Source organism: Sarcophilus harrisii, chromosome 1, assembly GCF_902635505.1.
Source record: "Sarcophilus harrisii chromosome 1, mSarHar1.11, whole genome shotgun sequence".
In the NCBI taxonomy this organism is placed as follows: Eukaryota; Metazoa; Chordata; class Mammalia; order Dasyuromorphia; family Dasyuridae; genus Sarcophilus; species Sarcophilus harrisii.
The window spans coordinates 393,488,967-393,633,145 of NC_045426.1; the positions used below are offsets into that span (position 1 = coordinate 393,488,967).

Sequence of the window (144,179 nt, forward strand, 5' to 3'; positions counted from 1 at the left end):
AATGGTTAGAATGCCAGGTCTGGAGTCTGGAAGAGTAATCTTCCTGAGTTCAAATTTGACCTAAATCTAGTTATATGAAAGTGGGCAAATCACTTAATCCTATTTACCTCAGTTTTCTCATCTGTAAAATGAGTTGGTTGAAGTATCTTTGCCAAGAAAACCACAAAAGGGATCATAAAGAATCAAACATGACTGAAAAATAACTAAACAACAACAAAGAAACTAAAAAGTAATAAGAACATTCATACTTGGGGAGAAGATCAGGAAAAAAAAAAAAAACTTCTTACCAAAGATGGAACTTGGACTAGATCTTAAAGTAAGACAAGGACTCTCCAAGGCAGTAAGAAGTATATTCTAAAAAATTTGAAATACTTGTGCAAAGGCATGGAGATAGAATACAGACAGAAGCATCATGTGTGAGAAACACAGAGAGAAGACCAGTGATGGAGGGTGAATCATATCTAATAAGACTTGAAAAGCTAAAAAGAGTTTGTTTGTTTATCCCAAAGGCAATAGGAAGCCACTAGATTTGATTAATAATGCAATCATTTAGTCAGATCTGTGCCTAAGGAAGAATACTTTGGGAATAGTGTGTGGGATGAACAGGAATGAGTAGAGACTTGAGGCAGGGAAACTAATTAGGAAGTGCTTGCATGGACTATGTAGAAGTTGATAATGCTCTGAGTTAAGATGGCAGTTATGCGAGTAAAATAAAAGGGTCAGGTATGAAGAAAGTGGTGAAGGGAGAAATAGCAAGGGTTGGTGATTTATTGGATATTTGGGATAAGGGGCAATGCCCAGGTTATGAAGTGAAAACTGGTATAAAAAAAAAGGTCTTTTTGATAGAAAAGGGAAGTCTAGAAGAGGAAATTAGGAGACATTTTGAAAAAAATCAGTGTTTAATATGGCATAATGGATAACATGCTGGACTAAGAGTCAATAATTTGGATTCAAATCCCATTTCTGACATTAACTGTATGATTTGGGGAAGTCACTTAAACTCTTAGCCTTACTTCATTCACCTATAAAGTGGGGATAATATACCTGATCTTTCAGGGTTGTTATTAAGTTAAGGTAAAATTTGCTATTTTTTATTAATTTTAGAATGTCAAATAAATGCCAGCTATCATTAATTATTAATCTCTTGATTATCAAACCAGTTTTTCCCCTAAGTATGTCACAGCAGGAAGTAAGGGGAAGGAGAATTAAGGTTCCTGGAGGCAGAGACAGATATAGTACAGCATCATTTATTATCATCTCAAAGATTTTTTGAACTCTATCAAACTGAATCCATAAGTAGTGTGGTACTGTACAAAGAGCTACTTGGAGTAAATAGTATTTGGAGGTCTTGTTCCTAGATTTGAATCCTCACTCTGTCACTACCTATGTGGTGTAATATATTTAATCTCTCTGGCCCTCCATTTCCTGATTGTTAAATGAAGGAGGAAAGACAATTGGCTCTCTGAGATCCCTTCTAGTTCTCAACCTGTGATTGGTTGATCATAATGATGTGGATTTACTCTCTTCCTTTGTCAGGAAGAAGCCCATCTGGCTATTATCAGATGTAACCAATTCCCAGACTAACCTGTTTGTATAATGGTTGGGAGGATGGAAATCTTTATCAACCTCTTTTGTTTATTGTCCAATCTCTGTGCATCTTTAAACAACATTTGAGATATTGATGAGCAATCTTTCGACAGGTCTGGGACCTGGTGAATTCCATCTGGCTGTTTGATCCCTCCCTCTGAGGGAAGTCTTTATTTCCCTGGTTTCCTTGAGAAACCCTAAGGCTGATATAACATATAAAATATCTGCTCATGATGAAGATCTTTGCTAAATTCTTTAAGGACTAAGTCTACTGTGAAGTAGTCTTTTTCTCTCCCTCATAGTGCCTTCCCTCTAATGGCCTCTTTCTCTTTATGATAGCTAATTTCTGATTAGTCTACTAAATTCCTCTATGGATCTAACTTGACAATCAATAGCATGCTTTAGCCTCATGGCATATTCCTTTAATGAATTCTTCTAAACTTCGTTCCTTGATAATGATAACCTTACTTATTGCTCTGTCAACTCTATTTCATATTTGCCACTTCTGCTTTCCATTTTACCTCTTATTTTGTTTGTAACCTCTTTCCTTAAATAAACCTAACTTTTGCCAAAGAGAATGGCCATTGTGGATTTATCACATGTTTTTTTCAATCTAGGAATTGCTACCCCAACCTCATCATTAATATAAAATAAGATATCAACAAAGGATGAGCAAAAGACAATTACCATTTTTTAGTAGTTAGCATTTCTATAAATTCCATTTCAAGAAAAAAAATAACTAGGAAATCAAAGATCCATAACTTTTCATAAAGTCCCCTATGTTCAGGCTAATAGAATAGATTGTGATTCTATTAAGAAAAGGACCTCATGGGCTTTTGTATCTCCCTACAACCCCAGAAAAAGATTACATGAATGTTGCTGATCAAATTTAGAATATTTTAAAAAAGGGAATTAAATGTAACGTTGATCTATCCTTCTAAGCTTCAATAGGTTAGGTGACTTAATACTAATCATGGAACATCCAAACTGGATGTCTCCTTGAAAGCAGATCTGATGATCTCAGGGTTTGACTCATCCAAACTAGAACAATGTATTTACACAACCCCCCTGGGAATACCGAATCCTCCCCTCCATCTCACAAAAAGAAACAAAAGAAAAACCCTATATGGCCCAGTCATAATCTGTTGAATTGCTGCCAGGGTTTACTGCAAAGTATTTGCAGCTAAAATTGTTCCTATGGCCAAAGATACAGGATTGTGCTGCAGAGCATTCCATCTGTGAACGACAGTGTGCTGCCCCCTGCCGTCCCTACCATTTAAAAGCAGTTAAATTAGTGGGTGGCTTGGAAAATGGCATAACAGAAAGCAAAGCAAACATTTGGCAGAGTAAGATAATAAACTCTATAGAAAGGTTCTTGTGATTGGATTTGGAGGGAAATTGCCTATTTAGAGTTCTCTGGTTTTAAGAGTGTGAATTACAGCATTAAAGCTCAACATTCATGTCTTTTGGGTTTGGACTGTAAGTCTTCAGAAGCTCATCTCTTTTCACAGTTTTAAGAAGCCATGCTATTTGTTTCCTAAAGGCTCAGGACTTGTTTATAAAATATAAATTCATGCTGATTTGGAAGTTAAGGTCTTTTGGGTCTTGGAAGATAACAGGATTGTATTCATAGGACTCTTTCCAATTTAAAGTACTGCTATTGAAACAGCATAAATCCCACAATATCCAATGAACATTTGTTCACTTTATTTCCCCATAATTCTTCTGGAAAGGAATTTCATGAAGTTAAATGATTGCTTTCCACTGTCACAAGATCTAATATATGAGTGGTCCCTTTTCTTCAAGATCATAATATTTCCATCTCAGCAAGTAGATCCTCCTTGTTAGTGAGAATTAGATCCAGATTATAAATCATTTGTTTCTTTATCTTTGGAAGGCTGAGATTTTTATTAAGGCAAAAAATTATGAGCATAACAGGTAACACTTTGACAGATATCAGGAAATCAGGAAAGTGTTGACAGATATCAGGAAATCAGGAAAGTGTATCAGCACCATGCCAGAAAATTAAATCACTTTCATTTGAATGTACATTTACCTATATTATTTATATATTTATAAAGAACTCACTCAAGGCAAGCACTCACATAGAGATCATAAGTACTACAAGGACACTATCAAAATCGCTCAAATAATTTTGGGATCAATTGTGAAATTTAGAAGACACTGGCACAGGACTGCCCAACATGGAATGCCTACATTAAGCAGTAGCTCAGAAGAAATGTGAAATGCATAAATTTAGAGATATCTACATACAGACTGTCATCATCTGTAGTATAGTTTTCAAGCTTGTATTGGTCTGATCAGCCAGTCAGATACACTGTGTACATTGATCCAAACACAGTGATGCCATTCTGGTCTTCTTCACTTATGAAGGAAAACCAACCAACCTGAATTATGATGTGGTGAAATGTGTTCATCTATTAATTGTGAAATATATTGCAAAAAAAATAATGCTTAAAAATATAGGGAAACCTAAATTATATATATAATGTAATCAAAAATTTATGAGCTTTGTCATCTTAAGCAAGTTACCTGTTTACCTCAGATTCTTGATCTGTAAAGAGGAAAATAATGATACTCACCTCCCAGAGTTGTTGTGAGGATCAAAATGATACAGAGATTGGCATGTGGTAAGCACTATATAAATGTTTGCTAGTTATTATTTGATTGAGCATAATTGCATACTGCATTTTAGATGTGATTAATATAAAATACCAAAGATAATAAGATTGTTTTCTATGTAAGATAATTGGGAAATACATTTGACTGAACTGATACCATCTCACTGGTAATAAGCTTGGTTTCATGTTTTATATACATAGTGTATGTTATTGTTGTATTTCTAAATTCTCTTATATAACAAAATTAAGGAAATGCTGTTAGAAAATTTTTTTAAAATCTGGATGCTATTAAGATTATGAATTGAGCTTTTACAAAAATGCAATAAAATAGGTATTTGAAAATTTAAATATTTAATGGGGAACATTTTGTTTTTAAAACTGTTGTTTACCATAATGGTGAGTTTTCATTTGAAAAGTTTTGGATATAACTTACAAAAATTATGAAAATGTATAGGGGGTGGTTTAAAGACAATCAAGTCCTACATTATGGTTAGTGAAATTTTGTTACTTGAGGTAAAAATTCTTGAGAATTTAATGTTATTGTTTTGAGTTTTTATTACAGGGATGGTTGTTTGAATTGTCATGAAGGCAGTTATAGAAAATTGTAAGTTACAGTTACAGTATGAGAATTGCTCCAAGTGGATATCTTCCTCTGGAAGATTTTTCCTCTGGAAAATTAAGAGGACAAACCTTGGCATTAAAACTTTGTAGGTAGGATTTTCTCAATGCAGTTTCCCCATGTGCTATATCCTTTCTAAATAGGAATTATAGGTTAATCCTGAGTCTGGTTTTTGACACTCTGTGACTATATGATTGACTGTCAGATATGACTTGTGCCTAGAATCAAAAAGAGATCAGGGAGTTTTCCCCCCTTTTAAGGTATGTCTCAGATCAATCTGTCTTCCCCTTGTAGGAATGGGTCTTGACATTGTAACAATATCCCTTTTTCCTCTGGCACAGCAAATTTCTATAACCAGGGCAGGTGAGCAAAAGTTTCTTAAGTACAATACTAAAAAAAATTAAGGCTGTTATTAGACCATATCTAAGTTTACTACAATAGAATGAAAGCATTAAAAAACCTATTATTTTAATCTGTTTTTGTAATCAAATTATAATATAGGGATACAGCCTCCTAATGGGGAATTAGACAAAGATGTAATGTAAAAATTTTCAAATTAGATAAATGGTCAAAAGATATGAACAATTTTCAGATGAAGAAATTGAAACTATTTCTAAGTCATATGAAAAGGTGCTCCAAATAATTATTGATCAGAGAAATGCAAATTAAGACAACTCTGATATAGCACTATGTACCTGTCAGATTGGCTAAGATGACAAGAAAAGATAATGAATGTTGGAGGGGATGTGGGAAAACTGGGACACTGATACATTGTGGGTGGAACTGTGAATGAATCCAACCATTCTGGAGAACAATTTGAAACTATGCTCAAAAAGTTATCAAACTGTGCATATACCCTTTGACCCAGCAGTGCTACTACTGGGCTTATATCCCAAAGAAATTTTAAAGAAGGGAAAGGGACCTGTATGTGCAAAAATGTTTGTGGCAGGCTTCTTTGTAGAGCTTAAGAACTGGAAACTGAGTGGATGTCCATTAGTTGGAGAATGGCTGAATAAGTTGTGGTATATGAATATTATGGAATATTATTGTTCTGAAAGAAATGACCAGCAGGATGATTTCAGAAAGGCCTGGAGAGACTTACATGAACTGATGCTAAGTGAAATGAGCAGAACCAGGAGATCATCATACATATCAACAAGACTATGCGATGATCGATTCTGATGGACATGGCTCTCTTCAACCAGATGATTCAAACCAATTCCAATTTTTCAGTGATGAAGAAAGCCATATATATATGCAGAGAGAGGCCTGTGGGAACATAACATTTTCATGCCTTCTGTTGATGTTTGCTTGCATTTTGTTTTCCTTCTCAGGTTTTTCTCTTTCTAGATCTGATTTTTCTTGTGCAGTTCCAAGATAACTGTATAAATATGTATGTATATGTTGGATTTAACATATATTTTAATATATTTAACATTTATTAGACTATCTGCCAGCTAGGGGAGGGGGTAGAAAAAAGTTGGAACAGAAAGTTTTGCAAGGATCAGTGTTGAAAAATTACCCATACATATGTTTTGTAAATAAAAAGCTTTAATTAAAAGTTTTCAAATTAGAACAGTCATTTTGGAGAAACTAACAAAATTATCCTGCTTTTTCTAAGAACTACACATTTAGATATATGATTTGCTTTTAATGTATCTACAATGGAAAATTCAAATTTTGAGTATGTTTTAGGAGTAAGGTCTCAAAATTGGATTCAGGATTTTACATATAAAATTGAAATGATACAGTAAAATATTTTCCAATTTTCAAATGTCCCATAATTCCTCTTTTTTTTTTTTTTTTTTTAAGCTTCTTATATCAGGTATAGGACTTGATTAAAACAAAAAGAGCAAATGGTACATAAAAACTGAAATTCTCTTAAAATTTCAAGTTTGAGAAAACAAATTTAAGAGTTTGAATTAACTTGTTCTGACAGATATTAGCAGAATTATCTAGGAATCTCTACAAGTTTATTTGAAACCAAAGAAGCAGAGGCCTTCTGAGAGCTGCCTTGAGAATGAGGCTTATTCCAGTGTCTGAGAAGTTATTTCCAAGAACCAGAAGACTAAATGGGATAACTGGTATTCAAGACAAAATATGCTGATTAAATGGATTGGGTGTGGATTACCAGGAAACAATTAGATTTGATGTTATTTAATACTAATGATTACTTTATTGCTTTGACATTTTTTTTCATGGTGTTTAATTGCTGGTTTTTCTCCATTACCTTGGTGAAAAGTAAATTTTCCTTCTTAAACTCAAGTCCATTGTGAGTCCTCTAAGCAGTTTGATCTGTAACCTGACTTATGTAATTCTGATTAACCTTATACATTTGGCTTATAGATAAGTAACCCATGGAGGGAGTGCACTGGCCCCTCTCCCATGAATCAAGCATAAAGTGAGGGAATTGTAGTAATTGAGTAATCTAATCTAATTTGTCTTGTGAGAAAAGAGAAGCCACTCAAATCCAAAGATTGATACAAGGAATTTTTTTACAATTATACATCTCAAACAACCCATTTATTTTTTCTGAAAAGTGGCCCGTTATTGTCCTTTGATTGAATACAGACTCCTAATCCCAGCTCAACTTGGAAAGTCCCTAATATTTTCTACAATTATTAATCAAACTATTTTATAGAGTATCCTTTTAATTGTGTCGATATGTACAAATCTACCTCCCCTGTTTTTGAAGTTGAGTGTTAAAAGCTGATTATGCAATTAGCACACATTGCTGAATAAAATGACAAGCTTGGAAGTTCTGTTTCCTCAGTCATTTAATCCTTTACTCATTACATATATTGAACAATTTAGCAATTCAATTCTATTTTTAAAGTAAATTTCCTGAGCACTTTTTTGAAAACTATCTCCTACTTCTTTAAATCCCTTAAAGACCCCAAGTAAGGCTGACTTCTTACTGAATTTACTTAGAATAGATATGTAGAGGGGTTTAGAACTAGAAACATTCTTAAGAAATCATTTAGTCCATCCTCCTCAGGCTGCAGATAGATGCTTGACATTCTATCCACAAAAGTTCATTGAAAAACAAGCCAAAGAGATATTAGGGCCACCATAAATTTGGAGCATAATATCTAAGATTCAATGTGACTTGTAGTAGCAATTCTTATGTTCTACAGAGTATGAAATAAAGTAGTTTACTTTGAAAGATACATTATTTCATCCATATTGGAACCCCTCCCACCACCTTTACTAATTCAAATCCAACTTCCTTCAAATTTTATGATTGTTAATGGTTGAAAAAGGCATTTCCTGATAAGACAACCGAATCCTCTTTAAGGTGAGTAATCTACCATTAATTTAACCATACTGCTTCTCAGATTGGGAATAATAGCCCAAAATATGCCCTTTAACAATAACATCCAAGTTTACTTAAACTGAACAGAGCATACATGAAGAGACAAAGCCCAAGAAACATACTTGAAACATTGTTTCAAGGCAGTAAACAAAATTTCCAAAGTCCATATATTTCAACCAATTTTTAACAATGTCCAAAATGTAACTCAATCTTTTTCTCAATCTTTTCCCTCCTTCAAACTTAATTTCTATTGCATCACCTTCCAGTAATTCAACTTTCCAATCTTGTTCTAGCAGACTAGTGTGCAAAATGTAGTCTGAGGACCCCTAGGAATATGACACTTTTGCATGAGATCAAGGTCAAAAAGATCAAAACTTTCATAGCAATACTAAAAATACTTTTATTTCTAACATGTTAAATATTGAGACACATTATAATCCACATAAACAAAAGCTCTTGTCACGGAGGAAGTGGGAGAGGTCCTCATAAATTTTTAAGTGTTAAGAGGTCCTGAGACCAAGAGAAAAACTGCTTAACTACACAAATAATTGTAGAACATTGTCTTACATTAAGACAAAATATACATTCCTGTTACTTCTATCCATTACTGGAACATTACTGTTCGCTGTATAAATGTGTATGGAAATTTTCTCTTGACAACCCTTAAAATTTTTTAAAAGGCACCTAATATACCGTCTTAGTCTTCACTACAGATTATACAAATTTCTTCACTGGTCCGAAAACTTTACTGAGCATCTGCATGTGAGACTTTAAAGCTTTAGTTCCCCTAGAGATGATGTAACCAACAAATATTATTTTCCACTATGCTAGGAAAAGGAGGAAGGATTCACACACATTATTGCCATTAACTTTTTTTGTTTGTTTGTTTAGGCAACTGGGGTTAAGTGATTTGCCCAGGGTCACACAGCTAGGAAGTAAGTATTAAGTGTCCGAGACCAAATTTGAACTCAGGTCCTTCTGATCTCACTGCACCACCTTCTTGCCTCTTTGCCATTAACTCTTAATTGCTCCAAGTATCTGTTAGTCTTATCTTATCAAGTCAACAAGCCTATTCAACATGTAGGCACTTTGTTAAACATTAGGGATACAATGAAAGGCAGGAAAGTTTCTGCCTTCAAGGAGCTCAATCTAATGGGAGAGGCAACATGCAAAAAATATGTGTAGGATAAACTGGAGATAATTTCAAAGGGAAGGAACCTTAAGGAAGTCTGGGAAAGGCAGGTCTTTATCTGACTTGAAGGAAAGAAGGAAAACCTGGAAAGGAGGGGAAAGGATGTAAGGAGGAAAAGTAGACCATCCCAGGGCCAGTGTCATAGTTATCAGAGAACAAATAAGGGAATAAAATACAAAAATACTGTTAAAAGAGGAAGGGACCAGATGGACTATGAAAGACTTTAAGAGACAAGGGATTTTATAATCATTGCTGGTGGTAATGGAATCACTGGAATTTAATAGGGGGAGTACACAATCAGACCAGTGCTTAAGGAAGATCAATTTGACAGCTAAGTGAAGGATGGACTTGAGAAAGGCAGATCCTCCAAAAGATTACTGCAATAGTTCAGTATGGAGCAAAGAGGTCTTGCACCAGGATGGCAGCAGTGTCACAGGAGAGGCAAATATCAAATATTAGTGAGGTAGGAATGACAAAAACTGGCAACTAATTAGATATGTAGGGTGAGAATGGAGAATCAAGGATGACACCAATGTGGTCAGCTTAGATAACTGGTAAAATAGTGGTGACAGCAATAGGAGAAAGACATTTATGAAGTGCTAACTTCGGCATTGTTTTAGGTGCTTGAAAAACATTCTCACTTGCTCTTCCAACAAGCTTAGACAATAGATTCTCTATCAGACCCATTTCACAGGGGAAACTCAGGCAGATATCAAGTGATGTGCCCAAACATCTGGTAACTGAGGCTAGAATAGAATTAGAAATTCCTGTTTCCAGACGCAGTACTCTATGCACTGTATCATCTAAAAGAGGGGAGGATTTTAGAGAAAAGACAATTTAGTTTTGGATATGCTGAGTTTAAGATGTTCACAGGACATTCAGTTAAGATGTCCAACAGGCAATTGAAGATTGAAAATAGAAGTCAGAAAAGGTTAGGGCTGAAGAAATAGATGTGACAGTTATCTTTATTTATGTAAAAGTTAATTCATAGGAGCTGATTATCACCAAACTAAATACTGTTGAGGAAGAAGTCGCAAGAGGAATACCCACAGTTAGCAGATGTGACTGAAGAAACAGCAAAGGAAGCAATCAGCATGGAGAACTCAGAAGAGTCATCATGAAAATCTAGAGAAAAGACTATAAAGAAAAAGTGTAACTGACAGTGTCAAAGGCTACAGAGAATCCAAGATGCAAACTGTGAGAAGTTCATTAAATTTAGCAAGAGAATACTTGTAACTTTGGAAAGCAGTTTCTGCTGAATAATGAAGTTGAAAACCAGATGGCAAAGAGTTAAGAACCTGAAAACAAGAAAAGGAAATGGAAGTACTAATAATAAAAATACAACCATATAAAAGATTCATTTAAATAAGATTGTTTCCTACTGGTCAGCTAAATCACAATACATCATAAACTATTCTGAGAAAGTTTACTTGTCCTTTATTTCAAAAGGTACAATGGTTACCTGAAACCTCAGATATTAACCTTATTATGAGCATAAAAATGTGCAATTACACAATTATTAAAGCAAACAACATTTTTCATAAAGATTAGTATATTTTCATATACATACATGTTTATGTGTGTATCTTAAAAATCATTAATGAATTTTTAGATTCATTCAATCTGTATTTTATAAGAATTCTTTGTAATGAATATTAACATAAAAGAAGAGGGTTCTAAAAAAAGAAAATCCATAAGCAGTTTTATTCTTCAGTCTTCACAATGGAAATTAAGATTTTACTGGTGCAAGGTCCATTGCCGGCAATAGACACACCCAAACCAGCAATGTCATAAAAACAAAAGGGCCAAGAAAAGCAAGTTATTTCATAAACAGCTGAAAAATACTTCTTGCTAAACTCCATAAAAGGGTAAATTGAGGGACTGTGTATGATAATGCTCATGCCTCTTTGCAACATACTAAAAAAAAATTTTTTTTTTAAACCAAGTAAATCAAAATTTTATATATATTTTTTTATCTCAACAAAGCAAGGCAGGCAGATGCAAACTAAAAACACTGAGTCTTTGGTATTATGGTCAACACTGGGTTTGATTTTTGGAATTTTGTGGCTTGTCATTTTCCATTTTACTCTCTGTTTCATCAAGGGAATTTTCCAATGGTTCCTGCATTAATTCATCCAATTCATCCTCCATTTGTGAATCTGAGTTGACCAATTCTTTTGTTTTGCATTCCATATCCATTTCTTTATCTGATTGTTTGGCAATGGTCTGGCTTTCCTCTAATTTATTTGTAGACTCTTCTTTTCTCTTCTCTCTAAATACCTCCACTCCCATCATCCTTAGATAATGAAGTCGTTCATTCTTGGGTACAAAAGCACGAATTGAAGTTTTCCCACGCCATCCACATAGCACAATAGGGCACTGAAGAGTATCTGGTTTCCTATAATATGAAAATATTTCAAATTTTCATATGAATATTGAAATAATTTAAAAAGCTAAAAGATCTTAGTATACAGACTAACCATTTATATTCAATGATTTTATAGTGACTTTTCCAAGTTTTAAGGCATAAAACAATCTCTGCTTCTTAATGTAATAATATTTATCATTTTGAATATATATATATCATTTTCTCTAAAGAGCTCAAATTATCTTCATGTGATGAACCAGAAAGTGTGATACAGTTGATAGTAAGTTTGCCATAGAGTCAGAATGACCTGGGTTTAATTCCTGGGTCTGACATTTACTGGCCACTAATCTCTGGGCAAGCCTTCTCCTTACTCAGCCTTCCCTATAACGAGCTCTCTAAAAATAAAATGGATGGCAAGAATCTGAGTTGTAATGATAACTCCTCAGTAGAACTCCCTATGCCAAAGGAATCACAGATGCACAGTTTCTAATTCCGATGCTGAACTAAGAAACCAATCAATAGATCTGAATGAACTATATTTTTAAGGAAAAAAACAATCCAATCCTAGTTTTTAAATGTTCCCAGAGGTATTCTAGAAAATACAGACAAAATTGCACACATACATCAAACATTTATTAATGGGCATAATATATTAAGAGAATCTTTATCTGATTCTTGGGGAAAAAAAATCTCTGGAATTTCATGGTGTAGAGACCTCATAATGAAGAAATCCCCACATTCAATGTAGGCTGACAACTGTTCTTCAGATTATACAGTCTTATAATAGTCCCAACTTCATTAAAAGTAAATTCATTTTCTCTCTTGTCGTATTCACTCAGAAGTTCCCCCCACCCCCGCCCCAACTTTCTTCTATTAAGTCATTTCTTTCAAACTAGAAATAACTTTCATTTCATTTCACTCAGATAATGAATCTCATCAAATTTTCCATAGGATGCCTCACATATCATCCCTTTCTATCTGTTCCCACTATTATCATCCAAGCTCAATTTTTCCAGATTTCCTCCAATGTACCTAAATAAGTGTTAAACTTTATAAAGGTCTTATGATATTTTATTTCATCACATCACCAGCTCACTTTAAAACCTTTTTTGTGTGTGAAAAGAATATAGCCCCAAATTCCCAACCTAATATTCAACCAATGACCGTAGTATTTTTTAGTACTTGACATTTATACATGCTCTGATCAACCAGATTGATCCTTATCTTCTGGATACACTGTTATCACATTCATTGCCATTACTATATAGCTCTGACCATCTAAATCACACACATCTTTCATAATTCAGCTAAATTTCTACAGCTCTTCTATAAAGGCTCTTCACAACTCAAATGTACATTAAAAATTTATTTTATGAATTCTTACAGTAATTATTTCTTCTCTCTACTATATGCTTTGATATTTACTCATGTATTGGCTTGTATTGTTTATCATTTGCACCTATTTAAATCTCATCTGGGTTTTAGGGTCCTAAGATGAGGAGCCACGATTGAGCACATAACACTGCTAACATCTTTAGAAGACAATAATTGAGAACTCACAAAGAGGCAGTGATGAAAACTGCATTTCATTATTATTCCAAGGAAGGACTAGCAGAGCCTATCCCTGGTCAAGCTAACAACAGGAGGGAGGAGAATAATAAAAAGGTATGAGGAAGACAAAAATTAGATTTTGAAGTCATTTTTAGTTATTTCCTACTAACTTGTACTCATTTTACTTTTGTACTGTTATTCAACCTAAGAACCTGCCACTTTGAGCTAAAGGAAAAAAGATTCTGTTTCTAAGTTTATTTTGCCAGGTAATATCAGGAGCACCCTTAACTCTTCTTAATACATTATTAATTTCTCAAAGACTCTGGGATTTCTTTCTGCTTATGGTTGTGGGGAAATATTTTTCTAACTAACTTCTAACTAATTCAGAAGGATTTTTAAGCTGGCATTTTAAATAAAGTGCTCTCAAAACAAACTGGTAACAGTAGTTGATTGCAATAATATGGTAAAAGAGCTAGATAAAAGTTTAGTTTTTAAATGTTCCCAGTAATAGTCTAGAAAACTTTTCAGTATATACATTTCAAGTAATTTAAAATAAAATTTCAAGATAAATAAAATCATCAAATTCCTACTATTTCAAAATAACCTCTTCTCAAATAAAAATTCTAAATCTTCAATCTAAGCATTCAATCAAAAGACATTTCTTTACTTACTGAGCATCTGGTTCATATTTCAGGACAATGCTTCCCTTAGCTAGAAGAGAAACCAAAGATATTTAGCCAGTATCATTACTAGTTTAAACAATATCAAAAATTACCTAATGATAATCTACAATTTACCTTGCACTACGGAAGAGAGAAAAAAAAAAGTATAAAAGATGGACCATGCTTTAAAATGTTTATGATATAACTAGAGCCACATTATATACACACAAAATATTCATACAATATAATACACTACAAAATAAAAGAGAAAAACGAATATTACAGATATGCTATAGGAACTCAGAGAAAGGGGAGATCAATGAAAAATGGGAGTAGTTAGGGAAAGTTTAGATGTCTTAAAATATAAGTACAACAAAGCTAGATTATGAAGGGTTTGGAAATTTAAATAAAGGACTTTAGATTTGATGTTGCAAAAAATCTGCTGTTGATTATGGGTTGTTTTTTTTTTTTTGAGTGAGGAATTAAGAAGATTAAAAATAATATTTTCAGTTATAGAATCTCAGAAGTAGAAAAAAAACTTAAGAGGTCACTTAATCAAACTTTTTTCTGAACCAGAACGTCCTAAATAATCCAATCCAACAAGCTTTTTATTAAGTACCTAATACATGCAAAACATTAAAACTGGGCTCTGTGGATACAAAGACAAAAAACAATAAAAAAACCAAACCCTTTTGGAATTAACAGCTTTTAATCTTTTAGCTATTAATATCAACTGATTGTACAAACCAGAATGTTACATACATCTCATGCGCCTATGCTATAGGTACTATAAGTATTATCAGATTCATTTTACAGATTAGGACACTGAGGCACAGAAAGATTAAGAAACATGATCATGGTCATAGAAAAGAAATTCAGACCTTCTTGATTCCAGGTCCTGCATAACAAAATGATGTCTTTAAACAAACCTGAAAAAGTGGTCACTCAGTTTTGACTTAAAAAAGTCTACTGAGGGGCAAACCCATTTAACTCTTGAGATAGCTCATTCTACTTTTGGAAAGTTAATTGTCAGGAAATTCTCCTTTATATCAATCCTACATCTGCTCTCTAACTTCCACCTATTACTGTTGGCTGTTATGTGGGGGCAAGCAAGACAAGTCTAATCCTTCTGAAAGAATTATCTGGTAGCTGGTAGAGGCTAGATAGCATCAAAGATCCTGAAGTCAGAAAAGAGAACTAAAATGTGATTTGATAAAGAAAACCTAGACTAAGACTATAAAAGTAAAGAGATGCAAGAGAGAGATTTTGCAATAAGAACAAAACTTGATAAATGAATGGTTATAGGGAATCAAGGCAATCTAGCACTCTTAAGAAACGAAGTGCCACTGACGGGGAAAAAGGGTAGGAAAAAGGAGATGTAAAGATTAGAAAGTTAAATGTTATCTCTAGAATCATCAATTACAATAATATAATCTCCAACTACTATTAAGTGTATCATAAAAAAAAAACATATCTGAATTGATAACATTTGGAAAACCCTTTAATCAGAGACAAAATACTGAACAAGAGGGACCATTGGAAAATTCCAACATGACATTTCTTATAATCTTTTCTATTTTCGAAGGCCCAATAAAAGCTGCATGCTCATTATATAATAATAATAATAATTACTATTAAGATTGCATGAAACTGAATCAGAAATATAGAAAAAAAAGATTAAAACAGATGGCATAAAGGAACAAGAATAAGATGAACAAAAAATTCAGAGGAAAAAAGAATACTGTTGTTTCTCAAGAAAAAACAAAGTTTTTACCTACATTAATAGGCAAGTGCATGAAATGTAAAAAGTGAAAACAAACAGTAAATAAGGCTCAATTTTATGCAAGATCCTCAATATTTTAAAACTACCTTGCACAAAGAATACAGTAATTCTTCATTTTATTTCATGTGAATACTGATCAAAATGTCAAACAAAGCACAACTTATAGATTGAAATAAATAAGGCTGAAACTCTGATCACACTCTCTTCTATGGTTCAAGTTCCTTTCTCACCTGCTTCTGGATTACTTTGAGATATTTTACAATAATAAATTACGTATCTTATTTCTATTGAGTATGTTGTTATTTTTATAGAAAGAACAAAAAAGAAATTACAATCTGTAATTTCAATATGTAGTTGGGTTGTTGCTTTTAATTGTTAAATTTTGTGGTTTGATGTCCTACTGAACTGTTTTCTAAATAGTGTTTGGAGGGTTTTAGCCAAGATAGTATCAAACAAAACCATTTCGGGGGAATGAAGTTACAACAAGAAAACTTGTCTGAGAAATTCCAGTCCCTAATAAAGTAGTCAAAGTAGAAAACAAGTTTCTTAGGGACTGATATTTTCATTTTTGTCTTTGAACTGACAAAGTGTTACCTTCTGAACCGAACTAGAAAAAACACCACACTTTTTTTCCCCCTTAAAATAAATAATGAGAAATGAGGAATCTTGGTTGTCAAAACTCCAAGTTAAGAGATCTAAGCTTAGTTGCCCAAACTTTACTCATGATAGTATTTTGATTGATACAAAAAATGGCTGTGAGAAAAACATTTTTAAGGAATGGGAGGAATCAGATTTGTCTAAACAAAAGTGCTTCTTTATAGGGAGAAAATAAAACTGAAAACATGACGTGATTTTAACAATATGAAAAAACATAAAACAAACAAAAAAACCCTGTACATTTTATAAAGCCTAATAATCTATCTAAATCAATTACATCTCCCCCTCCCCTGATGGCAATTGGGAAAAAAGTGATAAATCATTACATTTTGATTAATTTTCCATAGTTCATATAATAAAAACTCACCCATATCCTTAGCTTGTCTGTGTGTCTCACTACTAAATTTACTAAAAAATGGGTTTTCCTGGGTTAATAAAATTTTAATATCTTCTATACACACAACAATGATTCTTGAATTAATAAATGGATACAATGTATATATTCCCTGTTGGAATAAAAAAAGATCATCACAATGTCATCATTTTCATCTTAAACAATAACAAAAAATAACCCAACACACATTTTCTAAAATTAAGAAACAAGAGTATCAAGAAACAGAACAAGCCATTAATCAACTCCTTAAGAAAAAATCCCTAGGACCAGATAGGTTTACATGTGAATTTTACCAAACATTTAAAGAACACATTACTACACCAACTCCAACACTATATAAACTATTTGAAAAAACAGGAAATAAAGAACTCCTACCAAATTCCTTTTATGACACAGGCATAGTACTAATACTTAAACCAGGTAGGACAAAAACAGAGAAAGAAAACTACAGATCAATCCCCCTAATGAATATTGATGCAAAAATCTTAAATAAAATATTAGCAAAAAGATTATAGAAAATCATCCCCAGGATAATACATCATAACCAAGTAGAATTTACACCAGGAATGCAGGGCTGGTTCAATATTAGGAAAACTATTAGCATAAATGACTATATCAATAACCAAATTAATAAGAAACAAGAGTATCTTTTAATATGAATTCTAATAAAAACTTAAGTATTGAGTACTTTTACACAGGCCTTGGGAAAGATGTGTCTGAGCTTTGAAATTTGGTGTCTTGGAAAGTTAGTTTTAGCATTGAGAGACTAGCTATGCAAAATTTTTTAAATTCTATGACCACCAATCAAGTTTTACCTCTTGCGCCAGGCGGAAAGCACAACCAAACTGTTCCCCGTCATTATTCCGAGACCATACTTTTATCCCAGTGTTAATAACCTGTAATTGATGAAAATATACTCAAAGTTTGAAAATTATGAAGCTTGAGGTGGGTTCTCAGAAGCATGAAGAAACATTTTCACTTTTATCAAGGGTATTTTGGAATAAAATGGTTCCTAATTTGTTCTTCCTTTCTTACACATACAAGTAGGGGAAGAAAAATTATAAAACTGGCCTAACAATTACAAAATGGGGAATATATATCAAAGGAAAATGATTGTCTTTTCTGAATTCAAATGTATCTTTCTACAATATGGGCTTGGGGGAAATGGCTCAGAGGTTCAATGTTTTATACAAAGTGCTAATTAAAAGACAGATCTACAAAGGACCTTATGAGTCCAAGCAATCTAAATTCTTCACTTTAAAGACAGAATTGCCCCAGAAAGCTTAAGTGATTTATTCAGGGGACGTAAACTTCAGAGCCAGAATTTGAACCCAACTCTTCCTATTCCAAATACAGGTTGCTTTCAAAGGGATCATGCTGCCTCTCAAAGAGACAAGATTTTCCTATATATTTTCTTATTTTGTTAAGATAATTAACATAGAGAAGACTGTGATAAGAGAGGAAGAGTGGAGAGAAAATAATAAAGGAATATAATAAAGAGGATAGAAAGGTAATCCATGAATACAAGCTTATGCTGCTATAGGTTCTTTAGCTTCAAAGTAAGTTTCCCAATCTATTTTCCTCTTTTTATTCCCCCCATTTTTAAAAATAGTACTTTATTCCCTCCCCTAATACAAGTCAAGATAATTTTTAGCATTCATTTTTACAAGATTTTGAGTTCCAAATTTGTCTTCTTATCTCCTCCACCCCTCCTCTTTTTAAGCCTTTTCTTTTCTTTCTTTCTTTTTTTTTTTTTTTTGGATGAGAGAACTGGGGTTAAGTGACTTCCCCCAGGGTCACACAGCTAGGAAGTATTAAGTGTCTGAGGCTGAATTTGAATTCAGGTCCTCCTGACTTCAGGGCCGGTGTTCTATCCATTCCGCCATCTAGCTGCCCCAAAGCTTTTTATTTTCAAAACATATTCATGGATAATTTTTCAACATTGAACCTTACAAAACCTTGTGTTCCAAATTTTCCCCTCCTTCCCCCATCCCCTTCTCCCTAGATGGCAAGAAATTCAATATATGTTAAACATGCTAAAATATATGTTAAATCCAATATATTTATACATATTTATACAATAATTTTGCTGCACAAGAAAAATCAGATTAACAAGGAAAAAAATGAGGAAAATAAAATGCAAGCAAACAACAGCAAAAAAAAAAGTGAAAATGCTATATTGTGATCCATACTCAATTCCCACAATCCTCTCTCTGGATGTGGATGGCTCTCTTCATCACAAGATCATTGGAACTAGCCTCAATCATCTTATTGCTAAACCTCTTTCTCAGTGGAAGAAGCTACATGGCCATGCTATAGCTCAGGTCCAGAAATGAGATAAGAATCACATTATTATTGGTATTGGTACAAAATGTTCTAGTATGTTCATCTATAAAATATTATATTAATTTTAAAATTTATAAATCTTAAGGTAAGTTAATCATGAAGAACTATGAAAATAATGTAACTGATTTTAGCATTGTCAGCAACCAAATGTTAAGGGTTCTTTAAAAAAATTCAATCGCCATACTTTCTTACCTACATTTAAAAACATGATAATTTTTAAATCACTAACATTTACAAACTATATGCATATAACAAAACTTATTTCCAAAATAAGGAGGATTAAAAATTGGATAAACACAAGAGGCAAAAACTTCAATTTACATATTAGTTATTAAAATGCTAAGTTATACCTTCATTCTCTCACTGTTATTCAGCAACACGTTTCTTAGCTCCTTAGAAACCATATACAATTGTCTTTTCTTCCCTTCTTGGGTTCGAGTCAATAAATTCATCTTTGGGAATGAAGGAGCCAAAGCATAAAAATTCCTGCAAATAAAACAACAAATTTTATGCCTGGAGTTCAGAATTCATTAACTCATGACTTCTTAATACATTGCAAACTGTTTCCAAATACATCATCTATGAAGAGATATGATTTGTCCTCTACTTAGTTTTGATTTTAAATACTTTATGAAAATTCAAAGTTATTTTGCTTCTTAAATCACAACTTATTCCAAACTGAATGATTCATTTGAGTTACTGATGACTGAAAGCAGTTTTTTTTTTTTTTTTTTTTTTTTTGCTAAGGCTAAGGGATTAAGATTTGTCCAGGATCACACAGCTAGCAAATGCTAAGTGTCTGAGGTCACATTTGAAATCAAGTCTTCCTGACTTCAGGGCTAGTACTTTATCCACTACAACAACTAGCTGCCCCTGAAAGCAATTTTAAGAAACACTGCCTATCATCATAACAGGCCTAATCAATAGGACCAATAATGCCAGGGAAATAACCTTGAGAGCAGCCCAGAAAGAGAATGCAGAACGGTACTGGTTAGACATGGATAGCAAGAATTAACTGACATCATTGCTAACATTTTACCAAGACCACTTCTTTATCCTCTATACAACACCAGTTTTCATGAATGTTGATGCAAGATAATAATTATGAATTACAAAACATACGTTGTATTTAAAAAAAACCAAAGTATTGATTTAAAGTAAAAGGCAAATTAAGCTGCTATAGCTGTCTAAGAAAACAATGCTGGGTAATTTAAACCATTAAAAACCTCCAATTATTAAAAGAATTAAAAAGTGAAATTCTCCCAATAGTGATATGAAAACATTTAGCCACTTTAAGAAAGTATTAAATAAAATAAATTATTTTCATACTTGATAAGGATGATTTATTTGAGAGGCTGAGATAAAATTAAATGCAAACTTCCACTTAAGGTATGATCAGCTTAATTAATTACATTTAAATAAAAATAAAAGCATTTTGGACCCAGTATTAACGCATTTTTTTCTCAACCATGTTCTTGCCAAGTTAAGAACATTCCATAGCCATAGATATAGCCATGACCAAAAACATAGACACTGACATTGACACAGGACAGCCATAGGTATAGATAGGAGACATTATACAGTGATATAGATGATGCAGAAATAGATACATATAGATATAGATTATATAGCTATAGATTTATGATGGACAGTGGATAGATATATTATGGACAGTTAGGTGGCTTGGCATTCAGGAAGACTTATCTTCTTACATTAAAATCTTTCCTCAGACACTTAGTAGCTGTGTGACCCTGAGCAAATCACTTTACCCTGTTTGCCTCATTTTTCTCACCTATGAAAAAGAGCTGAAGAAGGAAATGGCAAACTGTGCCTAGAACCCTCATACCTAATCCCAATGGAAATGGAGAGTCAGACATAACAGAAATGATCAAACAACAGTAATATAATATAACTGCATTATGTAATAATATGTATAATTAAAAAGTTTTTTAAAAATAAAAGCATTTAACAGAAAATTAGTTTGAAATTTAAATGAGGATTTTTGTTTACAACACTAGATAATTTGAACATTAGTATTAAAAAATTTACTAACAGAACACAACTGTGCTTTTTCAAGTAAAACTTCTGTTCCATATATTACATTTATTAACAGCTACAGCAGACAACCCAATATTTTATTACCATTACACATTAACATAAGAGTAAAGTCTTTCATGATCTAGCCCAATATGAGAATCTTTAGCTAATGATTATACATTATTTGTTAATCCATTAAAATAAAAAAAAAAATTATTCTTACTGGATAGGTGGAAATAATGGATCATCTTCAGGAATAAATACAAATGGATCTTCTTTAAATCCAAACAACTTCATTTTCTTTGACGGGGGTGGGCTAAAGCAATTATGTGATAAGAACAACAAATTTGTAATTAATGATCAAAATGATAATTAACACTATTTAAACACAATAGCAAGAATATTTCTCAAATTCTTTTCCATCATTCCATACCTTCTAAACTTCACATATGAGCTATTGATAGAATTCTGATTTTGACCAGTTTTTGGTAAATTTACTGACTCCAAGCAAAGAACAGAAAAAAAATTTTAGAAGGCAAATTATGAAGTACTATAGATTAGAAAATAAAACTTACTTCTTTAACTTCTATGCCAACTAAGTGTGTAGTTTTTACTGCTCCCTCCCAAAGAAAAGACTCTAGCTATATATTTTTAAAAATGTGATTCTTAGATTCCATCCAATTTAACAATGGCATTAAAAACTATAAAAATATTTAAATGAGAACATAAACTGCTTACCCACATACACCATCTTTCTTGTTAATGTCACTCTCCAAATTTTGAGATTTCTGCATGGTTTCATTCCCCTCAGTTTCAGTAACAGGTCTGCCACCTGTTTCTGCAGAAGCTGTGAGACTTGTTTCTGTAGGAGTTGAAGCACTCATCTTTACAGAGACTGAAGAGTTAGATTCTGCACCTTCTCCTGTATGCATAGGAGATTTTCGCTGGAGCTATCAGAAAACCATGAGGATTAATATATTTCAATTAAACAGAACTTAAATTCACTATTACCCACATGACTAAGTATCAACAGACTTGTTTACCAAAACCTAGATTTATTTTTTAAAAGTTTTTCCCATATACTTTAGGGATAAACTTGAAGGAAAACAAAAAACTATTTCATAAAACAAGCAATATTCAATTATAAAACTCTGACTGATGACTACCAAAAAGGTAGAATGGATCTAAAAGATTAAGTCCAAATTCATCACCTGGATATATAAATTATCTTTATGCATAGCATCTTTATGAAGTATTGCCTAGCCAAGGCTTTAATAATTCTAGTGACTAGGAATTCATGACTCCTTTGAGTTTTTTTCCTCTCCTCATTGAAGTTAATAATATAAGAAAATAGTAATACCCAATAGTTGTAGGGCACTGTAACACAGAGTGGACAAGCCTTAATAAGCTGCCTCCTTCACACTCCCTGTCTTCCATTGAACTTGTTTATTAGTTTCAGCTGAGAAGTACAACTACTTAGCAGAGTTCTTTTCAAGAATAAACTGTACCTTAGGCTGACGTTTATTCCAAGGCATTGAAGATTTCTTGACTAATACTGCCACAAAGAACCCTCCAGTATTCTGGTGATGTGGTAATATCCGAAGGCTAATTAAAAAAACACATACACATTTAAGCTATTCATCTATTTGGTGAAATTATTTTTATGCATAAAAATAACATAGCAGTTAGCCAAGAGCTGGTTGTGGTTATCTTCATGTATTAAAAAAAAAAAAAAAAAAACAAAAAAAAACTCACATATCTGTAAGCACAATGGAACAAATTAAAATAAACTGAAATGTTATCAAATTTTGTCTTTCACTAACTTGGCAGTACAAGAAATGTCTAAATACTACATTTGCAATCAATATCATAACTTCTCTGACAGTTCACTACAAAATATTGACTGTGACTCCCAAGCAGAAAACTCAATTCTTGCAAATAATTTTGATCCCTTTCACTTATATACCCAGCCATAACTCTGATGGTTTGCTTTCTTTCCTTACCTACTAAGAAGAAGGTAAAGAAATTAAAACTAAAGTTTAAGGCATATATACAGCTATATAGGTATCTCAAGTGAAAATGGGTTCTTCTACCCATTGTTACTTTTATACACCTCAAGTATGTTCAGAGAACCTGATAGACGGGTTATATACAACTAGAAGATAAGAAAGGCCAGTGAAAATCTCAAAGTCCTATAAATAACCCACACTCACCTATAGGATATTGTACACACAGATTTGGAGATGCATCTCCTATATTACTGTAAAATTTACCAAAAGAATTCCTACAAATAAACGAAACTTTTCACCTAGAACCTCTTTAGTTAAAAGTACATAAAACAATCTATGTGTTTACCAACATATGGAAACTCACCAACGTTCTAACTTCATTTTCTTTAAATTTTCTTGACATTTTGGGGGGAACATAGTAGGGCGAATTTGAGTATGCCTACTCTGAGGTACATCTTTCCAATCTGCAAACCACTGTCCATCTTTTGTCATTACCTTCAGGAAAAAACAAAACCAAAACCAAATATATTAACCTAATGTACCAATGCTGTCTGAGAATATTAAAAAGCATAGAGGGGGGAAAAATCCATAATTATCATTACTGGTATTAAATTCATATTTGTAATGAAAATTAAACTGTGATGAAAAAGCACAATAATTTTTACAGCAACTCAAAAATGTACGTAATTATTAAATGATAAAATCTAAAACCTTAAGTTTTAACAACTTTCAGACTTCTCATTTCAATACAAAGCGTGAATTATTTTATACTAAGAATTGCTTATATTTTATTCTAGAGGAAAATAAAAAATAAGGATGTAATTCAGAAGATGGGAATAAAACAATATCTTTTCTCCTCACAGTATGGCCAGGAAATCATAGTACCAGGATTTTTGTAGCATGACATTACAAATTATTTCATTATTAACTATGCTTAATCTCTGTACCCAAATATAATATTACTCAAATTACTGAATTAAATGCAATAGCAATTCAGCCACTGGTAGATCTTTCCATGAAATTAAAATGATCTATCTTCTAGCTAAAACCACTTAAAATATTTTAAATATTTTCTTTATTACCTTCCACTCTGTGATCCCAGGCATCCACTTTAAACCTGGCAACTCAGAAGAAACATCAGCAAGTTCCAAAGCACCTGTATAAGAGAGAAAAGCATTAATAACAAGATTTGGATTTACATAAAGATTTTAAATTGTACATATGAGTGTACATGTATATATCCACATACAAATAAACATTAATTATAAATTATTATAAATTTAATTTTTTTTAAGTGTGGGGAGAAGACACAGAACCTCCACTTTAGTTTTATCTTTATTTGTCTCAAAGAATATTTTCTAAGATTTGTATTTAACCAATTGGTTAAAATTGGTGCAATAAATTGAATTATGGAATTAAGGGAAAGGATTAAATGAAAGGCCAGAATGCTTAAGGGGACATTATATATATTTCAAGTTCCTCACAAATAAAGGAAATGCTAAAATTTAGATTAGAAATTTTAGCCAGGTAATGAACCTTTTTTAAGACGAAAGAACAAAAGTGGATTATAGCAATTAAATAGCTAAATGAGATGTTACTCACTACAGTGCTGATGGGGTTTAGCTTCTACAGTTTTGTCATTCCAAAAAATAGGGAAGGGGGAATGTAGAGAGAAGGCAGCAAACTCTCTTTTCAGTCTAGGTTAAGTAAATACCTAATGATCAGATCTTTGGCAAGCCGGACTAATTCAAATTCAGCATGAGATCAAGATTCCTTTGGTAGCTACATGAAAGATTCACTGGGAAAACACTATGCCAAGAGACCAACTAATTGCTAGCAGCCATAAAATGGAGAAGATATGGACATATAAAGGATTATTTTGATATAATCAAATAAAACCTAATAATTGGTAGATGTGGGACTTGACTTAAAAGGAAAGGATTTAAAGACACATTTCAAAAAAAATATACAACCAGAGGCAGGAATGGATTGTGTTCTCTAAGGTCCTTCCTAGCTTTAAAATGTGATGATGCTTAAAATTCCCAAAGAATCTAAAAGCTATATGCTTTAAAAAGTAGTATGTATGTGGCAACAAAGACACTGTGAGGAGTTAGGTAGCCTACACTGTAAATTTGATCTGAAAATATTAAATGAAATTGGGAAAGCTATAAAATCAAGTGGAGACTTCAAATTCCAAACTGTTTTTTTCTTCATTGTGGCTTGTTTTTGATACTAAATCGAAGGAATGCGGATAAAATTTGGCTTTTTCTTTTCCAGAAAGCATAAAAATAAAATCTAAATTCCTAGCTGCCTCTAAAAAAAAAAAAAAAAAAAAAAAAAAAATCTTAGTTACTACATGATCAAAAAACTGACCTGCAAAAGTTCTGGGCATAATTTTACTAGTCATGTAGAATTCACATAGATTATAGTTCCAATAATTCCTATCAAAACTTTTAGGCAATACAAGTATTTTTAAAAAGCAAGTATTTATGGTCTCAAAGTTTCAGCAATGTGCTTATATAGACACAACTTAGACATTATATAAAAATAAAGACATGGAATATTAAACCTAGAAAAGTTCAAAATTGGAAGAACTTATTGTATAACAAAGACAAATAGGTAATTTAAAAAACAAAAACACAATCAGAGTACAGTAAGTTGTAAACATTGCCTCCAGATGAAACTAACAACAGTTATATGATATGGAGAATGTTTTGGAAAGAATAGCCAAGATACCAATAAATACTTAAATAATTTATATAATTTCTCCTCACTTTGGTCTTTTGAATAAGTAATAGGAAATATTACGGGATTTACTGAAAAGTGTAAATAGAGTTAATATTTTTTAAATTTTTCAATATTATAGAGCTAATTTTCCTTTTAGTTCCCAATTTTCCAGGTAGTTCAAGAAATGTTACACACAGTATTTAACTATACAATGTATGCATGTACAGGTTTAAACTATTTTTTTTACCTTCACTTTTCTCCAACAACGAGGCTATGACTGCTTCATCCTCAATAGGATTTAATGAACATGTGGAATACACCATCCTGCCACCCTCCGCCAGCTGTTCAACCCCACGTGTTGCTATCCTAAGCTGTAAACTAAAAGGATAATACACTCTAGATTAAATAGAAATTGAATTGTTCCCGACTCCAAAAAAACCTTCTCTCTAAAATTATTCTACAAGTTCTTCAAATACTTAACCAAGTTATAAATATAGAGCTAAACAAACTATAGATTAATGAAGGTAATTTCAAAATCATCAAATTCAGTATCTGCTGCTAAATTAATCAAAATAATTCAGTCTCTAGATCAAAAACTAGCCAAAAAATCTAATTTATAGGTAAGCTAATAACAGTGTAAAATGGGATATTTTAGAATTAGAGGTATTTTTCTTCCAGAAATTTTTCTCTTAGATTAGGGTCTCTTAGCAGTTATGCCCATGGGAAAAGCCATATATTATCTGACTATAGATACAATATATATCCAGGGTGAAAATGGTGTTAAGAGTATGTATAATGTTGCTGAATCAGTATTAGGCTGGGACAATCTTGAAATGCTAACAAAGCTGCTTTCAGGATTCTGAACAGAATTGTTTTTTAGCTAAACACTGAAATTTAGTTGGCCTGCAGCATATCACTATTTAGCAAATGAACTTAATAGGACTCTTCTTTGCAAGCAAATAGGACTATTAAATATATGATATGGGTAGTTTTACATCAAAAGAATTTCATTTTGACTCTTAAAAAATCTTGCAGCCAATAAGAACATTAAATAGCCAAAACCAACCCAAACTCGCAGAATTGTTTCTAAAAAGATGTGCAGGAACACAAAAGGAAACTTCCAAGAAAGTAAAAACATAACCAACTTATTTTCTTTTCAAATTAATAAATGAAACAGAAGTCACACTATGCATATAAAAAGTAATTATTTCTAAAAAATTAAAAAATACCATTGTCTATTGTTTTGACACAGATTTATATATACCTAGGAAAAGGTTACTGAATTTATTAAAAGGATAACCAGGGCAGCTAGATGAGGCAGTGGATAGAGACCACCCATGTCAGGAGAACCTAAGTTCAAATCTGGTCCCAGACATTTAATACCTACTAGCTGTGTGACCCTGAGCAAGTTGCTTAATCCCAGTTGCCTAAAGAAAAAACAAACAACAAAAAAAGGATAGCCTTTGGTATACATCCCTACTCAAGCTATTTTAAGATGAAATTACTTTTACAGTAAATATGGAACTTCCAAATTTAAGAATTTAGTTATATGAACAAACAAAAACTTGGGGAAAAATAAATGGAGAAACAAAAAGATAATTTGTAGGATGTTATAACAAAGAAGTCATTTGGATAGCAAATAATATAAATAGCACAATAATATTTATGTTAGCAACATGTTACTAGTATGTTAAGATTTTTAAAAATTTCTATATTAAGACTGTGGATTTTTCAAAATCACCAATTTAAGAGTATTTAGCATACATTAGCTTACTTTAAAGAATTCATGAAGTTTCCAAATCAGCTAACTTTTTTATTTTCATAAATCAATTTGGACTATTTTTAGGGATTATACAAATATACTTAAATCTGAAACTGAACTTCTAATCATCTAAACCTTTTCATATGTCAAAAGATCTTTAGCTACAATAATTTTTTAAAAGAATTTTATTTTGTCAAATAGGTGAGTCTACTTCAAAGAAAATCTCATAAAATATGTAACATATATTTTACCCATGTAGTTGCAAACTATTTAGTGTTGTCCACTTTTTCCATACATCAATGTTTTTCCTCATGGTACCATCTCCACTAAAAAGAAAAAAAAATATTTTTATTAAAAATGCTGTATAAATTCAGGTAATATATATGCTTTCCTTTTAAATAATTACAATTGGGTTTTTCCCTTAAAAATCAATTTGATAATAATCTTTAACAAAGAAGGCATGAACTCACTTTACTATCTTTTAAAACTGCTGTAATATAATGTACTGTCTCCTATAAACTAAATTTTAACAGTTTTTAATTTGAGTAATTTGGAAACTATTTAATTACTGAAGGAAAAATAGATTTTTGAATGTCTCATTAATTTCCAACTAACAGTAATTATTACTGAAAACCCTTTGCAAAGTTTTAAGACTGGAATGAAAAAATATGAATTATAATTACAAGTTTTAATCCATTCCTTGGCAATAATTGTGATTACAGTTTTTATCTATGAAAAAATGCTGCATATATTTTAAGTCTTGAGGTGAAATGTACCTAGCTTGGAAATAATCACACATTAAGACTTGTCAAGTTAGTTCTGTATGATAATATAGAAAACAAACTGATAAGTCTGACTGAAGCACTTTTCTTTCAAGGATCAATGACCCACAAATGAAACCAATAAAAGAACTATATGAGTAAAAAACCAATTAATTGTGGTTTTACTCTAAAAGATGGAAAAATGAAAAGGTTTTAATCATTTAAAAATCATAATGAAGCAAAATATTTAATAAAATCATGACAATTCTCTAAAATAACTAATTTAGAAAGGGTAGAGGAAAGACTGGTGAACAGACCAACAAATAAAGAAAATATGAAAACAGAGAAAGAATACTTCTTAAATCTTTCATGCCACCAGTGACTTCTATATACTAAGTCATTTTAAATTTGTGCTACAATGGTACCTAAAGTCTCCCTCTTACTGTCTTGGCTGTCTTCCCTCCAAAACAACACCGTAAGTTATAAATTCCCCAAGATCAAGAACTGTGTTCTTTTTTTTTTTCATTGTTTTCCCAATGTCTACACAGAATAATTAATAAGAATGTGAGTTATTTACAATCACTGGAACGCTGAGATATACATAACAGGAAAAAAAAATTGATAAGTTGACATAGAAACATGAAATAAAACAGACATGAGAGAGGGTTGTATGCAAAGAAACAAACAACAGGAGATATATAGAATGGAGTAACATGACAAACACAGAAGCTAATGAAGCAATGTCATCATCTTGTGGCTTTTTGAAGTATTACCTCTAAAGAAATTTTAAACCATGTTGCTTTTTGCTAATCACTGGTATAATTGATTACACTACAACTTAATATCAATTAGACAAAACTATAAAGGCTTTTATCTGGTCTGGAGACTCGGGTAGGTATTTCACTCCTCTTCCAGAAGAACGATACAACTAACATATTTAAACTATTTTATGCTGAAATTAGTTATAGTTTCAATTAATTCTAAACCCACCTCATCTACACAATTAATGATTTCAGCAAAAATCTGATGTCCTGAAATTACATACATACAATAATATCAGAAAGAAAAATGTCATAAAATACCTGCAGGGCACATCACACAGAATTCTATCATAGAAGAGAATCTCCTTCTTTCCATCCATATCTATTTGCAGTCTAGGAATGCTAGAAGCATCATGGTTTACAACCATAATACAAGGACTGCTTAACCTTTTTGCTTGATGAACCAGCAAATAGCAGCGTTTGTTGTCAACATCATTAGCGATAACAAATCCCTCTGGGAACATAACATTGTAATGTCAGATTAAAAAAAAATTAATTTCACATAGTAACAGTGGGGAAAGTTAATAAAATAAGAAATGACCAGATGTCTTCAGGGGAAAAAGAAAAGCTTAAGCTTTAATCAACAATTTAGTGACGGCACTGTTATGCTGAAAAGAAAGAGCTAAAGACACATTTTATGCACATGCAAGTTCAAAAGTGGGATTAACTTTTCTAAGGTTAGTGACTAAAATGATCTTTACAAACTGGAAATAGAAATAGCAGTATTATCAAGTTTGTTCACTACAACAACTTCAAATCTTAGTTCCTTCTATCATATCAAGTAAAAAAAAAGGTTAACATATGTAAACCTTCATTTATCTTCACTGTTCTAAAAATTTTCTAATGATCAAATGAATTTTGTTAAAAGTATGAGGAAGACAAATCAATATCCCTGGTATAACTTCTATGCTGAAATTTTTGTTCTGTTTTTGATTTTTTTTTTTTATTACCAAATAGCAGAAAATGACAAAAAGCAAAAGAATAAATTTCCTGGTATTTCAATAGCAGGAAGGTATTGAAACAGAAGCAGATTCAAGGGATTAATCCATGGCTAACAAGCATTAAAACAAGATTTTAACAAAACCTTGCTCATACAAAGGAAATACAGAGATCAAGATTGAAAAACATATGGCAAATTGCTGTTGTATTTCAGGATTAGATGGTATAGATTTACTTCTAAATAATCCCATTCCCCTGATAACATCAATAATCTGATAATCTGTTATAAAATTATTTTCAAAGATACCAAGTATGTTTAAGGGAAGGCCAGATTGGCAAAGGCAGAGTGGAATTTCAAGTGGCTATCTAGTTCACTTTACCCTAAATTAATTGCTAATATTATTGTTTATTATACTGTTTCTTCCATACTTATAAGTAAAAAAAACAATGTTGTCAAAGATTAACTCCTTTACAAACTTGAAGGATATAAATAGGTGAATTTAAACTACTTTTTGCTCTTTAGTTCATATAACCAATTAAGTTTTAAAACAATTTAGTTTACAAACCAGTGTAAACTTTTCATTCTAAAATATGTTTTAAGATATAACAGATTTGGTAAAAAAAATCAGAAGTGAGTTATAAGAAAAACAAAATTTCTACAAACTATCTGAAAACATAACCTAAGTGTCCTGACTTATTCCCTATTGTCACAATATTATTATTATAAAAAGAATCAATACTTCTACATGCAAATTTCAAAAATCAGAGACACAAGTATCATCTATAAACTTAATGTATAAGGTCTACTCATTTAATTAACCTTAAAACAATCTCTAATAGGAATAAAATATTAATAATAACATCCAAATAAGGGAAAGCTACTGTCATATTAGAAATATGACATTTGTAATTGATGTTTGGTACAAAAATAACTAGCTTCGTTTTAATTTTGAAAAAAAAAAACATTTCAAATTAAACAAAACACCTAACTTTACAAATAACACAGTTATAGATTGTGTCTTAGCTTTCCCCTCAACCACCCCCCCACCTAAACAATATGCCATCACATACCTGGAAAGGAAACATTCATATCAGCATGAAGCATTTCAATTAACTGAGCAGTCTTTGATCCAGGTGCTGCACACATATCTAAAATCTATTCATGAAAACAGGAAAATGTATTTGACATTTTCTTTTTGAAAACAATATTCTCCAAAGAAGCTTTATAAAACACAATAAAACATACCTCTTGTCCTATTTAGTTTGCTCAAGGGATATTGCAAGCATCAACTGAGAAAATGCTTTGTAGCCAACTGAACATGACAAATTTCTTACAGGGAGGAATAATTTCATTTTTGTCTTTTAATCCCTAGCACCTAGTCTACTTTTTGAAAGACTTTGTATCTTAAAAGTGTTTACTAACCGAATTGAATATAGCATTTATGCAGCCTATAGGCTGAATGTCAGAGGAATAAAGCCTTGAGGGATATAGCAAATCCTATATGGAAAGTAGAGCACATAGAAAGAACAAGAGGAAAAATAGGCTAAAAAATGAACAGGTTGGATTTAGTAATGAGCACTATTAGATCTGCAAAGTGCAAAGATAAACAGCTCTGACCCATCTAACTGCCCAAAGACTGGTCCAAGTTCCCCCTTTCAGCTCCAGATCTATGATTATACTTGAAAGACAACATTAATAAAAATGTCAGATAGAAAGGAGGGAATACAATATGGAAAAAACAAATACAGCAGCACCAGATAGAAAGCTGGGCCTGGAATAATAAAGAAGATCAGAGTTCAAATCTAGCTTCAGACACAAGCTATATGATTCTGAACAAGTCACTTAACCTCTGTTGCTTAAGTTTCTTCATGCTATGTGATCCTGGGCAAATCACTTAATCTCTGTTGCCTCACTTTCCTCATAGTACCTATCTCCAGAGAAGCTGTTAAGGATCAAATGAGATTAAAAACTGTAAATGTGTTAGGCATGTCTGACACATATTAAGCCCTACATAAATGTTAGCCATCATTATTTTTACATGTAAAAGGCAGAGCTTATAAAATTTTTAAGTGGTGGCATACATTTATGTTGTGGGTTTGTTTGGTTTTTTTTTTTTTATTGAACATGTTATTTTCAAAATGTATACATGGATAATTTTCAACATTCCCTCTTACAAAATCTTGTAAATTTTTTCCTTCCCTTAAATGGCAAGTAAGCCAATATGTTAAAAAATATATTATGTTTTCAAATAAACCCAAATTCTTTAGTTTTCTTCTACATGCAGAAACAAACAATACCTTATGATGAGGCTGAACATTAAGTAGCAAGGGTGGAATCATACTGACAGCTTCCTGACGACTAATATTTCCCTGAAAAAAAATAAGTATCAGTATCAAAAAAGTATCACTAATAGATAAAAAAACACAAAACCCATATTTCAAAATAAAAAGCAAAGACATCATGTATTTTATTGCAAGCAAACATGAAAATAAACATATTCATAATTTGCTATACAATCATAATCCAAATGAATTTCAAGTCACTTTGTTAAGATAGTTTTGTCATAAAAGTACATTAAGGATATTCCTTGATAATTAAAAATGATTTGGTCTCTCTTCTCCCCTCAAAAAACAACTTTGAAAACTATATGCAGAGAACTAAAGAATCTCAGAGATTAATCCAGTTCAACTTCTAACTAAAGGGATTTCCATTCACAATACAATCTAAGAGTTATTAGAACTATAATATTTTCCACTCATAGATGACAATCTTTCACAATGCAGGTCATTCCATTGGTGGAGAGTTCTATTTTGGGGAAAGTTTTCTCTTACACCAAGACAAAATCCACATCATTGTTAACTTCCACCTTCTGGTCCTACTTGTTTTTTAAAGCACCAAACAAAAGAAAGGCTATGGACTCTTAAAGAGTGATACTATATTAAGTAAATATAAATTATCGTCTTTTTTTCAGGTTCATTATAAGTTAATTCTGTGATTCTCCCCATAATCAAGCAAAACAAATTTCTACATTGGCCACACTCAAAATATATCTTATTCTTCATCTGTCAGGAAGAGTGAGATCTATTGCTTCACTGCTGGTATTCTAAAATCATGGTTGATTCAAGCCTCTCAAAATTGCTTTGTAAGAGTGCTATTCTTATTATATAAATTGTTCTCCATGCTTTGCTCACTTAATTTTGCATCAATTTGTACAACTTTTCCAGATTTTCTGAAACTAACTCCTTTCATCATCTTATAGCACAATAGTGCTCTTATGCCATAATTTATTCCATAAATCAACCCCTAACTGATGGGTACCTCTTTGGTTTCCAGTTCTTTCCCACTACAAAAGGAGGTTCTCTATTTTTGTACATATAGCTCTTTTCCTTTTTTTAAAGGAAATCTTTTTAAATTATCTTTGGGGTAAAGATATAACAGGGAAATTTTTTTAATCAAAAAGGCGATATAAAATCTATAGTTTCTTTTTGGTCATACTCTTAAATTTAGACACTTTGTCATTTGGTGAGGTACCCAAATATGTAACCTTGAATATATAAAGTTTCATTTTAAGGAAAACAGGAAAGCAAAAAACAAACAGTATAACTTACCCTAAAATTCCTTTGGTTCTTTATTGCAAATGCATTAGTTGAGATCACTTCTAAAGGTTCTAAAATAATTTAACTATTTTTTAAACAGGGCTGCTTAAGCCAACTGACAAAATACTTCTATAAAGTTAGAAATAAGGTATTTCATTTGCACACATTGTGAAATAAGTCTTTCAAAAGAATTTCCTAGACTCTTTCTTTAACTAGTATATTAAACATTTGCCAACTGCACTGAAAGGAACCTTTAGAAGTCATTAATTTAGCCCCTAAACAAATCAAAGATTTCATCCCCTGTAAGTCATTATCTAGATTCATCTGAAGATTTCCACTTAGATCGAAAGGGTCTAGAACATCCCCATAAACAGAAAGAAGCTAGATACTATTCCTTATTTATTCCATTCCCAGCCCAGATTAAAATGTAAAGTACTTTGTAAATCTCAGGGTAATATATTAATGTCACTTCCACCTGTTATTGCTAACCTTGATATGTGTCCTCCCCCTTTCCACCTAGAATCCCTTCCATGAGGGCTTGGACACATATGTGGGCAGGATAGTAATGAAAAAAGGTGATGATGATTTTAAGCCACTGAGTCTCCAAGATTCCTTGATTTGAGAAATGGGAATGAAAATAAAGGAAAGATAGAATGGAAGGTATGGAGAGAACAGCCTGGGCAGATCTTGGCACCTGATGTAGCCAATAAAAAGAACTATTCTACTGTTAAGAGTTCAGGGCTCTGCTGTACTTTCTAGATTCTTAGCCCCCTAGGAAGTCATGATCTCTTTTTTATTCCTACTTTACTCTTTATTCTTCAACTATCTGAAGATCAAAAACAGTTTTAGAGTTATAACTCTTCCCCAATTAACTCAAAAACTAATTAGCATCAGAGAAAAACTCCCTGACTTCTCCTTTTCTGAGAGAAAACTGAGCTATCAGGAAAAGAGATGTCAACACTGTCATCCTTGGCTTTTCTTTCCTCATAGACCCTAGAAGTAGAAGGGTAAGGGAGAATGGAGAAAAGTGGAATGGTTGCTAAAGAACCAATCCAGAAATGCAGTTGTAGGTAAGGAAATCTCAGATCTCTATTCATCCCTACCCCACTCCTGAAACCACCCTCATAATACTCTTGTGATAAAAACTTAGAAACATATGGCATTCATCCTGGTGGGTCATTTTACCCCTCTGGGCTTTAATGTCCTCAAACTCATTAGAATATAAGCTTCTTGTAGTATAGAAGAGTTTCATTTTTGCCTTTGTAGCCTCAATGTCACATACTAGGCACTTAGTAGATACTGAATAAAAACGGGATGAATTAAATTATAAAATGGATTGGAGGAGTGGCCATGGTGATATTATTTCTAATGTTGCTTTTGAATTTAATGTTCAATCAGTTCATATATTTGAAAATACAAAACTTACAGATTCAGTTTCGCTAACCAAAAATTGGTGAAATTTTTCCAACTGTGGAGACTTCCTCAAGATTTTGCGACTCAGATTTGTGTGCCATGCAAGCTCTTCTGGGTACCTAATAAAAACAAAACAAATTTGAGGTATTTGGTAATTTTAAAGACACATGATAAAAAAAGAAAGCTAAGCATAAATCAGCAACTTATCTTTTCTTCAGATAGTTCAATAACTTTGTGAACTGAAAATAGATAAGCTAAAATGTCTAAAATAAAGCATAAAATTATAAAATGCCTTTCAATGAAGCTGTGAATAGAAATATTTGTATTGTGTACATTTTCATTTCTGATCTACATTAGTCCTCTTTAAAATAGAAAATTCCATACAATTCATTTTACTATTTTAATAAGTTATAATCTATGAAGCTAGACTGTAGACAATAATTAATAATGAGCCTCCCCAAATTAAAGCTAAATCTTTGTATAACAGTCATCATCAGACTCTCCATGAGACCTTTCTAGGTTGGTACACTTTCCAGAGATCACTCCTGTGGCATAAAAACCAAAGTCACCTCCACAGCACAATGAAACACTTAAAACCATCTTGGATAAAAGACTGATCACAAGTAACACAATTTTCTGGGTGTGTACTCAAATAGAAAAAAAAAGAAAAAGAAAAAGAAAAAGTCATTGCCACATGTACAGCAGAACATGAGAGGAATCAAATTATGAAATAAATTTCCATTTTAAAAAAATGTATGTAATACTACACATTTATTCAGAGCTGTCCATCTTTTTTTTTTTTTTTTGCTTCCTTGTAGGTTTTTTCTCTGCTATGCACTTTTTATTTTATTTTTTTCTTCTTTTCTCCTCCCATATTATGCAAGAAAACTACAATTAAGCATTAATCTATTTAGATATACACATATATACAGATACACATAGCCGTCTATGATCATTCACATACAGATAACATCTCCCTTCCTAAGTCCAAGCCTTTCCATAGTATTCTAGATCAACTCATTTCCTACACCATAACAATAATTTCAACATTATCTATCTAGTTATTTTAAATAATCTAAAACAATATTGATTAATATGGCTTACTTTTCTCTTTTAATTAAACCTATTTTAGCTTTTGTCTGAAATCAATGATTATAACCCTTTTCCCCAATAAATTCGACTTTTGTTTGTGTTTATATCTTATATCCTATCCCTATTGATTCCTGCTTTGCCTCTACAAGTTACTTTGTCTTGCTATTACTTAACCTAGCCCCCTTCCAAGGACTCTTTCCTTACCTTCTCTCCTCACCTTTTCCCTCCCTCTTTATCCCATTCCCACTATATACTTATCTCATTCCCGTTAATCTATGACCCATTCTTTCGTGAACCCTGATCTGATGCAGCATTCCCCCTAAGAATTCTTCCCTTTTCTTTCCCCCTTCTATCCTCTTACCCTCTAATTTCTTTCAGAATTTAGAAGATTTTTTATGTCCTTCTAAATATATGTATTATTCCCTCTTCAACCCATTCTCAATGACAGTAGGGTTCCAGAACTACCAGTCCTCTTTCCCATCTAACTTTTCTGTACTAAAATCATGTCATACTTAGCTCTAGCCTAAATCTTTCATTCAAACTACCCAATGACAATCTTAAATAGTTTACATTTCCATGTATGAAATATAAAGTTAGTCCTTTTTTAGTCCCTTGTAATTAGCCTTTGATGTTTATCTTACATTTATTTTGGATCTCATATGTCAAATTTTCTATTAAGTTTTGGTCTTTATGCAACAAAATCCTAAAAGCCTGGCAATACACTGAATATCTTCTTTTTTTCCATTCAAAATTACGCTTTGATAGGTATATTTTTTGCTGCAATTCCAATTCTTCTGCTTTTCATTATATAGTGTTCCAAGACCTCTTAATGTAGCACTACTGGATCTGATTCTAAATGTGGCTCCACTACATTTGAATAATTTTTTTCTTGATGTTCATCGTATTTTTTCTTGACTTGGAGATTTTGGAATTTGGCTATGATGTCCCTATAGGTTTTAATTGAAGGACCTCTTTCAGGTGGCCATTAGTGGATTTTTTCTATATATACTTTATTCAAATATTTTGGAACGATTTTCTGTAATTATTTTTTGTATCAAGATTCTTTTTTTGATTGTTTTTTTCAGGTAGTCCTATTATTATTTTCTCTTTTTGTTTTCTTCTCCAGATCTACTGTTTTTCTTCTAAGATGTCTCACATTCTCTTCTACTTTGTCATTCTTTCTATTTTGTCTTATTGTTTCTTAGTCTTTATCTTTGCTGGCCTCTCCTTGCCCTATTCTAGTTTTCAAGGACTAATTTCTTCCTTAAGATTCTGAATCAGCTTTCCTATTTTTTCCATAATTTTATTATTATTATTATTATTCTTTTTTCCTCTGTTAGTTTTTCCTCAGCCTCTTTCATTTAATTTTAAAGTATTTTTCTTCTTTTTGGATAGGTGATCACCTGACATTATTCTTTGCGTAAGAAGGGCTTTTTTTTACTTCAATATCCTCCTCTGAAGATGAACTTCAGTCTTCTCTATTCCCCTAGTAACTTTTTATGATTCGGTTCTTTCCCCTTTTGACCTTTTTTTTTTTTTTGGACAATCCAAATACACTGGAACTACAATAAGAATTGGACAGGACTTATCAACAGTCAAAATTAAAGACTGCAGGTCGTGCAATCACATCTACCAGCAATCAAAAGAATTAGGCCTGTGGCCAAAAACATCATATCCTGCAAAATTATCTATAATATTGAATGAGAAAAAAATGGACATTTAACTAAGTGCAGATTTTCAGGACTTTTTAAATCAACCAAACCCGATCTCAATAGAAAATTTAACATATAAGAACCAATAGCAAAGAAACAATTTTAAGGAACTTAACACGGACAAATAGTTTATGCTTTTTTTTTTTTTTAATGGGAAATGTATATCATATGTTTAAGATTAACATCAGCAATAGGGTAACTCAAAAGAAAGATTGGGGCAGAATCAAAGTAAAAATAGTAATTATGCTATACAAATGAGGGGCAAAGGAAAAATAGACACAGGCTTAGAGTGGGGAGGAGGACTTGTAGTTTTCAAAACCTACTCACATCAGGAATAGGTTAAATAGACAGCACTACATATATACCATGAAGGGTATATAGCACCCTCCAAAATCTATAAAGAAATAAGGAGGGTAGGATGGATGGAAGGGAAAGCAAAGAGTGAGGGAAGAAGACAAGAGAAGAATCCACAAGTGGAAAGAAGTCAAATAAGAGCAAGGCAAGTTAAGAAGCAGAATTAAAGCAGAGTCAAGTCAGCAGGAATAGGAAAGATATGCATGTGTATGGTTATGTCTATATATGTATACATAAATAAATTCTTTCTTAACTATATTCTTTTCTTAACCATATGGGGGGGAGTGAGAGTTTGAAAGGGGAAAAAATAAAGAAAAAAGTGCACAGCAGAGAATAAAAGAACAAGGGAATTTTTTTAAAAAGATAGACACTCATGAATATAATTTCTTCAACTAATATGTATACTTTCTTGAAATGGTAATTCATTGTTACATATTCATAATCTTCCCTGATGTTCTGCTGGGAACATAACAACATTCTCTTTTGTTGTTTTGTTTTGTATTCCTTTGCTGTTTTTCTTTTCTTTCTTCTTTCTATATATATTTTTTTGCAATAAATACTATTTAAAAAAAAAAAAAAACCCTTAACTGAGTCAAAGACATTTACTTTTAATTTCATGATTCCTTCCTTAACCTGCTGAAGACACAATGGAACATTGAAGTGCTCCAAAAAAAGAAAAAAGAAAGAAAGAAAGAAAGAATGTAGGTCCAAATCTTCAACCAGAAGAAAAACAAAAATCCACAAATATATGTCACCTGATAACAATTAGCTAACAAATAATGATAATTGATATTATGACCTAGATACTATGCTAAGCATTTTATTCTACAAATAGTCTCATTTTATCCTTTCAACAATTGTGGGAAGTATGATTATTGTTCCCATTTTACAGTTGGGCAAAGTGAGAAACAGGTGATTTGTCCAAAATTATACAACTAAGTGACAGAGGCTAAATCTGAAGTCACACCCTGAGTCAAGCACTCTATCCATTGTGACACCTAGAAGGCAAGTTAAAAAAGAGAGAAAAGCAAAGCTAAATACTTTGACATAGTTGAAAACAGATTTTGTAGAGAAAAAAAAAAGTATTTATTTTGCCATTTGTTTTCACTAAGTGTTAGAACAATCTTTACAACTCATCAAAAAGAAATGAGATAATCCAAAATTCACCAACAATTAGAAGGCAGCATTGCATAATAAAAAGAACAATGGATTTGAAATCAGAAATCCTGGTTCAAATTGGTTCTGCTATTTATTCAGTGTCTCAAAAATGACATTTTTAGCTTCCTAGTCTAGAAAACATAAGGGACTTATACAAGATTAATTTTCTATTGCCTCTTCTAGATTTAGATTTATAAATACACTATTTTGTTTTTACTTAATGTTCTACTTGTCCAAATAGCAAGCCAGTCTTAATTTGTGTTAATTACAATTTCAAAGGATTACTTTTTAACCAAAAAATTTCTACTCAAAGCTATGAGGGATTATGTCATGGTACATTCCCAAAATAATGCCTGTAATAAATGTCAAGTTTATCTTACTGTAATGAAGTAAATGTATACACACAAAAATCCACCTACAACCATACAAAGCAGTATAATATATGGCAAAGAAATGCCGCAAATAGCAGAAGAAAAAGAAAAATCTCTCTAGGATGGAGTAGTCCAGAAGACAGCCAAGTAACATGGGGTCAGGGCAAACATAAGCAAGTGAGTTCGAGGAACAGAGGGCACACAGGTCTGTTTGGAATGGAGCACAGATATTAGATATATCACTCTAAAATTTGCAAAACGTACAAACGGGTTACAAAAGGCGGCAATGGTAAGTATGGTTATTCTGCCAAAGACACTGAATACTAGGCTAAGTCTGTATGTCACCATAGGCAGTGAAACCAGTGTCACTGAATCTCAGATTGCCTTTTAAATAAAATTGGAATTAAAGATTCATGCCAAAGCATATCATTGCTCTGAACAAACTAGAAATCTTGGCCTAACTGAATGAAATTTTAGGTTGACTCTTAATGGCAGATGGAAAATGAGAAATTAAACTAGAATGCTTTGAGTAATATCAATTTATGAATTCAGTTATATTTGCATTACCAAAGTTTGCTGACTGTGCCTGGGAATGTCTCAATTCCTTGGGTCCTCTCCCTCTGCCCCTAACATCTTTTTCTCATCTTTTATCTTACTTGTTATATAACTGATAACAACTTTGATGTACAACTTCCATGAACTAAAACAAATAGCCACTCAAGCTTATAATCAGCCATTTTTAATATAATTCATGTAAATTAGTTTCCCATCTCACAAAGCTGAGGACCAGGTACAGAAGCTATAGTGACAACATGACAAACAAAAAGTAATCAGTCAGGCTACAGCAACCATCATGTTTATTACAAAAATTACTATGGAAAAGAATCAAGAATACTAACAGTGGAAATGATTATAGTACCAAAATAACAAGTAAGAAATTTCATTTTACCTACCAGCTTAAAGGCTGTGGTACTTCAACTTTCTGACCATCTACCACCAAATCCTCTAGTTCCTTGAAATACTTGTTTTTCAAGCAATGGAGAATTTCTTTTGCATGACTGTTGAGAAAGGGTAAATAGTTTAATTGTTGTCAGCTTGATTAAAAAAAAAAAATTCGTATTTCCCTTAAGAAATGTTTCACAAATTAAAACGACTATGAGGTACCATTTCACACCTCTTCCATTAGCTAAGATGACAGGAAAAGATAATGATAAATGTTGGAGGGGATGTGGGAAAACTGGGACACTAATACATTGTTGGTGGAGTTGTAAAATGGTCCCACCATTCTAGAGAGCAATTTGGAATTATGCCAAAACTATGCATACCCTTTGATCCAGCAGTGTTGCTACTAACTCTGTATCTCAAAGAAATCATGAAGAAAGAAAAAGGACCCACATTTGCAAAAATGTTTGTAGCAGCTCTTTTTGTGGTGGCAAATAATTAGAAAATGAATAGATGACCAACAACGGGGGAATAGCTAAATAAGTTATTGCATATGAAAGTAATGGAATATTATCCTTCTATAAAAAATGATGGAACAAGCCGATTTTAGAAAGACCTGAAAAGATTTTCACGAGCCCATGCTGAGCAAAACAAGTAAAAACAAGAATACATCGTATTCAGTAACAGCAAGAATGTGCAATGATGAACTATGAAAGATTTGGTTCTTCTCAGTAGTTCAATGATTCAATCCCAATTGAATCCCAATAAATTTCGGATAGAAAATGGCATTTGCATCCAGAAAGAAAACTACGAAGATTGAATGCAAATCAACACAGGCTATGTTCATTTTTTTCTTTTTCTTTCTCACGATTTTTTTCCTTTTGTTCTGATTTTTCTTTCCCAACATGATTCATAAAGAAATGTGTATTTTAAAAAATTAATGTACATGTATAACCAGAACAGGAAAAAAATGTTTCAAAACAATTTAAAATATAAAGCTAAACTTTTTTAAGCTTAAAAAGAAGGCATTTGTCACTGCCCTTATTAGAGGGAAAAAACTAAATCTTTCTCATTTTCTTGTCTGGTTGACAACAGTCTAAAAATTAATGCAATAACTGAGCTGACCATATTTCCTATTCTGATTAATATTGTTAGCTTATATAAAGTCTCTTGGCACTATTGAAAGCATAATAATAATAAGAAAAACAGAACAGATTTCCCATCATCACAAAACCTTGATTTTCTTCACCAATGATAGCAGAATTTCAATACTTGGATTCTAAATATGTCATTATCCACCATAATTATGAGATACTAAAAACAGCTTTTAAGAAAATAGAATTGGGAAGAATTAGACCAAAACAAATAAAAAGAACAAATTCAAATCATTATAGGTTCATTTACAAACTTTCTTTTGGAAGGCAAGATGCAGATAGCAACAAAATCAGGTTGTTAAGAATACGATCAATAACCACCAGGTTATTCGGCCACCACCTCCAGCCCACCTCCTTATGTTTAGATATCTTTATGGGAATGGACAAGTGTTAAATATATTAGCATAGCATATTAAGTCTATCAGAGTTGTATTAGGGAAAGAGTACTGATTCTGGAGTGAGTGGAGACCTAAAATCAAATTGAACCATTGGTGCTTTCATGCTTATTATCTGTATGACCTTTCACTTCTCCAAGCCTGTTTCCTTAATTATAAAACAAAGAGTTGGACTAAACAGTCAGAAGATTCTTTCAGCTCTAGACCAAAGCTTCTTAAAAACTGTAAAAGTTTTCTGACTTTATAACTCTCAAATTCTCACCTCATGAAAAGATAATGACAAATATTAGAGAGGGTGTGAGAAAACTGGGACACTAATGCATTTTGCTTAAGTTGTAAAATGACCCAACCATTCTGGAAAGCAATTTGGAACTATGCCCAAAGGAATGTAAAACTGAGTTATCTTTGATCCAGCAGTGTCAGTATTGTGTCTGTATCTAGAAGAAATCACAAAAGAGGGGAAAGGACCCACATGTGCAAGTGTTTGTAACAGCTCTTTTTTGTGGTGGCAAGGAATTTGAGTGGATGTCCATCAACTGAGGAATTGCTGAATAAGTTATGGTATATAAATGTGATTAATACTATTCTATAAGAAATGATGAGATGGCTGATTTCAGAAAAGCCTAAACATACATATGAACTGCTGCTGAGTGAAGAGAGCAGAACCAGGAGAACATTGTACACAGAAACAGGAAAATTATGTGTAATGATCAACTGATGGACTTGGCTTTTTTCAGCAATGTGGTAATTCAAAGAATTTCCAATAGATTTGGGATGGAAAATGCCATCCAAATCCAGAGAGAACTATTGAGATACTGACACATCAAAACATGCTATTTTCACCTTTTGTTTTTTGTTTTTTCTTTCTGGTGTTTTTTTTCCCCCTTTTTGATCTGATTTTTCCCATATAACGTGACAAATATGGAAAGATATTTAAAAGAATTTAACATATTTAACTTACATTAGATTGTTTGATTTCTGGGGGAGAAGGAATTGAGGAAGGAAGACAGAAAAAATTTGGAACACAAAGTCTTACAAAAAAGAATGCTGAAAACTATCCTTACAGATATTTGCAAAAATAAAATACTATTGAGAACAAAGGCTTCTGAATGCAATGACCAAAAATTAATTCAAAATGAAACCTGTAATAAATCCAAGGTGTTTCTGGCAGGGTTTGCCCTGTTGCAACCTCTGATTTCACTGCCATCTTAGTTCTGAACACACCACATATACATTTTGCAATGCTCTGAGCCAAAAAATTTCTCTAGGGCAAAAGAGTCGAGTTGAAAAAGTTTAAGAAGCCATGCTCTAGACTACATCCCCAATGAGAAAGGAACAAACAGGCTTTTGAAAATAAGTTTCAGTAGCACAAGAATTTCAAGTTGGCTATAAGAAAATATTACTGGGTTCATCATGTCATTAAAAAATTTTTTGAATGGATACATGATTTGGGCATAAAGGATACCATAAGCAAATTATAACATAATATAATTTACCTATCAGATCTTTGGGGAAGGGAGAAATTCATGACCAAAAAACTAGAGAACATTATGAAAGACAAAATGGACAACTTCAATTACATTAAATTAAAAGTTTTTGCACACACACACACACACACACACACACAAAAAAAAAGCAAAAGAAACAAGATTAAAAGGGAAGTACAAAGCTGGGAAAAATCTTTACAGCTAATATTTCTGATAGAAGTCTCATAAGACCTGTGTCAAATTTATTGCAGTCCCTAATTGACAGATGGTCAAAGGAGACAAACAAACAACTTTTGGATGAAGAAATTAAAGCCATTTATAGTTATATGAAAAAATGCTCTAAATCATTATTGACTAGAGAAATGCAAATTAAAACAACTCTAAGGTACCACCTCACTCACACCTCTCAGATTGGCTAAGATGACAGGAAAAGATAATAAATGTTGAAGGGGATGTGGGAAACCCGGGTCACTAACTCATTGTTGGTAGAGCTGTGAAATGATCCAAACATTCTGGACAGCAATCTGGAACTACATCCAAAGGGCTATAAAACTATGCACACCCTCTGACCCAGCAGTGCCATCATAAGGAAATCGTAAAGGAAGAAAAAGGACCCACATGTGCAAAAAAACGTTTGTAGCAGCCCTTTTTGTGGTAGCAAAGAATTGGAAAAGGACTGGATGCCCATCAATTGGGGAATAGCTGAACAAGTTGTGGTACAGGAAGCTAATTGGAATATTATTGTTCTATAAAAAAATGAAGAGAAAGCTGATTATAGAAAGGCCTGAAAAGATTTGCATGAAGTGATGCTGAGTGAAACAAGCAAAACCAGGAATACACTGTACACAATAACAGCAAGATGTGTGATCAACTATGAAAAGCTTGGTTCTTCTCATTAATTCAGTGATCCAAATAGATCCCAATAGACTTGTACACATTATACACATTGTACACAATAACAGCAAGATGTGTGATCAACTATGAAAAGCTTGGTTCTTCTCAATAGTTCAGTGATCCAAATAGATCCCAATAGACTTTGGACAGAAAATGCCATCAGCATACAGGAAAAGAACTAAATATATATATATATATATATATATATATATATATATAGTGTGTGTGTGTGTTTTTAAATCTCTCCCATGATTTTTCCCTTTTGCTCTGATTTTTCTCTCCCAACATGACTCATAAAGCAATGTATATTAAAAATAAAATTACTACGATACAAAAATTTTGATTCAGTAAAACAAGACGCAGCCTTAAAGGTTTCTAGACAAAAAGCAATGTCTCACGCATGTTAACATCAGAGAAGACTGAAAATACAATCATTGTGACAGCCCTTAACAAACCTCTAGATAATATACATCAACTAACAGTAAACAAGAGTTATGATAAAGGTATTTGCCACTGTCACAAAGTCCAAAAGGAGGATGAATTCTCTTGTAAGACTGCTTTACAAAAATTTATAGTGAGATTGTGAACTGGTGGTTTAGGGGAAAAATAATTTCACATTTCCTTTATAATTCAACACACACACACTTGTCACTTTTGTTGGTCACGTGACTGAATTCTAAAGTCTTTTTAAGGTCCCGACCACCTTCGTCCCCCTCCCGGGGTTTCTCCCCTCCCCCCCCCCCCCCCCCCCCCCCCCCCCCCACGTCTCCCTACCATTTGTAGCCGGTGATTCTCAGCGTGGCCGGGAGAGGCTCCCGAAGGGCCTGCATGAACTGTTCCCACTCGCCCTCGGGCACAATCTTCAACTCCTGGTAGTAGTGTTCAAATAACTTGTTCTCTTTGATGATCTCGGGGTAACCGCCCTCCCAGCCCTAAGGAAAGACAAGCAAAGATGAGGAACGACCCCCGCGCTTGTCCTGGAAGGATGGAAAGCTCCCGGGGACCCCGGTGCGCGCTAAGGCCAGGAACCGCCGACCACTGCTTCTGGGGCGAGGGGAGGAATGGGGGTCGGCCGGTCGGGGCCTCCGATCCATTTTCCCAATAGCCCGATCCCAGTCGCCCTACTTCCATCCGCGACGGGAGTAGGCCCTTACCGACTTATCCCGCTTCGCGTCCCCGTCCGCCGCGTCCTCCCTGGGCTCCGGGCGTTGCTGTTGCGGCTGCGAGCGCCGCCGGTTCCGATACCGCCGCCCCATGCTGCCGAGCTCGGCCACCACGCGCCGCGCCACGAGCCTCAGAATGATGCCGGCGGGGAGTCCCACCTCCAGGGGGACCTTCTCCTTAGGCCCTAGCTCAGGCAAGAGGTCCCAACGTAAGAGCCTGTGGCTAGAAGTGGGGAAGAAATACCCAGGAAGCCCTAAACCTGACTCTCCTCTGCAGGGCGCCCTTGGGAAGCAGTCGGTGTTTCTGACGGCCGGATGACCCTAAGGACGAAGCTTTTTCAGTGAGGGGCTTTGTTTTGCAGGCACTAAGTTAGGCACCCTCAGCCGGACACGCAGGCGTAGTGCTAGGAAACTCGTGAGCGAGTCTGGAGAGAGCAGCTAAACAACTAGGGACAGCGAGGTGACTTGTAATTACCGGCATTTTCTGATTCGCGGAGAATCCGTCACACTTGGATCTTCTTGGGGCGGGCAGATGAAGGGGCGGGGAAAAGGGAGACGGGTCGTCCAATCGGAGCCCTTCTTCGGGGAGTTAAAAGGACGACTTGTCCAATGGGCAACCTCAGCCCTTGACCTCCTGATCCTCGGCCCCTCCCCTTAGCCGCCTCCTTTAAAATAGACTTTACATTTGCACAGCCCCAGAATCTCTGGATCCCGCTTTTGCAAACTTTACCCTATGTCACATTTCCCTTATCTCGGGACCTGGCGCCTGGACTAGAACAAAACTGAGACGTCGAGTCCCAGCTTGCTCTGTCTACCCTGGTGCCCTTGCTCTCTCGCGGATCGTCCGATCCTGACTGTGCAGACCACGATGCTCCCGGCGGAATTCGGACCCTTGGAAGCTCTCTCCTTCCTTATTGGTTTCTTTGGGCCGATTTCCGGGGCTTTGCAATTGGCAGTGGGGTCGCCGTATGGCCGCTACGCCAGCGCCAGCTTCGGCCCGGGGCTGCCGGGGAAGTTGGCGTGGTTCGTGCAAGAGCTGCCGTGCTTGCTGGTCCCCCTCTATGTAGTCACCTGCACCCCTGCCCAGCGCCTTAGCCTCTGGCCCAATCGCATTCTCCTGGCCATCTTCATCACCCACTACTTTCAAAGGTAACGGCGTTTAGGGGTGAGTAAGAAGGCTTCCACTTTCTCCCTTCTCCCTCCTTTTCTGCCCTCCCCAAACGGACCGGGGGCGTCTGGAGTCCCGAGTGGCCTCCAATCCATCCCAAAGCGCCCCCTACCCCGATGAGTTTTGCTCATCCGGCGGAAACAAACGCTCAAAGAAACGGAGGGAGACCCGGAACGGTGTCTAAGCCGTGGCCCTCAGAGGCAGGCTTGGCTTCTGTTTGTCACTCATAAGGGGCTGTGGAACTATGGGATAATCTTCTGAGGCACTCGCGGCGCGGGGCGGCTGAGCCTCACCTGAGAACCCCCCCCCCCCACTTCCGACAATACGTAACTTTTCCCCTTCTTCCCTTTCTTTCCGCTCTCCGGGAGCTGAGGCGTAACTTCTTGTTTTCTTGAGTTAAGTCTTCAACCGTGATGTTCTAGTCTTCAAAAAGCAAAGACCGACAATCGTGGCCAAAGAATACATCCCATGCCCCGACTTTGGAAAGTTGACAGCACCATATCGGAAGTCTTTATCGCATGCTAGAATCTATATTATTACCGCTTTCCCCGCTGGCGGGATTGCTTCGGAGAACCAAGGCACAATAATTTGATGAACAGCCCTATCAAGACAAGATTGCCGTAAATGCGTGGAGGTTGCTGGAAAATGCGCGAAGCCCATGACCAATACTGGCTTGGTTTCCAGCGTCTCTCACCTGTAGTTATAGCAAAGTTTATGTCTGTCTCTCTGGTACTTTATTTGCCTGTTTACTTGTTTTCCTCTAATAGAATCGAGTTGATAAAGGCAGGGAATTTTGATTTTGGCTTCGTATTACCAGGACCTAGCACAATGTCTGGTATATTGAAGGTATTTAATAAATGTTTGTTGAATTTAATTGACATGAGAGAGATCAATTAGGAAGCTATTGGAAGAAGGGATGAGTTTTTTTTTTTTTTTTTTTATTTAATATCTTTTATTTACAGGATATATACACGGGTAACTTTACAGCATTAACAATTGCCAAACCTCTTGTTCCAATTTTTCACCTCTTACCCCCCACCCCCTCCCCTAAATGTCAGGATGACCAGTAGATGTTAAATATATTAAAATATAACTTAGATACACAATAAGTATACCTGACCAAAACGTTATTTTGCTGTACAAAAAGAATCAGACTCTGAAATATTGTACAATTAGCTTGTGAAGGAAATCAAAAATGCAGGTGTGCATAAATATAGGGATTGGGAATTTAATGTAATGGTTTTAGTCATCTCCCAGAGTTCTTTTTCTGGGTATAGCTTAGTTCAGTTCATTACTGCTCCATTAGAAATGATTTGGTTGATCTCGTTGCTGAGGATGGCCTGATCCATTAGAACTGGTCATCATCTAGTATTGTTGTTGAAGTATATAATGATCTCCTGGTCCTGCTCATTTCACTCAGCATCAGTTCGTGTAAGTCTCTCCAGGCCTTTCTGAAATCATCCTGTTGGTCATTTCTTACAGAACAGTAATATTCCATAATTTTCATATACCACAGTTTATTCAGCCATTCTCCAACTGATGGACATCCATTCAGTTTCCAGTTTCTAGCCACTACAAAAAGGGCTGCCACAAACATTCGTGCACATACAGGTCCCTTTCCCTTCTTTATAATCTCTTTGGGATATAATCCCAGTAGTAACACTGCTGGATCAAAGGGTATGCACAGTTTGATAACTTTTTGAGCATAGTTCCAAACTACTGTCCAGAATGGTTGGATTTGTTCACAGTTCCACCAACAATGAATCAATGTCCCAGTTTTCCCACATCCCCTCCAACAATCATCATTATTTTTTCCTGTCATCTTAGCCAATCTGACAGGTGTGTAGTGGTATCTTAGAGTTGTCTTAATTTGTTTGCATTTCTCTGATTAATAATGAAGGGATGAGTTCTTGAATTAAGCTCCTTTGGAGTGGAGCGAAAAGAAAGAATATGAAAGATATTATTTCTTCTAATAAATGTTCCCATTTGGCCAAATTTCCTTTTTTGTGGTGTGCAATAATGAGGGCTCAGGGTTATGAAGTTTAAATTAAATAAGAATGAAGAACAAAGTTATCTTGGTTAAATGGTCCAATTAATATTTGTTCATCACTAAAATATTTGTATATACAAATGCTGCGTTTAGCTTTGGCAAAATAGAAAGAGTATGCTATTTTTTTGTGTCAGTAAATTTTGTCTTGATCTTATTTTCAGAAGGCTTATAAAACTTAAAAGTTTAAAGAAATGTGTATTGTTAAACAGTCAGACCTCATCTTGTACATTTCATATATTCTTGAAAAGTTTCGTGTGTACAGAAATTAATAGTCACAATTTTTTGTTGACATACATAGGATGGAGCAACATGGTACAGTGAAAAGTGCTGGATTTGAAGTCAAAAGGGTTGGGTTTGAATCCTGCCTGTAGGATTATAGCTATGTAATTTAGGGCAAGTCATTAAATTTTTCTAGAATTCAATTTTCTTATCTATAAAATGAGAATTGGGCAGGTAGGTGGCACAGTGGATAGCAGGCCAGACCTAGAGTAGGAAAGATCTGAGTTCAAATACAGCCTCAGACAATATCTGTATAACTCTTGTCAAGTCTCTTAATCCTGTTTGCCTCAGTTTCCTCATCTGTAAAATGAGCTCCAGTATCTTTATTAAGAAGATCCCAAAGAGTTGGCCACAATTAAAACAACAATACAAGGAGAATTGGACTTAGATGGTTTTTGAGGTGCTTTCCACTTCTTAATCTGGGATCTTAAAATCATTTTAAAATGTTTTCCCACAGGAAATACTTTTGGAAACAATGTCTTTTGCAATAAAAATGCTTAAGAATGTTAGTTTAAGGAGCATAGACCACTTCCCAAGTTGTACACCACTTTATAATATCCCTATCCCTTCCTGTTTCCTATCCACCTCCCTTGTCTTTTCCTTTCTATCAGCTATACTAAGAAACTACTAACCCTCCTCATTCAGGGCATCCTCATGCTTTATTCATCAAATTTCATCATCATCATTATTTTATTCAGTTTAGCTCCAAAGATATAATCACAAAATAGCATATGAAAGTATGGTAAGAGGGTAACATATTGTGGTTGTTCAGAGGAGAATAAGAATTATAAAACATGCATACCATTTTATTTTTTTTTAATTTATTTATTTTTTTATTTAATAGCCTTTTATTTACAGGTTATATGCATGGGTAACTTTACAGCATTAACAATTCATGCATACCATTTTAGAAGGGGTAGGAATCCCAAAAGTCATTGGTTTTATAGGTTACTAATGCCAGAGTAGTTTTCATTTGCTTCTTTAATGGAAATGTCATAACAAACAAGTTTCCTGGTCTCTTTCAATTCACTACAAACCTGTGTATGGAAATAGGAAGGCTATTCCTTTTTGAAGGACTTTTTTCTAAGATGCTAAGAAACCCTTGAGATCATTCACCCCCTGGGAATGGTCATCACTTACCAAAGATTGGTGGAATGATCCAAATTTTGTTTGAGCTTTAGGCGGGGAGGGGAATATTCAGTCTGAGCAAGGAAAAAGGAATAACCAATGGTGTATGTAGAAACTTATCTAAATAAAATTAATTCCTTTGGTCACTTTCAATTGTCTGTGTAAAGTTTTTCTCTAAATTTTTGTACAGTAATGTATAGTTTGCAAAACCAAAACAGCTGTTCTCTGATTTCTAAAGGCATTTATTTGAAAAATAAAAGTACTGGCTGATATACTCAGCAAACAAATATATTCAATAAGGAAATAGAACCTGTGGTAAAACTACCCAGTGTAAAACCAGCTAGTGTATCAAATGTGCTGATAGGAACGTAGATAAAAGTAAACTTTCCAATGATGAATGTTGAAAGGTTAAAAAGAAAAAAAAACAACATAAAATTGACCAATGTAAAATTACCATTAACAAACTTGCTCCAAAAAAGATATGAAAGTACATCTCCTTTCTTTATGTGGGTTTTGTATGGAGTATTACATGAAATGTCAGACTTAGGTTATGAGTTGGTCAGTTTTGCTGAACTGCTTTTCCTTCATCTTTCAAAAATCCTTTGTTATAAGAAATTGTCCTCTAGGAGGGGGTGGGAATATATTGGGAAGTATAAGTGATTTTTTAAAAATATATCAAAAAATTGTAAATAAATATTAAAGAAAGCAGATGAAGCTTCTCAATTTTCTGGGTATGTGTAGCTCTGACAATTTCTGTAAATGCTCTTGGTATGACTGGCTATTACAGTAATCTTAGTTTTGCCTTCCCTGCTTTTCAGTTTTGAGGAGGGAACACAGTATTATATGCCAAAACAACCCAGGACTTACTGATGATTGATACATTCATGGCATTTTCTAGCTTTTGTAAAGCATTCCTGAGATGATTTTGTTTTTGTTTTCTTAATTCTCAAATAAAAAGGAATAGGAGGAAGAAAGAATATTAGAGCTAGCCATTAATATTGTGCTGAATAGTTCCTCTTGTAATATGTGCAATAGTATGTCCCACTAATAGGAGATCACCAATGGCTTCACTCCCCTATGTCTTTAAATACAAATAAGTTGTTTGGTTTTTGAGCTACACCTCTTCCCAGGTCTTCTTTGAGCTTACAGCTCATTTTATACCAAAAACTTGCTTCTCTATAGCTTGCAGATAACTTTAGACAAAAGGTAACCACCACTACCTTTCATCTTCTATGTTAAGGTTTTTGAAATCATATAGCCAAGCTGATTGAGAATAGCTATCAGCTTGAAATTTAATACCTATTCAAAGTAGTTGAACATTCTTTAAAAAAAAAAAAATGGGGCAGCTAGGTGGCTCAGTGGATAAAGCACCAGCCCTGAAGTCAGGAGGACCTGATTTCTAATGTACTCTCAGACACTTAACACTTCCTAGCTGTGTGACCCTGGGTAAGTCATTTAACCCCCATTGCCTCAAAAAAGAAAAGGGAAAAAAAACCTGACTCATATGATGCTTTACAATTTGTTTTCTCATTTGAGATACTCATACCCACTCTGGGAAGTCAGTGCCATTATTGTCACAGGTTTACAGTTGAGAAATCTGGGGCAAACTGTTAAGTAACTTGCTCAATTACACAATAAAGATGTGAATGATAAGGAATTTGAATTTGGTTCTTCCATACTTCAGTCCTGAGGCTCTGACCATTGTACTACCTAACTAGCTGTCCATGAAAGCCTATCTCAATCCAAGGCAACTAAATAATAATAATAGTAAAAATGATGATGATAATAAACTGTCCATGAATTGACCCTCTGCCTTCTGAGTATAATTCTTAAAAAAACTCCAGACACACTCACCTCTCTTTATAGTTGCTGAATTGCATGCAAGAGAATGCTTTACTTTCATTTTCTTTATGCTGATGATACAACCGTTATGTATGGATGCTTAGACACTCTTCAATTAATCCCTGTGGGTTAGTGAGGGACTCCTTGTTGCTGTGAAATAATATAAGGAATGCTGGCAGAAGCAGAGCCACTTGAGAGCAACAGGCTCCCACAAAAGACTCTTATTCTTTTGCATTATCCTTCTCCCAATTTAGCCATAAGATTATTCCATGCTAAATCTGACAAGAGTGCAAATAATTCTAGTGCTAGATTGATTAAAGTTAGTCTTTTAGTTTAGGTGTGGGAATAGATGAAACATTCTTATGTAATATTTAACCAAAAAAGCATACTTAACAGTAACAGGAAGAGGAGGACATTCAGCAAAGATACAAGTCCCCTTGCCTCTATACTTAACACAGTGAAATGCCCTCCATTCAGCTTGAACATCAGATTTTTTTTCTGCCTTAGGCAATGAGGAAGTGAGGTCAATTGTTTCACTACCATTCTGGGGACCAGTTAAGTTTCCATGACAATTTCATTGCCTTTTTAGAAAAAAACTAGCTTAACCTACGTAAAATAGTTGTTCTTACCCCAAACATTCATTTTAAAAGAGGTAATGGTAATATGTATTTTCATGTTACTGAAATCTTTAATAACTAAGAGTAGTTACAAATTTACACAATAACTTCAACCTCACATTGAGACCCTACCACTTTCTTAGAATGATAATTGTTATATGAAACAGGAATAAAGATGTGAATATTAAGAAATTTTATTCAGATTTTCATGAACTAGATTGTTGGTTGTTTGAGATTTTAAGTTAATATTAAAGTATATTGACATTGCTTTTACCATATGGCCAATCCATCTTTTTCATTAATAGATGGACTAGTCACATGTATAAAATAACAGATAACAGTGGTGTTGAGGTGTGAGAAATGAGGGTTGAGAAATCCCCTGACAGCAATGGAGTCCCCTAGCAGGTAGCAGGCTTTGTGAAAAAATTCGCAAACCCAAATGAATGAGGCATGAGGTTTGTGGCAAAAAAAATGGGTTTATTACACAAGAAAACAACTTTCTTAGTGGGGAAAATCCTGTTAGGATTTTTACAAAGGTTTGAGCACATAGTTTGGGGTTTTTGAGGGACTAATTTTCAGGGTAGTGATTATGCCCCAGGCCAAGATCTCCAATTGAATCATAAGAGGAGATTATCTGGGAGTTTATTCTATAAACAGGAAAGTGGGGCCCCTCCCAAAGGCCAGGAGGGGTTTCTATTCAGGGCCTTTCCAACTCTTTTCCCCCAAAGATCAGGGGAACAGTTTACATCAGGTAGAGAAGCTTGCATGCTCCAATGTCATCCTCTTAACTTTCAAAGAAGAGAAAGTCCCTAGAACATTGAGTCCCCAATCTTTCTACTCCTTTATTCCCTATCCCTGGTTAAAAAAAAAAAAAAAATGGTAGGGAAGGAACAAGAAGCACATAAGATAGCTAGGCATGGTTATTTATAATTTGCATAATTGTAAAGAGTACCCACTTTGTTGAAATCACAGAACCATTTGGGTATTAAAATGTGTCTTTCTTTTTTTTTCCTTAGATCATTAATTTTTCCCTTTCTGATTCGTGGAGGAAAGCCTGTACCAATCCTCGTATTTTTGGCGGCATTCATATTCTGTACCGTTAATGGATACTTACAAAGCCAGTACTTGAGTAACTATGCAGTATACTCTGATAACTGGATAAAAGATCCTCGTTTTATCACAGGTAAGTCGGATAACCAATTATATAAAACATTCCTACATTTGAGAACCAGCATTGCATAATGTAAAGAACACTAGTCTTGGAGTCAGAAGAAGCAGATTTTAGCACTGGCTTATTTAACTTTTCTGAGCTTTAGTTTCCTCATCAGTAAAATGAAGATAATAAATCTTTCACTTTGGGTTTAATGTAAAAATGACAGTTTTTTTCTATTCTTCATTTAAATAATAAATCTTCTAGTATATGAAGGCAAGGTTATCTATCACATTTGTACTTAATTTAAACTAGTGGCTTTTTTTTAACTAGTTTTTTTAAACTATTAACTTTGGATAGCTTTAACTTCCCAATAATAATAAGAGTAGTACCGAAGATAATATGTTGCTAAGGAAGCAGTAGATTTTCTCTCCATAGAGATCTTCTAGCAAAGACTGGAAATTTGTTGGATGTTTTAGAGAAGAACCTTGTTCAGTTAGACTAAATTGCCTTTGAGGTCCCTTCCAACTGACATTCTGTAATATGTAAACTTGAAATATTATATAAATGTGAATTACTTTTTTAAAAAAAAATTGTCTAGCACATAAGAATCTCAAATTTTTCAATACTGGACTACATAATTAGAAATCTTAGAATTATAGATAGAGATATAGAAGAGTCGTTAAAGGGGATCCAGTCCAACTACCTGATCTGATGGAAAATTTGAGAAATTTTGAAATTTAGATAGAGAAAACAAATTCATATTTTATAGGCATCATTAATTGGATTATATAAGTTGACTCGAAGAACAACAGATCTATAGCTGGAAGGAAGCTTAGATGACAACTAATACAACCCACTGTTTTATAGAGGAAGTAACTAAGGTCCATAGAGATTGAATGACTTGCCAAGGTCACACAGGTAGTAAACATCAGAAGTATGTTTTGAACCTGGGGCCTCTGATCTATAACCAGGACCGTGCCATTTTACCATGCTTGTTAACCCATACATGCCTGTTAACATGATTTGTGGCTAAAGTGGTTAGTAATAAACAAATACTTGGGTCCAATTACATCACCATCACTTTATACAGGTCATATATGTAAATGAGACAACTCTGAGGTTTTTTTTTTTTCCCCTTTTAACCTAATACTCACAGGCATCTGGTTCATGTATCACCTGTTAGCTATTTGCAATCTAAGAAATTTTAGGTTATTTGAAGATGCTTAAATAAATCTAGTCCTAGTTAAACAACTATTTTGTTTTCTTTTCTGCACCTGCACAACTCTTTCAGGTCTTCTTTTTTCCACTTGATGCACTAAACTCGTTTGTGTTCTTGGAAGACGGTTTCTAAATATTAAATTGACTGATAGTAGGATTTTCAGGCCAGCCATGAAAATGATAAAAACCAGGTTGGGGCATTTCAGTCTTCAAACAGTGCCCCTCAAAGCTAATTTATGATACCATCCCTTACATCATCCTATATAAATGATTCTCTGTACCAGGGTGTGGATAATTTGAAAAATTCTGTCAGCAGTAGTATTTGATATTTACAACATTACACAAAAAAGAGGGAGAAATTAGTTCAAGAAATATAATATATCCAATTGGGATATGACATCCCATGCTTTTTTGTGAATAGACAAGAGAAAGGCTAGGTAAAAACTGAAACCATTCACGCATCATCCCTCAAAGACAGCAAACTGGATAGAAAAAAGGTCAAAAGCCATATTTTCCAATCTGTACGACCCATATTTAGGCCGAAGAACTATTACCAAGAGTCTGAGAAGCTTGAGTACACTGAGTACTGTTGTTTTGAGGTTTGCTAATAGTACAACTACTATTAGGTGGAAACCTGATTTTTTTTTTTTTAATCTTACAACCGAGTAAGCCATGGATTTGGTGGGTCATTAGGTTTCATCATATAGCTATAAGCTGATTATATGATTATGTTTTCTGGAGGAGTTGGGACCAGCCTTGGTCTCAGCAGAATAATCACCACAGGAATAGTCAGGGATAAAATCCAAAGTTTTTATTGTCACAGTCTGTCTCCTTTGCTGGGCCCCGGCTAGCTTTCTGGAGGCCCTCGGGAATGGGTCTTGGATTCAGTGGAGGAGTGAAGGAGACATGACAACCACCACAAGGGTCTTTATCTTCGAGTCTGTCTCCCCTCCCAGATCTCTTAGCTTTTATATACTCTATAAGTACATCATCATAGGTGTCAGTCTTGTAGAATGGGTGTCAACTTGTAGAACTATACTAAATAGTAAGTACATATAAACTAGAGAATCATTATCTTAATTCCACTGAGTTAACATCTTGTTTTAGGATTAAATCAATCATACTGAACTAGAGAACTATTAATCACCATGCTAAACTAGATAATCATTGTATTGTCAATTCCACTGACTTAACACCTTGTTGTAGGATTAAATCAATCATACTGAGCCTTAAGTATATTTCTCCAGAGTTCCTGCCCTTTATACTCCGAAAACATGCATTTTCATTTACTATGACATATTTGTGACACTGCTTTGATGCAGCATTGTTGACATGCTAACATATTTATTCAGGATGAGGTTAGTATTGATTCTCCCCCATCTTCCCCTCTTCTTTATGCTCATATCTATTTATTTGAATTATAGTACCTGGGAGACATTGTGAGAACTAATTAGAGAAGGCTACTATCTTGAAATAGTTAATAACCATTAAGGATCTAGTATGTGTCAGGCCCTTTGTGAAGGGCTTAGGAATACAAAAAAAGGGGAAAAATTCAGTCTCTCCTTCTGAGAAACTCACAAGCTAATGGAGAAAGGAAATGAAAACAGCTAATGTACAAACATTAAGGGGCTCTTCTTCAACACAAGGTAACATGCAGTGGAGAAAATTAGAAGCATTCCAATGAAAACAAGGGACTCAATTTCACTTGATTTTCCCTTAAGCAATATATGTTATAAACAAACTGGTTTGTTTGATATTTCCCAGGCATCTTCCTCCTTTGCCTTCCTTTTTTTTTGCACACTCTGACCCTATACCTGGAATGCTCATTTACCTGACTTTCTTTCTTCAGATCCCTGATTTCCTTTAGTACTCAGTTCATGTTCTCTACATAGGACCTTGCCTGACCTCCTTACTTAGTAATGGCCTCATCTCCCATCCCCATCACAAAAAAATTATTTAGTACTTTATATATAGTTTGTATTTATAAGCCACTGAAAGGCACTAATTGTTTTGTTTTTATGTTAGTATTCCCATCTAGGACAGTGCATAACACTTATTAGCATCTTAATAATCTCTCATTGAAATGAATCATTTGTAAATGACATACTAATTTCGGTGAGAACAACCAAGTATAAAGCAAAAAAAAGTAACTTAGATATAAGTGAGCTCAGTAAAGTTTCAGGGAGAGAAAGGTCTTGTAAAGGGCTGATACTATGAAAAGGTATACTTGAATCAAACAACTGAGCACTTAAGGCTAATTTAATTACCTACTTGAAATAAGACAATGACTCTATTAGCATATGTTTGGAAAAATGGCTCTCCTCACTGTTTGGTGCTTACTCAGTGTTTGGTCTTAAGATAATCAGAGGCAAGGATTAGAGAGTGGGGTGAGATAAGCCAGAGTCACTTTGCAGCAGGAGGAGAAAGGTGGATATTCTGGATTCCAGAGTCTAGAAGAGATCTTTGGCAAAACTCTTGGCAGTTTGCCTGCTTTTCCCCCTAAAGATTAAGGACTTTTACTTATCCTGATTGACTGATCCTGAGGCCTCCAGGGAGCTAGTACAGACTTAACATTTTGGCACCCAATGTGGACTAATGACCTTAATTTCACTGAAGAAGTCCCGATAACCAGGAAATAGGGTGAGTTTAATTTTAATAGACAAACAGAGAACTTACTTTGTTAAGGGCTAAACTAGTAACTCATTTTCTAGCTGAAATGGGGCAGATGTTAGGAAAAGATTCTCCCCCAACCCCACCCTGAGGGAGATCTACTGGAAGCATACTCAGACTAATAAAAAGACAGGGTTTGATTGTAACTTGGGAGCAGATTGATGGATTCATGGATACATTAGAATGCACTTCCCCTTGGTTCTTCAAGGAAGAAGAAATAGGCAGATAATTGGAAACTAGTAGATCAACTATGTGAATACTACAATGATAAAGGTCCTGATTTAATTTCCAAAGAAACATCCTATATATACACAACATAATAAAATTGGCCTTAAAGAATCCTGCAAGTTATAGAAAAAAGAAAAGTTTTAAGAACAGCCGGATGAGGAAATGTAAGGAGAAAGAGGAAGAGAAAGGAGAGATTAATGGCAATATCGCCAGAGGGCAGGAGGAGCTAAGTGAACTTGAAGGGCTTGGTGATTTTCACTCTCACAGCCTAGCTTCAACTCTGCCTACACTGGAGCAGGTCCTTGACATGCACCCATCAACTTCCCCTTCCTGGGTGGAGGAAGGAGGAGAAGTGGGAGGGGCAGTGATATCACTAGTACCTTCCCCCCCACCAATCACCCCCTCTTATGACTAAATTTCAAAGACACTATTTAAAGCCACAGAAGAAGGGCAGAATATAGCTGATTTGAAAATAGAAGTGTATCCTATGATTGAACAGCTTGACTCTTCAGGTCAAGAAAGCAGAAGATACACTCCATTGATATAGAAATCCTCAAAGACCTGAAAAAAGCTTGCACTCTTTATGGGGCTACATCATCTTACGTTAAGATGTTATTACAGAATTTGGCTTATGAAATTTTAACCCCTAGTAACTGGAAATCTATAGCAAGGACATGCTTAGAACCTGGACAAAACTTATCGTGGCTCTCTGAATATAGTGAACTTTGTAGGATACAAGGCCAACAACGAAAAAAGGCAAACTGGAGTTAATACTCCGATGCACTATGACCAACTAACAGGTGTAGTTTCTTATGCAAACACTTCAGCACAAATTAATTATCCCATAGCAGCATATAAGAAAATTGCTTCTGCTGCTATCAAAACATGGGATTTTATCCCAGGTAAACAGGACAGAGAAGAGGCCTTCATGAAAATAGGACAAAGGCCAAATGAACCCTTTGCTGATTTTGTGGGACGTCTGCAGACAGCTGTCATATGAACTATTGGCAAAAATGCATCAACAGAAATTATGATAAGACAACTTGCTAAAGAAAATGCTAATGAGGTTTGTAAAAGAATTATACTAGGACTACACAAGGATGCTCCTTTAGCGGAGATCATAAGACGCTATGCCATAGTGGGCACAAATACCTTTTACTGCCAGGCTATGATGCAGACTTCCCAAGATCCAAACATGGGAAGACAGGGTCCCCTCTGGCAAGGGACTTCCAGAGAGACTCGTCAATGCTTTCAATGTGAGCATCTGAAAGCTCAATGTTGGCATAGAGACAGAGTGAAAAAACAGGGCGGGAGAATAAGACCCAAAACCCCATATCCAAAATGCAACAGAGGCTTCCATTGGGCATCAGAATGTCTACTGATTCAGGGAAACGGAATGAGGGGCCCAGCCCCAGGGCCTGAGGCAAAAAATACTTGGGGCATGAAGGCAGCTGAAGTTCAATGCCCAAACATGACCAGTCAGCCAAGAAGCAATCTGATGGGAGAAAGGGATTATATAATCAATCAACCGGGAAGCAACCTGATGGGAGAAAGGGATTACAATTGGGGAGAATAGAGTTGTATGCAGCTGGGACTACTGAGATACCCTCTGGAGAGATGAAATCTGTTCCTCTCCAGCCCATGGATCCCTTGCCTCCAGGCACAGTAGGCTTTGCCATTTCACCTCCTTTGAGTACTTACAAAACAGCGTCCATCCATACACTGATGTGGGAAACTGGGGAATGTGTAGATAATATCCCAGTCACTAATACAGGTAGACAATGTGTGACTTATCAACCAGGAGAAGTAGTAGCATCAGGTTTATTGATACAGACTCCTAATAAGCAATATGGTGATAGTTGCCCAGATTCTGACTCCAAGCAACAAAATCCAGGAATATTGTGGACTGTCGCAGTTACAGCTGACCGACCTATGCTCATGATCTATATAAATGGCCTACCATTAGAAGGATTGGTAGACACAGGTGCAGATCATACAGTCATTAGAGTTGCCAACTGGCCCAGTCACTTAAGACTAAGGCAGACACCTACATGTATGACATAGGAGGATCAATAGCAGCTGAAGTTAGTGCTACCCCTTTGAGATGGACATATGAAGGAGAAACAGGAGTTTTTACTCTTTTTATAGTTGAAAAATCCCCATCAATCTGTGGGGAAGAGACATTTTACAACAATTAGGATAACAAATGAGTATTTCGGTTTTTAGGCAGGGTTGCTGTTGAAGGCCTGCCAACACTCTCATGTGTTCCTTTAATGGAAAACTGACATACCAGCATGAATAAAACAGTGGCCCTTTAGCTAATGATACAATTCAAGCCTTATTAGATATAGTACAGGAGCAACTTGACCAAGGACACTTACAACCTTCTCTAAGTCCTTGGAATTCTCCTGTATTTGTTGTAAGAAAGAAATCTGGAAAATGGAGGATGTTGACTGATTTAAGAAAAGTAAATGAACAGATGGAAACTATGGGAACTCTTCAGCCTGGATGTCCATCTCCTACTTAGTTGCCTAGAGAATGGCCTCTTTGGGTTATAGACATTAAGGACTGTTTCTATTCTATCCCTCTGGATAAGGAGGATATGAAAAGGTTTGTTTTTTCAGTTCCCAGTATTAACTTAGCTGAGCCTTATAAAAGATATGAATAGACAGTTTTGCCACAGGGAATGAAAAACAGCCCTACTATGTGTCAAATGTATGTTGCTGCTACTTTTACTCCAGTAAGAAAAGCATTTCCAAAAGTAATGTTATTACATTACATGGATGATATATTGGGATGTGTACCTGAGGAACAAATGTTAGAAGCATGTCTACAAAAGACCATAGAAACAGTAAGGAACTATAAATTGCACATAGCTCCAGAAAAAATTCAAAGACATGCCTCTTTTCAATATTTAGGATATGAAGTATAGCCCAAGGTGCTTACAGTACAAAAACTTTCCTTAAGAATAGAGAAGTTGAACACCTTAAATGACTTTCAGAAATTGATGGGAGATATCCAATGGATGTGTCCAGTGTTAGGCTTGACTACCTATCAATTGCAACCATTATATGACATTTTAAGGGGAGACAGTACTTTAAACTCACCACATCAGCTTACAAAAGAAGCTCAAGAAGCTTTGGGAGAGGTTGAATTGGTTTTGTCCAATGTGGTTGAAAAAGTCACTCAAAAACCCTTGGAAATATCAATTTTTGCTACAAAAGAGGCACCCATAGCAGTCTTTCATCAAGGAGAAAGTGTGATAGAGTGGGTGAATCTCCCAGCACAGCCAGAACAAAGCCTTACTCCTTACCCAGTGCTTGCAGCTAGAATTTTATTAAAGGCTATTAAGCAAGCAGTACAATTATCTGGGATAAGAACTGACAAGATATACATCTTTTCTACTAATGCACAAATTAATATATGCTGTGAAACCATCCAGATTGGCAAATTTTATTGGCCAGAGTTCCAAATTTTACACACGGGTCTCCATTAAAGACAACCAGACTATTGCATAATTGGCAATGCTTGAAGAAAAGGTTTCTAAAGTTCCTCTTAGAGTACCAACTGTCTTTACAGATGCGTCCAAACATAATATTTGTGCTGTATACTCTCGTGACTTAACTATAGAGTAGTCAGAACTCCTTTTCGGTCCACTCAACAGAATGAATTGTATGCAATCATTCTAGCTCCTACTTATTATCTAGGAGATATAAATATAATATCTGATTCAGCCTATTGAGTAGGTGTGGTACAAGCCCACATAAAACCCACATAATCCAAATAAAATTTGTAGCTTCCAATATATATATATATATATATATATATATCAGCTCTTTAAGGAACTTCAAAAGCAAGTGAGAACCCATCCAGGTAAGATTTATATCTTGCATGTCCACTCTCATAGTGGACTTCCAGGTCCTATTTTTGATGATAATTCAAAGGCATCTAGCCTTCTAACCATGTTAGCCAATATTCCTTTACTTCAGGAAGGCCAAGAATCTCATTCTAAATATCATCGGGCTGCTCAAGCTTTATTAAAGTGCAATTTGAGATAATAAAAGAGGAAGCTAGGAGCATGGTATAAGCCTGTACAGTTTGCCTTCCTTTTCATGCTCCTATGCTCCTCCAGGGATAAATCCTTGTGGTCTGAGACCTAATGAAATTTGGCAAATGGATGTGACCCATTATAAATCTTTTGGCCGTCTGTCTTTTATCCACGTTGTGGTAGATACCTTTTCAGGATTCACTTTTGCAATACCAGCAGCAAAAGAGACAGCCCGAGTAGTCACTGAATTCCTTATACAAGCATTTGCAATTATGGGTGTGCCACAAACAATAAAAACAGATAATGGATCTGCATATACTTCTAAACATTTTGCACACTTTTGTGCACAGTATAAGATTTTACACATCACGGGCATACCTTTTAATCCTCAAGGACAGGCAATAGTGGAGAGGAGAAGCAGAGATATTAAGACGCTCCTCCAAAAACAAAAGAAAGGAGGAGCCACAGGTAACCCTAGAGAACTTCTAAATCTAGCTCTTTTATACTATTAACTTCTTGATTTTTGACAAAGATGCACTGGCTCCTGCAGACAGGTTTTATAAACCACTGGAAGGGCAGTGTCCAGTGCGAGCAGCTCCACTATCTTTAGATAATCACCAGGTGATATGGAGAGACCCAGAAAGTGGCGAAAGGAAGGTACCAGATAGGTTAACTGCTTGGGGGAGAGGGTTTGCTTGTATCTCTACAGGTGGAGAAGGAATCAGATGGGTGCCAACGAGCCATATTTGCCTTGTCCATCAGAGAGAGACGGAGAAGGCTCTTGAAACAAAGGAAAAGACCCAAGAAACACCAGATGGTTTCGTCGCTGACTGTGCTCACCATTGAAAGTGCCTGGCAGTTATGGTGTTTGACTCATGGATATCAAAAATTGTTGGACTTCAAAACCCTCAGGAATCATTGGATTCTCTGAGACATGATAAGACTGTTGTAGGACTTCAAAACCCTCAGAAATCATTGGATTCTCTGAGACATGATAAGACTGTTGTAGGACTTCAAAATCTGCAGGAATCATTGGATTCCCTAATTCATAAAAAGACTGTTGCAGGACTTCAAGAATTTGCAGGGATCATTGGATTCCCTGAAACGTGAAGTAAAGTACAATAGGTTGGTTTTGGACTATTTCTTAGCTGCTGAAGAAGGCATATAGGTGACTGTTGTTTACATACCCTCCTTCTAGGACTTCTGAAAATCTTTTACAATATCATGTTGATTCAAATATGAATTTTTGTTTTATTGTTTGTTATATCACTTCTTGCATATACAATTCATGTTTGTTACACCACATTGAGCCTGCACTGGCTAATGTCTGGCTTGACTTCCCACTTCCCTTTGGTGTTTTTCTTCTCTCTTCCTGAGAAATCAGGGAGGGTGTGATCATCTCCTTTTTAGTGCTTTCATCTCCCTTCCTGAGAAGTCAGGGAGGGTGTGATCACCTCCTTTTTGGGGTTCTCACCTCCCTGAGAAGTCTAAAACAAAAGAAAGCAGGAGATATAAAGGGCTGAAACTATGAAAGGGTGTACTTGAATCAGACAACTGAGCACTTAAAGCTAATTACCTATTCGATATGAGACAATGACTCTATTAACATAAGTTTGGAAAAATGGCCCTTCTCACTGTTTGGTGCTTACTCAATGTTTGGCTTTAAAATAATCATAGGCAAGGATTAGAGGGTGGAATGACAGAGGCAAGAGCTCACTAGGCAGTAGGACATGGAGAAGAAAGGTAGAGATTTTGGACTCCAGAATCTAGAAGAGATCTTTGGCAAAACTCCTGGCAGTTTGCCTGCTTCTCCCCCTAAAGACCAAGGACTTTTTACTTATCCTAACTCTGGCTGATCCTGAGGCCTCCAGGGAGCTAGCCCAGACTTAACAGGGCCTAGCATATCATGGTCCATGAAAGTCATGAAAAGTGGAGCATGCCTGAACAACTGAACAATAACAGAAGCTTCAAAAACAAAACAATAATTGTTTTGCTTTAATTTAGAAGCTTTGCTAATTTGAAGCACTATTTATCTTGTTGCATAGTTTTCTCCTTAAATGCAAGTTTTAGAGTACATAGTTCTACCCTCCAAATCAAGCTACACAGAGAATAGTAATGAAGTGAAATATCAAAGATGATAGGATCTCGCATGTACAAAAAAAGATTACTTTTTGATAAATTAATATGAAGTGAAAAGAGTAGAAATTTAACTGTATATTTAGAAAATTGCTTTAAATATGGAAGGAAATGGATTTAAAATACTATTTTACATCATACATGTTGATTAGCTCTTGCTCAATGGTAGGCTTTAAACAGTTTTTATATCTAGTTTTAAAAGATAGAATAAAAGTGGAATAAAATAATAATTACAGACTAAAGTGACTGTTTCTATTTTAAATCAATTGATGGACTAGTTAGGGATAAGTTCAATATGCTTTATTATATGAAATATTTAATGTACAAAAGAAATTTATATATATGTGTGTGTGTGTGTGTGTCAGTTCCAATAAAGCAACCAGATATACAGTAGACAGAACATAAAGACTATCTCAGATACTTGCTATCTTTGTGACCCTGAGCAAGTCACTTAACTCCTGTCTCTTTAGGTTTCCCCAGCTATAAAATGTATATAATAACACCACCTACCTCTCTCAGAGTTGTTATGAGCATAAAATGCAATATATTTTATAAAGTGCTTAGCCAATGCCTTGAAAATAGTAGGCATTTAAATGCTTATTGAATGATTCTTAACAAAGTTGGAAAGAACAGTGATGGTTGGACTATAAGGTCTCTGAAGTTCCTTCCAATTCTAAGATTCTAGAATTTGTGAATCATTGAAGCTATATTTTTTCTCCAGCCATACACTCTTGACATTGTTTTTCATATGTCATTATAATATATTCATATATATTACTACATATGATGGTGATGATGATGATGATGTTCAGTGCATCTCCCCTGCCTTAAAAACTTTTTACTGATATACCCCTTTCTACCCTTTCAGCTATATATACACAGCTCTTCTCACCCTCCATTGACAGCCCCACCCATCTGAGCTTGATAACTCAGTTAAACAAAGAGTCCTTCCTTCTTACTTTTCTTCCTTCCTTTCTGCCTTTTTTCCTGCCTTCCTTTTCCCTTTCCTCCTTCCTTCCTGCCTGCCTTCTGTTATTTATTTATTTATCTATTGTTGTTATTATTATTATTATTTGCTGAGGCATTTGGGGTTAAGTGACTTGCCCAGGGTCACACAGTTAGGAAGTATTAAGTGTCTGAGACCAGATTTGAACTCAGGTTCTCCTGGCTTCAGGGCTGGTACTCTATCCATTGCACCACCTAGCTACTCCCTGTAATTTAGATTTTTTTTTTGGACTAGGTGAAAGAGGAGATTCTTTCCCTCAATTGCTACCTGGTTTTAATCACTGAATGGATGTGGCCTTAGTCAAACTGACCTGTTGAAATCCTTAGCTTAATAAGCCAAGGTCTCCCATTTCATCCAGGGCCAGCTCCAGTCATCCTGAGCTATATCTGGCCCCTGGATCCAGATGTCTGTGGAGGGAAAAGTTAGGTAGGTAACCTTGCACAGCCCTCCCTCACTTGGATCCAATTTACTTGCATGTCATGGCATCACCTCCCTGATATCATGGTCCTCTTAGAGAATGAAAGACAAACAACAACAATAATAATTTTCCCTGCAAAGATATAGAGGCTGGGGGATTGTATAATTAATAGTCTTTGAACAATTAAAGAAGAAAATTAATATTTTTCAATGCCCTGGAGGGTAGTGAAACAAGAAGCAGATTTCATAATAGTAGCAATTAAATTGTTTTAGAAAGATTTTATGTTAGTATAGTTAGTAGTATTTATAAGTACTAAAGCAATTTTTATTTTTATTTCTTTCCCTCATTAGGTTGTGCCATGTGGCTAATAGGGTTGGTAATAAATATCTATTCTGATCATATCTTAAGAAACTTGAGAAAACCAGGAGAGACTGGATACAAAATACCAAGGGGTAAGTAAAAATCATATTGGAATGAACTATTAATGAAATTATTGTAGCATTGCATCAAAATTATGTAAGATTCTGATAAGCAACTTTAGTATAATATTAAGTACTTAATGATCTATAAAAGTCATGATCAACCACACTATTGTACTATTTAGGTAATGTTCTGTGTTTTGTGTGAGAAAATTAGGGTGTTTTTTTTTTTTTTTAAGGCTTTTAGATTTCAATTTCTCTTAATCTGATTACTATAATGAATGTGTATGTGTCTGTGTATATGTGTATGTGTGTGTATTTTCAGTTTTTTTGCTTTCAGTAAAAGAGGAATAATAATATTGATAGTACCTACTTGGAATCTAAGAATTTTGAGAAAAATACTTTATAAAGCTTCATTTACCTGTAAGATAGTATCATCATTATTCATCCTGCATTTGTGTTACATCAGTTTGTAATTTAGATGAAAAGGCAAGGGTCAAAAGAGTTGTCTTGTACTTGCTAAAAGGTGAAATGAGGCCATAAACTAAGAATGGTATTTTTCTTTACTACTCAGCAATTTCAAAAAAAGTAATTCATAAAATGTTTCACAACTTAGCACTAGTGGAGTCCCAGGGCTCCACTATTCCTTGAGTACAGATTGTCCAAAACGCAAACTAACCCTATCATACTGGAATAGCTGGTTCTTTTAAATACAGAACTCTTTCTTCTCCCTTAAACCTATTAAGGACTCCAGCATCATTCCATTCACCTAGAGTTGAAACTCAAGTCATCCTCAGCTCCTCTCTATCCTTTATCCTCATATTTTATCATTTTACACAACATATACATGAACACCCTCACAATTTCTCTTACAACTGTGTCCTCCTCTCTAATCTCTTGGCTTCTCCCCCAACTCTCATTATCTCTTAAGTTGGACTATTACATGAATCTATCAATTAAACCTTTGGTTCCTGGCTTCTCTCTTTTCTAATCCATCCTCTGTGTTATTTACTCAAAATTCTCTACTTTGGTGCAAGTAGCAGTGTCATGAAAGTGGCATATGTGATGATCACCATGACGTTAAGGCAAAATCAAAAAAGCTAAACTCAACCCTGTAGTTGAAAAGGATTGAGCAAGTCTACCATTATCCCTTTTACAAAGGGGACCAGGGCTTTGAAATATTTTATTTATAGCCAAACATGGTAGAGGTATTGACTTATTTTGATTAAAAAAAAAAATTTCTCAAATTTTTGTTCAAGTAATGGCTAGCTTAGATAGCAGTATACCAGTACCAGTAATAATCAAACTTCTTATGGCTGACTTTGTATAAAATATTGGATTCTGCAATTATTGCTGTCAATTTGGTTATAAATGGGAATTAATTGGAGACGTCTTCAGAGATTCAAAAGGAGATTATGTGAAATTTGAAAACTGATATCCCATAACCATTGATTGAAAAATTGCTCTAATTAGAATCAATATTTGTGACCTGAATTTAGGCTTTTATAGGCCTACTTAGTCAAATTTGCTAAGATTTTTTTTTTTTTTAACTTCCCTGTTCCTATGGGCTAAAGTCCAACCACAAAGATTTAAATCTGTAACCTTTTGCTGACTATAGCAAAAGATGAGTAAATATTACCATAGGATGTTTGTTTTCCCATGAGCCTTTCCAAGGGATATGAGTTAATCTGATGATAAAATATTTACCAAAAGGAGACTTCCCAGAGGTTGCTACTTAACTCTGTTTTTTTGTTTTTTTGCTGAGGCAATTGGGGTTAAGTGACTTGCCCAGGGTCACACAGCTAGGAAGTGTTAAGTGTCTGAGGCCAAATTTGAATTCAGATCCTCCTGACTTAAGGACTGGTGCTATATCCACTACACCACCTAGCTGTCCCTCCCCCCACCCCAGTTTTTTTTTTCTTGCTGCTCTGGATTATGGAAATCTCCCCTCTGAGAAAAGTCAAACACAGCCCATCCTCCATCTTTGTTCAGATCAGTCACAGCCTCAGATATCATTTGTATCATTAGACTATTATTGATACCCTATATAACCTGTTATTTTGTCAGCTGAATAAAAAAGTCGTTCTGACTATTGGATAGATTCTTGACTGCTGAAGAATCTTAGATCCACTTTATAGATATTTGCCAGTCATACTGATAAATTGATCATGCTTGGAACATTGTGCCTTACTTTCTCTTTATTAAGGATTTTTATCATGACACATGCCTTTTATTTGCCTAATTCTGATTACTTCACTTTAAATGATTTTATGTACGTTATCCCATGCTTCTCTTTATTTTTCATCAGCTGGCTACTTTGTTTCCAATTCTTTGCTATCAAAAAAAAATACCAACTATTATATCTAACAAGAAAAACTTAACATTTAGTTATCCCTGTAAAATTAGCAAAAGCACTTTCTCCACAACAACTAGCTGAGGTAGGCAATGAATTTACTTAAAAAGGGGGCTGTTTTAGAAGACAACTCTCTGTTAAGGAAAATAGTTATTGCTGAATATTTTCAGAGGAAGATTTTTAGCACTCCTGAATAGATATGAGGGAATATTAGTCTATCAGAATGATTTTTAAGAGATATGAAGCTACAAAAGTTAAGGCTAACATATCAGTTTTACAAAACAAACCGGAGCTAGAACTACCCAAAGCAAACTGACAGGTATTTTCTCCTTGATTTTGGAGTCCTGGAATTTGATTGTAGTATTTCTGGGAGTTATTTGGGATCTATTTCAGGAAGTGATCAATGGATTCTTTCAATTTCTGTTTTACTCTCTGGTTCCAAGATATTAGGGTAGTTTTCCTTGGGAATTTCTTGAAAGATGATAATCTAAGCCCCTTTTTAATCGATGGTTTTCAGGTAGTCCAATAATTCATAAGTTATCTCTCCTTGATCTATTTCCCAGATTAGTTTTTCTGGTAAGATATTTTTCATTTTCTTCTTTTTTTTTCTTTTGATTTTGTTTTATTATTTCTTGATGTCTCATGGAATTATTAATAATCATAGAACCATTAACTTGCCTACTTCTACTTTTTAAGGAATTAGTTTCTACAGTAAGCTTTTGTATTTCTTTTTTCCATGTGGCCAGTTCTGCTTTTTAAATAGTTCTTTTCTTCAGTAAATTTTTATGCCTCTTTTTTTAACCATTTGACTAATTCTGTTTTAAAAAGTATTTTCTCCAGTATTATTTCATACCTCTTCTACCAGGCTTTTAGTTCTCTTCATAATTTTTTTTTGCATTTTCACTCTCATTTATTTTTCCAATTTTCCTTCTGTCACTCATTTCTTTTCTTAAGCTCTTCTAGGAATTTTTGTTGGGCTTGTATCTAATTTGCATTTTTCTTTGAAGCTTTACTTTTAGTTTTTTTTTTTTTAACTTAGTTTTTGCTTCAGAGTTTTGTCTTGATCTTTCTGATCACCACCATAGCTTTTTATCATGGGCTCTTTCCTCATTGTTTGCTCTTTTTTTTTTTTTTTTTTTTTCCCCAGCTTGTTTGTTAACTTTGAATTTAATGTTAATGTTGAGCTCTGCTCACTTGTGGGTGAGGAGGCAGTGCCATGTGCATCAGGTTTTTTCATGTTGCTGTTTTCAGAGCAATTCTGTGGGTCTGTAAGTTTTCAGTGCTTCCAAGATGGTGTGATCTGAGAAGAGATGTGATCACTGCTCTCTTCAATTTATGCTCTGGTCTTAACACTGGAATGGCACCCATTCCCAGGTAGCCAAAAGCACTAATGCTCCTCTCTACTCTCCAATGTCTCTGGGCTTAAAGCTGTCACTGCTGCTGTCACAGCTGCCTTCAAGGCCCATGCCTGCTGTTAGTGCTACATGTCACATACTCCTTCTTTCAGCTTCCTAAGCTGCCTTAGGCTGGAAAAATTTCTTGCCTTCTGTAGTGTCTACCACTCCAGAATTCTATTTGATGCATTATTTTAAAGTTGTTTGATTAGAAATGTTGAACGAGTTCACTGAGTTAATGCTACAACTCTGCTGTCTTGACACTACCCCTATCTTCTGTTTTTATGTCATGGTTATTTCTTGATAGCCCAAATTAGAATATTTATATATACTTATAGAATACTTATATACTTATAACAAATCTTTTTTAAAAAAAACTTAAGTAAAATCATTTGACACAATGACTGAATCTGACAGCATATACAACATATTGAACTCATTGTCCCCATTTCTTTACCAAAAAGAAGAAAGTTTGTTTTGTCATCTTTCTTTCAAGACTAAGACTCACATAACCTTAAGTTCACTTGCTTTTCTGGTGTCATCTACAATACAGTATTCATTCAATCTGTTGGTTAATCAGTGAGCATTTATCAAGTGTTTACTGTATGTCAAGCAGTATGCTAAGCATTTGGGGTCCCAAGACAAAAATAAAAACAGCAAAACTTACATTCTACCATGAAGATACAGCACATATTGAGGAGCGGTGTCCAGCAAGAAGAGCTTTATTCTGTACGATGAAAGTGTCACACAAATGGAAGCTGCTCCTGGCATTTTACTACAGACTCAACTATTGGACAGTTCTTATAGTGACCAGGATTGCTAATAGAACCTTTGCAGTGTTACTATTCACTTGATAACGTCTCCCTTCTGGAAGAAGTGAAAAGTATAGGGGAATGCAGTGAGAGAGTGGCAGGTCAGTGGGCAATATGCCCCTATTGGTTATTATCTTGGTGGATGGCTAGATGAAATAAAACATAGTATGGAAATCTGGGATTGGCAAAAGTTAGGGAACTGAAGTAAAAATTAGCTTGTCTTCTAATCTAGGTAACTCCACCACAGGGAGGAATGCATATCAAAAATACAGTTTTCTTGGTTTTGCTTTTTTTTTTTTTTTTTTTTATTCTGTATCAGTTCATATGTGTTTTTGTATGTTTCTCTTAATTGCTTGTATTTCTTATTCTTAACATTTTTTCTCATTTTCTCTGATGCAATTTTTATATTATGTTCATTTCCAAATAGATTACTTCCTTCTCCACTACTATGCTTTCCATTCTTTGTAACAAGCATTATAATGAAAGAAAAAAACAACAACAACAGGTCCACAAAACTAACCAATATATGAATCATATATGATGATATGTATACTATCCCACACTCTGGACCCCACTATATCTACAAAGAGGAAGGGAGCTGAACTTTGTCTAATATGGTCATTATAATTAAACAATGTTTAAGGTATTTTTGTTGTTGTTTTCATTTATGTTGTGGTAGTGATTTTGGACATTATTTTCCTGCTTCTGCTTATTTTAGTCTGCATTAATTTATAGGTCTTGACTACATTTCTATGACTGTCATCTTCATTATTTTTTAACAGCACAACACTGTTCCATTTTCTCTTTTAGTCAGCTATTAACCTACTCAGTGGACATCTACTTTGTCTCCAGCAATTTTTGTTATTTTGCTACCACAAAAAGTGTTGTCACCTTTGACAAGTTTTAGGAGACTCTCTGCTGCATATTAGAGATATTCCCTAAGAAAAGAGCAGACTCTTCTATTATTTGTGCTTATTTATGTCAGTTCAATAATGTTATTCTTGCCACTACCAGCAGGGAATTCCCAAACAGTCCCACTCTAACTTCAATGAATCATTATTGGATGACCTTTCTCCTACTGGCCCTGGTATATTAGATATGATTTGTAAAGGGGAAAAAAGTGAAGTCCAATGTTCTTTCCACTGCACTATGGTGGCAATGCATTTTCTTGTAGTCTTTGTCTCAGTAGAATTAAAGAATTAAAGAAATAACATTTATCAATTCCTGACCCAAAAATTCATAAAGAATGTTTTGTTTTTCCTCAAAGATCAAATTCAGTAGAAACCCTTTCAGAAAGGGGCTGGGCAACTTGACATTGGAAGTTATTCTACAGTAGCTTCCCAGAGACATTTCATCTCTTGACCATACTGAGAATGACTGGGTTTATATAATCCCATTTTATTTTATTTTAGAATTGATCTGAAGGACATGACCAGACAATTCTCAGACAAAGAAATTAAAACTATTTCTAGCCATATGAAAAGATGCTCCAAGTCATTATTAATCAGAGAAATGCAAATAAAGACAACTCTGAGATACTACTGCACACCTATCAGATTGGCTAGAATGACAGGGAAAGATAATGCAGAATGTTGGAGGGGATGTGGGCAAACTGGGACACTCATACATTGTTGGTGGAATTATGAATACATCCAGCCATACTGGAGAGCAATTTGGAACTATGCTCAAAAAGTTATCAAAGTGTGCATACCCTTTGATCCAGCAGTGTTGCTACTGGGCTTATATCCCAAAGAGACGTGAAAGGGACCTGTATGTGCAAGAATGTTTGTGGCAGCCTTCTTTATAGTGGCCAGAAAGTGGAAACTGAGTGGATGCCCATCAATTGGAGAATGGCTGAATAAATTGTGGTATATGGATATTATGGAATATTATTGTTCGGTAAGACATGACCAGCAGATGATTTCAGAATGGCCTGGAGAAACTTACAGGAACTGATTTTGAGTGAAATGAGCAGGACCAGGAGATCATTATATACTTCAATAACAATACTATATGATGATCAATTCTGATGGACGTGGCTCTCTTCAACAATGAGATGAACCAAATCAGTTCCAATAGAGCAGTAATGAAGTGAACCAGCTACACCCAGCAAAAGAACTCTGGGAGATGACTGTGAACCACTACATAGAATTCTCAATCCCTCTATTTTTGTCTGCCTGCATTTTTTATTTCCTTCACAGGCTAATTGTATACTATTTCAAAGTCCGATTCTTTATATAGCAAAATAACTGTTTGGGCATGTATACGTATATTGTATTTAACTTACACTTCAACTTATTTAACATGTATTGGTCAACCTGCCATCTGAGGGAAGGGGTGGGGAGAAGAAGGGAAAAAGTTGGAACAAAAGGTTTTGCAATTGTCAATGCTGAAAAATTACCCATGCATATATCTTGTAAATAAAAAGCTATAGTAAAAAAAAAAAAAAAAAAAAAAGGCAAAAAGAATTGATCTGGGATCAATTCAGCAATATTGGTAAAACAGAAGAATTTTAACTTCAACCAACCTATTAGATCCATCTTTAATTTTAAACAAGTCCGAGTCAAATTGCTAAACCCATTCAGAATCCTGCTTCATTGAGGAGTGTGTAAAAATAGAAATTGGAAAAGTAAAAGTCAGTTATTTAATCTTACTAGTTGTGATGTAAATTCTGAAAGGAATAGGTTTTTCATATTTAAATTCATATTCTTTGAAAATCAATGAAAGAAACAGCTTGAAAATAGTTAATGTTCATGAACTGATGTCACTTCACTCTTGTGAGGGGAGTTTTCATGGTAAATTTACTTTTGTTTTGGTTTCTTTCATTTTAGGAGGCTTGTTTGAATATGTTACTGCAGCCAATTTCTCTGGAGAGATAATAGAATGGTTCGGATATGCTCTTGCAAGCTGGTCCCTTGAAGGCATTGTATTTGCACTATTTACAACCTTTACTTTAAGTGCCAGAGCAAAACAACATCACAGGTAAGTTTTTTTAAATCTTAATAATTCTTTGTGTTTATTTTATCTTGTTTTAATTATAAAAACTGGGACAACAGTCATAATTTCTGAGGCAAGATTACAGTAAAAATAAACTTGTGAAGATGAGCAGAGAAAACAGCCTTATGCTATATATATGCTATTATACAACAATGTCAGTACTTAACATATATGTATCAAATAATACTACATCTAAATATTTAAAGGAAAAGTTAATCAAGGGAGAAATAGATTATAAATCTATAATAGTAAGAGACTTCTATGTATCCCTTTCATACCTAGTCAAATCTAACAAAAAGATAAATAAGAAGAACCTGACTTGAACTTCAAAACTTATTGAGATGAGATCTCTCTGATGATTACTAAATGGAAACAGCAAGGCATTTGCATATCTTTCTGCTATGCTATCTTTACAAAAACTGACCATGTACGGAGGTATAAAATACACAAATGAATGCAGAAACATTCCTTAAATGAACACAATAAAATAAAAATTATATTAAAAGGCCCTTGCAGAAAGAAAAAAATAATTTTAGACTAAATATCTCAATCCTAAAAAATTGATGAATCAATGAGCAAAGCATAGAAACAATAGAAAATTTCATCAAAGAAAATGGCATTAATCAAAAATATAGCAAAATTGATAGGATACAGCTAAAACAAACCTTAGGGGAAATATCTATAATTATTTTCATCAACAAAAGAAAGATAATTAATTGGGCATGCAGCTACAAACTGGGGGAACAGCAAATCTAACACTTGGTTAAACACTAAATCTGAAAACCAAAAAAGCAATAAACAAAATTAAAAGCAAACTCCCCCAAAGCAAACAATCTTTTAATTGATAAATAAAACCAAGTGTTAATTTTAAAAAACTAATGTAATAAACAATTAATTTGACTGAAAAAGAGCTAGAAGAGCAAACTTTTTCTATTAACAATGAAAAAAGAAGATTCACAATTGATGAAATAAAGATGACTACCAAAAACAACTTATGCTAGGGTAACTAATAACATAGATGAAATGCATGAATACTAACAAAAATATAATGTGCCAGCTTAACAAAAGAAAAAAATAGATTAGGTAGCCCAATAGAAATTAAACACACCATAGTAAACTTCCCAAGGAAAAATTTTAAGTACTAGATGGATTTCCAAATTAATTATATCAAATATTCAAAGAACAGTTAATTTTAAATATTTTGTAACCTTTTTGCAAAAATAGAAACCCCTCCAGATTCTTTCTGGAATAAAATATGATCTTAACACATAAACCAGGAAAGAAAACTATTATTAGTATCTCTACTAAGCATTCACACAAAAATATTAAATAAAATATTAGTAAATAGACTCCAAGAACATAGAGGGGAGAAGGGAAAAAAGCATTTATTAAATGCCTATTATTACACTTGTCATTTCTATGTGTTGTAGCTGAACAATCAAGTTTCTCATCACAGATTTGGTATACTGTTCTGCATATGGTCTCATGTTTTTAAAATAGTTTTTGAATGAAGCATAACAGATGAATAGCCAGCGTATTCTTCATAGTGAGTATCCCAGAATTCTTCTCCTTGGACCAGAAATTTGAAGAGTCTATGGACTCTTCTGATCAATCAAGGAGGTCTGCTTCAATAACTCCTAAGTCCTTCTTCAATTGATTCTGTCCACTGTCATCACCAGGACTACATAATTAATAAATATTTATTAAGCACTTAATATGTGCTATACACTCTTCTTAGCACTGGAGATACAAAGAGAAGCCCTCAACGAACTCGTCATCTAATGGAGGAGACAACAACAAAAAAAACTTACAAATGAGCTATATAGAGGATAAAATAGAAAATAATTAACAAAGAGAATGCATTGGAATTAAGGGGGTTGTGGAAGACTTCCTGTATTGGTGAAATTTGGATTGGGACTTAAAGGAAGCCAGGAGGTGAAGATGAAGAGGGACAAAAAAATATTTAAATCATGGAGAACAGTGCATGAAGTCCAGAAGTGGATTTTTTTTTTCATGAAACAATCAGAAGGCAATATCACTGTGTCAAAGAGTATGATGTGAAGAGTAAGGTATAAGAAAAATAGAAAGATAGGAAGGGGCTAGGTTATGAAGTACTATGAATACCAAAGGTAATTTTATATTTGATTCTGTAAACAATAGGGAACCACTAGAAATTATTGGATTGGATGTAGGGGAGAAGACTGACATAGTTGGACCTATGGTGTAGAAAATTCACTTTTATGGCTAAATAGAGGATTGGAGTGAGCAATCAGACGACCCACCATCAGACTATTATAGTAACCCAGGTGTGAGTTGAAGAGGTCTACATCAGATTTGATAGCAGTATCATAGGAGAGGAATGAGTGCCATTTTCAAGATATATTGTAGAGAGAAAATTGATAAAATAAAATTAATTAAAAGAAATAAATAGAAACTACATATTATTGAAATGTACCATAGATAACAAAGTAATATCAGTAATATAACAATGTTGAAAAAATAAAAAAACTTATGAATTAATAAAATTTAAAGCTAATTTTTAAGGAAAAAATCATTGAGATTTACCGTATTAATAGAATTTAAAAAATCATTGAATTAATAAATAAATTTGGAGCTAATTATTTTTTCCTTAGTATTTTATTTTCTGAAATCAGCATGCTCATCACATAATCTTGTTGCTGTGTACAGTTTTTTCTTGGTTCTACTCGCTTCACTTAGCATTAGTTCATATAAGTCTTATCTAGGCTTTTCGGAGATTAGTATTCTGATCATTTCTCAAAGAACAATAATATTCCACTAGCTTGATTATACCATATCTTATTCAGTCATTCCTCAACTAATGAGCTCCACTCAATTTCCATTTTCTTGCCATTATAAAAAGAGCTGCTACAAAAATTTTTGCACATGTGGGTCCTTTTCCCTCTTTCCTGATCTCTTTGGTGTACAGATATGCTGGGTCAAAGGGTATGTACAGTTTTATAACTTTGGGGCATGTTCCAAATTGTGAAGCTAGTTTTTTTCAAAGAGGAAATAAAACTTTAACTTGATGACCAAAAAAAAAAAAAAAAGAAGAAGAAAATCAAACTAGTAATATCAAAGGTTTTGAAAGTTGGACTCTTGACCAATGAACAAAAAAAAAAAAAGAAATTATTGGACATTGTTTTGCTTATATAGCCATAAAAGTTACAGTCTAAATAAAATGTATTAATATTTACCAAAAATATAAAATGCACAAATTAGTATAATAAGACAGGAAATAGAGGACCTAAGTAGCTTCATCTTAGAAAAAAAAAAAATTAGATTGTCCACAAATTAACTCAAAGAAAGAAACCCAATGACCAGATGGATTTACAAGTAAATTTTATCAAACATTTAAAGAATAATTAATTTCAATATTATAGAAACTACTTGAAAAAAAATAAGAAAAGGGGGACTTCTATTGAACTTTTTCTATAATATAAATGTAGTCTTGATACCAAATCAAGGAGAGTTAAACAAAGAAAGGAAAGCATAGACCAATATTCGTAATGAATATTGATGCAAAAATTTTAAATAAAATATTTAAGCCAAGAGGCTGCAGCAACATATTTCAAAGGTTATGCACTATTTATATCAAGATTTATATCAATAATATAGCCTTAGTTCAGTGTTAGTTAAATTATAAAGATATTTGGGCATATTAATAACTAGAACAATAAAATAAGATTTTTTTCAATAAATTCAGAAACCATGCTTGAGAAGATATACAAAATCCTGTTTTTAAAAACCTCTTATGGTCCTCAAAGAGGACCAAAATAACATCACTATTTTAGAGACAAAGTAAAAGTATGAATAACTGTGGCTGATCAGACCAATATGAGCTCAGAATGTTCTACTCAGGACAAGCACAAATAGTCCAAGTAAACACTTGGGATGGATTGTCTAACTTTTTGCATCTCACCTTTCTTTAGAGCTGCTTCAATTCTATGTTGCTTATAGAGCACAATCCCTTCTCTGACGAGAACATGCCAGGGTAGGCGATCTTATGCTAGTGTCTCCCATGTTGCCAAACAATTCCAGAGTTCCTGAGAGACCTTGAGAGTTTCCTTGTTTCATTTTTTCTGACCACCATATGAGCATTTGTCCTGTATGAGTTCTCCATAAAATAATCTTTTTGACAAGCATATGTTTGACATTTGAACAGTATGGCCAGCTCATTGGAGTTGCACTCTCTGCAGTAGAGTTGGAATGTTTGGCAATTTAGTTCAAGAAAGGACTTCAGTATCTGGTATCTTTTTCTGCCAGGTGATCTCCAGAATCTTCTTGAGACAATTCAAATAGAACCAATTCAATTTCCTGTCTGGTGCTGGTATATTATCTAGATTTCACAGGCATACAGCAATGAGGTTAACACTACAGCTCTCTAGACTTTCAATTAGTGTAATACCTCGTTCCCAAATTTTGTGGAGCTTCCCAAACACTGAGATAACTTCTGGCAATGCATCTGTCAACCTCATTATCAATGTATATGTGCTTGGAAAGTGTGCTGCCAAGATAAGTGTACTTATCCACAATATTCAGAACTTCTCCATTTGCTGTAACTGATGGTTCCATTGATTGTGCTGGCAGAAGCAGGACCTATGTTTTCTTAGTGTTAATTGTTAGGCCAAAACTAGCACAAGCAGCTGAGAATCAATCCATACTTTGCTACAACTCGGCTTCAGAGGCTACTTTGAGTACAGAATCAAATACAAACAAAAAAATCATGTATCACCATTCCCTTCACTTTAGTCTTGGCTCAGAGCCTTTTCAAGTTGAGAAATTTACCATCAATGCATAGCTAACCTTGATGCTATGTTTTTTCTCATTGAAGACATTGGCAACATGGCTGAAAACATCATGCTGAAAAGCAAGGAAGTAAGCACATAGCCTTGTTTCACTGCATTAGTTAGTGGGAAAGCATGAAAGCACCATCCATTACCTGGAATCTGAGCAATATTGCTATTATGAAAAATTCACGTATGATAAAGATCAATTTCTCTGGGAAACCAAATTTTCACATAATTTTCCTTAAGGCCTTGGTCAGATATACAGATGTTTTATGCAGACTTCTGTTCTGCTCCCTGGCATTTCTCCTAGAGTTCTCAAGCAGCGAACACCATATTGACTATTCCTTAGCCCTTTTTAAAGCCATATTCTCTCTGAGGTAGATGACCATCTTCCAGGTAGAGAATCAGCCTATTATAGAAAACTCTGGCAAGAATCTTGCCAACAATAACTGAGACAGCCCCCTACCCACATTCCAGGCAACTGTCACAGGACAACCTATCTTTTACCTTTATAGAGCTGGACAATGGAGGTGTCCTTGAACTTCTAGGAGATAACCTCTTCTTGTTATATAACCTGAAAATTTTCAGAAACCTTTTGTATGAGCTGTGGACACTGCCTCCCACCTTGTAAATCTCATTTAGAGTAGAATAAGTACCAGAGGCTTTGTTTACCACAGGAAAGGAGCCCTATAGTATTCAAAACCTCTTCTGTGGAAACTTCAACTAGAGAGGGATTAACTTCACCTGAGGTAAATTATGAGTGGCTTCAGCACTGATAGATGATGATCTGTTGAGAACACTATGGTCAGCCTATCTCTCTAGGATCATGTTCTTATCACTGATCAACTGTGGTTCTATCAGCACTGAGTAATTGAGATTCACCTTAGATCTTTATTCCATAAATAGCTTTCAGGGTATCATAAAGCCCTTTGTATTGTTACTGTCAGCATAAAATTGAATTTCATCTCCCTTCTTACTGAGCCAAGAATCCTGCAGGTCTCTAAGCTTTACTTGTACTTTACTTTAAATGGAATTAAATGCTGCCTTCTTAGAGATGGATGAGCTTTCCTGTTGATACCCTGTGGAGTTCTTATTTTTCATTTAGCAGCTTCTGAATTTCCCCATTATTTTCATCAAACCAGTCTTGATGTTTGTGAATGGCCCAGATGAACAAATTCAGTTATGTATACCAAATCTCAGAAAGCTGCTCACTCTGTTTCTGCTCCACTGTTGCCATGTGTATTCGGCTCAGCTTTCTCTCCATGTTGTCAGCAAACTGTTCCTACAGGAAAGGTTATATGACTAGATTCTTTCGAATTACAAAATCTACACCAGCTTCACGGCACTCTGCTTCACTGTGGCCACTCCAGAAAAATGTATATTCAGTTCTGACTTCAGTAAGCTGACCTTCATTTCCCAGACTTGTTTCACTCAGAACTGCTATTTGGATGCAATATCTGCTAAGTTCTTTTGCTACAAGGGCAGTTCATCTTTCAGGTCTTCATGACTTTGTGTTGTCTGTAAGTGGGTACATATTTTATGTACTGACAGTGAGTCAAATCATCTTTGCAGAGGTTTTTGTACATTTTTTTATGTGTCAACTACAGATTGGGATCACTCCTGCTAAGCTAATCAGGTCAGATTAATAAACAGTTTTTAGCACACTTTTTCCATCCCCTTCCTCACACTCGATGAGTAGTATGGTCCTTAATAGGCTGCTCAGACATCCAAGGGGCTGCCAAATCCCACTACTGCTTCCAGTGAGAAGACCATGCTATGGTCTAGGCTATCTGTATGCAGAGTTGTGACTACAGCTCCCAGTGTATCCACATCTGCTGCATCATTACTTGTCTATCTACACAGGATTTTGAGATAGGGAAAAATGGTGAAATGCTATGAGTGATGTCTTTGGATTCATGCAGAACATAATTAAGTGTAGAATGATGTAAGTGAGGTAGAGTTAACACAAAGCTGTTGACATCTCTCTTCCAGAGCCATCACAGTTCAGTGGCAGGACAAAGTAAAGATGACTAGTGATAGCTCAAGATGTAGAGAATGACCTTCGCTTCTTTGATGTCTAGCCACACTTTCAGTGCACCACAACACCCACTTCAGTTGCCTCATGGCCACTGGAACAAGTTGTTCTCATCCACCTATTTCACATGCTTGGGATCGACATCCCCTAATTTAAAGATGGATTTGAGACCCCTCGATGGTCCTCAATCTGTTTTAGCCTGTCTGCCAAAAGATTTTACTAGGATGTGACTAGTATGTATGTTATAACTTCTTGGAGCCACAAGTGAGGTTTAAGTGAATCAGGTAGACAACAAAAGTAGAAAGAAGCCCTAAAAAGAATTCAGCAGTCCTCACTAGTCTTCCCTGAACACACTCTACACCCCATTTTGTTTGTGCGTAATTGTCTTCTCCATTAGATTGTGAGCCCCTTGAGAGCAGGGACTGTTTTTTTAACACACAATTCATGGAATATAGTAGGCACTGAACAAATTCTTGTTGAGGACTTGTTGAGAAGACAAATCATGATTAAATTTATTTGAAATTAATTGAATGGCTGGGTAGCGTAATTCAGATCAATTTGGAATAAGTTCTCTAGCGTGGAAACTCAAGAATCTGTCCTTGGCCCCAAGATTTTTAACATTTTTATTAATAACTTGAAAATATGTTAATCAAATTTTCAGAAAATATTAATCTTGGAGAGTTTGTTAATATAATAATATAAATTATAAATTTAGGAAAAATAATGATGCTAGTCAGAAAAATGATGATCTTTCTTTAATATAAGTAATGTCTATCTAAAACCAAGAGCCAACATTATCTGTAATAGAGATAAACTAGAGTTATTTCCAATTAAAAAAAAAAGTAAGGCAGGAGTGTCCATTATTAGCATTATTGTACAAAACAGTGATGGGGCTTCTGGCTATAGCAATAAGACAAGAAAAGGAAATTGAGGAAGTACACATAGACAAAGAGAAAACAAAATTATAATTTTTGCAGATGATTTGATGGTTTGTTTAGAGAACTCAAGCCAACTTAAAAAAAATTAATTGAAACAATTAAGTTCAGCAAAGTTGCAGGATATAAAAAAACCCACATAAATTATCAACATTTCTGTATATTACCAATAGTCACAATGGTCAATTTCAGAGAAATCAAGATGAACCATATTACCCACCTCTAACAGAGGTGATAGACCTAGAATATAGATATTTAGACATGACCATTGAAGGAATTTGTTTACATGTTTATAATAGAGCTTTTGTTTTTCTTACTTTCTCATTTGAAGAAGGGAAGGGAGGAGCTACAAGGAAAAAATACAGACCTAAAATTTTTTTAAAACTTACTTTTAAAAAACTTCTTTAATGATTTTTTTTGTGGTAAATCTATAACTAGCTGCCTTTCCTTCCTATTCCCATTGAAAAAAGAGAAGGAAAAAACCCAAACCTTTGTAATAAGTATGCATATTCAACAAAACAAATTCCCATATTGAGCACAAGCGTGAAAATGTATATCTTATTCTGTACCTTGAATCTGAAAGCTTTGTCAAGAGGTGAGTAGCATATAGGAATTTTAGTCAATCTATGACTCTGTCCCTTCTTTTTTGGTCATAAATTTTTCCCTTACCCATAGTTGTAAAAGGTATATTCTTCCTTGCTTCTCTGATTTATTCATGATGTGACCTTTTGTATCTAAATCATGTCCATTTGGGGATTCTTAGGGTACATAGTATGAGATTTGGCCCGTATCTAATTTCTTTTTTCTTGGGGTTAAGTGACTTTTCCAAGGTCAACATTTTTAAAACTAAACACATCATTTTAATAATTAAATAACTTTGTAGAAAGTTTCAGATCTGGTATTAATGGACCTTTCTTTTCCACTTTAAAATATATGTGTGTGTGTGTGTGTGTGTGTGTGTGTGTGTGTGTGTGTGTGTGTGTGTATTTGTTACTAGATGTTGTGGAAAGATAATAGACTTAATCTAAAGAAAAACTTCCTAACAATTAGTGTTTTCCAAAAAGGGAATGGGCATATGTGAGAATGAGTAGTTTTCTCCTCACTGAACATCTTACAGGCAGGGTCTGGATGATCACTTTTTTTTGAGGACATTCTTGTTCAAATATGAATTGAACTAGATTGTCTTTGAGGTTTCTTTCAAGTGCGAAATTATTTGATTCTGTCATTCTGTTTTGTTGTTGTTCTTTGTTTTCATGTGTCATTTCTACCTTTGTATAATTGAACTGGATATCCCTTCCACAATGGGTTATATTCTACTTGTTTAAGAGATGGTAAAGCAACCTTTTTCCCCGCTCAGTTACAGTGGAGTGATATCATTTCTCTCAGGTCTTTCTGTATTAAGTGCTAGTCATCTTTTCAGATCCAAGGTAAAACTGCTCAGAAATGCAAATAATTATCCTAAATGTGCTTATAGAATGATGAAGTCAAAGCTAAACATCTTTACTTTATAATAGCTCTTTTAATATCCAAGTATTATTAACTTTAATTCACTGAGGCTAAAATTGAACTTGTTTTGAAACATTTCATATGCTTACTTAACCTAAAAGCAGCAACATGTTGTTGAATCATTTTCAATTTGGAGCACATAGTCATTATTCATATATTTTCTCGATAGACTTAATATCTTGAGAGACTTCCTGGTATAGTGGATTAGAAGCAGAGGTTCAAGGTTCAAGGACCTGAGTTCAAGTCTTCCTTTGACATTTACTGATTATGTGACCCCAAGAATGTTATTTAACTTCTCTCACTGCTCTAGGACAGATGTATCAAACAAAAGGGCCACATAGATCCATATTCTCCTGAGTACAGCCAAAACCAGATTAAAATGTAATTGAGAAATACTTAGATAAAAATATAAATAATACATTTAAAAATTAATTAAATGTGTAGTTGGCAGGATCCTTATTTACATATTAAGGGCCCTATTTCTATTTTAGTTTGATACCACTGCTATAGACAATTCTCTAAGCTGTCAATTTCAGAACTATATATGTGCAGTTGGGGATGAAGTTTATTCATCTTGGAGTTCCTCTCCATAGCAAAAAATTGCAGATCTAGCCCCTATATTTTCTTATAATTTTAGAGTTGCTAAGGACACTAAATCCCCTGAACTAGTCACTTAACTCTCCATACCACTTCTCAATATCCTTGGCAACTCTTTAATACTTTGTTTGACTTGAAGATATTTGCTGACATGTTTTGTTAAATAGGAAATTTCCTAAAAGGGAACATCCTATTCTAATTGTCAAACTCATACTGCTCACAACTTGCAAAATTCCCCAATGTGTCTACAACATGACCTAAATTATATTCATTTTATTGCAAGATTCCATTTCTATTTGAGTTTAAGGCCATTGACCTACACTAGTGAAATCACAGATCTGGACAAAAACAGGAAAATAAACCAAAAAAAAAAAAATCATCTTGCCAATTATTTGAGGGATTTTTGAACTCCAACCCAAGATTTTTTGTAGCTCTATTTTCCCACTACATTGATCAGTGAGAATCAATCAATAAGCATTTTGCAAACTGCTTATCACATGTCTGCTAGATAGGTTCTAAGTGTTGACAATGAAAATAGAGGTGTGAGACAGGATTAACAATCTTGCTGAAATCAAAATAAGTGAAATTTGTTGTGTCCTGCTTTCTAGAGCCCCCAAGTTGGGGTGATTAAAATATTGAGTCCGGCTTTCCTACAGCCCCCAAGTTGGGTTGATAAAACATACCGAGCTTTCTAGAGCCCCCATACCAGGATGATTAAAATATACTGTCCTAGTGGAGAAGTGATGAGGCAGGACTCCCGAAGATGGTGGGGAAATGGAGTCCATTTATTTCAAGCCCTTTCCCCTTTTTATAATATAACAAAAACAACACTGAGAACGTGGGACCACATAAACAACTTTCTATTATATATGGATTGCCACCTAGTATCACTCTTTGCCACCTGATGTCACTCTGCTTCAATCTCAACACAAGTTATCACAACTGCCTGACCTCTCAGGAAGGCTGGGAGCCTTTACGGGTGATGGGGAGCTGAACCAGACATTGTCAGCAGGTTCCCTCTGGGCTGAAGGGTCTTATACTTCACCCAGAGTTTCCCCACTGACTAAGATCCTCTATAGAAATTAGTTATCTCTTTTGAATAGCACCAGATATTTGATAGCCCATTTCATAAATAAAATTGTTTTAGGCATTCTACTGCCATCCTAGGCATTAGTTTAGTAGGTAGGTCTAGTTCAGCCATTTCTTTGTTCTATGTCATGATAATAAAAAATATCCCCCATTGCTTTTATTATGGAAATACCTGATTAATATTTTTTAAAAGAGAATTGTTTCGTTAGAAAAATAACTTCTTTTTCTTTTTTTTTTAAGGTGGTACCTGGAGAAATTTGAAGATTATCCAAAATTAAGGAAAATAATAATTCCATTTTTATATTAAACACATCAGTGAAATTTTCTTCTGTTTTCAACTTCAAAGGTTTAAGTAATTTTGTCTGGGGAATATCTGTGTGTGTGTGTGTGTATGTGTATGGGCATATACATATATATCATTTATTTCTAAATAATATTTCAAAGAATCTTCTAAGAAATTTTCTTATATAAGAGAGATAATTTTAAAATTATTGGTCTACCCGAAAATCATGATTAAAAAAAAGAGCCTAGATATCTTTCAAGAAATTATCAAGAAAAACTGTCCTGATATTCTAAAACCAGAGGGTAAAATAGAAATTGAAAGAATCCATTGATCACCTCCTGAAAGAGACCCTAAAATGAAAACTCCCAGAAATATTATAGCCAAATTCCAGAACCCCCAAGTCAAGAAGAAAATATTGCAAGCATCCAAAAATAATTCAAATACAGTGGCGCTACAGTCAGAATAACAAGAATTAGTAGCTTCTTCATTAAAGGATTAGAGGACTTGGAATATATTCCAGAGAGCATTGGATCTAGGATTACAAGCAAGAATCATCTACCCAGCAAAACTGAGTACAATTCTTCAGGGGAAAAAGTGGAAATTCTATGAAATATAGGATTTTCAAACATTCATGATGAAAAGAGCAGAGCTGAATAGAAAATCTGATTTTCAAATATAGGACTAAGGAGAAGCATGAAGAGATAATCAGAAAAGTAATATCATAAAGGACTTAAAGATTTTCTATTTATATTACTACATGGGAGGATAATATTTGTAATTCATTAGAACTTTCTCATTATTATGGCAGTTAGAGTATCTATAGACAGAGGGCACAGGTGTGAGTTGAATATGAAGAGATGATATATTTTAAAATGAAATTAAGAGGTGAGAGAGGGATGCACTGGGAGAAAGGGAAAGGGAAAGGTGGAATGCTGTAAATTATCTGCCATAAAAAGAAGTTGGAATAGCAGCATGCTCCTATCACCAAATAAAAAGGCTACAATATCAGGCTGAGTTCTAATTATTTCTGAGGACACTGGTTTACAAAGTTTGATATTACAACTTCACTTTGCAAGTTCAAGAAGAGTCACTTATTTTTGCCTTTTTTGTATACCTGTGCTTAACATAGCTCTTTGAACATAGTAAATACTGATTAACTGCCAGTGGTCTGGTTTTCATAGAGCAGGTGGTTCTGAATAAAATACTGTTCTATCCTGTGTTTTTTTTTTTTTTTTTTTCCTATTTACAACCACCAGATCTCAAACTATTCTATAATGGAGTGATTTACAAAACTATAATGGAGTGATTTACAAAAAAGAAAACAATGGAGTGTAGTACAAAACTACAAAACTCAAATGGTTTTTAAAAATAGGTCAAACATTGGAGTAGATTAGGTATACAACACAAAAAAGCAAATAAGCCCAGTAAATATTACTTAATAAATCTTTTTGTATCGTCTCAAACTTATTAATAGTTTCCCTCATCAACCCTTTCAACTGAGAACTTTGTCTCACACTTTATTTTTTAAAAATTGAGACAATTTGCCAACAACTTTCTTTTTCTCCCTCCTCATCTCAAATCAGTCACTTTTTGCCGAGGCAATTGGGGTTAAGTGACTTGCCCAGGGTCACATAGCTAGGAAGTATTACGTGTCTGAGGTCAGATTTGAACTCAGGTCCTCCTGATTTCAGGGCTGAAGCTCTATCCATTGCACCACCTAGCTGCTCCTTACAAATTTAATAGTGTACTGTTATTCTGTTTGTATAACTAAAGTAGAGTAAAGTGACCAGGACCAGAAGAAAAATTGATACTAAGACATCCATTTTATAAAATTGAACAATTTTGATGATTTATATAACCAGATGAAGAATGAAATGAGTCAAACTTGGAGAATAATCTGTTCAATAATAACAGCACTATACAAATAAATATCTTTGAAAGCTATGAGAACTGCATTCAATAAAATGGCTTCCATTGTTTCATGAAGCATGCTATTTACATTGTGATAAAGAAGTAATACATTTAGGATGAAAAATGAGACATTTACCTTTTGAAAATGCCTAATGAGGGAATGTGTTTTGTTTGACTATACATATTTGTTAAATTTGTTTTCTTTTTTTCATAGGATAAGGGATAAGGAATGAGAGAAAATTGATTTATGAAATAAAATTTAAATTTAAAAAATGCAGTTTCCAGTGATCTCTAAATTGCCAAATCTGATGACCTTTTCTTAAGGTCATCCTTAAGAAATCCTTTTTAAAAAAATATTTCTGCAGAATTTGACACAACCTCCATCTCTTCTTGATCATTCTTCCTAAGTTTTTATGATAATGTTCTCTGTGGTTCTTATACAACAACTACTCCTTCCTTTTCCCATTAGATAGTCCTCTATCTCCGGCCCCATCTGAGTGTATCCACCAAGCTCTGTTCCGGCCCATCTTCTATTCCCCTAATGATTTCATCAGCTCTCATAGTACCATCTCTGCACAGATGACTTATAGCTCTGTCCAGCTCTATTCTTTCTTCTCAATGGGTACATCAACAACTATATAGATAGGTATAGGCATTTTTAAAACTCAGCATGTCTCAAAGAGAAATCACTCTCTTCACATTTACTCTTCTGAACTTTCTTATTTTTACTGATGACCCAGATTTGCAAGCTGAAAGTTATTCTTGACTTCAAATTCTCCTATTCTCCATGTACCCTATCACTTAACTAAGTCATCTCGATTCTCCTTCCACAGTATCTCTCACCTTCTCCATACTCACACAGCCAATCCTCTGGTTTAGTCCCTTAATACCTTTCCCATGTACTATTTCCATAGGCTCCTAATTAGTTTCCTTGTCACCTCCAGTCTCTGCCGATACCAACTCATCCTCCATATAGCTGCCAAAGTGATTTTCCTGAAGTATGTATCTGACCATGTCTCACCTAGAATTTCCTCCTAGGATCAAATACAAACTCCTGTTTGCTACTTCAGTGTTTTTATAACATTGTTTCTGCCTACCTTTCAGGTCTTAGATCCTACTCCCATCTGTGCAAACTACATCCCAACCAAACTGGTTCCTCAAGCTCCATCCCTAATCTCCATGCCCTCAAACAGGCTATTATTCCCTATGCCTGGAATGCACTTTCTCCTAATGTATTTCAAAGTGACTCTATATGAGGCTTTTCTTGATTCCCACACTGTTTTGCATATACATATGTATATAAATGAAGGATCATAAGTCTAGTGATAGAGACCTCAGAGACAAGTCTATTAGATTGCTTTAAATTGAGTGACTTAACTAAGGTCACACTGGTAGAAACCGTTTGCGATATTGTTTCCCCTTAATAGAATGTAAACTACTTCAGGGAAAGCAGGCAGGCAAGCAGGCAGAAAGTGTTTTGTTTTAGGCACTGTGCTAAACTCTAGGAATACAGTAAAAGCAAAAAGCAGTCCCTATCTTTGAAAAGTTTATAGTCGAATATGGAGAGAACAGTTCATTTTGTGTCTTAGATCCTTAGGATCTTAGAAGTTCTTAATAAATTAATCAGTTAATTGATCTCAGGCTTTTATGTTAGCTCCTCTAGGACAGGAATTATTTTATCTTTATATCTTTATTCCCTTAGACAGTGACTAGCAAGTGGTAGACATTTATTAATTCCTCAAATCCTTTTCACGCCATGAATCTTTATTCCATTGGTATAGGGAATTTCTGCTTAGAAACTATCCCAATCACTGCAGATTGGCATCTGCTTTACAATTTGTAGGTTTAGGGGATGTTCTGGGGTACTAAGAGATTAAGCTTGTCAGTTGAGGGTGAAGCAATCAGACAGCTAGTACATGTCAAAGATTCAACTTCACCCTAGATCTTTTGGTCTTGAGGGCAATTTTCTATACATGGTACTGTACCACATCCCAATAAATACTTATTAAATTAAATTGAACTTATATTTGAAATTATTAATGACCACTTATGCCTTTCATATTACTTAGTAAATGTTCAGTAACATTACATATCTATCTTTAAGCCATCCTTTCATTTGTCTCTTCCCTTTCCCCAATCAATTTGTCTTTAATATGACCAATCTTATTTTTTGGCATCATCATTTATTCATACCAAGTCTGGATTCCTCTTGCTTTAGCTTATTTTCATTACAGAGTTTCTTTTACTAAGTGCTTTGCCATAAAATTAATTTGCTTTTTATTCCCTGGAGGTATTCTGGCCAAACTTTTAAATGGGAGCCAAATGGAAAATAACACTTTGGATTTATAAAACAGATTTCACTAACAAGCTCAGAAAAAAAAAAAAAAAAAAAAAGTGAAACTTTGTTGGCTTTGGAATTCAGATTTAAGATACTGTTTATTAACTGAGTCATAAATGTCATAAGAACACTGACTTTCAAAATTTAACTTTGCATAACTAATAAATACCTCCGTTTATTCTTTGACATTTTTATTCAGATTTTTTGTTTTTATATTACTTCCAGTTCCAAATATATCAGTGCTATCCTTTTTCATAAAAAATAATAGAGGGAGAAAAATAGTTTATCAAGACTAATAAATATACCAACTCATCCAAATATGCAATATTGCACACTCAAAGTTCCCCATTTCTGCAAAGAAGGGAGGTAAGTATTCTCTCTTCTGGAACCCAGTTTGGTCAGTTATAGTTATGTGGTCCTCAGTTTTGATGTTGTTCAATCATATTCAACTCTTTGCAACCATATTTGGGGTTTTTGTGATAAAGATATTGGAATGATTTGTCATTATTTTACAGCTTAGGAAACTGAAACAGTATTAGATGACTTGCCCAGGATCACACAGCTACTATCTGAAGTGTATTTGAATTTAGGTATTCCTGACACCAGGTCTAGTACTCTATCTCCTGCACCACCTAGCTGCCCAGTTTTGAAATACTTTCTTTTTCGTCAGTGTTTTTTCCACTGTTTTTAGCCATTAAAATAGTACAATATTAATCAAGACTTGGATCATCTTTCCTGTGAAATAGATATTAGTACCTTTTTTTCTCTAACTAATCTGCTCAAAAATGAGAGTTAAAGTAACAGTTCTACTCCTACTTGTTTTTGTTTTTAAAGAGGGCTTTTAAACTAGTTTTCAAAGCTTAGCTTTGATAATCACAGGGATTGAATAATGATAATTTACATTTATATAGGATCTTATCACTTATTTTGTTTGAGCCTTAAAACAAAGGCTTGTGAGATTTATGACAGACACAGAGATCCCAAAACTCAAGCTTTTGACTTGCTCAAAATTATGCTGTAATCAAGTTATAAGTCTGGGTTTTTTGGTTTTGGTTTTGTGATTTTACCAACTATGGGAGTTCCCAAAATCTCTTCTTCTCTTCCATTCTCATAATCTTATCTCACAGTACCAATCTAATTGGAATACAGAATAAAAGAAGAATTTCATGGTTGGAGACAACACAGTAGGTTCCCATCTGCAGCTTTTTAGTTTCCTTTCCTATCAGCTAAGAGCCTGACATTTGTGCATCTATCAGCACTATTAGCTTCCCCAAGCTTTGAACTTTGATTATTTGGGCAAATCGACTTCTATAGGATGATCAAAAACAATCTTGCTGCTTCCTTTACCTTCCTTCCCAGGCAACTTCCTCCAGCACTGAACTAATCATTCTACCTGAATAGGAGCCTGCTCCTTCTATTTAGAGGAATACATGCATGCATCCCCTTTTATCCCCACAGGGAAGCATAGGTGACTGTGAATTTTCTCATGATCTTCAGACATCCATACACATCAGAGGGCCCAAATCATTTTGATGAGGCTTTGATGCCTTTTGCTCACCAGAATTCTATGTAATTGGAGGCAGAAGTCAATCAGATCCCATAGATAACTCTTGTACTCTTTAAAGGGAAAACATCCATTTTGATTAGAGTATAGGTGCAAAGTGATAGTTATTAGTCCTATCATACCACCTTAATAACTGCTTTGAGTATGGACATTCAAACTGGTCTAATTCAACCTAATTATAACAAAATATAGCCTATGTCTTTTTATCTCATGGACAAGCAGAAAATAAGAGACTGCCAAATGTCTTGCTGAAATCTAGTTTACTATATCTATAGCAATCTCCATGTTACCAGAAAATGAAATGAGGTCAGTCTGGCATTACCTAGTCTTGATGAAGCCCTGCTGTTTTTGAGTGATCAATACTTCCCTTTCCAAGGAATCTGAGTTTGTCAAAAAGAGAAGTCTCATTCATAGCACTATTTCCTAAATTTGTTCTTCTCCAGGAAACCTCTTCCAATCTCCAAAATCTTGCAAAGATCACTGACAACAGCTCAGCAAATACATTTACCAGTATGTAATTGAGACTCAACAGACTCAAATTCTTTTAAGAAAAGTGAATATTATCTGACCATCTTCTCACTTTTCATATTTCTACCCTGATCACCACCTGCTATGTTCTAAAGATCATTTTCTGTGATAAGAAAACAGAAACAAAGAAATTTGAGTAGTTCAGATTTCTCATCTTTATCATCATACCATATACCTTTGGTAGCAGTCCAATGCCTTCCCTGATTTTCCTTTTTTTCCCAATATAACTTTAAAATCTGGTTTTTTCCCTATTATCTTTAGCATTCATCATCAGTCTTAGTCCATGGTGGATTTTAGCATTGCTGGCATAATTTTTTTATTATAACTTTTTATTGACAGAACATATGCATGGGTAATTTTTCAACATTAACCCTTGCGATCACTTCTGTTCCAATTTTTCCCTTTCTTCCCTCCACCCCCTCCTCTAGATGGCAGGCAGTCTCATTCATGTTAAACATGTTAAAGTATATCTTAGATACAATATATGTGTACATATTTATACAGTTCTTTTGTTGCTGGAATAATTCTTAGAAGACCCTCCCTTTTGTATTTTATACTCAATTTTTTGCCATTGCTCTTATCTTCTACAGATATATTTTTCCCTGAATTTATTGAGTTTTTAATGCATCCATATTGTTCTTATGAAGCAGTTCCCCTCTTTTCATAGTCATCAGAATAATGGCAACATGTTTCTTTGGAATTTATTCTCAAGAGTTTCCCATATCACTTGGATTAATTTTTCTGGCAAAATATGAGCCCATCTTGGTCCTTCTCTGAATGTGTTAATATATGCTCTTCCCACCACTAAAGGAGGCTTGGACTATGGCTGATTGCCTTTAAGAACTCCATGATGAAATTGCCACTTACCTCCAAATATTCCTATCATTTCTATTTCAACAACCAGTTTTTCTTTGTTGGTCAGAATTTAAAACAGAAGAGCAGTTCTCCTTGTTGTTTCTCCCACTGTTTGAAGGATGTAACCATCATTTAGAAAGTCATAAATTTGCCAGCTGCCCAGCATTTGGCAGACAAGTTTAGTAAATATTTAGAAAATAAGTCCCATAACATGACTATCATACCTTCATGCTAGATTTGTTTGATCTATGTACCAAATTCTTCTTTATGTCTAGTCAAGGGTTCTTTAATTTTTTGTGTGTCCAGAACCTTTTTGTCAGACTGCTGAAGCCCAGGGATCTCTTCTCAGCATAATGTTTTGAAATATCTTATTACACTGAAATCCATTCAAATATTTTTGAAAAATAAAAACTATTAAAGAACAAAACAAAAAAACTATTTCCAAATGCATAAAATTAAATATATGACTACAAGAGAAACTGATAATCTTGACATTTTTAAGAAAAAAGATAAATTCATGGACCTTATTTTAAAAATTCCTGGTTTGGATATTCTTTAGTGTAGCTAATTTCTACTTGGAATTCTACTGATCCTCCCCCAAATGAGTGCATACCAGTGGTGTCAAAAAATAAAAACATATTCCTGAGGCAGCACATTGATTTAGAAAACCACAAATTAATGTCATCTATATTGTTTTGTATTTTATTTCATTAAACATTTCCAGTTACACATTAATTTGATTTGGGTGATACTCAGAAGTTTGGCTGTGACTTCATAATAATAGTTTTAATATGTGTACAATGCTACTGCTTCACCTCTCTTTTTATTTATTTTGAACTTTCTAAATAAGATATAGAACCTCAAAAGAAAAAAAGGTATAACCTCCCACATCTGTTTCAGCAATCAGTCTCTTCTCATTAAGTCACAGTAATTCTTGGGGCAACTTTACTTCCTCACATTAGCATCTATAGTTCATCCTGTTTCTTACTCATACATGTACATTTACATATCTAATTCCGTAGTTAGCATTGCTGGTTCTCTTCTTGGATTTTGTTTCTTGTAAATTATCTTTTTTACTTGCAATTTATTTTTTTTTTAAATCTTTAAACCTTAGTTCAAATCATTTTGAAAATACAAAATGGAGAAACTGAGACTAAATAGCAGTTCATCTAAAAAACAAATCTAAAGATTTTAATAAACTATAAGCTTAATATGAAACAATAGTGAGTGATATTAGAAGCCAAAACATGCAATTCAATCTAAGGCTTCATTAAAAGAGTTATATAGCATCCAGAACTAGAGAGTCTAATATTTCAGTCTATGGCAGGAGCATACCTCACATACTGTGTTTCCATCATGGACCAGATACATTTCCAGGAAAAGAGCAGACCTATCTTGACTATCATGTCAGTAAGCAGCTGTTCTGGTCCCCCACAGCAGAATGTCACAAACTCCATTATCCTTCTCTTCTGTCGCAGATCATTAATGAATGGCATAGTACTTGATGACACTATTAGATCATTTTGCTTTGACAAACAAAAATTTCCTCCCTCCATAAATAGACCAGTTCTTCTGACACCCTCTTACATGAAGAGCTAAATATCTAAAATATAGCTAAAAATGTTCAGCTGTATTTCTTGTTCTTCTCTGCTCCAAAATCTGATTATAGACAATTCCTCTTTGCTTTTTGACATCCTTTTTCTTTTTTTCATCCTCGGCATAGATCTTCCATTCTTTCAAGGAACACTTCATTCGTCTTGATAATTTGGAGAATAGAATTTCATGCACTCCTCCAGTTCTTTCACATTCTCCTCTAGGATAGAGACCAATTTGTGCTCTATGCATACTTAAGTTTTTTGTGGGATTGGCAGAAATACAAACATAGCATGCTTCCTCTGCATAGATCACAATAACTTTTTTCATGAGTTCCATATTTATTGAAGCAAATTTTCAGGAATTTATTAGTTAGCTCTTGTAGCTAATTACTGTCACAAACTTTCTTTTTAGAAGTGAGACTCCAGAAAAATTCCATAAAATCCACCCACTTCCTTTCATTTTTGCAGCTTATGGCCAAATAATTCTTTTTATTCCCTGAATACTAGGCTCATCATTCCATTTGGTAGGTGTAACCTAATTTATTTGACAGACACAAAGATATAAAATAAAATCCAATTTTCTAATTAAGACCTACAGTCCTTATTTCATCTTTCTGCTGCTCATTTTTTAAAGAAAAAATTTCTCTTTCTCTTTCTCTATACACCATCTTGCTCAATTGATTTATTGGCCTGTATCACTTTCCTAATTCTTGGCATCCTCCCTCCCCAGGAGCCTAATGTTTTACAATATTTCACAGTGCTTTGCACACAGTAGGTACTGTAAAGGGCAGGAACTCAGGAACTTAGTATGATTAATTTAATCCTACAATAAGATGTTAACTCAGTGGAATTGATAAGAAAATGGTTATCTAGTTTAGCATGTAAGTTCTCTAGTTCAATATGATTGATTTAATATTAGAACAAATAATGGTTCCCTAGTGATATATAATGATTGTTTTATACTCAGTATACTGTAATGATGTAATTGTAATAAAATAAATTAATAATTTATAATTATTGTGTAATTATATTGTATTATAATGTAATAAAATAAAATAAAATAAACTGGGGACAAACTCAACCAGACACACACAAACTTCAAGATTGATACTGTCTTGGTGGCTCTCCTGCTTCCTTCACTGAAACTAAGACCCATTCTGGAGGGCCTCCAGAAAGCTATCCAGAACATTATATTTTGGCACCCAAATGTGGAAATAAAGATTTACACTCAGCAGTCCAGAGTGACATTATCCTGAGTTCAGTGGAAAAGTCTCTGTGACCCAGAAATTAGGGTGAGAACAAAAATAGACAAGCAGGAAACTTTGTTAAGGGCTAAAGTAATGTTTCAACTGAAATGGGACAAATGTTTAGAAAAGAGCCTTCCCCACCCCAAGGGAAGTATGTAGAATGCATAGTTAAGCTAATAAAAAACCAAGGTTTGATTCTATCTTGGAAGCAGATCATTGAACTCTTCAGAACATTAAAATACACATCTCCTTGGTTCTCTAAGAAAGAAGAATTAGAGCCAGACAAGTGGAAATTAGTGGGAAAGCAACTAAGTGAATATTACAATGATAATGGTCCTGATTCAAATCCTAAAGAAACATTCTTTACATATAACTTAAAACAATTGGCTTTAAGGAATTACATAAGTATTAGAATAAGGAAAAAGAAGAAAGAGCAGGAGGGGGAAGGTACTGTTAAAACAGCTGAAAAACATGAAGAATTAGACAAGAAAGGAGTTAACTACAATGCTTATGAAATTAAGGAATGTGGTGCTTCACAGCAGGAACCATTAAGGCATTCTCCATTCCATGACCTACCCCCCCTCTCCACCCTTCATGGGTGGAGAGAGAAGAAGGGGGGAGGGGCAGTGATACAATCAATACCACCCATGAAGCAACTTTGTCCACCCCCTATGACAAGATTACAAAAGGCACTAGTTAAAGCTAAAAAAGAAAGACAGGATATATCTTATTTAAGAATGGAAGCATATCCTGTTATTCAAGAGTTTGACTCTTCAGGTCAAGAAAGGAGAAGATATACTCCTTTTGATCTGGAAATTATCAAAGATCTGAAAAAGGTTTGTACTTTCTATCGGGCTACATCACCTTATGTTAAGATGCTATTAGAGAATTTGGCTTATGAAATTTAAACCCCTAGTGATTGGAAATCTATAGCAAGGATATATTTAGAACTTGGACAAAACTTGTTGTGACTTTCGGAGTATAGTGTCACTTTTGATCAACTAGCAGGTATAAGTCATTGTTCAGATGCTTTAGCACAGATTAATTACCCTTTGATAGCATATGAGCAAATTGTTGCTGCTGCTATCAAAGTATGGCGCACCCTCCCAGGAAAACAAGTTAGAAGGGAAGCCTTCATGAAAATAGAGCAAGGTCCAAATGAACCCTTTACTGATTTTGTGGGACGTCTGTAGACAGCTGTCATATGAACGATTGGTGAAAATGTAGCAATGGAATAATGATAAAATAACTTGTTAGAGAAAATGCTAATGAGGTTGTAGAAGAATTATTCTGGGATTACACAAGGATGCTTCTTTAGAGGAGATCATAAGACATTATGCCACAATGGGCACAAATGCCTTTTATACACAGGCTATGATGCAGTCCCTTTTGGCAAGAGACTTCCAGAGAGATTTGTAAATGCTTTCAGTGTGGTAAAGTAGGACATCTGAGAGCTCAATGTTCACATAGAGACAGAGTAAAAGGACAATGTGAGAGAACAAGACTCAAAACCCTATGTCCAAAATGCAATAAAGGCTTCTATTGGGTAGCAGAATGTAGACTGACTCAGGGAAACAGAAACAGGGCCCAGCTCCTGGGCCCCAGGCAAAAAACAGGTGAGGCATGATGGCAGTTGAGGTTACACCCAGAGAGTCTTTAGAAGTTCAATATTCTGATATGATCAATTAGCTGAAAAGCAACCTGATGGGAGAAAGGAATTACAATTGGGGAATACAGGCCTGACAGAAGGGCAGTGTCCAGTGAGAGCACCTCAAATATAATCGCTAGGTGAAGAGGAGAGATCCTTAAAGTTGGTCAATGGAAGGGACCAGATAGGTTAACTGCTTGGGGGAGAAGGTTAGCTTGTATCTCTACAGATGGAGAAGGAGTCAGATGGGTGCCAACGAGCCATATTCTCCTTGCCCATCAGAGAGAGACAGAAAAAGAGAAAAACCTAGAAACAAAGGAAAAAATTCAAGAAACATCGGGTGGTTCCATCTCTTACTATATGTGCCACTGAAAAAGTATGACTGTTAATCCAATGTGTATGACAATTGACTCATGAACATCAAAAATTGTTGATGAGATTGTTGCAGAATTTGAAAACCAGTAGGAAACATTGGATTCCTTGAGATGAAAAATTGTTGATAAAACTGTGGCAGAACTTCAGAACCAGCAGAAATTATTGGATTCCCTGAGACATGATAAGACTGATGCAAGACTTCAAAATCTGCAGGAATCATTGGATTCCCTAACACATGATGAGACTGTTGCAGAACTTCAAAACTTGCAGGAATTATTGGATTCCCTCATACATGAAGTAATGGACAACCAATTGGTTTTGAACCATTTCTAGGACTTATGGGGATGTATAATTCCTCATGTTGATTCATGTTTGTGACATCACTACTAGCCTGTGTAATATTACTATGTGCTTGTGTAATACCTCCCATGCTGATGAATTAATGTGTACCTGTTTCAAGTGAGATCCTTCAGAAACCCACTAATCTGGTTTGATTCCCCATTTCCCTTTGGTGTTTTCATCTTCCTTCCTGAGAAGTCAGGGAGGGTGATCACCTCCTTTTTTGGCATTCTCACCACCCTTTCTGAGAAGTCAGGAAGGGCATGATCACCTACGTTCTAAAACAAAAGAAAGTGAGAGCCGTAAAGGGCAGGAACTCAGTATGACTGATTTAATCCTACAACAAAGTGTTAACTTAATGGAATTGATAATACAATGGTTATCTAGTTTAGCATGTGAGTTCTCTAGTTCAGTATGATTGATTTAATCTTACAACAAATAATGGTTCCCTAGTGATATAATCATTGGTTTATACTCAGTATTCTATAATGATGCAATTGTAATAGAGTATATAAACTGGGGACAAACTCAACCAGACACAGACTTCAAGATTGAGACTTTCCTGGTGGCTCTCCCAACTCCTGCACTGAAACCAAGACCCATTCTGGAGGGCCTCCAGAAAGCTACCCCAGCCCCAAGTGAAGAAGACAAACTATGAACGAGATAGACTATGAAGGAGATAATAAAGTCTTTGGACTTTATCCCTGACTATTCTAGGGGTGATTACTCTGCTAAAACTAAGGCTGGTCCCTAGACCTCCAGAAAGCTAACTAGAACATTACAATAAAGAACAGTCTTATACATGTTAAATATGTTATAGTATATCCTACATACAATATATGTGTGTAGAACTGAACAGTCCTCTTGTTGCACAGGAAGAATTGGATTCAAAAGGTAAAAATAACCTGAGAAGGGGAACAAAAATGCAAACAGTTCACACTCATTTCCCAGTGTTCCTTCTCTGGGTGTAGCTAATTCTGTCCATCATTGATCAATTGGAATTGAATTTGATCTTCTCTTTGTTGAAGATATCCTCATACAGTATTGTTGTTGAAGTGTATAATGATCTCCTGATTCTTTATTCTGTTTCTGCTCATTTCACTCAGCATCAGTTCATGTAAGTCTTTCTAAGCCTCTCTGTATCCATCCTCCTGGTCATTTCTTCCAGAACAATAATATTCCATAACATTCATATACCACAATTTACTCAGCCATTCTCCAATTGATGGGCATCCATTTATTTTCCAGTTTCTAAATCCATTCAGTTTCCAGTTTCTAGCCACCACAAAAAGGGCTGCCACAAACATTTTGGCACATACAGGTCCCTTTCCCTTCTTTAATATCTCTTTGGGATATAAGCCCAGTAATAACACTGCTGAATCAAAGGGTATGCGTCACAGATTGATAAATTTGGGGGCATAATTCCAGATTACTCCCCAGAATGGTTGGATTAATTTACAACTCCACCAACAATGCATCAGTGTCCCAGTTTTCCCGCATCCCCTCCAACATTCATCATTATTTTTTCCTGTCTTCTTAGCCAATCTTACAGATGTGTAGTGGTATCTCAGAGTTGTCTTAATTTGCATTTCTCTGATCAATAATGATTTGGAACACTCTTTCATATGAGTGGAAATAGTTTCAATTTCATCATCTGAAAATAGTCTGCTCATATCCTTTGACCATTTATCAATTGGAGAATGGCTTGATTTCTTATAAATTAGAGTCAATTCTCTCTATATTTCAGAAATGAGGCCTTTATCAGAACCTTTAACTGTAAAAATATTTTCCCAGTTTGTTGCTTCCCCTCTAATCTTGTTTGCATTAGTTTTGTTTCTACAAAGGCTTTTTAATTTGATATAATCAAAATTTTCTATTTTGTGATCAATAATGATCTCTAGCTCATCTTTGGTCACAAATTCCTTCCTCCGCCACAAGTCTAAAAGGTAAACTATCCTATGTTCCTCTAATTTATTTATAATCTTGTTCTTTATGCCTAAATCATGGACCCATTTTGATCTTATCTTGGTGTATAGTGTTAAGTGTGGGTCCATGCCTAATTTCTGCCATACTAATTTCCAGTTTTCCCAGGAGTTTTTGTCAAACAATGAATTCTTATCCCAAAAGTTGGGATCTTTGGGTTTGTCAAACACTATTGACTATTTTATCCTGTGAACCTAACCTATTCTGCTCATTGATAATGTATTGATTATTTGTCAATGCCAAATGGTTTTGGTGACCCTGGTTTATAATATAGTTTTAGATCAGGTACAGGTAGGCCACCTTCATTTGATATTTTTTATCATTAATTCCCTTGAAATTCTCAACCTTTTGTTCTTCCATATGAATTTTGTTATTTTTTTCTAGGTCATTAAAATACTTTCTTGGGAATCTGATTGGTATAGCACTAAATAAATAGATTAGTTTAGGGAGTATTGTCATCTTTATTATGTTTGCTTGGCCTATCCAAGAGCATTTAATATTTTTCCAATTATTTAAATCTGAATTTATTTGTGTGGAAAGTATTTTGTAATTTTGCTCATATAATTCTTGACTTTCCTTTGGTAGGTAGATTCCCAAATATTTTATGCTATCGACAGTTATTTTGAATGGAATTTCTCTTTGTATCTCTTGCTGTTGGATTTTGTTGGTGATGTATAAAAATGCTAAGGATTTATGTGGATTTATTTTGTATCTATCCTGCAACTTTGCTAAAGTTCTGAATTATTTATAATAGAAAACCTATATATTCTAAAATATTTTTGGAAGGTCTCTTTCTGGTGGTAAAGAACTGGAAATACTCAAATGAAAGCACTCACCACTGGGCAGAATTTTATACTGGTAGGTATTGGATAGAACTAGCTGCCCTGAAAAGTTTTGTTGGTTTATTTATTTTTCATGTTTAATTTTTATTGACATATATATCAACAGTTACAAAGAATTCTACTGTCAATCATAATTTTCTAATACAGCTATTTATTTTAAAATTTATTTTATTATGAACTTAAGAAACAAGCATTTCTATAACATAGTAGAACAGGAAAAAAATGACCAACTCTATCTTTACTCATCTTATCTTTCTCCTCCCCTTCCCCACTTCACTCCATAAAGATGAAAAATGGAACAAGAAAAAACAGCCTCTAGTTCAATTTAGAAACTTATTGGCTGGAATGGGGTATGGGGTATTATGAATACCAGTTAAAGAGCAGTTAAAGTAGCAGGGAAGGCTGAGAGGCTGGATCCCCTTTTGCTGCTGGCAACTGAACAAGAAACTAGATTTCAGTTTTTGGCATAATTAAAGTCATTTTTAAAATCTTTATGAATTGTGTATAGACATACTTCTCTATTTCCAAGAAATCTATCATCTCAGGAGAAAAAAAAAAAGTAAAAAAGCTGTGAGGTTTAATTAAGAAAATTCTCTTACAGAAAGATGATACAAGTAGCAAGACTGTTACTAATAAATAAGAGTTGTGATTTCCATCTTCACAATATCTCTTTCAGCTCATATAGCCAGCACCCAAACAAAGGCCTTCACAACTCATGGTTTGGAAACTGCTGATTTCTTCTTATTTCAATTTATTTTTGGTAAAAGCAGCATCCATGATCTTTTCCATTCTTTTATGATTTTTGCCCTTTTAAGATATCTTTAAAATCTCTTCACTGAGTGATTTTAAAATTGTATTTACCTTCTACATGCATTTTGTTATGTTACAGGGCCTCTTCTTGATTTTATTTCCTGAAGAACAAGGCTGTAATTTGTCATTAGTTTCTCCTGTTCCTTTTCATTTCCTTTTACCCCCTTCATACCAGACAGATAAACTCTATTAACAACCCAGGCAAATTGATCTAAGGAAACAGTGTCTAACTGTGCTGAAATCTAATGATATATTTTGTTGAACTGCTAATGTACGTTTTATATTTTTTTGCTAAAATGAACAGTTACCATGGCTACCCAGTTACTGAAGAATTACTGCTTAATTGTGAGATGTGAACATCAAGGAATGTGAGTTTGGAGGAGTTTTCATTGATTGTGGTAGTGATGCAATGCTGTGGACTGGGCAGGGCAGTAGGGGAAAAGGAAGGGAAGGGTGATGTGTGCAGAAAAGATATAGCTATGTGAGCTTCAGAAAAACAAGAGGCATCTTTAAGAAAGTTGACAAGTGGTGTGCTTTAGTCAAACAAATTAACAAGCATTTATTTAACACCTACAATGTGCCAGACTGTTCCGGGGATACCAAAACAAAAAGGAAACCATTCTCCTTATTTGTAATTATTGAATTATATTGAATCAAAGAAGAAAATATGTATATATGTAAATATATTAATACATACATAATTACATATATGCGGTTAACATAAGAAAATTTGGGGAGCAAGGCATTAAGCAAATAGAGGGACATCAGGAAAATTTTCATATTGATTGATTCTTGAATTGAGATTAGAAGGAACTTTTTTTAATATTACAGAATCAAACCTACCACTGCTGAACAAGAATTGATTAATGTATTTTATTACTCTTTCTAGAGAGAGCAGAATGAACTCAAGGATATGTGTGGAATGGAGAGATAAAGTGAAGAATTTACAGAAATGTGTGAATTATTTTTCTGTATTTTATTTTCATTATCTCTGTGTCTCTGTGACTTGAATAAATACATTGTGTGTAAGCCAATATTTACTTAAAGCTTTAGACATATTTACTTAATCTGAGATGATGGTATTTATCAATGTTCAATGTTAGTTGAACTATTAGTTCATTCAATAGTTTATTAAATAGTTGATTTATTAATTAATATTAACTAATAAATAGTTTATTAAACTATTAGTTTAAACACTGTTAGCCTAGTAATCTGAAGTTTGAAGGTCTGATGGGTAGTTCCCCTCCGAACCAGGGAAACTGAAGCATTCCATTGTAATCTGTTTTGGCGCCAATGTCTAACATCCAATGGGGGAGAAAGCACCACATTTCTTAATGCTCTCCAACTTATGATGTAATCCTTTGTAACAGAACCTATAAAAGCTGTATATCTTTACTAATTCTTTAGTGCTCCTACTGCAAACTTTTATCTTTCCCCTTATATCTCATGGTAGGACTGCTCATGCTTGCAAAGATTCAATAAACAAGCTTTCTGTTTTCTACTTCGAGAAATCTCTGAGTAGTCATTTTTGGGCAGAGATCTCTTAGATATCTAATAGTTAGGATGAAAAGATTATTGAGAGAAATGAAATATTTATCTGTAACTAGGGAGCTTATATGCTTTAGAGTAGCCAGTGACCCAATGTCAACATTTTAAGGAGAAACTAGTGGCTCAGTACCAACATCTTCTCTAAAAATCAGCTTCCCAAGTGAAATACTGACAGAGATCAAGTCTATAGAACAGGCTGTCCATCAAGTCCTATTATAGAGAACCCCAAATATGAATTATAGTCATTCTCAGGGGAGTAGTTAACAGTAAGTGCCATAACATTTGGCTTCAATTTACTACACTGGTAAAAAGAGATATCTAGTCTCTGTCTTTGAATTTACAATTCAATGCTTATCCTCGGCCATTTTACCTATGTTCATTACTTGATGAGTTTTCTCTACTAATCACCAAGATAGCAGAACTCTTTACTGCCTATCACTGCCTACCAGAATGATCTTTTAGAACCCAAGCTAAGATATTCTACTGAAAGTGGGTGTTGCATGAAAATGTGTAGAGGGCCACAAATAGTGGGGGAACTTTGAGTGAGGTATAAACCCTTCAGCCCAGAGGGAACATGCTGACAATGTTTGGTTCGGCTCCCATCTCCCCTAAGGGCTCTCAGCCTTCCTGAGAAGTCAGAAGGCAATGGCAACCTGTGTTGAGATTGAAGCAGAGTGATACCAGGTGGCAAACTACATACAATATCAAGTTGTTTGTGTGGTCCCACGTGCACAGTATATAGTTAGTGCATGCACAGTGTTGCTTTGGTTATATATAGGTATTAGAGTATATAAGGGTGAGAGAATTTGGAATAAACGGACTCCATATTTTGATTATCCACATGAATCTCACCTTGTCACTCCTCCACTAAGACCAAGTACTCGGGCTGGTCCCAACATCCTCCAGAGAACTAGTTCAAATGATATATTTTGGCATCCCAGCATGGGGGCTCTAGAAAGCATAGTACATTTTAGCACCCCAACTTGAGGGCTCTAGAAAGCACACAACAGAAATGAGTCTGAGAAATGCAGGAGATTAATGGAAAGCCTCAGGGGACTTGCAGTTGACCTCATATGCTCCTTGAAAATGCAGAACTCTAAGGTCATAATATTCTAGTATTTGCAGATGCTGTATGTGCAATTTAATAATGCCTGAGTCAACCCAACTCTGTCAAGTTCTTCAGTATTCTCCAACAGATGGGGAATAAAGCATCCTGTGATTTTGTTTTAAGATAAGAAAATCTACTTCAGAAGTACAGATCAAACGAATAATACCCATGGAACAGGTGAATAATGTCACAATAACTTGTGACTAGGAGGTTAGTGTATAAGGAAATCCTATGATTGCAACAAGGACATTTTATCACTTATTTAAAGTTGAAATGGCTTGATATGAAGATAGTAGACATGAAGATAGACCAAGAATATTTGAAAATGACAAAAACCAACCCCATCTGTCCCCAGAGTATCTCCTAAGATATAGATTATTGAGCCACATAGATTCAATTAGATTTTATCTAAGAGACTATCTGGCCAATCCTGCTGCAAGGTAAACCAGAGATAAATCCCTTTACTAGAAGGAAGAGGCCAAGACCAAAGGCTGAAGAAGCAGGCTTCTGAATAAACAGCAACAATGTAGTCAAAAGAAGCCAAATTGTTTTTTTGTTTTGTTTTGTTTTTGGTTGATGTTACAATTGTGGTCAAGATAGAGATATTCCTGCTGAGTGAGAGCACTTAGGAAGAGATTGTTGATTTGCAACAAATTGAACATCAGGAAAACAGAGATAGAAACATGGTTGGGAATCTACTCTGAGTCTTAAAGAGCATTATACCTGCCTCAACATTTTTTGACTCTTTTCCATATGGACTTATACAATCTCACATAGTGGTGATGATGATGATTTTTAAAAAGGGAAGGTCCTGCTCTCCAAAAAAGGCTGTTGTATTCTTGCATAGTGTCCATGTAATATTTTGCATGAGGCCCTTGTAGTATAAACTCTATAATCTGAGAAATACTATGCAGATTTAATTTATGCTGTAGTGCATTTGGAATTTCCTAAGGAAATTATGGTCATCAGGGAGCAGGTAGATAGTGTGGATATTCATATCACTGGCAGACTACTTAAATCTTTACTAGGACTTAGCACTTAACATCATGAAAATTTATGACTCTTATGTGAAAGCTTGTGGAAAAATAGACAATAGTATTGGAAAAGAATAGTATTGGAAAGTAATGAAGCCTCCAGTGCTTCAGAATTGGAAGGATCAGCTGAGGAAGAAATAAAATCAAATGTGTTTTCGCTGTACTATGTGGGATGGGGGTGGGGGGGTGGGGGGTGGTAAGCCAAAGGAACAGTCAACCTCAACAACTACTAACATTTCTGAGAGCCATCTTGGAAAACTGACCTATCTAATATGGAGAACCTCACATATTCTCTAAAGGAGCTTTTAGTCAGTGGCAATGTCATTGAGCCACATAGCCTCTATGCCTCACCTACAAAGATGGTCACACAAAGCTAGGAAAATTTTGAGGCAACATTAAAGTGACAGAGATGCTCTTGAACTGTATTTCAAGTGTTTCAAGACCCAGCAGTGGAATTCTTGGCCCAAATCAAGATCCAGGACAAAGGAGAAATGGGAGTCAAGAAGAAAAAGCTTTTATATGGAAAAAAGATACCCAGACCCTGCCCTTCTCTGGAACTATGAGGAACATTGATTATACAAGTCCAGGAGATGACATTTTTTGATTCTCTAGACACTTTGAACAATTTTTCCTTTTGGAGTAGAGGAAACACCCATATGGTATGCTATCATTGTAAAGGGCTGCATAGCCCCAACTTCCTGTGAAATAGAGTTTATTAGAATTGGCTGACTCTTTAACAATCCTGATTTTTTTGCTATATGTATTTCTTGATGTTTGGGGAAAGGTCAAATCCATGTTATACTCTAAGTCTGAAGGACCATAGATATATTTGGGAAGGAAATTTACTACAAGAGCATAAACATTTATTAAGTAACTACTTTTTATCAGGCACTATGCCTAGAACTTTACAAATGCTATTTCATTTATTCTTCCCAAAAACAGTGGCCAGTGGGTGCTATTATTATCCCAATTTGATAGTTGAGGAAACATAGTGGGTAGGTGACTTGACCAGAATCACACAACTTTTAAGTTTCTGAGGTAGGATTTGAACTATTTCTTCCTAGCTCCAGGACTAGTGCTCTATGAACTGTACCTAGAGAAGGAAAAGTATTTATAAGTCAATTATACTTTTTCCCCTCTTTAATTGTCACATTAAAATAAAACAGTTCTATATTTGTTGTCTTATTACTCATTACTCATGGTGATTATATGAGAATAGAGTATCTTTTTTCTTTTCTTTTCTTTTTTTTTTTTTTTTTTTTTTTGGTAGATACAGAGACATAAACCAAATATTTATATTCCTAAGGTAAACTCTTGGACAGAATTTGAAGGAGAGTAGGAGATGGGATGCAAAAGAAGCCAAATTCTGAAGTTCTTAGAAAAAATCCTGGGTGTAGCCAACTGTAAAGGGCTGAAACTATGAAAAGGTGGTCTTGAGTCAGATAACTGAGCACTTAAGGCTAATTACCTATTGGATGTGAGACAATGATCTATTAGCATATGTTTTGGATAAATAACTCTTTTCACTGGTGTTGGCTCAATGTTTGGTATTAAGATAATAATAGGCAAGGATTAGAGAGTGGGGTGACAGTCCAGAGACTCAGGATGAGGAGGAGAAATGTGGAGATTCTGGACTTCAGAATAGAGGAGAAATCTTTGGCAAAATTCCTGGCAGTTTGCCTGCTTCTTTCCCTTCTCCCTCTAAAGACTAAGGACTTTTATTTATCCTGACCCTAGATGATCCCGAGGCCTGCAGAGAGCTAGCATGGACTTAACAGCCAACAAGTCAGAGAAATAAAAATTATGTAAGTAGCACCCCTCCTGCTCCAATCAAGTATATTTTCTACAAATCTAGACCTTCAGTTCTGTGTCACAAGTTACATATAAAATATAGTCCTTGCTTTCAAAAGCTTACAACCTAGTTAGGCAAAGACTTAAACCTATGGAATATTAAAAATGTATGTAGCAAAGTGCCAACTTCATGTTACTGATAATAAAAAGCATAAAAGTTCAGAAGAAAGAAAGATATAGAACATTATTATCTACCTCCTGCCTCTTTGCAAACTCATATTGACTTGTTCCTAGAGTATGAGTCAATGCCAGAATGCAAGTGCCCCAGGCTGAACTAGGAAGTAAAACACAGATGAGTGGAGGAACTTGATGTATAGCTAAGATTAAAGACTGGTTCAAGGTTCAAACAGATCTTGATAATCAGCTGCATCATTTCCACATATTAAATGCTGTACCTAAGATACTGTCCCTTTATTATTCCCATCCTCAATACGCCTCACCAAACTCTTACAAAGTATTTCTGTTCCTTTAGTCCTTCTTGGCATAGATTTCCCATTCAGCACAAGGACATTTGGAATTCTTGTTTTCTATGAAGATAATAGGACCTTTTCAGTCAAGAAGATTGAAAAAATTCCCAAAGAAATTGCATTTTCTTTTTATAGAAATAACTACTGAGATAATTGACTCTGATGCCATAAACATATTTATTCAGTGATCAACTAAGAAGTCACAACTAAAAATCCTCAGATTTTCACTTCCTATAGGGCAACTTTTCCTTTTAATAGAAGAAATTTATAATACTTTGATAAGTTGCTGATTCTTTGGATAGAATTCCTTAATATGGGTACCTCCTCTCCCAACATAGATCAGATAACCCTTCCTTGTCTTTTCATAATGTTTTATAGAAGATTTAAAACATTTACATGGATGTATTTTTATATATCTATACATATGTATTTCTATATATCCACATATATGTGTAAAGATATAATTATAAATTATACACAATGCCGCTTTACATGTCATTATATCACAGTCATTTCTGGGAGGGAAAAAATATTCTCAAGACTGAACATTCTTTTATTAAAAAAAATAAAGCAAAAACATTTGAGACAATGACTACCTCTACTATGAAGATGAAGACATGTCATTATATTTTAGGACATTCATTGATTTCCAATTATTCAAGATTGCTTTTCAGTGATCTTTTAATTCACAGTGATTTCATTATACACATGTTTCTTTTGGTTCTTATTTTATTTTTTGTCAGTTCATACAAATTTTCTCATGTTTCCCTGAAATTCTCTTATTTATCCTTTCCTACTGCACAATAACATACTTTAAATTATATGCAATTATTTTCCAGATATTCCTCACTCAATGGCACCCACTTTGTTTCCAGATCTTTGCTACCACAAAAAGTACTGCTATAAGAATCTTGTTATACATTGTTTAGAGGATTTTAAAATGGAAGACAGAGACACATAGAGAAAAAAAAAAACTACAAGATTTGAAAAGTTAGATAGTTGTTGGGACATATATATGGACTCATGTCCTACAGAGAAAAGATGTTACAGATCCATCCGGGTAAACATATACTTAAGGAAGTACATGGATCAGGTAACCTATACTAAGTCTTCTCCAATTGTCATCTTCATTCTATAACCTATTTTTCTCTGCTTATTTTCTGGCTCCTTATCTTCTGCCTACAAACTTGCTGATGACTCACCATCCTGAAAAACCCTCATTTGATCTTTCTATCCTTCCTATCATTTTTTTAGTTCTTCTGCCTTTTGTGGCTAAAACCTATTGAAAAGACTATCTATAATAAGTATGTCCACTTTATCTCCTCTCATTCTTTTCTTAACCACTTATAATTCTGCTTCTGAACTCATCATTCTACCTAACTGCTTTTTCCAAAGATACCACTGCTCTTTAACTTGAAAAACTCAATGGCTTTTTCTCAATCTTCTATATATTTTCAAACCTCTTTGAAACCTCTGACACTACTGATCAATTTCTTCTCCCTGATAATCTCTCTCTCCAGGTTTTTGGGATATCGCTCTCTTCCGTTTGTCTCTCAACCTATTATACTATCCTGAAGGGGGTGAACTCTGAAACTGTGTCCCCTTTAGTCTGTAAAATAATCACTCTGAAACTGTGTCCCTTTTGGTCTGTAAAAGAAGGGAAATTCAGGGTTTCAGACTCCAGAGAGTCTGGGAGGGGACATACTTTCCAGACGGGCCTTTTCTAAGGCAAATCACCACCCATTGATTTTTTGGAGTAGCTGGATCCCCATTCAGGAAATTCCAAATTCTGGAAAATAAGCATTCAAAATGATTTCATTCAATTGGGAGATGTTGGTCTGATAATCAGCTCAAACTGTCCCTAACCCCCAAGATCTGCTCATAAAATAGGTTTCTGTTAACATATTATTTGCAAATCTCCTCATTAAGAGATTTGTCTGCTAAGAGAGAGCTTTTTAGTGAAAAATAAAACTTCTTTTTTTGCCACTATTCTTTCATGTTGCACCTGTGCAGAGACCAGAGGGGATTCTCTCATCAATTCTCTACAACTACACCTGTATCATTTTGGTTCTCTGACTGGGAATCTCCGAAAATCTGGACAAGGTAAAGACCTTTTTTTTTGTTGTTTTATTCTATAGCCAGAAAAATCCAAATTCCCAGGAAAATTTGGATTGTTGGGGCTCCACGCTCAGTAGAATTCTCTCAGGGACGCCTGTATGGGAATACCTGCATTCTCTGAGAAAAGGGCTCCCTAACTCAGGGAGCATTTTGTCATCTCTCCATCTCTAGAGATGTCTAGAGACGGATGAGGAGCTATAGAATTGGGGCAACTAAGGCTTGTGGAAAAATGGGACAAAACAGCTCTGTTTCTAAGGATCCTTCCTTAGGTAGAAACAAATTCAGCTTGAAAGATCTCAAAACTGGAAAGCTTAAATTTAAACAGCATTATAGTACACTGCTTAAATTTACTGGAAGGAAATCAAACTTCCTCCTTTCAGCCCCTCTAAAGGCAAAGGAGCCCCTCTCTGCAGTCCTTATCAGGAAATTTCTGAATCCCTTTCAGAATAGGACCTTATTCTGGCAATATCTTTTTAACTCTCTCTCATCTGAACTAGATCCTGAGACTTCCCAGCCCCCCACTCCTCAATACATGGAGTGGGACCCTTTTTTCTCCTCAAGAGACTGATTTTAACTCCTGCCTCCTGGGAGAAACAGCACTTCCTTCAGGAGTGACACTCAGAGCAGAGGTACTTCTTTCAATATCAAATCTCTCCCAAACTGCAGAAAACCCTGGCCATTACTCTGAGGACCTCACCCAACCTTTTGAGGGGTCCGAGGCCAATGCCCTCCTTGATCTGTCCTTGAAAGATGTTGATGTTAAACAACCTGCCCCAGATATAGGGAGGAAGCTGCAGAAGCCAGATTTGGTTCCTCAGAGTTCTCCCTTAAAAAAACAGCTTTTGGAGTGTTTAATGATAGGGATCATATGGCAACTAAGGAGAGAGGTCAAATTTGGGGTGTGATTTAATGATGAAATTGGGGACCCAATTTTCTCTGCTTAGACCTCCAGAGAAATTTTTTACAGAAGAACTTTTAGTTAGAGAGTTAAAAAAAAAAAAGCCAAAGGGTATCAGTGGCTTTCAAGTGGGAGACTTACTAGATATCAGGTGCTCCTGCTAAATACCGCCGAACTAACTCTCCAAGTGTACCACACCCTTAACCTGCCACCCTGTTCCCTGGCAATTCCCAATTGGGAGAAATTATCCATAATTGTGAAGAAGCTCTATATTCTGTCTATTCCAGCAGGCATAACTTAAGGGAAATTTCCCTTGAGAACCCAGATGGGGAATGGTTTACAGATGAGTCGAGCTTTCTTGAAAATGGGGAAAGAAAGGCAGGCTATTCTTTGGTGACTCTTAATAGCACCCTGGAGGCTAAGCTCCTGCCTCCTGGGATTTCTACCCAAAAGGCTGAACTCTTGCCCTAACCAGGGTTTTAGACCTGGGGAAGAGGATGCATGCTCATGGGATTATATGGAGAGAGAGGGATCAGTTGACAAAAAAGAATTCTCCCATTAAACATGCAGGAGAAATTCTACAGCTATCACAAGCTGTCCACAAACCTAGGGAGGTTTCAGTCATATTTTGTAAAGGACACCAGAAGGGAGATTTGCTTCAGGCCAAGGAAAACAGTTTGCAGATTCAGCTGCTAAAGTGGCTGCCTGTTTACCCCTGGCCATAGTACATTTAATCCCCCAGATCCTTGATTCTTATACTTTCTTATACCCCTTCTTACAGTTCACAAGAAAAAACCCTTGCAGAAGAGATGAGGTACATCCTTTCTCCCTCTGGCTGGTTTCAAACACTCTCAGACCACCTCTTAATCCCAGAGGAAAGTCAGTGGAAACTGATCTTTGGTCTTCATCAGGCTACATACCTGGGAAGAAATGCTCTCCAATCCCTGGTGAAACACATTTTTCACTGGTCACAAGCTGGGAGAAACAATTAAACAGGTTTGCCTGGCCTGCCCAACTTGTGCCCAAGTGAATCCTGAGGGAGCTGTTAAACCTCCTCCTCTCCTGAAGCCAGTTCAGAGAAGTGGCACATACCCAGGTAGAGATTGGCAAATAGACTTTATACAAATGTCCCCTTGAAGGGGATTTTAAACTGTTTTCAGTTTTGTTAATTGGGTAAAAGTTTTTCCCTGCAGGGCTGAGAAGCCTCAAAAGGTATCAAGCTTGCCTAAACTCTTTGTAGATAGAGAGTTAATCAAATTCCCTCCTTCCAGCCCCTCTAAGGGCAAGGGAGCGTCTTTTTCAGGAAATTTCTGAATCCCTTTCAGAACAGGACCTTATGTCCATCAGTATCTTTTTAACTCTCTCTCATTTGAATTAGATCCTGAGACTTCCCAGCTCCCACTCCTCAATACATGGAGTGGGACCCTTTTTTCTCCTCAGGATACCGATTTTAACTCCTACCTCCTTGGAGCCTAAACTCCTTGTAGACAGACAAATAGTCCAGTTTTTATTTCTCAGGTATTTCAGAGTTTTCCTGTGAGCACTCTGGAGAAAGAAGAGTGTAATGGGCCTGTGGCCTTCTTTCCTTCATTTTCATTCTTCTACCTAACTTTTTCTCACTCCAGAGATGAGAACTTTTTGCTCCTAGCATTTTCTCTCCTGTTTTTCTTGATTAACATTCTATGGCCCTGCCAGCAATTAACTCCTTAGCCTGTCATCAGTTAACCCCTTCTCAGCCTTTCAGCTTCTGCCAGTAGTTAACTCCTCAGCCTTTCAGCTAGGGAGCTCTGTGGGCAGTGGGGGAAGTTCAGCATTGTTGGGTGGGCTATCAGCATCCTTAAGGCAACCCACAGAAAACCCGATGCATTTTTTGCAAAAGGCCTAATTCCCAAATATCATCATCTCCATCCTGGATGCCACCCCACTTTTAATCTGCTCCTGAGATTTGTTTCCTCTAGGCTTTAAGCCTGAAGATCATGGAATGACTGATTGGGACACACAACACCCCTTAGATGCTGCTGCTACTATTTTCAGATCTCATACCACCCCTCCTGGCTTGAACTCTCTCCCTCCCCCCACCCCAGTGAATTTAGGGACAACTCTACAACCCCTGTCAACTTGAAGCAATTACAGAAAAAAGAGATCTTTGCCGGTTTACCCCAAATGAATTTGGGGGGACTGTTTGAGGGGGGGATGATGGGGGTGAACTCTGAAACTGTCCCTTCTAATCTGTAAAATAATCACTGTGAAACTGTGTCCCTTTTGATCTGTAAAAGAAGGGAGATTCAGGATCTCAGACTCCAGAGAGTCTGGGAGGGGGCATATTTTCCAGACGGGTCTCTTCTAAGGCAAATCACAGCCCCTCCATTGATGTTTTGGGGTAGCCAGATCCCCATTCAGGAAATTCCAAATTTTGGAAAAAGCCTTCAAAGTGATTTTATCCAATTGGAAGATGTTGGTCTGATAATCAACTCAAACTGTCCCCAGCCCCCAAGATCTGCTCATAAAATAAGTTTCTGTTAACACATTATTTGCAAATTTCCTCATTAAGAGATTTGTCTGCTGAGCCAGCTTCTTAGTGAAAAATAAAACTTCCTTTTTTGCCACTAAGATTTTGGGTTCGTGAATTCTTTCAAGTTGGACCTGCACCTCTGACCAAAGAGGGGATTCTCACATCAATGCTCACCACTAGACCCACATCAACCCTTTCTCAGTATCCTTTGCTGGACCCTCATCTAGATTATGCCTTCCAACTATAGGTGTCCCGTAAGATTATGTCCTAGGTCTTTTCTCCCTCTGCATTACTTCATTTGATAAGCTCATAGAACCCCCATAAATTTAATTACATCTCTTCATAGAGGATTCTCAAGTCTACCTCTTTTCAGTCATGTCCAACTCATTATGACCACATTTGGAGTTTTTCTTGGCAAAAATACTAAAGTTGTTTGGGATAAACCAGGTTAGATGACTCTCAGAATCATACAACTAGTATTTGAGACTAGATTTGAACTCAGGAAGCTATGTCTTCCTGATATAATTAGCACTTAATAAATATTTATAGGTTAACATCATGGTCCCAGAGAAGGCAGTGGACAGAAACAACTGAAAAGGAATTGAGGAATTCTTGAGATCAATTTTTTTTGTTTTGTTTTGTTTTGTTTTTTGGTCTAATCAGAGGCATTCCTAGACAATATCAAGTTCCTGATTCAAGCAGAAGAATTCCTGACGCATTTGATAATTAATAGGTACTCTGGAAGTGCATCATTTAACAAAATTTGTAAATGATGGTATAATATATAAAACATACAGAATACAAAATTTGGGATGAGAAACTTGGTTGTTCAGCTATAATATGTAGACTTTAATAAATATATTTCAATAATGTAAATTTGCAGGACAACACATCTGATAAATATGTGTATGATTTAGTGGGGTTTGTAATAGACTAAGGTGAATTTTGAAAGTAATACCTAAATTTCTACTCTATTTTAATAATAATACTTCAGAAATTTCATTGTGGTCTATTTTCCAATTACAATAGATTTCTCAACTGAGTAGGTAGATATAGGAATTATCTGTAGGTTGCACATAAATTTGTGGTAAATATCTAATTACATTCACGTGTTGATTACATTGATTTTTTTTCTTCCATTATTTAATTTCTAAAGAAAACAGTTCTATAGAGAGAAAGATTTGGGATAGTAGGGGAAGAAAGACAGAAGGTATATTAGAGGAGGGTAGAGAAACCCAATACAATAAGAAATTATTTAGAATGAAGATTTGATTTCTTCTAAATAGGCAAGTGGCAGAACACAGTCTAGAGCTTAACAGTTTTGTTGTCTTTGACTAATAAATTGCATGATAGATTAGGTCTTAAAGGCAAGGCCATATTTCTATACTTCAGGAAAATCCATGTTGTTGTTGTTTTTTATAATGTCATATGAAGTTTTCCAAATATAATTTTTAAAACATTCAGGATAATATAAATTTCTAAAAATTATAAAATAAGGTTTTATTTGGAAAACCTCGATAATTTTGTGTTGCTTAATCCAACAGTATTAATTAGCACTGAGAATAGTCTTTTGTGTTTACTGCTTATTATGAAACTCTGTAGGGACTCTTTCATGATTTTAAATTACAATGAACCTATTTAGCATTTGTTGGCTCCATAAATCCTTGCTACATACTATATTAAGATTCAAATTTTGGTTGATTTTCATGAGGAAAATGCATTGAAACAAAATAAAAATATTTAAGTATATATAACATGTTTGGTAATAAAAAAAATAAATAAAAAATAAAAAAGTAATGGGAAAGGGAATGAATGTGTAATATGAGAGGTAGCACACATGGTCTAGTAGAGAGTTGACCTTGGAGACAGTGGACCTGAATTCCAATTCTGCTTCTGGTAGATCTTGGTTGTATGGTACTAGGTAAGTCACTTAACTTGTCAGTGCCCTAGGCCAGGGCTTCTTAAACTTTTTTTCACTTGTGACCTCTTTTAATTCAAGAAATTTTTATGTGACCTTGGGTATGTAAGTATATAAAATAGGTGCACAAATCAAACATTTACTGATAATAAATCATAATTTTGTGACCCCCGCATTTATTTATGAGACCCCGTATGGTCATGAACCACATTTTAAAAAGCTGAACCCTTGGCAACTTAATTCTCTAATCTGCAGAGAAAGTTCTGACTTGCATTGGTAGAAGAAGTTTCCTCATTTGGGAATTCCCTATATCAATGAAATTATATCTACAATAATGTATGTGTATGTATGTTTGGGTGTGTGTGTGTGTGTGTGTGCGTTTAGATATATATAAAATTAATATACTGTATATTTCCAATTCTATAATTTTGTGCATATACACATATTTTTATATTATATATGTGTGTATATATAGATATAGATATATGTATATATATATGTATATACATATATATTTATGTATATGTATTCAAGGCTTCTAATGTATATCTAGATATATGCCATTCTTTTTCCCTAGAGGACTTTCCCTTTATTCCCCTCCCCACCCCACCCTTAGTCATTGTCCAATTACTGGCATGTTTCCCAGGGTAGGCAACAATGTGAATTGCTTTGTAGAGACTATCACCATCAGTCTGTGATTAACATTCTGCTTCTTCTTCTACTTGGAGTGCATCTCTTGATTCTATCCCTTTCTATTAGATGTCCTGCAATGTGCTTACACTTTATTTCCATCTCTTAGAATCCCTAGTTTTCTTCAAGGCTCAATTCAAGTGGGATTTTCCACATGGGATGCTCACAGCATGCTCACAGCTCCTAGTGACTCTCTCAAAAGCACCTGGTAAACATTTTCTATGTGTTTTGCTACACATACAAATATATTTGGGCAGCTAGATGATGAATAATGTGCTGGGCCTAGAGTCAGGAAGACACTAGTTCAAATCTAGTTTCATATACTTAACTATAACTGTGTGGACTCTGGGCAAGTCACTTAATCCCATCTATCTCTGTTCTTATCTATAGAAATAAAGTGGAGAAGGAATTGACAAAGCACTCCAATCCTTTCGTCTAGAAAACCCCAAATGGGGTCATGAAGAGTTGCATATGACTGAAATGACTAAATAACAATAATAAATATGTATGTGTGTATACATATCTTATCCCTATGTCTGTCTGTCTGTTTATCTATCTATCTCTCTATCTATTATCTGCTCCTTGGGGCAGAGACTGCTTTTGCTACTGTTTTTGTATTCACAACATTAAATTCATAGTAGGCACATAGTAGATGCTTATATAAATTTTTATTGATTAATTCTCTTTTTCCCTTGGAGAGACTATCTGTACCAATTATCATATGTACCTGGATTCAATTCAAATTAATAGTCATTTATGTTAGGTATATATTGTGCTAAAGATCACACTGAACCCTGAGATTACAAAGACAAAAATGAAAAATCTCAGCCCTTCAGAAGTTTATCTTCTACTAGAGGAAAATAATATATACTCAGATAAAGTAAATATGAATATGTACAAAAGGTTTTTTTTAAGTAATTTAACAGAAGGGGGAGCTAACAATTGAGGAATCCTGGACAAACCTTATATGGGAAGTGGTCCCTGAGCTAAGCCACAGAAAATGCCCAAATCAAATCTCTGTCCTTGCCATTCCTCTTTTAGTCCAGAACAACATCTCCTATTATTTGAAGGAAATTTCTTACCATGACCCAAAACTCAATGTCTTAGAGAGAAAACATGTAGTTCTTATACCTAAACCCTCCCTATTGCTAAAAAAATTCCCATAACCATGACAGTTCCACAATCCTGCCTAACATCTGACACATCTTGATCTGACATTCACTGTGAAAGGTGAAGAGTGGGAAATGAAGAACTGGTTTTGAGGATCCTCTCCAGCTGACCTGATGTCATCATAGTATGTAATACCAGATGATGAAGTATAAATATGTTAAACCTTTGCCTATAGTGTTTAACTTTCTGGCAACTCTTAAAAAATACAATGAGTTGTTCTGAGTCATTATAAAGAAGAGAGAAAGTTAAAAGCTTTCTACTTCACTGACACATCATAGTCTTCTTTCTCCTCTTACAGTACAGTCAATCCCATCACCAAATCCCTCATCCACATCATATTTAACTCAAAAAGAGACTACTAAAACTCCGTTTAAATGTCTTCCATACATAGAATAATTCAACCATGGTTCATCCCTTTTCAATATCTCCCTATTTCCAATGAATAAAGAATAGGCTTTTAACCAGTGAACTCATTGCCTTTTTTCTTACTTTTTTTCACTTCACCATTTTCATCTCGCTACACATCCTATGTGTTCTCAAATGAAAAAAAAATCAACTGCTAACTAAAAAGATCCACTTATCAAATAGAAAAAGCTTGAGTGAGATTGGTCTGAAAGGATTGAGTTTGCTGGATGAAACTATAACTGGCAGATAACCCCAAACCCTCTTCTCTCCTAAGCCTAAGTAGGAGGAAGTTTGCCCTCTAAGTCATATTCATACAGGATGTACACCTTAAACTCTCTTTGAAGTTGTATTTGGCAGCCACTGTTGGAAACCCAAAACAACATCAACATTGGCTGAGGAAATAGATAGTGAGGAAGAATAATAGATGAACAGAGTTAATTCCAAGCTAGGTTTTAGTCATGTTCTGAAAGCCCAGGTGAATTCAAAATGCAGAAAGCTGATAGGATTTTAGTACTAAAAAAAGTCATCAAGTTAAAATGCAAATAGAAAAGCAAATTGAGTGGGGGAGAAGGGAGGAGAGAATAAACTAACCAGCTTGCCTCTTTTCTGAAAAGAAACCAAATTGTGTTGACTTTAAAGGACTTTTTCTTTTTTAGGATACCCAGCAGTACATAACTGCTAATGGTATATTTCCCAGTGACTTTTAAATATATATGTCAAAAGGGAAATGATGAATCTGAACTTTGTTGATATCCTACCCAAATTAAACCTAATCAATTCTTTGTTAAAAGACAGCAGCTGGTATATTCTTGGCCTAACACTCTTCATGGACTGACCTCTTTCTCCTGTGAACAGCCCAACCTTTTTGTTCCCACTGAGCCACTCCATCACCAATTGTCACTGAGCAGCCGGATCAAGCTTGAGGTGTCACTTTCTAACTATTGACAAGCTGTGTCACAGGGCTTCAAATTGCATCTCACTGGATCTTTAAAAAGCATTTTTTTTCCTTGTCTGGTATATAACTGCCATCCTCCCATTGCATAATATCTCTCTATAATCTGTTTTCCTTCCTTAACCATTTCAGTGGATCTGAATTACAATGACCATAACTTCCCTAACATTTAAAGAAAACTTTCTTTATTTAGGGGTGACAGTCATAGGATCTTAAGAATTCAAAGGGTCTGCAGGAGTTATCTTGTCCAGTCCATTCCTGAACAACAGGGCATCTGGAGAACTTCAAGAGAAAAGAGCCAACTGAGACATATCTTCTACTAGAGAACTGACTCAATAGGACAACAATTATGGCCGAGGCAAATATTACAATTAGAGATAATAACAGGTAATATTTACATAGACAGGTAGATGGCACCATAGTGCAGTGAGCTGGGCCTGGAAAAAGGAAGAGTTGAAATTTAGCCTCAAACCATTTTCCAATTGATCAATTGGTCAAAGAATATCAACAGAAAATTTTCAGACAAAGAAAAGCCATTTCTAATTATATGAAAAAAAGGCTCTAAATCACTATTGATTAAAGAACTGCAAATTAAGACATCTCTGAGACATCACTCCACACCTCTCATATTGGCTAAGATGACAGGAAAAGATGATGAATGTTAGAGGGGATGCGGGGAAAACTGGGACACTGATACATTATTGGTGGAGTTGTGAAGTGAGCAATTTGGAACTATACCCAAATGGCTATCAAACTGTGTGTACCCTTTGATCCAGAAATGTCTCTGGGCCTATATCCCAAAGAGATCTTGAAAGAGGGAAAGGGACCTGTATATGTAAAAATGTTTGTGGCAGCCCTTTTTGTAGTGACAAGAAACTAGAAACTGAATGGATGCCCATCAGTTGGGGAATGGCTGAATAAGTTATGTATATGAATGTTATGGAATATTATTGTTCTGTAAGAAATGACCAACAGGATGATTTCAGAAAGGCCTGGAGAGACTTACAGGAACTGATGCTGAGTGATGTGAGTAGAACCAAGAGAACATTGTACACTGCAACAGCAATATTGTGCGATATTAACTTTGATGAACGTGGTTCTTCTCAACAATGAGGTGATTCAGGCCAATTATGATAGACTTGTGATGGAGAGAGCCATCTGCATCCAGAGAGAGGAATGTGGGGACTAAATGTGAATCACAACAAAGTATTTTCACTTTTTTGTTGTTGGCTTGCTTTTTTTTTTTCTTTCTCATTTTTTTCTTCTTGATCTGATTTTTTTCTCTTCTTTTTTTTAAAGATTGATTTCAATTTTTATTAAAATAAATATAAAACTATTTATATAATTAAAAAACCTTTATATAACAATTAAGGTTATGCATTTTATCTTAAAATATTGTTTCACAAGAATTTTTTTTTCATAATTGTAACTTTTTATTGACAGAACCCATGCCTGGGTAATTTTTTTACAACATTATCCCTTGCACTCACTTCTGTTCCGACTTTTCCCCTCCCCAGATGGCAAGCAGTCCTATACATGTTAAATAGGTCACAGTATATCCTAGATACAATTTATGTGTGCAGAACTGAACAGTTCTCTTGTTGCACAGGAAGAACTGGATTCAGAAGGTAAAAATAACCCGGGAAGAAAAACAAAAATGCAAACAGTTTATACATTCATTTCCCAGTGTTCTTTCTTTGGGTGTAGCTGCTTCTGTCCATCATTGATCAATTGAAACTGAGTTAGATCTTCTCTTTGTCTAAGAAATCCACTTCCTTCAGAATACAAATCTGAAATTGTTTTTTGTGCAGCATGATAAATGTGGATATATAGAAAGAATTGGACATCTTTAACATATATTGGATTACTTTCTGTCTAAAGGATGAGGTTGGGAGAAGAGAGGAAGAAAAATTTGGGACACAATGTTTTGCAAGGGTGAATGTCAAAAATTACCTTTGTATGTATTTTGAAAATAAAAGGCTATTATTTTAAAATATTTTTAAAAAAGAAATTTGGCCTCAGATATTTCCTAGCTGTGTGACCCTGGGACAGTCACCTAACGTGTAAATATGCAAGGGAAGATTATCAAAATATGTTGGAAAATGTTTCCAGAGATATGTGGAGAATAATGAAGCTTTACCATCACCTATAGGGAATAATATTTTTTTTCCAGTAAGAATCAAAAGATGCCAGACAGGATAAATATTATTAAAATGTAATAGTGGTTTGAGAACTTATTAGTAAGATATTAGTAAGTAACAGAGGAAAAAGTATATTCCCTTCCAGTTCTAAGAGTGATTTGAACTTTGAATTGTAACTTAGGAGTTTTTAAAAGGATTTAATATGAGTGCTTAGCAGCAACTTAAAGCAGAAAATGAAAATGAAAAATGAAAAGGAGAAACTGAAAAACAAAAGGTTTGAGTGGCAACAAAGAGGTAAGCAAGTATCTTAGAAGGCTCAGACAAAAGTTATCAATTAGATACACTCACAGCTTCAAGATTAGTTTCCCGCCAAAATCTATTCTTTCCCTATCTTCCTTCTCCAAGTCTTTTCAATAGCAGACATTCTAATAACTCTGTACTTCTTTTATTTAAAGATTTCTGTATCCTTACTTTGCTTCAAACATAAAGAGACGTAGAATCAGCTATGGTTACACAAAATAGGACAAAGAAACAATCCTCTATGTATTTAAATGTTGGGAATTTTTCCTAACTGGGGACTCTGAATTATTGTTATTGTAATTATAAATTTTGATCTATTAAAATTCCATAAAACAGCAGGCGAAGGAGCTATAGATACTATTATATTGCTCCTAGGCTAAAATTGAGCTAGGATATGGTGTGATTAATTAAATATCAAGCCTCTGATATGAGGTTGGGCACAATCAGGCTTAACTGTCACCAGAAGTGCTTAGTCTGACATCTCTTAAATTCAGAAATTCTTAGTTTTAGTATGCTAAGGCAATATGGTGTCTGCCATAAATTTCATTAATGTGTTGAACTCCTAAGAGTGGAAAGACCTAGGGGTGGGGGGAATAGGGCTTTTGGAATGTGGAAATGGAGCAAGTCAAAATTCCTATCCCAGTTACAGTGGGATTGGGCCTGTCAGTGGCTCCTATATTTCTTCTAGCCAGGATAGAAAAGGGAGACCCATTTTTTTTAAAAGAAAAAAAAAAAAAGAAGGGAGGGGACTGAGTGAAAACAGGTGAAGTCTAGAAGAGAATTATCCTCACACCTTCCATAAACTATGGAAGGAAAAAGCAAAATTATACAAAGGTTGACCAGAGACCCACTGAAGCAAAGTCAACATCAGGACACTGAAAGATGAAACTGGAAAAAGGAAGAGAGAATAGCATTGGAAAAGATCTATAAAGATTTGTACAAAAACATCTTTTCTTCGTCAATAATAGTGAAACTACCACTGATGTGCTGTATGAGGACACAGAAATACGGAAATGGCATTAAAGTAAGTGAATGGCAGAGAAAAGCCAAGAAGTTGCCTGAATTCTCCCCTATTTCCCTCAGAAACAATGTTAAATCAAGCCTATAAGTGGATTCTGGTGTAACAGAATCCACAAAAACACAGAATGACACAATTTTCCAACTTAAGATAACTTAGAAGGATTTCACTTGGGTAAAAGAGGAGCACAGCTGAGCACAGATGCTGTCTAAGTAAGCCAGGAAGAAATTCTTAGCCACAGCACAAATCAGCAATCAAGGACCCCTCAATCATGGCCCAGTAGGCTAGTGGGATGTCAAACCCTCTGCCCCAGTTCAGAAGGCAAATTTTCAGCTCAGAATGTCAGTACACAAAGGAAATAAAATACTTAAATAACCCCATTTTAGGGGGGAAAAAGAAGTTTTAACAACCATCAATTAACTGCCTAAGGAAAAAAATATCCAAGGCCAGATGAATTTACAAGGAAATTGTACCTGACCTTTAAAGAATAATTAATTCCAATAATATGTAAACTATTTGGAAAAAATAGGTGAAGAGAATATTCTACCAAATTCTTTTTATGACACAAATATGGTGCTGATAACTAAATCAGGAAGAGTCAAAATGGAGAAGGAAAATTATAGACCAATTTCCTAGAATATTGATGCAAAATTTTAAAATAAAATATTAGCAAAGAGAGTACAGCAACTTTGATGAGGATAATACACTGTGACCAGATGGGATATATGCCAGAAATTCATGATTGGTTCAATATGAGGAAAACTATCTCCATAATTGACCATATCAATAACAAAATTAATAAACCATATAGCTCAGTAGATGCAGAAAAATTTTTTGACAAGAGACAGCATCATCCCTATTAAAAACATCTAAGAACATAGGAATAAATGGAGTTTTCTTTAAAATAAGATGTATCTCTCTAAAATCATCAGCAAGCATTATCTTTAATGGGGATAAGCCAGAAACCTTTCCTAGAATATCAGGGGTGAAAGAAGGATGCCTGTTATCACCACTATTATTCAATATTGTTCTAGAAATGTTAGCTTTAGCAATAAGAAAAGAGAAAGAAAATGAAGGAATTAGAATAGGCAGTGAGGAAACAAAACTATCACTCTTTCCAGATGATGTGATGGTATTTTTAGAGAATCCTAGAGAATCAACTATCAAATTACTAGAAACAATTAGCATTAGCAAAGTTGCAGAACATAACATAAATCCACTTAAATTGTCAGCATTTCTATGTAATCAGCAGCAAAGCCCAGAAACAAGAGATAGAAAGAAAAATTCCGTTTAAAATAACTGTGGACAAAATAAAATATTTTGGAATCTACCTGCTAGGACAAACCCATGAACTATATGAACACAATTATAAAACACTTCACAAAAATAAAGACAGATCTAAACAAGTGGGAAAATATCAATTGCTCATGGATAGGCCAAATTAATATAATAAAAATGATGATTCTACCTAAATCAATCTACTTAGTCAGTGCCATACCAAAAAACTATCAAAAACAATTATTCTGTAGACCTAAAAAAAAATTAACAAAGTTCATCTGGAAGAATAAAAGTTAAAAAATGTCAAGGGAATTAATAAAAAAAATTCAAAGGAAGATGGACTAGCTATATACCAAACTTAAAAAATGTATTATAAAGCAGGAATCATTAAAAATATTTGATATTGGCTAAGAAATAAAGTGGTGAATCAGGAGAATAGGTTAAGTATACAAGACATAGTAGTAAATAACTACAGTCATTTATTATTTGATAAATCCAAAGACCCCAGCTTCTGGGATGAGAACTCTGTATTGAATAAAAAATTCTGGAAAATTAGGAAATAGTATAGTAGTAACGAGGCACAGACAGACCAACATTTCATGCTCTGTACCAAGATGAATTTGAAATGGGTACATGCTTCAGACACAAAGAGTGATACCAGAAGCAAATTAGGAGAGCAAAGAATAGCTTACCTTTCAGATTTATGAAGGGAAGAATTTATGATCAAACTAGAGATAAACATATTATGAAATGCAAAATGGACAATTTTGATATCATTAATTTAAAAAGTATTTGCATAAATAAAATTAATGCAACCAAAATCAGAAGAAATACAGAAAGCTGTGAAACCATTTTTATAGCCAATGTTTTTGATAAAGGCCTCATTTCTAAAATATATAGAGAACTGCATCAAATTTATAGGAAACAAATCATTGTCCTATTGATAAATGATCAAAGTATGATAAGTCAAAGGATAGACAGTTTCCAGATGTAGAAATTAAAGCTATTTATAGTCATATAAAACAGTTCTAAATCACTATTGATTAGAGAAATGCAAATTAAGACAACTCTGAGGTACCTCCTCACACCTTTCAGATTGGCTAATATGATAGAAAAGGAAACTGATAAAATTTGGAGAAGATGTAGGAAAATTAGAACACTAATTCATTTGTTGGTGGAGTTGTAATTGATCCAATCATTTTAGAGAACAATTTGGAGCTATGCTCAAAGGATTATAAAATCATGCATACAATTTGACCAAGCAATATCACTATTAGGTCTATATCCCAAAGAGAAATTTAAAAAGGGAAAAAGATCCACATGTACAAAATATTTACAGTAGCTCTTTTTGTGATGGCAAGGAACTGGAAATTGAGAGGATACCTATCAACTGAAGAATAACTGAGTAAGTTGTGGTATTTGAATGTAATGAAATACTACTGTTCTATAAGAAATGATAAGCAGGAGGATTTCAGAAAATCCTGGTAAGACTTACATGAACAGACCATGAATAAAGTAAGCAAAACAAGGAAAACATTGTATACAGTAAAATGCTATGACCAACTATGATAGACTTGGCTTTTCTTAGCAATGCAAATGATTCAAGACAATTCCAAAGATTTCATGTTGGAAAATGCTAACCTTATCCAAAGAATGAATTGTGCAGAACGAAGCAAGTTGCTTTAACTTTTAACTTTTTTTTTCTTTTACATGGTTTTTCCTTTTTGTTCTAAGTCTTCTTTCACAAAACTTATGTGAAAATATGTTTAACATGATTGTACATGTATAATATATAGGAGATTGCTTGCTATCTTGGGGAAGGGAGAGAGAGGGAGAAAAATTTGGAACTCAACATCTATTTATAAAGATGAATGTTGAAAACTATCTTCATATAATTGGAAAAAAACTATTAAGTAAAAAAAAATTAAAGAAAATTAATGGAAAAAATAGACTAGATCAAGCAAGTGGGTGGGATGCTCTATTGGTTAAAAACAAGAGATAGTTTCCAGTGTTTTGTCTCTTATGGTAACAAGTGTATCTCATTAAAATTCTTCTGAGGGAAGGGCATGTTTTTGTCTTCCTACTCTGGACATCAAAGTGGTTGATCTCACATGGTAAGTGAAGCTGGTTAACTTGTAAGAAGAGTTTAGACATTGGGACCTCATCTGTCTTTTCTTCTTGTTTCCTTTTTTGAGTAAATTATGAACATTGATATTGAAATTGACATGTCCAAATTGGAGGTTTACTTGTGACTTTGAACCACTCAATAAAAATTTATTTAGTGACTAATTGCAAGGGTATGGATTCCCACCGAGAGGGAGTACCAAGGCCACCTTGACCTTTGGTGCACAATAAGTTTTCTGCCACGTTGCAGAACCGCCTTTATTGAACAAGGAACAATAATTTGTGATCATGAGAATGATAAATCAGAGGGTCACAGCCAATGGCTACATAAAATGAGATGCCTGAATAGGGCCTCTAGCCTGTGAGCGAGTTGCTGAATTGCTGGATCGACTTTCTTCCCATTGGCAGATACCATGCATACGCAAAGCCCATGAGCTGCTTCCCCGAATGGTGACTGAGGATTGCCTACACATGCTGATCACGCTTGCAAAAACGTATATTAACAAGACTGTATGGCATAATAAACTGGAGCTCTTTTCATACTCTATGAGTATCCTGCCTCATTCATCTCTCCTCTGAGATCAAAGAGCTCATATGCTTTGAGCTCTTAAAGATGGCCACAACACCTAAAGTATGCCAGACATTATGCTAAGTTATGGGGATACAAAAAGAGGCAAAAGACAATCCCTTTTTTCAAGGAGTTTGCAATCTAATGGGGGAGATACATGTAAACAAATATATACAAAGCAAGTTATTTGTGGGATAAACAGGAAATAATTAAAAGAGGGAAGACACTGAAATTAAGAAGGGTTGAGGAGGCCTTCTACAGAAGGGAATTTTAATTGGAACTTAAAGGAAGCCAGGAAGTTAGTAATCAAAGAATAGGAGGAAATAGATTCCAGGACCAGGAGACAGCTTAAGAAAATGCCCAGAACTATGAAATGGAATTTCTTGTTTGGGAAACATCCAGGAGATGAGTGTCAACAGTTCAAAAAGTATGTATTGGAGAATAAGAATAAGAAGACTGGGAAAATAGAGAGTCATTGGAGTTTATGAGTTGGAGGTGCAGAGGAAGCATGATCACAGCTGCATAACAGGGAAATGTTTTTAATGAATGAATGAAGAAAAGATTGGATTGAGGAGAAACTTGAGGCACACTGACAACCAGAGACTATTAGAGTAGTAATAAGTTGTAAGATGATGAGAGCCTGAACTAAAGGAGTCACAGTATTAGTGAGAAGGTAAGGAGAGAAGCAGCCTGTTTTCCTGTTGGAGAGATCTAAGATGAGAGATGTTGCAAAGACAGGGCTTGGCAACAGCTTAGATGGGAATCAGGGAGTGTGAGAGATAGTGAGAAATCCAAGATGCAATCTTAGATTGCAAATCTGAGGTACTGGCAAGATGATATCTATAGAAATAGAGAGACAGGGGAAGAATTTAGGGCAAAGGATAATGAATTTTGTTCCAGAGATCCAGAGATTCTAGCTCCACTGACTGGAACAAGCAGTAATTTGAGGATTTTTGTTCCTTAGCACTTTGGCCTTACTAAAGAAAACTGAGCATTGTATAATTATCTAGAACAATTTTATTTATCCAATCTTAAAAAAAAAAAGAGTTCAGAGGGAATTAGTGAAAATTCTGAAGTAGAAAGACAATCTAGTGAAATAAGATTTATTGCTTTCTAGTAGTAGTAATAATTAAAATACATATTTATATAACCCTTTTTAGTCTGCAAAATTATTTCCTCAAAATAATACCAATTAACATAGAAGTATAAAATCTTATAGTATGAAGGGATCTTAGGATCATCTAGTTCAGCCACTCATCTAATACAGGAATCCCTGCTACATACTCAATTAGCATACATTTATTAAATATTATATACCAGACACTTAGACATTTCAGTTGATAGAGAACTCACTACTTCCAAGAAAAGCCTATTCTCCTATTGGTCAGATCTAATATTTAAAGCTATAATTAATCTTGAACATAAATTTTATAATTATATTATATCTGGAGGGATTTTTTTATGGAGTTCAATTTTCCACGCTATCCTATGCATGTAAATATTGCCATCCCAACAAGACTGTCAATTCCTCCAGAGCAGGGATAGGACCCTATGCTTAATTTCGGTTTCTTGAAGCATCTAGCACAGTACTGGACAGATGCTAAGTGCTCAATAAATTCTTGCTGACTTGACTTCATAAATATATCCTGATTGTCTAGAGTTGCCTGGAGCAACTGTAGACAGTGACATTTACATGTTCAGTTATGGTATCAAGGCTGGGGGGGTGGGGGTGCTGAGAAGGACTCTTGTAATGATCTCACTGTTACATAGCTGGCAGGCTTGTCCTTGCAACCTGCATGAGAAGCAGGGTTTGAAGAAGACTTTCAAATCAAATTAACAATTAGGTTTGGAAAAGTAGACAATAGCTCATTTATTTATGCATGTTACCCTCACCCTACTCCAAAGAAGCATAAAATTAGCATTTGTTAAAACATCAGATATGTCTTTAAAATGTTGCCTACTTGACCAGAATAAAGAACAACAACAAAAACCCTTCACTGTTATATATTAGTTGTTTTCTATTGTGTTCTAGCACTGATTTTGTCATCTAATTAGAGTCAGCTGAAGTAAGGAAATAATGTGGCATTATTATTACCACTCTCCATCACTTTTGTAAGATGTGTAAAGGAAATGTTTGGCCCAATCAGTCTAGAAACATATTCCTCACATTATGATAAGCAAATTATTTTCACTTTGAATAAGAGATTTTTCCATTAAGTCCCCCTTTTTTAAAAAGCTGATTGAAAAGTAGGATAATTTTACTCATTCGACAGACTTGCTGTTCATCTGTGCTGCCTGAATATTCCTTGTCAGTGTAAACACACAGGAGGTGTTAGATAGAATACCACAACACTCTTCTTGAGAAACCTTCCTTTGGTGCCATATGGGGCTGAATCTGCTTCATTTCCTTGGAATTATAATCTTCTACACCTAGTATTAAAATTAACAAGGGAAATAAACTTTTAATTCCCTGGGCAGCATTATCTTATCTTCTACACAATGCTTTTTCTGGATTCATTTCTAAAGAGGAGAAAAAAAAATAGTACAAATTACAGCTAGAGTCAACTTTTTACCATATTGATATCCAATCCAATCCAAAGATTTATATCCCTTTTAATATGCCTTTAGTAGTATGGGGAAATCTATGAATTGCTTATCAGAATATTTTTAAATGCACAAAGTAAATATATATAGGCTTATAAAGGAAACCAATCATATTAACATAGACTTTTTTTTTTAAATTTGGGGACCCCTTGAAATCTATCCGTGGACCTCAAATTAGGAAATACCCCAATAGAATACTTACTTTAATCAGAATTCTGTTAAATAAGATTTTAGATTAATTGCTTTGGTCTGGGGAGAACTGGCAGGACTTTGTTGATTACTAGAAGCAATAATCTTAAAGTGGTGACAGCAGGGTGAAGTATTGCTATACTGTAACTGTCCTAAACTAGATGTTTTATTTCCATTTGGGTAGCCTAAGCTAACACTGAAATTTTGGCCCATCACATCACACTGCTACACAACTGATTAGTGTTGAACTTGCAGTCTACTAGGACTTTTTTCACATGTTATTTTCTTTTTTGCTTAGGTATGTATTAGAGGTTTTTTAACCTAAAAGTATATCTCAAATGTGCATAGTACTTTGAGATTTACAAAATCTAAGTTCAGGATATTACATTTATCTTAATTAATTTTTCACCTTTCTACTTATAGCCTTCAGATATCTTTTTATTTCCTAATTTTATTATTTAACGTATTAGCTATCACTCAGTCTCAAATCATTTGTAAATTAAAATGCTCAAGCTCTGCAAGAACACCCAATGAATAAAGTGCTGAGTCCAAAATTAGGAAAACCCAAGTTTGAATCTAGTCTTAGAGACTTTCTCATTATGTAACTTTGGATAGGCCACTTATCCTCTGTCTGCCTCAGTTTCTCTAATTGTCAAAAGACATAATAATAACAGCACCTATTTCACAGTGTTTTTCTGAGAATCAGATTAGAAATTTGTAAAGCACTTAGCATGGTGCCAGGAATAGAAAAAGTGCTAATAAATACTTGTTCCCTTTTTTAAATTAGAATTTTAAGTCTTTGAGTAGTTTTACCTTCTATCTTCATCCATTTTGCTGGATTAATTTCTAAATAGGAGCAAAAGCAAAAATAACAGAAAAAACCTTGAATAATATGAGACCAAGGACTGTGTCACCTAAATCTCCGCTAGCAATTTCCCTCAAAATTAACAACAGTGTATTAATGATCTTTACTCTTTGGGTTGCTTTAAAGTTTTTACAGTTTTTCAATCCCTTTTAATATCCAGGATGAAAAAGGAATATTAGTCAAGACCTAATTCCCCCTTCCCTAAAAGTTTTATCTATTTAATTGTCTAAAGAAAATAACACTATCTTGAGTAAGCCTAAAGAGCATCCTAGTAGTGTGACCTCTTAGACAGTATGGTACCTCGAGTTTATGTTTGTTGGTGTTATTTGTTCTTCTCAAAGAGGACCATGAATGTGAAATCTTGACTTTTGAGTGAATTGTATTTGAGTGAGGCAGAGATGTGCAAAGTCATTAGCCTTGTTCTTTCCTCCAGAGACCTCAGAGTCCATTAACAAGACAAAGGTCAAGACGACAGGATGGCCCAGAATGCAGTGAGTTTCCTTGGCCTTTCTAAATGAATGTCTTTCCCAGGCCTCACTTTGTTTATGTTCTATAAAATTGCTGGAAAGAACTAAGGATGTTAATCTTGCAGAAGAGAAAACTCTGGGAAAATTTGATAGTGAATTTAATCTCTGTTAAATGGAAGAGGTAATTATGTATTTTGTCCAGAGGGCAGAACTGGGAGCCTTAAGTGGTAATAGTTTCCTGATAAAGATACTGAAGCAATTTGCTATTTTCTTCTTTATTTCATTTTACAAATGAGGAAACTGAGGCAAATGGAGTTAAATGACTTACCTAGGGTCATATAGCTAGTAAGTGTGAGGCCAGATTTGAACTCAAGAAGATGAATCTTCTTGTCTCTAGGCCCACACTGTTCACTGTGCCACCTAGCTGTCCCTATTAGAAGCTGTTCCTATAATTCCTAATAATTAGATCAGTTTAAAACTAGAACGGACTGCCTTGGAGTCCTTCCACTAGTAGAAGTGCCTTCCACTAGCGGTCTTCAAGTAAAGTCAGAATGGACACTTAACAAATGCATTGTAGAATATGAGACAATAGAGAGAGCCCTTCCCTTGGAGTTCAATTTTATCTCAGATATTTACCTATTGTTGCTCCCACCAATTGAGAAGATCAAGAAAGACCTCATGTAGGAGATGGTACCCAAAAACTGTATTTCAAGGGAATCTGGGGATTTTAGGTGGCAGTGAAGAGGGAATGAAGTCTAATCTTTCCCTGCTTATCTTTGCTTTATCTTTTCTTGCTGTCTTCCTGAGTAAGTTGTGTGTGCAATACCTTACTATCTGTTAACTGCCTGAGTTGTGGGGGCACAATTCAAATGATTTTAGTAATTATTGCTGTATTACAAGATCTGGGGTAGTGAAATCATGAAAAATACCTTCTGAGATCTGTTACTCTCAAACTCTTTCTTTTCATTGACAAAATGTAAGAATAGTCTACAGCTACTCTATTGCTTCTGCTCTTCACTAACAATTTCCCATTTTTATGCCAGTGAATGCAAAAATTCAACCAAATGCTACCTTAGGAACCTCTTTATCAGCAACTGCCTAGAATTCCAGCAGATGGGGATGTCTATACATAAAAGAGAGGTTTCTAATCAGTAATGTGAGATGTGAGACTTTCCCACACTGCACAATGTTAAGTCAGGTTCTTTTCTCTTTTGAAAAATGAGATACAATGAGGACTCTGAAATGCTTATTCTCTCAAGATTCAGGTAAAAAAGTACAATACTTTAAAAATCCTGGTAATGTTTTTCTAGGTTTATAATTTTTGATATTAGACTTTTTCAAAGAGATACAGCATTAGTCATTTAGTCAGTTCTTTGCCCCTTAGGATATGGGGGTGGGGTGGAGAAAGAGGTTCAAATTCATGCTTATAGGCAGAAAGGGGTTGTGTTTCCACCTAAGTAAACAACCATTTATATTTTGATAAATAGTTCTTTTTGGTGACAGAAAGAAAATGGTCTGAGGTTTTATTTGTTGCCTTAAGATGAAAATGGCATAAGGGATTTCTTGTTTCAATTTGTATTCATACCTTCTGTTTTAATTTTTAAAAATATCTTTCCTTGAAGGAGAATTAAATAAATATAAATTTAAAATTAATAGCTTCAAATTTGTATCAGTATTTAAGAACATCAGCAATGAATTAAAAAGTATAAATTTAAAGCTAATAGCTTTAAATTTGTATCAGTATATAAGTATCATCAGCATTTTAAAAGGGCATGCAAATATTTCCACTGCTGAAAAAAAAATGTGTTTTTAGGCTCTAGATAAGCAACTTTGGATACAAACAAGAATGATAGGTTTCATAGGTTTCTGTTACATATTATCCAATTCCTAACACTCTACTGTAGGAAAGGGAAACAAGGAATAAGGTCAGCTGACATAATTCATGTAAACAACACTATGGGGTAGTGTATGAATAGAATGCTAGGCTTGGAATCTGGAAGATCTGAATTCAAATGTGACTTCAGACACTTACCAGCTTTGTGACCTTAGGGAAGGTCTGCTTGCCTCAATTTCCTCATCTGTAAATGAAGTGTGGAAAGAAATGGTAAACTTCTTCAAGGAAATCCCAATTGGGAAGGAGAGTCAAACATGACTCAACAGCAACAAAAGGCTCAGGTTAGACTTCTTATTTTCACTTTCTCAACTCTGACTGTGGGAGAGCCAGGAGCATGTTGGAGCCAGTTTGAACCAAATGTGAGCTGATTGCTAAATTTTCAGTATGAGTATTTATAACTTGGAAATCAATGAAAGCTACAAATCTGAACTTGATTTTTACTTTGTGGATTGTCCAGATTAAAGAGAGAGATAAAGAAAATGATAATAATATAGATTAAACATCAAAGTGCATTGAGGGTTCATTTCCCCCTCACCCCCATCCCAGAGAGTTAACTGTTAAACATTGATCAGCATGCTTCTGGCACAGTAAAGGCATGGATCTATAACAGGACAAACATTTATGAAGCTCACATGTATACCAAAATGAAAAGAGAGCAAATACAATGGGCACTGCTGTCACAGTATATATCCCAGGTTTAACTGGTCTTTCCCCAGCATGAACTCCATTTGGCACTACATTCTTTTTTACTTAAGTCAGCCCTTCACTAATGTATTCACTAATTTCACTAATTTCATAGCTCCCTTCTTACTCTCTGATATCCTTAAATCCACCAACAAAAATGTTCCTTATTTTCACAGATTCCCTACAGCAGTGGAAGCAACTAAAGAACCTTTCCTCTTTCCGTGCCTGTAGCAGCCTAATCTCTTTCATATGTAGATAGTTTTGCCACAATTGAATGGTACTTACAAAACAAAGAGATTAGAGATCTAGAAGTGGAAGGAATTCCCAAGGAAATGTAGTTCTACTTTCTTATTTTATAGATGAGGAAACTAAAAGCTATTATATAACTTGGTCAAGATCACACATGTAATAAATGTCAGAGATAGGAGCTGAACTCAAATCCACTAGCTCCAGAGATTGTAATCTTTCTACTTTTCTTGCCTTAGGCACAGCCCAAATCTAGACATGTAAAACTGAACAATAGTTAGAAAAGGGATTGAATTTTTTTTTCAACTTGTTTTCCTCGTTTGTTTTGAACAAGTTTTAAAACACATAGATACCAATTTCTCTAAGAAATAGGTTCGTAAGCATAATAGTCTGGCATGTTTCTAGCACTCCACTGAACATGTGCCTTTAAAAAATAAAAAGGACCTTCATTCCAAAATCAATCTCTTCTTATTCTCTGGACCTGACAATTTCATTAGGCATTACTAATTCCTCTTTTTAAAAAAAAATAATATATTCTTTAAATTATTAACTTATGCAACTTTATAGAAAAGGATCTAATTAAAAATGAAAAATTTGACCCCCCAAATAAAAAGTTACAGAGGGGAGACTGAGAAAATTTTACATTTTCCCTGGTCAAAAGGAATTTCCCCTCTATAAGGACTGATGTTATAGAGATAGATAGTTGAGGAAGTTGCCCTAACAGCATCCTGGCTTCTGCCCCTAATTTTATTTTATTTTATTTATTTTTTTTTCATTTTCTTCTTCTTCTTTTTTTTTTTATTTAATAGCCTTTTATTTACAGGTTATATGCATGGGTAACTTTACAGCGTTAACAATTGCCAAACCTCTTGTTCCAATTTTTCACCTCTTACCCCCCACCCCCTCCCCTAGATGGCAGGATGACCAGTAGATGTTAAATACATTAAAATATAAATTAGGTACACAATAAATATACATGACCAAAACATTATTTTGCTGTATAAAAAGAATCAGACTCTGAAATATTGTACAATTAGCTTGTGAAGGAAATCAAAAATGCAGGTGCTGCCCCTAATTTTAAACCAGGTTCCATGGCTATTGGTCTAAAGTTTTTCAACATAAAGTAATTTGCATATAACATTTTATAAATTCATCACAATTTAGTTGTTATTTTTGCCTCAACCTGGAATTTATGCCAGAAAAATGTCCAAAGATACCTGTGTATAGCACTTGCCTCATTTTTGCATTAAAATACATCTTTCCTACTTCATGAGATCTCCAAGGAAAGACCATCACCTTGTAGTCTAGATGTTTTTGGTGCAAGTTTAACACATGAACCCAACCCTCACTCCCTAGGACCCAGAACTTACAGGGACCTGATCTGAATTTGGGGGCTGCTCCAACAGGATGATTATCACTTTTTGTCTTGTTGTCTGGAATTATTTCAGAACAGAAATATTGATTGATAAAATAGGAAGAGATATGACAGATATTTCTGACAAATAGATAAAAAAGAAATAAGCATTTATTAATTTTCTAAGTGCTTTATAAATATTTTAGGAATATTTAGATAAGGGCCACACAACAACTTTGTGAGATAGATATTAATATCTCAATTTTACAATAGAGGAAACTGAAGCAGACAGTGTTTAAATTACTTGCCTGGAATAACATAGCTAGTAAGTATCTAAAGTTAGATTTGAGCTCAGGTCTTCCTGACTTTAAGCCTAGCATTATTATGTCTATTGCACCAAGTAGATGTTAGCCAGGTGTCCCGCTCTTAGTGATCCCATTTAAAGTTTTCTTGGCAAAACTACTGGAGTGGTTTGCTTTTTCCTTCTCCAGATCATTTTAAAGATGAAGGAGGCAAACAGAGTTAAGTGAATTGTCCAAGGTGACATAGCTAATAAGTATCTAAGGCCAAATATGAACTCAGGTCTTTCAGGACTGAAACTGTATTCACTGTGCCATTTAGCTTCTAGATAGATAGAACACTTATTAATTACTTATTATATGCCACTCACTATGCTAAACACTGGAGCTTTACGTTCTAATGGGAAAAGATGGAAAATGGGAATGGTAGAAAGGAAATTACATACATGGGGCATGATAAGAAGATAGCTAGAAAGTGACCATTTTTTCTTGGTATAAGAAAAAATAAGACAAAAATCTAACGTATCAGAATGGGCACTACAAGGGTAAGGTCAAAGTTTATGGTGTGAAGGAACTGGAAACAGTGGCCTGAGAAAGGAGGTGGTCAGAAATAATCTCTAATATACTCTCAGCTAATGTCAAGATTTGCCTAAACTCATGTAATGGGCATCTCTTCTCCCAAATGCCTATAGGGTATATGACAGTCATTATTGTATATATTGCAAAACATTCACAGGAGTCCATCAACAAATATGGAAATATTCAAAAAAGTGTAAAGCAAATAGCCCTTCAGTTCCTGTTGGAAGGGAGGTGAATTTGATATTCTGGTGAATATTTCTTTCTTTCACCATCCTCCTTAGAGAAAGAGAAGTAGTTTCACAATTCATTTTTATGGACTTCAGGCCAGGGCAAGTCCTCTGACAAGATTTCACCTCAATCAGATACTGATCTTGGTGTAGTCTCAGTCACAGAGTTGTCAGTATCTTTAAACAGGACATCAATGAACTTTCTATTTCAGGAAGATGCCAGTTAGATATTTTTCCCTGTAATCTAATTAAATTTATTGGAGAAGCTGATTAAATTAATTAGAGACTCCTCCAATCAATCCATTTATAACAGAATTCATAATCTAAGTGACACAGTAAAACAAATGTAGTAAGTTTGTTCTAAACATCTATCCCAGAAACAGGATGAACATGTCTATGTTTTAGAACGGCAGGTATGCTGAGAGTTTGGGATGTGTCTTCTTTTAAATGCCATCAGCTTAAACACTTACTGGCTATTTCTTTCACTATTATGTGCCAGTGACTGGTAACTCAGCTTTTTGAACCTTATAAAATCAATTCACAAAAGGACATATACTTCTAAGATACAACATGAACGTGTGTGTGTGTGTGTGTGTGTGTGTGTGTGCAGACCCCCAATACCTCAGGGATTCTCCTCTATCTTACAGCTATTCCCAGGGAAAGTGTGTTCCAGTTTACCTCAGTTCCTTCTTAATATTAATATCCCACTAAGTTCATCCCCAAATATGTTATCAGATAACAGATGAATTCTTTGTCTCAGCAACCACTGTGCTGTGTCCTTAAGGTCATTCCCAAAGGTTAATCCTTTGGGAACATATAGGTTGAGCTGACTGCAAAGTACACATAGGAATATTCAGATGCTTATTCCTAAACCATTTCATCTAATATAGAAAAGAACAAGTGCAGAGACCAAGGATGAAGACCTCTGAGGGAAGATGATCTTTACAGCTCTGTCTCTCACCAGACACTATCAAGTAGATGAGTTAAACTAAACTAAAACCCTAAACTAAGAGAGCAACCAAAGAGAAAATGAGAATGTCCAAGTCAACTAGTACTTCTTGAAGGCATCCTGGTTGTTGATACATAAATAATAATAATAAAAAAAAACTTCTTTCTATGTGGCTAGCACACCAAAACTACCTACAGACTGCATATGTTCCAGTATCTTCGCAAGGCATTTCCATTACGCATATCATGACTCTCACAAAGGCTGACCTTCCAGCCTCTTCTGCATAGGGAATTTGAACCACTCTTTTATATACACCCGTGTCCCAAAACATTATCCTCTCCTGGTATAAAAAAGGCCATCTTCAGTAAATTAGCTGGAGTGCTATGACCCTAAATAAATAATCTAGTGTACCACCAACCCCTCAAAGCACTCCACTCTGTCTAAACAAACAAACAAACATATCCTATTCAACTTGACAATGAATGACATTCCCATCACTTTCGACCAAGGAACTTCCTCTCAATCTTCACTTCCATCTCCTATTAGATTTACAGTTCTGGAAGAAGGAAATTATTGGCTTAGGCAAGTGTTATATAAATAAACATTAAATTCTATTTCTATCACATGTGATTTTATTAATGGAAAGTCACAGTAGTCTGTAGATACTATTTTATATTGCTTCCACTTATTTAAGATTTTTGATACATTTCTATGTATCAATATAATCTACAAAATGCTTTCTCTTTGAAATATTTACAAAGTATTCAAGGAAATTTGTACACACTAAGTGTCTATCCATTTCCATATTTGGGAGCAGTAGGTGGTTTCCAATATCTTGTCACACTAGTCCAAATATGAGCCATTTTCCCCCCTTTCCTTGTATAAAATATGGTTAATATGGTGTATAATTCTTTTCCTGAGACTATAAACCCAGATTAAGCTTTACTGGTTTTTATAGTATCATCTGAAGCTTGGATAATAGCTTAGTATTTTGCATTTGTGTAGGTAGTTATTAATTTGTATGTTTTCTATTTGTTGGTCCAAGTATATGTTGTAAACTTCCAAGAGAATATAAGTTTATTGAAGCAAGGTCTACTTCATTTTTATCTTTGAATTCCCATTGTCTGGCATAAAGTAAGTGCATAATAAATACTTGGTGAATGAATGAAAGTATAACATAAACTCTCATCTATGACTTATATTTAAACCCAATTCAAAGATTCTGCATTTGGAAGGATAGTTATGAGATAGATCATCCTTATGCCCTCAGTTGGAGAACAAAACTCTCTAACAACAGCCTGAGGTTGAATTCCCAGTCTTATATTAGGAAAGCTCCTTCTCTCCTCTATGGCTTCCATTGCATTCTCACAGCACAAATAGATGCCTGACAATATAAGGCTAGAGTTGGACAGAGTTGTTTATGAGAAACAATATAAAATCCAGCAAATGCATTTTTTAACAGACTAAATTAATTTTTTTAAAATTTTAAAAATAACAGCCTTTTATTTTCAAAATATATGCAAAACTTTGTGTTCTAAAATTTTCTCCCTTCTTTTCCCCTAGATAGCAACTAATCCAATATATATTAAACATGTACAATTCTTCTATACATATTTCCACAATTATCATGATGCACAAGAAAAATCAGAGAAAATAGAGAAAATGAGAAAGAAAACAAACAAACAAAAAAAAAAAACAACAACAAAAAAGGTGGAAAAAACTATATTAACATCCATATCCAATCCTGACAGTCCTCTTTCTGGATGCAAATGGCTCTCTCTCCATCACAAAACCATCGGAACTGGCCTGAATCACATACTTATTAAGAAGTTATTTTCTTTTCCCATTTCACAAATTCTATTTTTCTGGGAGTTTTCTTTTTCCGTTTTATCAAATCTATCTTTTAATGAGTTATATGCCTTTTCTAAACCCTCTTGCAAAGTTTTCAGTTTCTTTTCCCCAATTTTATTCTAGCTCTCTTTTATGATCCTTTTAGATGTCTTCTAGGAGAGCCTTGTGTGATGGGGACTAGGTTATAATACCTTTTGGGGCTTCATCTGGAGATAATCTGATTTTAGTCTCTTCAGGGTTTGAAATCTGTTCTCTTTCAGCATAAAAACTATCTATGATCAGAGTGCTTTTTGCTTTTTTACTCATGTTTTTTAAAAAGTTAAGGTTTGCTTTTAGGACAGGGGAGGTTTTCTAAGCTTCCTCTATAAATTTCCTTGAGAGGCTTTTTCTACAAGCAGCAGCAGCTGCGCTAAGTCCATGCTGATTCACTCCCAGTACTGAGTACGCATGGCCAGGTGCCATGAGATTCTGGCATTTGGGGTTCACTATTTACCTTTTGTGTTTGTGTTGGATGTTTTATAACTTCTCTGCTGATTTACTGGCTTGCAACAAAGGCAGAGTAGCTAACACTGCTTTAGATTCCTCCCCTTAGATTCTGCACTGCTGCCAGGTGCAGTTCATACTGCCCTGGTCTGTGCTGCTTGTGCTGGCATCTGTGCTCAGCCTGCTTGCACTTGGCCCACCTCCCTCTATGCCCCATTGAAACAGACCTTTTCTGGCATCTTTGAAATTATCTTCTGCTGGTAATTTGTTGCACTCCCAATATTCATGGATTCTGTCCGTCCAGAACTAATTCAGGGGCTGGATTTGCTAATTAGTCTGAGGTTTGTAGGAGAAGGTCAGAAAGAAACGTCTGTCCTCTCTGCCATCTTGGCTCTGCTCCCAAATCACCTCATTGTTGAAAAAGTCACATCTATCAGAATTGATCATCAAATAATCTTCTTGTTTACAATGTTCCCTTGGTTCTACCTACTTCACTTAGCATGTTCATATAAGTCTCTCCAGGCCTCTTGGAAATCATTCTGCTGATTATTTCTTTAAGAAAATAATATTCCATAATATTCAGATACCACAATTTATTCAGCCATTTCCAAATGATGGGCGTCCACTCAGTTTCCAGTTCCTCACCACTACAAAAAGGCCTTCTACAAACATTTTTGTACATTTAGGTCCTTTCTCTAGTGTTATGATCTTTTAAAGATACAGACCTAGTAGACACATTGTTGAATCAAAGGGTGTACACTGTTTGATAACCTTTTGGGTTCTCCAGAATGGTTGGATTATTCACAACTCCATCTACAATGTATTAGTGTCCCAGTTTTCCCACATCCCCTCCAACATTTATCATTACCTTTCCTGATGTCTTAGCTAATCTGAGAGATATGTAGTGGTACTTCAGAATTGTCTTAATTTACAATCCTCTGGTTAATAGTGATTTAGAACTTTTTTTTTCATATTACTAGAAATGGTTTTAATTTTGTAGAATAAATTTAGGAAAAACCACAAATATCAGTAAGTCTGAGGAAAGACAGGATATATCCTTCTCTTTGAACTTGTTTTTTTGCTCTGGATGAGGGAAAGTCAGTAAAACATATACAATTTCAAACACCTCCAAATGTCCATTCAGATGGAGGTAATTTCTCATGATCTTACAGAAAGGTACTACAGGTGTGGCAGGTAGCTGTTCCTCTAATTACCTGTTATTTATGTGGGAAATCCACCATCTCTCATTTCTTCTCTCCTTATTCTCCTCAAGAGTCCTTATCTTCCATGGTCATCCCTGAAAACTTCTGCTCCCCAGTTGAATACTATTCTTTCTTTAGTTTCCTTTTATCCCAAAGTAAGAATAAATACAAATCCCAAAGTATTTTATGGCCAGACAGTTCTTCACTAGGAGTTGTTACAAATTTATTTCCACTTGATTAGAAAAAGATCATGGGCATAGTGGTAGCATTTTGATCTTAATGTCTAACTTCTAGCTTTGACGCTGATCTACTTCATCCTGTTGTAGTGAGGAAAACACTTGGTAATTATTGGACACTACATAAAGGAGAGCTATTATTATCATCAGTTTCCCCAGCAACCCCTACACACTGGGAGATGTCTGTGCCAAAGACTCTGCTCCTGTTGCTGCATAGTAAAAGATGCAGATCCTTTCAGTTTACATATACCAAGTGACTGGATGTCTGTTTTGAATGCCTGAGACTGGGAATCTCATTATGAAGTCCCATCAATTCTCTTCTTAGAAATCTTAACCTTGTTTAAAGAGGATCTCCAAAGAGTTTGTTTTTGCCACTTGGTGAGTTGTTTAACAGTGGACAGAGAAGTAAATTTGAGTCTTGTGTCCTGAATTCAAGTTTCACCAATGACACTTATAAGTTGTTCAAAATTTGATTATACTGATATAATCAGGTGATCATTTGGGTTTGGTAACCTATACTAACAAATACTAACAAAATTCACAAGATACTGAGATAGAAGGTTAGGTTATTAATTTACAATATATCATGTAACCGAGAGACAATACATAGCAGTAAATACAGAGATAGCGCAAAACCAGAAAAATTTGAATTCAAGACCCACTTTTAATATATACAGGTTTTGTGACCCTGAATAAGTAACTTAAAGTGATTTAGACAACTTCTTAAGGCTGTAAGTCACAGAAAAGGTGCCTATTTGCCTTGTTAGGGAAGTTCTCTCACTCAGGAAGAACCTATATGAATGAAATAACAAGTATGGCCCCTGATTTTATCCTAAGATAAGGTAGTGAAGGTGGTGATAGTAATAGTAGTGGTAGCAAGTAAAAAAATATCAATTATTTTTAAATGCCTAGAAGAGAGCAGAAGGAAGTTTGGAATGGAGCAAAGACAAACAGAGAAGCATTGGAAGCATTGCATAAAATGTGAATTATTTTTAATACTGCAGGACATGCACCTTGGGGAAAAACTGTATATAACACAAGTTTACTGTTTTTCTTTTTTTTTTTAATGGTCATGTTTGTTGATATTTAGTGAGTGCATAATAAAACATTTTTAATGGACTAGTAGCTGTAATACCAGATACTGGGGAAACTAGTGGATCTTTTGGCTGGGAAGTTATAAGTTTCAGTGGGATAAGTTGACTGGCTATCCACATTAAGTCTGGCATCATTATGGTAAATTCTTTCTGAGCAAGAGGCCATAGAGTTGCTTTAGAAGGGGCAAACCAGCTCAAGTCAAAAATGGAGCAACCCAAAGCTCACACGGTCATCAGTAGTATGATTGGGCCTATGAGTAGCCACTGTACTTGTAACTTGAGTGAGATAGGGAGACTTATTCTCAAAAAAATAAAAATAATAATATTTTGTTAACTAATTTGCTCCAAAGAACTAACAAGTGGCACCATAGCCTACCTGAACTTAAAGAGGGGCTGGGTTAGAACCAGAACCAGGGTCAAAAGACTTAAGTGTGTGTGTGTGTGTGTGTGTGTGTGTGTGTGTGTGTTTAATAGCAAGCTCATTTAGCAAGTAAAAGAATAAAATAGTATAAGATCCATGTCACATGTAAGATATATAGATACATGCTGTCAAAATGTATAATTGCATGGTTCATAGTCTAGCCTACCTCTCACCAAGGGAGACTTCTATTCTGCATTGAAGGGAGCCAGAGAAGGGGTATATTTGGATACTTGTTCCTTTCCTTGTCAAATTCCAAGAAAGGTGGACTAGATTTATATCTATTTGCCTTCTTTTTGATATTGTTGGCCTAGAACAAAAGCTTCACTAATCACTTTAAAAAGATTAATAGTATTTTATTTTTCCAAATACATGCAAAGATATTCAACATTCACTTTTGCAAAACCTTGTAAATGTTTTCCATCTTTCCCTTCCTCTCTCCTCCCCTAGCAGCAATCTGATATAGGTTAAATATGTGTAATTCTTCTAAATATATCATCATATTCATCATGCTGTGAAAGAAAAAAAACAGATCAAAAGGAAAAAAACATGAGAAAGAAAAAGAAAAGAAAACAAACAATAACAACAAATGTGAAAATAGTGCTTTAATCCACATTCAGTTTCCATAGTTCTTTCTTTGGATTCAGATGGCACTTTTCATCACAGGTATATTAGAACTGACTTCAATCATCTCATTGTTGAAAAGAGCCAAGTTCATCACAGTTGATCATCACATAATCTTCTTCTGGCTCTGTACAGCGTTCTCTTGGTTCTGCTCATGTTATTCAACATCAGGTCTCTAAGTCTTTCCAGGATTTTCTGAAATCAGCATGCTCATCATTTCTTACAGAACAACAATATTCCATTACATTCATTTACTGTAACTTACTCAGCCACTCCCCAATGATGTCTATCATTCATTCAATTTCCAGTTCCTTGCCATTGAAAAAAGGACTGCTACAAATATTTTTGCACATTTGGGTCCTATTCTCTCTTTTATGATGTCTTTAGGCTATAGACCCAGATTCTCTGATCACTCTTAAGGAAAAGAATAGATTTTATTTTTGCTATCTTAACTGCTTCTCAAAAAATGCTGGTTACACAAATAATGAATAGCAACTAGACCCACTTATTCAAGCAAACAGTAAACAGAAACTAGAGAAGTTCAACAGAGTAGAATGTGCTATAAGTGAATGAACTCTTTCGCTCTGGAAGGAGGTGAAATCTCAACTTAAACCAAGAGAGGAAACAATTTCAGCCAAGGAAAAGTCTCAAAATTCTCTAGGAAGACAAGGTAGAAATTAGCAACACATGTTGAAAATCTGGCTTTCCATTTATGACCGCAACTTCTAAAATCTTTATTTCTCTTTACATGTTTCTCTTGAAGAATCTTAGGAATAACTATTCTCTCCCAAGAAGTTATGTACTAATCCCATCCCCTGTGCATGTGCACAGACCCACTTCAGCATTCCCTCCAAATAGGTCTAAGCAGCAGCACACCAAACATTCTAGGTTTGTTTGGACATCCTGGTTATAATAAGTTGTGGTTCCAAAACGAAGTTAGAGAGATGAGAGAGTAAACAGATCAAACAGTAAATATGTCAATATTCAGTATAAGTAAGTTCCAAAACAGAGAGATAACAATCCAAGATCTAAGCAGAAAAGCACTGCCAAAGTCTAAGGCCATTAAGTCTGAAGTCAAAGAAGCAACTCATGGTAGTGGGAAGAGGAACAAGGATGACAGAAAAAGAGTCACATGCTTACAGTATCCCCAAAATCTGCTGTAGCTCATTGAGTGAGATCACAAGATAAACAGAGAAGAAGATGAGAGTGAGGGGAAAGAAACAAGCATTTGTTAAATATCTGTTATGTGACTATGCTAAGACCTTCCATATTACCTCATTATCTCATTAGATCCTCACAACAACCTTGCAAAATAGGCGCTACTTTAATTTTACTTTAAAACTTGAGGAAATTGAGGCAGAAAGAGGTTAAATAACTTTCCCGGGTGACACAACTTCTAAGTATCTGAGGCTGATTTTTGAACTCAAGTTTTCGTTCCTTCAGCCCAATACTCACTACATTGTACTACCTAGCTGCTTGGAAAGGATTTCAGAGAGGATCCTATCTATTTCTCTCTCTCTCTCTCTCTCTCTCTCTCTCTCTCTCTCTCTCTCTCTCGTTCTTTCTCTCTTTCTCTTTCTGTCTTTGTCTCTGTTTGCCTTTGTCTCTCTTCATCTCTTTGTCTGTGTTTCTCTCTCTCTCTCTCTCTCTCTCTCTCTCTGTCTCTGTCTCTGTCTCATCTCTGTCTCTGTCTCTGTCTTTCTCTCTTTCTCTCTGTCTCCTCATAAGATGAAGAAGTTAAGATAAGGTGAGTTGCCTAGGGGCATAAGAGGAGTATATAACAGAATTGGTGCTCTAACCTGAGTCCTTTGACTCTGATACAACAGCTTTCCAAGTACACTCCTCTTTAGTTGGGGCATGGTCATCTGTAAAAACTATGTTGCCACTTAGAGGTGTCCAGATTAGGAATTCATGCCTTTTGGTCTTGTGCAGTACTTATTTACTCATTATGGGCCCATAACTTTACATAAGAACCTTGCTTTAAAGCGAGAGCTGTTCTCAGCTATTTGCTATCTGGTGAACAAAATTCTCCAATATAAGTATAGAGAAGCCTTTCCTTTGACTCCACTTGTCCCTTCCCCAAAGACATTGCAGAACATTGACTTTTTTGATTTGTGTATTTCTATCTTCTTTCTCTTTATTGATACTCATTAAGTTTCCCTCTCCTCCTCTCCCCTCCCCTTTCTTCCCTTTCCTTTTCCTCCCTTCCCTTCTCCTCCCCTCCCCTTCCCTCTCTACCCTTTCTCCCCCCTCTCCTCTCTCTCCTCCCTCCCCCTCCTCTCCTTCCTTCCCCTCCCCTCCCCTCCCCTCTCTTCTTCTTTCCTCTCCTCTTACCATATGGAAGTCATTCAGATCAGCAGGCTAAGTAATACAGGACATCTAGTAACAACACATAAGCTAGAAAGAAAAGGAACTTGAGAAAGAGCCAAGATCCAGACATAGAAGGAAGTATAGCCTGAGGCAATTTCATTTTGAAATTAATTAAATTTCAGTTAAGGTCTTGGAGTACAAACAAATTAACTGATCTATTCTTTTGCTTTTGCTTTTTTCCACTATCTTAGATTTCAGCTTTATCATTTCCAATTGCCTGAATTTTTTTAGTTTGTAACTTTGTTCCCTTTCTGAATTCTTTAGGAAGCCAAAAAATGGTCTAAACCACTATTGATAGGAGAAATGCAAAGACAA

The 144,179-nt window shown here is 34.8% G+C and overlaps 2 protein-coding genes across 2 annotated transcripts; one reads left to right on the forward strand and one right to left on the reverse strand.

The window, feature by feature from the left end:
- Positions 1-10,776: 10,776 nt before the first annotated feature.
- NSUN2 (NOP2/Sun RNA methyltransferase 2) lies at positions 10,777-46,294 on the reverse strand. Its single transcript, XM_003759612.4, has 19 exons — positions 45,897-46,294; positions 45,517-45,674; positions 40,824-40,928; positions 35,197-35,302; positions 32,472-32,543; positions 31,245-31,329; positions 29,496-29,688; positions 27,904-27,978; positions 26,138-26,268; positions 24,246-24,319; positions 23,528-23,658; positions 22,663-22,759; positions 21,893-22,104; positions 21,378-21,470; positions 19,468-19,603; positions 17,587-17,667; positions 16,745-16,883; positions 13,947-13,986; positions 10,777-11,754 (listed from the first exon to the last, which is right to left on the reverse strand). The coding sequence occupies exons 1-19, from the start codon at positions 45,996-45,998 to the stop codon at positions 11,391-11,393; spliced, it is 2,394 nt and encodes a 797-aa protein (XP_003759660.1). The 5' UTR covers positions 45,999-46,294; the 3' UTR covers positions 10,777-11,390.
- Positions 46,295-46,467: 173 nt separating this feature from the next.
- Positions 46,468-85,146, forward strand: SRD5A1 (steroid 5 alpha-reductase 1). Its single transcript, XM_012541197.2, has 5 exons — positions 46,468-47,054; positions 54,006-54,172; positions 66,217-66,318; positions 73,676-73,826; positions 85,052-85,146. The coding sequence occupies exons 1-5, from the start codon at positions 46,774-46,776 to the stop codon at positions 85,116-85,118; spliced, it is 768 nt and encodes a 255-aa protein (XP_012396651.1). The 5' UTR covers positions 46,468-46,773; the 3' UTR covers positions 85,119-85,146.
- Positions 85,147-144,179: the final 59,033 nt, after the last annotated feature.

What these genes read in the sequence shown, in the direction of transcription:
- NSUN2 (XM_003759612.4), bottom strand. Translation starts at nt 45,998, where the DNA reads ATGGGGCGGCGGTATCGGAACCGGCGGCGCTCGCAGCCGCAACAGCAA. An exon ending in GTACCACAGCCTTTAAGCTG is followed by an intron (nt 35,303 to 40,823) that starts GTAGGTAAAATG and finishes TGTTTTTATTAG; the next exon opens with GTACCCAGAAGAGCTTGCAT. An exon ending in AAGAAAGATGGTGTATGTGG is followed by an intron (nt 21,471 to 21,892) that starts GTAAGCAGTTTA and finishes TAATTGCTTTAG; the next exon opens with CCCACCCCCGTCAAAGAAAA.
- SRD5A1 (XM_012541197.2), top strand. Translation starts at nt 46,774, where the DNA reads ATGCTCCCGGCGGAATTCGGACCCTTGGAAGCTCTCTCCTTCCTTATT. An exon ending in AGATCCTCGTTTTATCACAG is followed by an intron (nt 54,173 to 66,216) that starts GTAAGTCGGATA and finishes TTCCCTCATTAG; the next exon opens with GTTGTGCCATGTGGCTAATA. An exon ending in AGAGCAAAACAACATCACAG is followed by an intron (nt 73,827 to 85,051) that starts GTAAGTTTTTTT and finishes TTTTTTTTTAAG; the next exon opens with GTGGTACCTGGAGAAATTTG.